Source organism: Notamacropus eugenii, chromosome 4, assembly GCF_028372415.1.
Source record: "Notamacropus eugenii isolate mMacEug1 chromosome 4, mMacEug1.pri_v2, whole genome shotgun sequence".
NCBI classification, from domain to species: Eukaryota; Metazoa; Chordata; class Mammalia; order Diprotodontia; family Macropodidae; genus Notamacropus; species Notamacropus eugenii.
Window position 1 is genome coordinate 259050043 of NC_092875.1, and position 122547 is coordinate 259172589.

The 122547-nt window shown below is 36.8% G+C and overlaps 1 protein-coding gene across 8 annotated transcripts; it reads left to right on the plus strand.

Annotated features, from left to right (window-relative positions):
- Positions 1-21942: 21942 nt before the first annotated feature.
- LOC140501185 (meprin A subunit beta-like) lies at positions 21943-72870 on the plus strand. Of its 8 annotated transcripts, XM_072604490.1 has the most exons (16): positions 21946-22190; positions 23961-23979; positions 26059-26109; positions 26196-26239; positions 31592-31667; positions 37037-37154; positions 38748-38780; positions 46232-46410; positions 51471-51689; positions 52974-53126; positions 56977-57192; positions 57929-58369; positions 60851-61036; positions 64044-64182; positions 65179-65358; positions 72664-72870. In XM_072604490.1, the coding sequence occupies exons 1-15, from the start codon at positions 22086-22088 to the stop codon at positions 65351-65353; spliced, it is 2154 nt and encodes a 717-aa protein (XP_072460591.1). In that variant the 5' UTR covers positions 21946-22085; the 3' UTR covers positions 65354-65358; positions 72664-72870. The 8 variants fall into 8 exon arrangements, with proteins under 8 accessions (XP_072460598.1, XP_072460591.1, XP_072460595.1 ...); XM_072604494.1 differs by lacking the exon at positions 26196-26239 and having other exon boundaries at positions 23961-24158; XM_072604491.1 differs by lacking the exon at positions 38748-38780.
- Positions 72871-122547: the final 49677 nt, after the last annotated feature.

The window sequence follows — 122547 nt, forward strand, 5'->3', positions numbered from 1 at the left end:
AAGCCTATAATTCTGCCACTTTGAATGAACAGAATTTTCTAGCTGGCTGATAAGGGCAGAGTCAAGCAGTCTAATTTTGCACAGACCCAAACCCATATTAGAAATTGCAGAGCTCAAAGCAGGTAGCAATTAGACTTTGCCCTAGATCAAACCACTTTGTGAGCACTGGAAGCTCATAGGTTTCCAGTCTGTCCTTAAGATACTGGAATAACACAACACTCAATACCACAAGAAAGCAGCAACAGAACCAGCCCTGACCTTCTCTTCCAAAATGCAACTGAGACCAGCCCTAACATCAAGTCTAACGTTAAGAAGTAGGCTGGAAGGATGGGCAAACCAAAAACCCCAAGGGAATGAATTATCATGACAGGGAAGCTCAAGGCACAAATGCAGAAGAAGAGAATGACTCCAACATGTCTTCAGGCAAGGCTTCATGAAAAAATACAGTATGGCCTCAAACTCAACTAGAATTCATGGAAGAGATGAAGGAAGAGTTTTTAAAAAGAGTTAAAAATGTTCCCATAAATGGAATGAGAGTATGAGGGAAAATTGGAAAACAAATGACAGTTATGGAAGAAAGGACTAGAAAGGGAAATAATAGCTTGTTCTAAGAGTTATAAAAATTTTTTTAAGCAACAAAATCCCTAAAAATTAGAATGGATAAAAAAGAAGCTGATGATTCATGAGACAACAAGAAATGTTAAAATAATTTAAAAGGCTGAAAATATAGAAGAAAGTATAAGGTATACCCTAGCAAAAATAATTGACCCAGGAAAAAGAACAAGGAGAAAAAATTTAGGAAGTCAACACCCTGCCACTATGACTGAAACAAGAGTCTAACAGAGTATTTTTAAAAATTGTCCAAATCTGTTAGAATCAGATGGCAGAGTGGAAATACAAAGGATCCTTGAGGTATTCTCAAATTCTATTCTATTCTCTCTTTCTCTCTCTCTCTCTCTCTCTCTCTCTCTCTCTCTCTCTCTCTCTCTCTCTCTCTCTCTCTCTCTCTCTCTTCCTCTCTGGCTTTGTCTCAGGCACCAAAATTTAGTGAGTGGTTGTGTGATACATTTCCCATCCTGGTGGGTTATTCCAGGGAGGAGGTGAAGAAGATCCTGATGATGGAGGCTTGGGAAGGAGGAGAACAGCACAGGTCATCCCTTTATTCATGACAACTGTACCTAAGATCAAATTGCCTGAGGCTTATCCCAATACTTTCTCCCTCACCCTTTCATCCCTATGGAGCTCAATTTGAACTGATCAGAACCAATGATTTGGAATTATTTCCTTATTTATTTAGGCAGAACTCACTGCCTCATTTTCCCTGTGAGCCCTGGGCATAGACTTGTTCTCTTCTAGGGTAGGTTTTGATAAATGAAACCAATGATTAGTCCAAAAATATAAGCAATAAATGAATATACCTTTCAATTTTATAGGCAAGTTTTAATTGCTTAATACTCAGCAATTTCCAATTTTAAAACAAGATGAAGATCTAGAGGGATGTACTGGGAGAAAGGAGAAGGGAGAGGAAGAATGGGAAAACTTATCTTACATAGAAGGCACACAAGGAAGAGATTTTACAGTGAAGGGGGAAATGGTGGAGTGTGGGCAGTGATTGAACCTCATTCTCATCTGATTTGATTCAGAGGGAAGAATACAGACACACACTCAGATGAATATAAAAATCTATCTTAATCAATGTGGAAGTAGGAGGGGAAGGGGATTAAAAATAAGAGATGATAAATGGGAAGTTGGATTAAAGGAGGCAATGGTTAAAGAAAACAGACTTTGGGTGGGGGGAGAGAGAGAGAGAGAGAGAGAGAGAGAGAGAGAGAGAGAGAGAGAGAGAGAGAGAGAGAAGCATACATAGAAGAAAATAGGATGGAGGGAAATATACAGTTAGTACTTATAACAGTGAATGTGAATGGGATTAACTCTCCCATAAAATGGAAGCAGGTAGCAGAATGGATTAGAAACCAACACTGAACAGCACGTTGCCTATAAGAGATACACTTGAAAAAGAAACAAACACACATACACACACATACATAAGCACAGAATTAAAATAAGGGGTTGGAGCAGAATCTCATGTTTCAGCAGAAATTAAAAAAAAAGAAGGGAGGAGTAGCAAATATGATCTCAGAGAAAGCAAAAGTAAAAGATAGACCTAATTAAAAGAGATAATTAGGGAAACCACATTTTTTTTTCTAAAAGATACCATGGACAATGAGGTAATAAACAAAATTTTAACAGGAAATTTCTATGATCAAGGTCGTATTTTTTAAATATATAGGTAACAGCCAAATTTATAAAAATAAATGCCATTCTACAATTGATATGAATAGGCAGTTTTCAGAACAAGAAATCAAAGTTATCTATAGTCTTGTCATAGGAGTTAATTATTATAGTCATAGTCAATAATGCTCTAAATCACTGTTGATTAGAAAAATGCAAATAAATAAATATATTTTTTTCAAAGGAAAGGAGGTAGAGAAAAGGACAGATGAAACTAAAATACCGTACTGCAATAGAAAAAAATGTTGATATTAAGTTTCCTTTTTGGGGTCATTGGAGAGTGAGAACATTTATTTGCCTGAATTTAGACAAATTATTATTAATACCTAGACAAATTAGCCTGCTTTGCTTTTGTAGCAATTGGTTTGGGACCAACTAAGGCTCAACAGCTAGATGACACAGTGGATAGCACACTGAGCCTGGAGTCAGGGAGACCTGGGTTCAAATATGGCCTCAGACACAGAAGTTCTGCTTTATGACCCTGGGCAAGTCTCTTAACCAATGTTTGCCTTAATCCATTGGATATGGAAATGACAAACCACTCCAGTATCTTTGCCAAGAAAATTGCATGGACAATATGGTCTATGGGGTCATGAAGAGTCAGACATGACTGAACAAGCAAATCATGAGTATGCACATCCAGTTGCAAGTCTCTATGTGCAATAGAGAATGAATGAGAATGGGAAGGTTTAGACCTAAAAAACTAGAACATTACCAAAACTTTTTGGTCCAACTTCTGGCAAAACTCTGGTGGGTGAATAGCATTCTAGACTTCTCAGACTGGTCACTTGGCCTTTGTTCTTTGTCAGAAACCTTTCATATTCAACTCAATTAAACAAATACTTGCTAACTGTCTGCTAAATGCCGGATTCAGTGGTAGGTCCTGGGGATACAAACACACACACACACACACACACACACACACACACACACACACACCACACACGAGAGAGAGAGAGAGACAGAGAGACAGAGAGAGAGAGAGACAGAGAGACAGACAGAGACAGAGAGAGACAGAGAGACAGACAGAGACAGAGAGAGACAGAGAGACAGAGAGAGAGAGGTTTTTCTTGTTTTTGGAGAACTTACTTTTAACTGAGGAATGAAGTAGGTACTTAGAGAATTAAAAGCAAAATTTATGTAAGAATAATAAGGCCTGAGACCTCCCATATGAAACATGATTTTTAGGGGAAGTTAGGCTTTCCTCTGGTCTTCCACATCAAACTTTATACAAATTGCATCCTTTGGGAGAGACAGAGAGGAAGCCTCCACCTGTAATAACATGGCAACGAAGGCTGTAGCTAAGGTTTTGAGTGTGTTTGTCCTTTGTTGCCAAAAAAGACCATGCCATCAGAGAAATAATGACATGACTTGTACTTGACTTTGTTTTGAGTGAGGGAGGGCTGTGCAGGTTACCAGCGTCACTTCTCCTCCAGAGCCATCGGAATCCAGTAACCAGATATTCATCAGGATGACTGGAGATGGCCCAAGATGAGGCAGTTGGGGTGAAGTGACTTGCCCAAGGTCACACAGCTAGTGAGTATCAAGTGTCTAAGGTGAGATTTGAACTCAGGTCCTCCTGACTCCTGCATTGGTGCTGTATCCACTGCACCACCTAGTTGCACTAGCTGAGGTTTTACTGAAAGGGGAGATACTTATGGGAGGGAAACACAGGATTATACTAGCAAAGGATCCCAGGAAGGTACTTCTCTCAGCCTGTTTGTCTCTGGCAGGCTTGGAAAGAACTCTAGTCTAGGAAATGTTGATTCCATATAATTGGGAGAAATAATTCCATATAATTGTTTTTATGTCATCATCATTAGTGGCATATTAGCACTTTTCATTTTTATTACTAGTGATTTGGTTTTCTTTTTAAAAATCAACTTAACCAATGATTTATGTATTTTAGTGTTTTTCATGGATTTTTTTACACTCAATTTTATTACTCTCATCTTTAATTTTTAGGATTTTCAATTTAGTGTTTAGTTAGGTATTTTTCCTTCATTCTTTTTCTAGTTTTTTAAATAGCATATCCAATTCATCAGTCTGCTCTTTCTTTTATTCATGTAAATATTTGGAAATACACATTTTCCTCTGATTACTGCTTTTGCTGTATCTCATAGGTTTCGATATATTGTCTCATTATTGTCATTCTCTTAAGTGAAATTATTGATTATTTCTATGATTTGTTATTTAATCCACTCATTTTTAAAGACTAGGTGGTTTAATCTCCAATTAGTTTTTAATCTGTGTTTCCATGGTTCCTTATTAAATTTAATTTTTATTGTATTCTAACCTGAAAAAGATACTTTTGAAATTTTTGCTTTTCTGCTTTTAATTATAATGTTTTTATATCTTAACATATGGTTAATCTTTGTAAAGAGACAATGAACCACTGAGAAAAAGTGTATTCTTTTCTACTCTCATTCAATTCTCTCCAGATAGCTATAATATTTAGGTTATTCTAAAGTTCTATTCACTTTTGTGACTTCTTTCTAATTTTTTTTATTAGATTTATCTAATTCTGAGTGGAGAAGATTACAGTCTCCCTCTATTGAAATACTGCTATCTATTTCCAGCTGTAATCTATTAAATTTTTCTTTTAAAAATTTAGATGCTATAGTATTTGGTTAAGATAGATATGGTACAATATTGCTTCATCATCTATGGTACATTTTATCAATATGTAGTTACCCTGTTTATCACTTTTAATTAAATCATTGTCCGAGATCATGATTACTACTTTTGTCTTTTTTTTTGCATCAGTTGAAGCATAACAAATTCTACTCCAACCTTCCATTTTAACTCTATGTGTATCTCTCATTCTTAAATATATTTCTTGTAAACAACATATTGATGGATTCTGATTTTTAATCTATTCTGCTGTTTCCATTTTATGAGTGAGTTCATTCCATTCACATTTAAAGTTATAATCACTATTTGTGAATTTCCCTCCATTCTATTTTTACTCAAGACTGTCCTCAGTCTCTTTTTACCTTATCCCTATTACTTTATCTTTTCCCTTATTCTCCTGTTTCTTATCCTACTCACCCCTCAGATATCTTTCCTCTCACCCCCACCCTCCTAAAACTTAATATATAGACTTTTCTAAAAGTCCCTACCTTATCCTGTACCCTAGTCCTCTTACCTCTCTACAGGTCCAGAAGACTTCTACGCCACCCCCCCCAGATGTATACATTGTTTCTTCTTCAACCCAGACGTGATGAGAGTAAAGTTGAAACGTTACCAGCTCTTTAATCACATCTGCTTTCTTCAATTCAGTTCTTCCTTTTTATACCCCATTTGTATGAAATAATTGCACTTTTTAAGTTTTCCTACCCAATTTTGTTTTTTATAATCACCCATCATACCCAGCTCAGCCCAAACATTTCTTTCAAACTAGTGTAGTAATGAGTTGACTGTCTACTGCTAAAAAAAGCCTTAATAATAACATTTTCATATATAAAACACACACATATGTAAATATAATAACATTTTCATATGAATTTGTCTTTAATGTGTCTCTTTAATTAATCTTTAATGTTTTCCTTATGTTTCTTTAGGATCTTACATATCAAATTTTCTATTAAAAATACCTCAAAGTTCATTTTTTTCTTTCAGAATTGTACTCAACTTTACTGGGTAAGTTATTTTTGTTTGCAACCCTAGCTCTTTTGCTCTTTGAAACATAATGCACTAAGACCTATGGTCTTTTATTGTAGAAGCTGCTAAGTCTTATGAAATCCTGATTATATCTCTGCAGTATTTAATTTTTTTCTTGTTACTTGTAATATTTTCTCCTTAACCTGGAAGTTTTGAAACTTGGTTGTGACATTCCTGCAAATTTTCCTCCTGGAATCTCTTTCAGGTGATAAATGGTAGAATTTTTTCTATTTCTACTTTGCCCTCTTTAATAATTTCTTGGAATATTGTGTCAAGATTCTTTATTTTTATCATAACTTTCTGGTAGTTCAACAATTCCTAAACTGTATTTCCTAAATCTGTTCTCCAGATCAGTTGTTTTTCTAATAAGATGTTTCAGATTCTCTTCAATTTTTTTTATTGTTTTGATTTCTTTTTGATTATTTTTTGGAGTGTTGTAATGTCATTCAATTCTTCTTGCCTAATTCTGGTTTTCAAGGAGTTATTTTCTTCTTTAAGATTTTGGATCTCTTCCTAATTGTTTAAGTCCCTTTCCATAATTTTCTTGGATTGCTTCCCCCTCCTCCAATTTATCCTTGATCTCTTTTATTTGATTTTTGAAGTCCTTTCAAAATTTTTCCAAGAACTCTTTTTGGACTTGTGAGCATTTGACTTTACTCTTTGGGGTAGAAGTAGCTTTTTATACCTCACTATTTTCCTCTGAGTATGAACCCAGATCATCTTTTACACCATTGTAGGTATCTATGGTCAGGTTCTTTTTCCTTTGCATACTCATTTTTAATTTTTAATTTTATTTTTAATAACCTATTATTGGAAACATACTTTAATCCCAAGTTGTGAGTTATGGCATCTGTAATGGGAGTAAAAAATCATCTCTGCCCATTGATAGACCTCAGGTGGAGCTATTGAGGGAAGCCTGATTGGGGGAGGCTTTTGCTGATTGCTAATGAGGCACTGGGTCACTAGGGGTTGTACCCACCAGCTTTGAAAAGAGTATATATACTCTGACGTGAGGTTTCGCTTTGGGGCTTAGTTTTTGGAAGAAGGTTCTTGTGCCAACTGAGACGCCGGGCAGCTGTTTTAAGAAGCCCCTCCAGCTTCTCTCTCTGGTAACGATGCATGTATTGTCTATGGTCAGACAGCTGGAAGCCCTGTCTATTGGTGCTACTTGCATTTTCTCTGTTGGTATATGTAATTAAAATAAGATTGTTTGCCCCTCTTAAAGTTGCTTTACCTTTAGAAAAGCAGATCTAAGAACTTGTGCAGTAGGCCCTCCTGGGTGGGTGTAAGGGTGCTTGCTAATAGTATCCCAGGCCTCAAGTTCTTCTTACTGTTATTTTTCTGAATTCTGTTTGGGGGCTCATTGTCAGGTACTTCTCTCTTTTCCTAAGCCACAGTTTGGTCTCCCAGCCACACTGTCCTAAAAATGCTCTTGCTCCCTTTGGTGCACATTCATGTGACATGTGCTCATTCTTCCTCACCCACATTCACAGCTTGAGATCATGTCTGGTCAGCACCGATAGGCCTGGCATCTGGAAAACAGCTGGAGTCCTTTAATCTTCCACTCTCAGCTGTCTGATCCCTACACTGTTCCCTAGATGAAAGGTTGGGAAGTGAAAGTTCCTGAGATTGTGAAGTGAAAGGTCATGAGGCAAAGGTTCTTTAGGCTTGGTCTGCTTCCCAACCCAATTGCCCAGTTGCCCCCAGGGCCTACAGTGGAATCAGCCTGGAGTGGAGTCTCCTCAGGCCAAACTTTCACCTCTGGAGGTCTTGTCTTACCTGAGGTCCTCTCAAATTGTCTTAGGAGCACAACTGCTTGACCTCTTTATTTTTGCTTCTCTGTGTTCACTTTGAGGCAGTATTCTGTCTGTGAAGGAAATCCGAAGGCAGAATTACCCACAAGGGATTAAATCATGATTACAATAATAAGTTGTCAAAAATAAAATAAAATATGCCAATAAACTTAACAATTTAAGTGAAATGGATGAATATTTATAAAAATATAAATTGCCTAGATTAGCAGAAGAGGAAGGATGCTATGTAAATGGACCTATTTTATTTTATCTATTTTTTCAATTAATAGTATTTCATTTTTTTTCAAATTACATGTAAAGATAATTTTCAGCATTTATTTTTGGAAAATATTTTGCATTCTTCTTCCACTCTTCCCTTCCCTCCATAAGATGGTGGGTAATTTGATATAGGCTATAAAAATCTCCATTTATATATGGGCTATATATAAATGTGCAATGATGCAAAACATTTCCACACTAGTCATGTTGTGAAGAACAAACAGAACAAAAGAAAAAAATCATGAAAAATAAACAACAAAAAATGTGAAAATAGTATGCTTTTATCTGTATTCAGACTCTATTAGTTCTTTCTCTGGATATGAATAATATTTTCCATCATGCATCTTTTGGAATTGTCTTGGATCATTGTATTGCTGAGGAGAGCTAAGTCAATCACAGTTGGTCATTGCATAGTGTTACTGTTACTGTGTACAATGTTCTCCTGGTTCTGCTCATTTCACTCAGCATAAGTTTATATGAGTCTTCCCAGGTTTTTCTGAAATCTGCCTACTCATCATTTTTTATAGCACAATAGCATTCCATTACACTCATATACCACAGCTTGTTCAGTTGTTCCCTAATGGATGGACATCCCCTCAATTTCCAACTCTTTACCACCACAAAAAGAGCTGCTATAAATATTTTTGTACACATGGATCTTTCCCTCTTTTTAATAATCTCTTTGAGATATAGACTTAGTAGTGAGTGGTATTGCTAGATCAAAAGGTATACAATTTGATTACTCTTTGTCATAGATCCAAATTGGTCTCCAGAATGGTTGGACCAGTTTAGAACTCCATCAACAGTGCATCAGTGTCCCAATTTTCCCACATCTCCTCCAACATTTATTATTTTCCTTTAATGTCATATGGGACAATCTGGTAGATATGAGGTGGTACTTCAGAGTTGTTTTAATTTGCATTTCTCTAATCAATAGTGATTTATACCATTTTTTCATATAGTTATAGATAGCTTTGATTTCTTTATCTGAAAAATACCTGTTCACATACCTGGACCATTTATCAATTGGGGAATGACTTATATTCTTACAAATTTGACTCAGTTCTCTGTATATTTTAGAAATTAAGCCTAAATCAGAAAACACTGGCTGCATAAATTATTTCCCAGCTTTCTGTTTTCCTTTTTTTTGGTTGTGTTGGTTTTGTTTGTACAAAACTTTTAGTTTAATATAAGCAAAATTTTGCATTTTGTAATGCTATCTCTTGTTTGGTCATAAATTCTTCTCGTTTCTATAGACTTGACAGGTAAATTATTTCTTGCTCTCCTAATTTGCTTATGGTATCACCCTTTATATCTAAATCATGGACCCCCATTTTGACCTTTTCTTTATAAATGATTGAAATGTTGGTCTATACCTAGTTTCTGCCTTACTATTTTCCAGTTTTCTCAGAAATTGTCAAATAGTGAGTTTTTATCCCATTAGCTGTAGTCTTTGGGTTTATCAAACAGCATATTACTATGATTATTTACTACTGTGTTGTGTACCTAATCTATTCCACTGATCCACCACTCTGTTTCTTAGCCAGTACCAAATAGTTTAATGATTGCTGCTTTATAATGTAGTTTTACGTCTGGTATTGCTAAACCATCATCTCTTGTATTTTTTCCATTAGTTCCTTTGATATTCTTGATCTTTTGTTGTTCCAGATGAATTATGTTTTTATTTTTTCTAGCTCTATAAAATGTTTTGGTAGTTTGTATAGTGCTGAATAAGTAAATCAATTTAGGTAGAATTGTCATTTTTATTATATTAGCTCAGTCAACCTATGAGTAATTGATATTTTCCCAGTTGTTTACATCTGACTTTATTTGAGTGAAAAGAGTTTTGTAATTGTGTTCCTATAGTACCTGGATTTGTAAATAGACATATTTTAGAAGAAGAAATTGAACAGGCCATAAATGAGCTTCCTAAGAAAAGAAATTGGGAACAAACAGATTTGCAAATGAATTTTATCAAGCATTTAAAGATCAACTAATTCTGACAGTAAATAAATTATTTGAAATAATAGACAAAGAAGAGATCTACTAAACTCCTTTAATAAAACAAGTATGATACTGATATATAAACCAGGAAGAGTAAAAACAGAAAGAATATTATAGATGAATTTGATTAATGAATATGGATGCAAAAATCCTAAATAATATATTAGCTAAAAGATTACAGCAACATATTAGAAAGACTGTACATTTTGGCCGAGTAGGAATGCAGGGGATAAGAAAAACTGTTAACATAATCGATTATGTCAATAATAAAGATAAAAATATCATATGATCATGTCAATAAATGCAGGAAATACTTGTGATAAATCCAATACTCATTTCCATTAAAATCACTTGAAAGTGTGGTATAAATGGACTTTTCCTTAAATTAATTTTAAAAATTCCTCAAAATATCAGCAAGCATTATTTGTAATGGGATCAAGCTAGAAGTCTTTCCTGTAAGATCAGGCATGAAATAAGGATGCTCACTGTCACCAATAGTATTCAGTATTGTGTTAGAAATCCTAGGAATAGCAGCAAGAGAAGAAAAAACAGAAGGAATCAAAATAGGCAATGAGGTAATAAAACTATCTCTTTTTACAGATGTGATGATATACTTAGAAAATTTCAAAATCTCAACTAAACCATTATTTTAAACAATAACTTTAGCAATGTAATAGGATATAAAGTAAATCCACATAAGTCATCAGCATTCCTATATATCACAAACAAAACCATTTAAAATAACTCTAGATAGTATAACATACTTGGGAATACACCTGCAAACCTCACCTTTCCCCCAGGAGCTATATGAACAAAATTATTTTAAAAAATCTTTTTAGCCAAATGAAATTAGATTTGAGTTATTAGAGAAATATGAATTATTCATGGGTAGACAGGGAAAATATAATAAGAATGACAATTTCTCCTAAACTAATTTATATATTCAATGTTATCCCAATTACCAATTTTAAAAAACTGAATTAGAAATGTTAATTGGACAAAACTCACTCCTCAATGCAAAGAAGTCCAAGCTGAATTGAAAGCAGAAAATTTTTATTAGAAAGAAAACCAGATGTTAGTGTCAAGTCACTCCATTGCAAAGTACAAAGGAGCCCCCAGCCCAGGAGAGACAGGGATGATTTATGCTTGAAAATCAGAAAGGGGAGGCTCAGGGAAGGGTTGGGAAAAAGAATGGACAATTGTTCCCATGGACAGGTGGGACACAAAAGCAGATTGTTTTGTAGGAACAGTTGACTGCAAGGTTGGTTTGGGCCAAGTTGGGGAAAGGCATTTCTCAGCATGGTCAGCCAGGAAATACCAGCAGAGACATGTGTCACTGAAGACTACTGATTGGTTTCTTTTGACAAACAAGCTTTGTATCTAGTGCATTTGTCTGGCAAAGTAACTCATAGAAAATCAACATAGAATATTGTTGGGGTCCTTCCACAGGAAAAATAACAACAAAATTAATTTGAAAGAGCAAAAAGTTAAGATTAGTAAAGGAACTAATGAAAAATGCAAATGAAGGAGATTTAGTAATATCAAATCAAACCATATTATAAAGCAGTAATTTTCAAAATTATTTGGTATTAGCTAAGAAAGAAAGGTAGGTCAGTGGAATGGAGTAGAAATACAATTTACAGCAGTATTTGAATATAGTAACCTTGTATTTAGCAAGTGTAAAGACTTGGGTTTTGGGGATAAGAAATCATTATTTGGCAAAAATTCTTGGAAAAACTGGAAAACAGTCTGGCAGAAATTTGACACAGACAATATTTTACACCATTTGTCATTATAAGCTCAAAATGGATATATGACCTAGCTATAATAATTTATGAATAAATAAGAGAAAATTGTGTGAGGTATAAAATGAATAATTTCAATTATATCAAATTTAAAAAGTGTTGTACAAATAAAACAAATGTAGCCAAGATCAAAAGGAAAGCAGAAGATTGGGGAAAATTTTTATAGATAGTTTCTCAGCTAAGGTTCTCATATCTCAACTATATAAATAAATTACTTTATCAAATTTATAAGAATACAAATCATTCCTCAATTGATAAATGATCAAAGGATATGATTAGGCAGTTTTTAGATAAATCAAAACAATTGTTAATCATATGAAAAATGCTCTAAATCATTACTGATTAGAGAAATACAAATTAAAACAACCTTGAGATATCAATTTATACTCATCAAATTGGCTAAAATGATTGAAGGGGAAAGCAACAAATGTTGGAGGTAATGTGGAAAAAATTGGTATCCTAATTCATTGTTGGTATAGCCATGAACTGATCCAACCATTTTGGAGAGTGATCTGGAATTATACCAAGAGAGTCGTTAAACTATTTGACCCAGTAATACCATTTATTTCCAAGGATGATCAGGGAAAATGGAAAAGAACCTATATGTTCTAAAATATTTATAGCTGCTCTCTGTGGTTGCAAAGAACCAGAAATTGCAGGGATACCTACCAATACAGGAGTGACTGAACAAGCTGTATATGATTGTGTCTACTGTGTTATAAGAAATAATGAGCTCAGTGATCTTGGAATTGCACAAAATAGTAAAATGAAATGAATAGAACCATGAGTACATTTTATACAATAGCAGTAATATTGTTTTAAAAGCAACTTTGAGCAACTAAGTCATTTTGGTTATTATAAATATCCAAATGAACTGCAAAGCACCCATGAAGATGCTGTCTGCATCCAGAGAAAGAACTGATAATGAGAAGCGCATGTAGAATAATTTTATATATTTTATCTATCTGTGTATCTAGCCACCCATCCATCCATCCTACCTGCTTATGTCTAATGGTAGCCATCTTTAGGGAAGGGGGGAGAGGGGAGAGAAGAAAAAAGAATGTTTTATATCATAACTTTATTATATATTTAAAAGGAATGATAAGTTGTATGTAATAGATTTACATTTTCATATATAATCATCTTCTTAAAAATTCTACTATGCTATGGAAATGTTTGTGTTATGCCATAAATTAGAAATAAAATAAAATCACACTCAGAGAAATGTTTATTCTCTTGAGCTTAGAATGTATGTGTGTGTGTGTGTGTGTGTGTGTGTGTGTGTTTCCCCTCTCTTTCTCTCTTCTTGTCCTGCTTATGACCTTGACTGGGGTAAGGAATTCTAGAGCAGAGTAATCCAAAAGGTTTGGGTTCTCCTGGGAAGACATCATTCCTCTGCCATGGGAAACAGAAAGAGGCTACTCAAGATGACAGTAACCACATGGAAAGCTCTCTTGGCCTTCATGGAGATCAAGGCTCTGGGGAAAATAAGCCCTCAGTAGATACTGGTTTTGTGAACATTAACCTTTCCAAACAGAATTAATTTATATCTTATTTGAAAAGGATATGGCATATGCATGTGAGTATGAAGATTAGACAGTAAGCATGCCATACAAAAGAATATTATGAGTAACCTTATCTCATTAACAGTAATAATAAACCACTAGTACAGTGCAGTACTTAAAGTGAGATGAAAAGGTTCCAGATCCTCTGGAAAGAGGGATGAAATAATGTCTTAATCTGCCTAGACACCAGGTCACCTGCCCTCAAGTTGATGACTTTTCCCACATGTTCCTTATGACTGGGACTTACCAGATAGGAAAGATTAAACAATACCATTTCCCTAGTGCCATACCTCACATTGGAGACCCTGCTTCCCTAGTCTCTCTTGAGGAAGTACATCCTTGGATATTGTTGAAAGTAAAATTTTTCATTTTGGCTTTCATCCTAATGAATGAGGTAAAACTCAGGACAAGGAAAATTAAAAGGATTTTATTATAATTACTTCAAGATAGAAACATGTTGACTGGCTGATCATTGAAGATCAGTGATGATTTCAGGGTGGGGTCAGTTTTTATTAGGAACTTTCAGAGATTTCCTAAATAGCAATAATTTAAAACAAGACTGGGAAGGTAATGGGCAGGCTATGAAGGACTTTAAATGCTTAACCTTTGAATTTATCCTGGAAGCAAAGAGAGCCATCAAAAATTTTAGAGAGGTGAGAGACATCAGGATATGGTCAGTCTCTGTGTCAGCAAAATGTGTTGAAAATTGTGGGGAGATGGATTGAAGGAGGAAGAAAATGAAGGCATGAAGATTAATTAGGAGACCTTTGGAAGAGTCTAGGTGAAAGATATCTGCTATGGCACATTGGATAGATACTGGTACCCGGAGTCAGGGAGACTTGGATTCAAATCTGGTTTCAGACACTTATTAGCTATGTGAACTGGAGTAAGTCACTTAACCTCTGTCTGCCTCAGTTTCCTCATCTATAACCTACCTCCCAGGCTTGTTTTGAGGATTAAATCAGAAAATATTTGTAAAGTGCAGTATAAACCTTAATATTCTATATAAATGCTCTCCATTATTATTACTTTATGGAGATGGGGGTTCGAATTAGGGTGGTGGCCATGTTGTGGTTTGTCCTTCATTCTCAAAGAGGATCATAACATCAAACTGATGATGACATGACTTACAATTGACTTTGATTTGAGGGAGGGAGGGCTGTACAAAGTCACCAACCTCACTTTCTCCTCCTGAGCCATCTGGGTCCAGTGGCCAGATATTCATCAGGATGACTGGAGATGGCCTAGGATGCAATGGAAGACCTTGACCCTTTTAAGGTAAGGTTTTTTCAGGTTCTTGCTCTGAGTGAGGCAACACCCATTCAGTGAACATAGGCTTCCTTAAGAAGTGAGTTGAATAAGTGAGAGAAGAAAATCATCCTCAGTAAAACTTAGAATCTGAATAAATATGAGGCAATGTAGAGTTTAAGAAGTTTCCAGAGTCATAAGCCAGTGACTGGAAGGATGGTGGTAGCCTCAAAATAGGGAATTTTGGAGCAGGAAAAGGTTAAGGGCAAGATGATGAGCCCAATCCATCTTCCATGCAGCTGCCAAAGCAATATTCCTAAAGCACAGGCCTGACTTTATCATAGCCTTACTCAACAAACTCCAAGGGCTCCCTGTTGCTTCTAGTTTTAAACACTAATTCTTTTGTTTGACATTCAAAGCCCTGCAGATCTTGTTCCAGTTGACCTTTCCAGACTAATGTATTTCTTCCCTTTAATTCAGCCAAACTGGCCAGTTAGGTTTTCCCAACCCAAGGTGTCCCATCTCCCACCTCTGACTCTATATAGACTGTCCTCATGACTGCTGTGCTCTCCTTCTCCACCTTCACCTCTTAGAATCTCTAACCTCTTCAATGTTCAGTTCAAGAAGCAAGTCTTACATGAGGCTTTTTGTGATCCTTCTAACTGCCAGTGCTTGCCCCTTGAAATGAGCTTGTACTTATTTTGTATTTTGTAAAATTATATTTGCCTGTTTTTTCTATGTTAGACTGCAAACTCCTTGACAGTAAGGACTATCCCATTCTTGTTTTTGTATCCCTAGCACCTTGCTCAGTGCCTGGAATATAATAGGAGTTTAAAGAGTGTGGAATCACATTTTAATTCTTGTATGCAACATGGCTAGTGTGAAAATGTGTTTACTGAGAATGTATGCGTAGAACCCATGTAAGATTGCATGCTGTCTCAGGGAGGGAGAAGGGAGAAAACTGAATATTTATGGAAGTGATTGTAGATAACTGAAAACAAATAAGTTAATAAAAAAAGGAGTGTAGAATCAGAGGCCCTGGGTTCAAATCTTACCTTTCATGCTAGCTACCATGATGATCTTGGACCACAGTTATTTCATCTTACGGTTGGTTTGACTCTTTGGCTCTGGAGGTCCCTTCCATCTCTAGATCCATGATTCTATGATCCTGTGATCTTATGATTGATGGATAGAAATGAAATTCAAGATATATTGATTGGTTATGTTGAGTTTGAGATGTCAACAGGATATCCAAATGAATTGATGGTACCATGAAACTTTAGTTCAAGGGACATATAAGGGATACATATTTATGTATTCATGTATATACAACCTTAGTTATATGTTCATATACATATATATGTGTGTGTAACCAGGATGAGTCATCTGAACAGAAGTGTCAATTAGACATATAGGAGCTGAAGATGTCACCAAAGGAAAGGGTGTAGAGAGAGGCAAAAATCAGCCTTGAGCCTCAGGGGACACTCCCAGAGTGGTCCAAAGGAAGATGAATCATGCTTATTCATCAGATTTTAGATTTATTAATCATTTTATAGTTGATTTATCTAAAGCTAGGGAAGAAAGATATTTTTAAGCTTGTAAGTCAAGGCATAACAAAACAATGAATTTAGTCAGTAGGCTTATCATTTTGGAGATGAAGTGTACCTGAAAGTTTTACAGAGTTTACAGATTGTTTTATGGATGCTAAAACAAGAGATATCCAGGGCACAATGGGTAAATGTCCTAAAACTTCTTCCTCCAGCTAAGGTAGGAAGGTTGGGTTGAATGGAATCAAGGTCAAGGTTGAGGGGTAGAACTGAAGAGGAGAGGAATGTGACCAGGAGGAAAGGATCAGTAACATCAGATAAATGGTACAAACCAGGACATTTCCCAGTAAATGTGCAGATATTATTTAAGACGAAGAAAGACTCTAGTCTAGGCAATAAAACAGAACATCATTATCATAACTTGTGACACAAGATATGGAGACAGAAAGCCTGGGGTCAAATCCCAGTGCTGTCATTTCAATTCTCTAGACCTCAGTTTCTGCATCCCCCAAATGACTGCCAGGTTTTTAATGTCACCTGTCCTGTCCCTGCTCTTACTACCTATAACTTTGTTAATGGAGGTAATACATTGAGAGTGAAGTAAGACTTCGTTGACAAAATGAACATCAGCAAAATGACAAAATGAGCAAGGACAGAGACAAGATAGAGGACTTCAGAAGCCTGGCAGGGATCCTTTTTTGGAAGGATCTGGAGGGGCAGTCTGTCCTTGAATGGATAGAGTGTGGGACTTGAAGTCAGGATGACGTGAATTCAAATCCTGCCTCAGACACTTACTAGCTGTCTAATCCTTAGCAAGTCACTTAACCTCTGTTTGCCTGTTTCCTTAACTGTAAAATGGGGACATCAACCCCTACCTTACAAGGTTGTTGTAATGATTCAAGAGTTAATATATGTAAAGTGGTGTGCAAACCTTAAAGCAACATATAAATGCTAAATGATATTATTTTGTCTCCCAGGGCCGATACTAATTTCCACCCTACTTCCACAGTCCTATAGATGACAGACTTTTGGCCAAAAAGATGGCAGCAGTTGTGTGTAATGGAGGACCAGTTCTAACTGGTCTAACTGTGGATATAAGTAATGGTAGAGAAAAGTAACCATTAATGCTGTTATAGAGTTGTTCCAGCACTGCACTTTAAGGGGCTGGTGCTGTCCTAGGTGGTGCAGTGCGGAGATTGTTGGTCCTAGAGTCAGAAAGACCTAAGTTCAAAACCATCCTCAGACCCTTATTAGCTGTGTGACCCTGGGCAAGTCATTTAACCCCATTTGCCTCAGTTTCCTCATCTGTAAAATGAGCTGGAAAAGGAAAAGGTAAACTGTTCCAGTATCTTTGCTAAGAAAACCCCAAATGGGTTTGTGAAGAGTCGTACGTGACTAATTGACAAAACAACAATAAAGGCTACCTTGGAATTTCTCTCTGCTTAGAGCTCAGGTTTCTCCCCTGTCTAAGAGTTTAGTCCTGTCAAATCATTCCTCCTCCTCCAAACAAAAAGATGGTTCTGAATCTCTCTAGGAATTTAATATTATTAGGGAATCTCCCCTTCCTTTTTCTAAGATTCAGGTACTCAACTTCTTGGCCATTTGATTTTCTTATCCAGGAACATGTGGTTGAGCACACATGCAACTGTAATATATCTCTGTACTTTCCATGGCGGGATCCAGACTCTTGTCATCCAGGATATGGGAACACTCCCTCAGCAGCCTCCTCAGGGACACAGGAGCTATCCAGCCCTGCCTTCATGGAAAGTCACTTAATCTATCAGTACTCTAGGACACTGATGTCAAACTCAAATAGAAATAGGAATCCCTAAATTATCCATAAAGATCCCTTTAGGCTACAGATCGACTTAGAAAACCACATATTAATATTACCTATATTCTGTTCCTTTTTTATTTATTTTGTTAATTATTTCCCAGATATATTTTAATCTAGTTCTGGTCAAATTCCTATTTGGTAGTGTTCCCCTTGTGGCATGTTTGAGGCTTCTACTCTAGGCAACTCTAAATTGCAGATGTGGTTTGAACCTGTCTTGATAGAGGTCATGCTCAGGCCTCCTATATCAGTGAAATCACAGGTCCAGTCCCTTTTTGCTTTTATTGGGTTGCTTGGCTCAAACTCATTTGCAAGTGAGAAATTGTTTTTGCATTCAATGTCCCTTATATCTGAGCTAAAAGCTACAAGCCAGTTTCTTTCCCTGGCAACCTGGGCAGTTTCCCACATGGCAGTTCTTTGAAGGAGAATTGCCAAGGAGTTTGCCATCCTGTCCATACTTGTTGGCAACCTTGTTGCCTTGGGTATCAGGGTCAGAGGTGGTTTTATAACTTGGCAGCCAGCAACAGGAAAGATTGCTTGGTATCTTATCATAGATGCTATGGAAGTTGAAGGGGTACATAGTAGTCTAGAGATAGAAATTTTAGCAGTCCCTAAATACCTCCTATTGCCAAGATACATGTGAAGAGATCTGGGGGCTCAGTTTTGGACGAAGCAGATACAGCTTCTGGAGGACTGAAATGGTTCCACTAGTAGAAAATTGATTTCCTGTCCATGGTCAGTGGAATAAAGCTAGAGAAATCCCTTAGGTCACTAGATTATAAAACAAAGATAATGTTTTGGGTTTCACCAGTAGTTCATCTGGCTCTTTTTTTCATTACATTTGAATTTATTTAAACTTAAATACAAAATAAGAAAAGAAAAAAATTATCACGTATACACCATGTACACATAAGAGAGGAGTCAATACAAAGCAATAAATTTCCATTTCAAGAAAACCTGTATGATACATATTACACGTTATTTTCAAAGCTGTCCATTTTTTTTTAACTTGTGTGTTTTCTTTTCTCCTCTGCTGTGCTACTTTATTTCCACCCCCCGAAGGATATAATTAAGTGGGATACACACATACATATACACATATCTCCATATCCATACACACATATAAAGCCAAACACATATTATGTTTGTTTCCATTTGTCATCTGTTTCTCTGTAGGTGGAAAGCATTTTCCTTCATGGGTCCGAGTCTTTCCATATTTTTCTAATTCCACCAGCTCATCATTTCCTATACCACACCAATATTCCAATCTAATCACATTCTATCTGGTAGATTGTTCTATGACAGTTCCCCCTCCCCAAGTTTTTTGCATTCCCTCTATTCTGGGCTACATAGGTTTTATTTATACAGAGAAAATTTAATTTAAAATAATCAGAATTATCCATTTTACACTTTAGCATTGCTTTCACCTCATATATAGTTTAAAGTCTGATACTACTGAATTTAGTCCCTTCACCTTTTTTCCTTCTGGTTTCCTTGAAGTTCCTGACTCTTTGCTCTTCCAAATGAACCCTGTTTTTTTTTTTCTGACTCAGTGAGATAACTTTTAGATAATTTAATTGGGTTGGTATTGCATAAATAGATTAATTAGGTGAACTTGTCTTTTTAATTATTTTAGCCTTACATGCCCATGCATGATAAATATTACTTCAATTATTTAGATCTAAATTTGTATAAAAGGTTTTTGTGTTTATATTTGTATTGTTTCTGGGTCTATTTTGATGGGTATCTCTCTCTCTCTCTCTCTCTCTCTCTCTCTCTCTCTCTCTCTCTCTCTCTCTCTCTCTACTTCCCTCTCTCCTCCCTCTCTCTATCTTCCTCCCCCTCTCCCTTTCCCCCTCCCCCCTCTCCCCTTATTTTATGTGGCCTAAAACTATTGATTAATATTGCTCATACAGTGTAGTTTCCCTATTTTTCTTTTGATTAAATCCGATTCTAGCTTTAATGTTATCTGAGATCAGATTACTATCCCTGCTTTTTTACACAATAAATTCTACTCTTGACCTGTATTTTGTCTCTGTGTGTTTCTCTCATTTTAAATAGCATTTCCAAAAAACAAAATATTGTTAAATTAAAATTTTAAATCTAGTATCAGTTTCTATTTATGGGTAAATTCATCGTCACACTCCAAACCATAATTACGTATATTTTCCTCCTTCTTATGTTCCCTCACTATCCTTCTCAACTTTGCTATCCCTCCTCACTTTTACCTGCTACCTTGCCCTCCTGTTCCTTAACCTACACCCCTGAGAATCTCTCCATTATACTCTCTCTCCACTCTATCCCCTTGCCTTCTTATTTATTTCTGAATTTAGAAGACTTTTATATATACACACGTATATATATACACACACACACACACATACATACATACATACATATACATATATATATATATATATATATATATATATATATATATATATATATATATATATATATATATATATATATAATATTTCTCTCTTTAACCCATTCCTGTTAGGAGTGGGATTCCAGAACTACCCATCCTCCTCCCCCATCTAATTCCTCTGTATCAGTTCTTCCTCTCACCCCTTATTTTCATGAGATAATTATTCTTTTTAGCTTTTCCTACATCATTTTGCTTTTTAGAATCACATCATACTCTGTCCTCACTACCACCGTGAGAAGCTAGAATTCCTGTGCAGATACAGAGGAGACACTGGCAGCAATAGCAGTGGTGACAGCCTGACCATCAGCTTCTTGGCAGGCTCCAAACCTGGGGGACCCTTTCCTAATGGACATTCAGGGGCTTCCAGTACTGACCTCTTTCCTTCCTCATCCCCACTATAGGTGATGTATTGGTGAGGGTGGTAGTTGGGGAGGCAGCTGAGACTAGAAGCCCAGGCCAGGGCATCCCTCTGGACTTAGCCATCCTGGATAGTGCCTTCCTCCTCTCTCAGGTGGCACCATCTTTGTTCATGGGCTCCATTGTCCAGTTAAGCCAGTGGGTCACAGCCTACATGGTATCAACAGCAGGCCTTGGGGTGATAACTATCTATTTTGCCACTCGGTGATATTTGACAAAAGTTATTTGGCTAAGTATTCCATCTAGGTGTCTCCTGATCCCTGGGAGAAGGGCCAGAGCAAGAGCCTGCCCATCTGCTCTTCTTTTACATCTTATTCCCTCCATTTCTGCATTTGTCTTCCCCATTCCCACCTCATCCAAGACTTGAGTTGGAAACTGCCTTGGTGCAATCCTTAACCCATGACCTTGGGGGGGGAGTCTGTTTCCTTTTGTACTGGGACCCCTTCTCCCCCCAGTCCCTAACTGTGTTTTCTCTAGGTCTCTTGCCTATCTAAGCCCCCAAAGGCATGTTCTGTCCCACGGGAGACACAGGATTACAGGAGCACCCTTGCCTGGGCCAGTAGTGTAAAAGCTGTTTGCAATAATGTTTTATGTCTTATTTATTTAGCTAAGTGAATATTTTGTACAGTGTGCAAGCAGAGTATAGTTTATCCAGATGATATAAAGAAGTTTCTCATATATAAAAAAAAAAAAACAAACCAAACCACCAAACTATTGCGAAAAATGCTAGCCCTCCCTTAACACCCCATACATTCAAACATTTTTATAAACCCGGTACATAGGAGTGGCTATACCCCACAACACCCCAAGCCAACCAACTCATCCCCAGTGGATCTGGATGGTCTCAGTGGGAAGGGCCCACCTCCTCTGTAACTTCATCCATTTGATTATTAGTCAATTGGTCAATGAGCACTTATTAAACACTGCACCAATCAAAAATATATAATGGCTAGTTCAATGGAAGAAGAAATGTATGGTTTAAAATTAGCACTTATCTTCTTACCATGTGATTTACCAGGAAATAAAGATAAGATATTTAACCTCCAAGGTTAGCTCCTCCCAGGCACTTGCTTCTTGAAAATAAATGGGATTATCTGCCCATCTTCAGAAAGGTGCCTGGTTTGATGGTCTTTACTCTCTTGTGTATTCTAGGAAAAGGCTAGTCTACAAGATGCCTCACACAGATCAAAGGCTCTAATGTCTCCATATGAGTAAAACTCATTTTGCAGCTCTTAGCTCCGGATACAACATGAATTCATGGTGTTTGCCTTGGCTTCTGCTCTGTGAGGCTCTCCTTGTGATCTCTGGCATGGTAAGAAATCAAAAGGCATATGCTACAAAATATATGGAAAATAAGGCAAAACAAATAAGCTGACTGAAGGGTACCAGGTTATACCATGGATAGTACTACCTCCAAGGTGGGGTAGTAGCACCATTAAAACTGATTTAGCCACTGGTTTTCTTTCATAGCAATAGGGCAGGGTCAATGAAAGGAAGGCTTTTTCAGGACAAGCAGGGAAAATTTACTATTTAGTATAGATTAGCTGATTGTAGGGGACTGGGAAACAGGATAGGGATCCAAGGGAGAAAAATAGGGGACAAAGAGATTTTGTTGTAGTTGGTTGCTTTTGTTTTTGTTTCACTATTTCAAAACTAGCTTTTGGTAATGTGGAAAAAAGGGAAATTTGTTTTAGTTCAATTTTTGGTATTGACTGATGATGTATAGATTTTTAAAAATAAATTACTTGAATAGAAATCTCAGTGTAAGTGATTTGCCTGTGGATTGTGAAGGTCCCAGCAGAGTAAAAATTCTTTTTTGATCCCTCATTAACTTTTGTTAAACCTTGCCCAGGTAGAGAGGTACCCTGTACCAGCTGAATGTGGACAGACAAAATCAAAGCACTAAATCAAATGTCAAAGGCTTGGAGAGAAACCTGAAGTTCTAAATTTAAAAGAGCAGCCAAATCTTGAAGAGATAATCTTCTTTTTAAAAGTATTTGTTATATTAAATTCCACTACTAGAATGTATTGCATAAGCATATTTGTATTTCTACATACAGATGAATTCCCAATGCCTGAGGTAACCCTTTGGTGTATATGGTGTGCTATGGGCAACCATTTTATAGCATTAAGTTGAAATCACCAGTTCATTTCTTTGGCTGAAAATAGGTATAACTGACATTGATTTTGTATCTTTTATATTGTCTAGATGAACCAAAGAAATAGACTGAGACATAAGCATTTTGTTATTTGGAGACAACTCAACCAAAAGTTTGATATTATATGGGATATTCTACACTGATTTTTCCCTATCTCTACAAAAAAGAGGGGGAGTTTCTTCTCAAATAACTTCTTTGAGACCAAGGTTGGCCATTGTAATTTCACAGCACTCAGTTTCAAATGATTTTGTTCGATCTTTATAGTTACATTGTTATAACCATTATGTATTGGCACTATATCTTGGTTCTGTTTGTTTCACTTTATCTCAGTTCATAGAAATTTTCTTACACATCTCTGGAGTTGTCATATTCATAGTTTCTTAGACGATTGTAATATTTCATCATATTCCTTTCCTGTTACTTAGCTAACAAGGCTATGGATATTGAGATTGTCTTATGTTCTTTGGTACTACAAAAGTGCTGTTATAAATATTTTGATGTATGTATGTATGTTTATATGTATGTATGTGGGAGCCATTCTTTTTTCCCATTCATTTTCTTGGATTATATGCCCAGCAGTGGGATCTCTAATTCACATGGTATGGGCATTTTCATGATTTTCTTCACATTATTCCAAATTACTTTCTTGAAAGACTGGTTTAATTTAGAGCTTCACTAATAGTGCACTAATGTGCCTCATGGGATTTTTGTTTGTTGTTTCTTTAATGATAAATAATCATCGAAATAAAAATTCAGTTTAGATTCTCAAATTTCATGCAAGTTAGTACTCTGAGGGTCAAGGACCACTATTAGTGAGATAGTAAATGAATGCCTTTATTACTATACAGGACAGTAATCAAGAGAAGCACTGATAAATCTTGTCTATCATGATAATGTGTTTTCTTCTCTTTTTTGTTCTTTAGCCAAATCCAGAAAACTTTGGTGAGTCATTTGTTGACTTCTATTTTTTTCACCACTTCCAATGATACATGATTTCATCTATGGGTAGGGAAATTGCATGGTGCAGTTGGTAGAGTGCTGGGTTTGCAGCCAAAAAGACCCGAGTTTTCTCAACAAGAACTGAATCCTGTTTCATATCCTTCCTACCTATGTGACCTTGGGTAAGACCTTTTCCAATTTAGTGTTCTTCTCTATAAAATGGGGTTACTAGCACTTATCTCACAGGGTTGAGGCGAGGCTCAAATGAAATCAAATATATAATTTATTTGAAATACTTAATGTGCTATAGAAATGCCAGCTATTGTTGTCATCATTCTTCCACTGGTTCGTGTTGTATATAACACCTCTACATCTAAGTATATGTCTTCATCATTGGGTACCCACCATTCATCATCTGGTGACCAACCCAAAGTTGAGAAGCTTTTCCAAACTTAGCTAGCCTGGTCCCTGAATCACAAACTGTTGGGCCTGCCAACAGAACCTTTGAGAACCCAGAGTCACATCTAGACCTTGATTCGATCCCAGAGTATTAGGTGAGTTGAGGAAGTTCTAGTCTCCTTTTTGTTAGATGAATAAGAAAATAATCCATGCATCACAACCATCATCATATCCCTTAAATATTTAAGTACTCTAACCAAAAGCAGAATGACCCTATATTCTATGTACCTAGACTTTGTCAATATCTATAATTGGAACCATATGATGATGATTGAATGTGTAGGGTCTGGGACCAAAACAAGTGAGTGGTGAAAACAACAACGACAATGATGACGATGATGATAATAAAACAACGCATTGCATTTATGTATTTTAAAGTTTGTGTAGTAGTACACATAAAATCTTATCTGACCCTCACAATAACCTTGTGAGGTAGAAGGAAGAGGGAGGAAATGTGCATTTATATAGTGCCTACTGTGTGCCAGGCAGGCATTGTGCTAATTCTTTATAGATATTATCTCTTTTAATAATCATATCTACCTAATAAGTAACTACTAGATAGATATTATGAAATCTACCTATTAGGTAGATACTGTTATGATCTCTATTTTGCAGATGAAGAAACTGAGCCTCACAGGGTCACACAATATTTTTCATTAATCTCTTTGTGTCATATGCCTAGCATTGGGATGTCTGAGTGAAAGGGTATGGACATTTTCTTGACTTTCTTCATAGGATTCCAAATTACTTTCCTGAATGATTGGATCAAATCAAGACTCCAGGAATGGTACATTAACATGTCCCATAGGTTTTGGGATTTGTTTAAGAGGAAATAATCATTCAAGTAAAAGCTTGCTTTAGGTTCTCAAATTTCTTGAAGTTTGGTACTCTGAGGCACTTATGGTTAGCGAGTGTCTGAGGGCAGATTTGTAGCCAGGTCTGCCTGATTCCAAACCTGACTCTTCCACCCGTTGGGTTCACACTGCTTCTTGAAATCATCGAAATACCTTCCATATTATGATAGTAGATTTATCTGTATTATCTAAATAGTATGTGAGTTGAATGGGTTATTATTTAAATCTAACTTGATCGCTCTGAAAACATCAAGTTTAAAGGAAGGGATCTGCCAGATTAGATGGACCAAATATAACATTTATCTAATATTCACCTGTTCTCATATAGAGTCATATGAAATCATGGTTTCGGTTCCCTAGGGATTTAGAAGGGAATTCAGACTTAACCCTAAAGCTTTGGTCTGTGTCATTTACTAAAAGCTTCATTCTTTATTGAAGTGGCCACATATGGATGAGATAATGGTGATGTCATTAGTCTTCAACATTCGGTTCCAATTTGGTTTCCATTCAGAGAAGACTTTGTCTATCAATAGCATGTCTTCCCAGTCAGGTTTTCATCTTGTACAGAGGGAGCTATTTGTTATGAACTGTATTGATTTATTCCTAAAGTCAGTCAATTCTTAAGGGAGATAGAAAAAGAGAGCACACGATGTAACTCTAGTATGATAAACGACAGTTTCATGATGAGGTGACTGAGAGATATTCTTGCCTCTGAAATATGTCAAGGTTAACCTTTGTTCTCCTGTGTCTTTTTTATTTGTCTTTGTAGTAATCAATGTGGATGGTGACAAGGATGAGGATATATTTGACATCAATGATGGTTTGTGAATTCCTTACTTTTGAAAATTCCATGTGTAGGTGGAAAGTTTTACTCATTTTATGATATCAGGTCTTGTTTTGCCACAGCTTCAGGATTGAATCTTTTTGAGGGAGACATTGACCTTGGTGGGGTAAGTTGGAATGCTGCAGTGATATCAATGCCTCCATTGACCAAAGCAAGCAAAAATGCTACTTCTCTGAAGTGTGGGGGCATGTTAACCCTAATCATTGCAGGTGGCACAGAATCAATGGGAATCACTTATCAATCCATTTGTATAAAACCTCATAAACAAATTGTGCTGGAAAAAATGACTTGATTCGTATTAATATCATAATCTTTCCCTTACTGCAAATTACCATAAATTAGTCCCAAGGTCATTATCATTAACAATATATATTCAGAATATATTCATCTAAACCTGTTGGGTTTAAAATTTTTTAAAAATTGATAATTTGTAATTTTACATTGCTTTCATTTCCACATATATTAGTTTCCCCTTTCCCTCTCCATCCCAGCATGTAGATTCACTGTAACCCCGAGTCTTCTGTCTCCTACTCAGTATAGCATGTTCCCAGAGGAAATGTGGCTTATGGCTAGACCAGGCACCTTCCATCATCCTCAAAGCAACCACTTTTATCATACCAGCACAAGGCATCTTCTACTTCCTGCTTCCAGCCCAATGTCCCAATTGGAATGTGGAGAACCTCCATTGCAAAGAACAACCTTCCCTTCAACTTCAGGCCTCGCATTTCCAGCCAAGTCTGTTCTTTGGGGGTAGAGGAATAGTACCCTTCACTCAGTGATGAACATTCTCACACCTGGTAATATCCTTCACATTCCAGTGAAGGAACTCTGAACTCTAGATCGTCATCTGAACCTCACTCCAAATCCCCTACTACTGGAGTCCTCCTTTCCATCCTCCCTCAATTCTCCACAGAGTTTTATCCTAGCTCCGCATAATTCTGCCAGTGTGCCCTTTCAAATCCCTGTGCAGAGGCATCAAACTTTCCTTCATCAGAATTCTATTCTTCTATTCTTTGTATCTACCAACTGTGAAATCTGTCTTTCCCTTGATGACACAGCCTCCCTAGCCACTCTTTCTAGGACTGGATGCACCTTCCCTCATTTTCCTGGGCTCATTGTTTGAGAGAAGTTGGTGGAATACTCTTTCCTCCCCTCTCCCACTTCCATATTCTGTCCTTTCCTCCATCACTCAATAGTGTTTCTTCCTTTGACACTCATGATATTCTTTTCTACCACCTGATCAAAATCCTAGTAGTTGTTGTCTAAAGTCACTTCCTTTCCTTCCACAATGAGTTTGATACCTGGTTTGCAATTTTTCTCTAGTCCTCAACTCCTTTGCTCATACTAGGAGAATTTAACGTATACATTGATTATCTCTAAAATACTCTAACCACTCATTTCCTCTAACTATTCACCTCCCACGAGCTACTCTTCCACCTCATCTGAACTACACAGAAAGATTTTCATCCCCTTGATCTTGCCATTACCCCAAAATATTTCACTTCACATTCAAGAATTCTGAAATTTCTTTATCCATTTAAAATATATTGCCTTTCCACCGGGGCAGCTAGGTGGTGCAGTGGATAGAGCACCAGTGCAGGAGTCAGGAGGACCTGAGTTCAAATCTCACCTCAGACACTTGACACTCACTAGCTGTGTGACCTTGGGCAAGTCACTTAACCCCAAATACCTCATCCTGGGTCATCACCAGTCATCCTGATGAATGTCTGGTTACTGGATTCAGATGGCTCTGGAGGAGAAGTGAGGCTGGTGACCTGCACAGTCCTCCCTCACTCAAAACAAAGTCAAGTGCAAGTCATGTCATCATTTCTCTGATGGCATGGTCTTCTTTGACAATGAAGGACAAATACATTGCCTTTCCACCTCTCCCTCTGCCTTCTCTTATATTAACCTACTCTTCATGCACACCATGACCTTCCATCTTTTGATCCCTCAATTTTCTTCCAGGCTATCTCCTTAGCCTTAGTCACTCACTCTTCTTCTCATCTTGACTCCTTGATGAACCAATCCAATTCTACATTGTCTTCTTCTCTTGAGTCCTTAGGCCCATTATTGTATCACTGATTATACCTAGCCATGTCTCAGTCTTGGATCATTTCTATCATTCATCACCTTCATGCCTACACATTTGTAGCTAAAAAGATAAAGAAAATCAAGTAACTGTTTTGACTGAGTGCACTACAATTGTGTTATATAACTTCAACTAGGTCCTTATTGCTACTAGGCAATTCTATTGTACCTCCCTTATCAATTTCCTATCCTACTTTCCACAGTGGTTCTTCCAAACCTTTTCATCCCTCTTAAAGCTTCCCATGGCTTCCCTTTCCCTTCTTTCTCAGTTGCATATCTTGCCTAATATTTTATAGAAAAAATTGAGGACCTTTGCCTTGAACTCTCCACTTCTGCATATCCTAGCACTCAGGTTACTTTGTCCAGTTTTCTGTTTCTTCACTCCGGTTTTACATGATGTAATGATCTTACTCCTTATGAAAGTTAAGTCCACTACTTGTTTAATTGACCCCATTCCAACCCATCTTCTACAATAGATTGTCATCTCCTTCCACTTTTTATTTTCAATCTCTTTCTTTCTACTGATTCATTTCCTACTCTATAAAAATATTCATGACTCTTTTATCCTGGAAAACCCCTCATTTGTTCCTTATATTCTTGCTAATTAATATGCTATATATCTTCTGCCTTTTGTAGTTAAACTCCTTTAAATGGCTGCCTGTAATAGGTGCTCCCTCTCTGGCTTCCCACATTATCATTCCACTAAAATGGTTTACCTTCTCCAATGTTGCTAATGATCTCTTAGTTACCAAATCTAAGGACCTTTCTCAAGCCTCATCTCCTTGATCAGAGTCTGAAGCTTTTGTTGTTGTTGTTGTGTTTGTCCTTCATTCTTGAAGAGAACCATGACAGGACTTGCAGTTGACTTTTATTTGAGTGAGGGAGGGCTATGCAAGGTCACCAGCCTCACTTTCTTCTCCTGAGCCATCTGGGTCCAGTGACCTGATATTCATCAGGATGACTGGAGATGGCCTAGGATGCAATGTGAGACCCTGGCCCTGTCTGTTGATCACTCCTTTCTTCTTAATACTTTCTTATCTCTGGATTTTAAGACACCATGCTCTCCTGGTATGCTACCTACCTGTCTGACTGATTCTTCTCTCTCTCTCCTTTATTGGATCTTCCTCTGGCACATGCCCCTTAACCATAGGTGTCCCTCAGGGTTCTGTCCTGAACCCTTTTTTCTCCCTCTAAACTACATCACTTGATCTCATCAGCACTCAAGAATTTAATCACTAATCTTTCATTTATGATTCTCAAATATACTCCAATCTTTCTGCTGACCTCCAGTCTCACATCTCCAACCACCTTCCAGATATCTTTAACTTGTCCAGTAGACATCTGAAATTCAGTCTGTCCAAAAGAGAACTCCATTATCTTTCCTCCTAAAACTTCCCCCCTTCCTACTTTCCCTATTTCTGTAGAGGACAATATCATTCTTCCAGTCCCTTAGGCTCACAACTTAGGAGTCATCCTGGATTCCTCATCATCTCTCACCCTGCACCCCATGTATAGGGGCTGTCCTGTATAGGGCCATGGTCTATCAATTTCATCATCTCTCAAATACATTTCTTTCTCTCCTCTGACAATGTCATCATTTGTAGTGTTGACCCTCATCATCTCATGCATAGATTATTACAATAGCTTGCAGATCAGTCTTCCTTCCTCAGGTGTCTCCCCATTCCAATCCATTCTCCATTCAGTTATCTTCTTAAAATTCAGATGCAATCATGTAACCTTCTTACTCAATAAACTCAAATGGTTTCCTATTGCCTCTAGGATCAAATGCAAAATGTTCCGGTTGGCATTCAAAGCCCTTCATAACCTTGTCCCCTCCTACTTTTCCAGTCTTTTTGTACTTTATTCCCCCACAAATACTCTTTAACCCAGTGTTACTGGTCTCATGACTGTCCCCTGAACAAGACACTCCATCTCCGGGTATTTTCTTTGTCTATCCTACATTTGTGAAACACTCTCCCTTTTTCCACTTTAACTACTGACCTGTCTGACTTCTTTCAGGAAGTCTTTCTGAATGCATCTAAATTCCAGTCATTTCTCCCTTTTAACTATTTTCTATTTATTATGTATACAGCTTGCTTTATACTTCTGTACTTCTCTCTTTGTCTCCCTCTCTCCTTGTTTGCATGTTGTCTTCCCAGTTAGATTGTATCCTCCATGAGAACAGGAACTGTCTTTTACATCTATTTGTATACCCAATGTTTAGTATAATTCCTGGCACAGAGTAGGCACTTAATAAATGTTTGATGGAATAATTATTCTCATAACAAAGAATAAAAAGGGGAGGAGTATTCATCAAACCTGATCAATATATCAACTGAGTCTGACAATGAATGCTATGTTCTATGCCCATACTGTACCACCTCCACAAGGAAGGGAGAGAGGCTTACATTTTCCCAATTTTTTTCCAGGACCAAGCTTCTTGGTCATTATGATTATATATAAACTTGCTATGCTTATGTCAGGTTACCAACCTGGAAGTTTTTCCCTACTAATTCAGATGAACTGAAGAAAAAGTCAGTTCAAATTACTTGATTTTAAAAAATCTAAATATAAAAATACTTTGAAAGGGCATATTTTATTCATTTCAAGTAATCATTTTGTCAATCAATAATGATTTATTATGTCTTAAAAAGTTCTGAGCACTATACTAACAACTGAGGAGACAAAAAAAGGACAGAAAAGAGAAAATATCTATCCTTAAAAGTTTAGGGTCTGCAATTATCTAATCTAAGCTAATAAAATGTTCCTTCATAGAGATCCTACCATCTGATGAACAGACTTAAATGACAGTAATCAGTAAGGCCCATCATCTGATCAAAACAGGTAGAACAAAAAGAGAGCTTTAAAACAGTTTATTTACTATAAACATAATTCTCCCTTTTAAACAATTTTAAAAAATAAACTCCATTTTTACAGTGCAGTGGCAGACTTTTAACCTAGCATATGTCTGAATGACCATGGATTCTGAAACAGTGCAGCTCTATTTAATGAGCTTTTGATATCATTTTCTCCTTAATTATTTAGCTAAAGTGAATTTAAGAATCTTCATTAAAGCTTTTCTACCAATGGTGATTGGGTTTCTCCCATAATCATTGACTAATATAATCTTTGCAGGCTTCTTTTCCAAACTGTCCTACCAAATATCAATGCTACAGATGCGTTATTCTCCTCCTCACTTCTTACAGAATTTCTGGTAAACTACATTCATACATGCACAAATGATTTGTTTCATTTACTGGTTGGGAGATCCCTAAACTGACTTCCTCCTTGGGACAAACACCTATCCTTCCCGAAGTTGCTGCCTAACCTCAGGAAAAACATATCCTGTGTTTATTTTCCTTTTCAGGGAGACAGAAGTTCCATTGTTGGTGACAACTATAGATGGCCTCACATCATCCCTTATGTCCTTGAAGATAGTCTAGGTAGGTACATCATTTGGGATAGAGTTCTTGTCCTTTTGCCCCCTGTCCCAGATTCTGGTCTCCTTCAAACTCCAAGCTACAGGTGATAAGGACTGTTGAGTCCAGACCTCTTTTAGTTGAAGACTGAAAGGTTTTTATTTGTATTTTCACCTCAGAATGGAAGTCAGCTGGGAAGAGAAATGGAGACAGGCATAAAAAACATGTATCTGTCTCTATTGTCTAGTTTTATAAAAGGAGACCATGATGGTCAAAGTCCTTCCTCATCCTAAGATTACTAAATCCTATGACTTATAGTTATGTGGTCTATATCTAGAAGCAGTGAAATAGGAGGCTGAGATGACTGGTCAGGTACATTGGCTATAAATACCCAGAAGACTGTCTACAAATATATTGCTATAAAAAATTTTTGAAAAATTAATTCATTTTTCAAAACAACCACCTTAAGAGCCTACTGGAATCATATCTGATCATTGTCATTGATGGAACTTTCTAAAATTAAATACATTTTTTCTCACCTTTCTTTGAAACCAGGGAAGCAGGAAGGTTGCTGTGGAAGGAGCACTGAACCCACATAGAGTCCAAGGATTTGAGTTCAAATCCTTACTGCCACTTACTCCTCATGTAATCTAGAGCAATAATATTAATAATAGTTAGTTGTGCTTTAAGATTCCTAAGCTGATTTACAAATATTATTTCATTTGATAATTATAATAGCTTTTGGAGGTTGTATTTATAATCCCCACCTTGCAGGTGAGCAAAGTGTGGCAGACAGAAATTAAATATCTTGCCCAGGGTGATAGTGTATGTCTGGATTTAAACTCAGCTCTTTCTGGCCTATCACTCTTTCCACTGCACCATCTATCAGCCAATTTAGTGGTCAGTTCCTTAACTTTACTGGTTCTTCGTTCCTTATGTGTCAAATAGAAGGATTGGAGTATATGATCACTTAGGCCCTAGATCAATGAGATGGTTGGGAGATGGATGCTCAAAGAGCCACTTGTATTTCTCTTACGTGCTTCTACACACTCTTGTATTTCTCCTTCAGCAAATACTTCTTCTCATTTCTCTTTATGGTCTAGAGGTGACCCTAGGTTTTCAGAAGTTATATTAGTGTTATAGAAGCAATAGCAGGTCCTATCAAACTGGAAAGTTTTCCTATTTTAGGATAGTAACAGACTTTCTGTCATTTAAAGACCAGTCTGGTTAATTTTGGAAAGATTCTTTATCAGATTGCCTTCAAAATGCTGAGCTTAGCAGTAGCAAAGATCACTAACAAGGCTAGAAAGGGGTTGTGACTCAAGTCTATGATGGGTATGACTTTATGGACAAACTAACAGAACCTGGTAGTTTTCAAAATTTTGAAATAAGTTTGTATTTCATAATCCTCTATAGGACTACAAGCTTCATGAGGGCAGAGACAATAGCATATCCACATTTTGCATCTTCTTGAGCCTGAAAGAATGTATTGCATACAGTAGGAGTTTCATAAATAATTGTTGATAAGTTGTAATATTTGCCCCAGATACTAATTCTTTAAGAAAAAATGCTCTATTTTTGGAAACATTTGTGTTTGAAAGTATATTTATTTATATATTGCATAAATGGTGGAAATTAGAGAAATTAACAGTCAGAAAGCCATGGAATAAATTATTGACTTGACTGGGAATTTTTGTTGAGGTTTGATCAATCCAGGCATGAAAATTTTATATTGTTATTTATTGAAGTATCATAGCTTGGATTTCATGAGCTCCCTGGGAATACAAATTTATCTGTACGTTCTCATTTTGTGGGATTCTTGTCCATTGCCTTCCCTTTAGTACTGCATAGAGGAGCTACCTGGATGCTTTCCTTTAGGTCTCTTGATATTGTATGGATGCAAGAGCAACCCTTGGGCTATCCGTCTGTTTTTTCTCCTTTTACTACCTGTCTTCTCTTTTTTGCTTTGGATACATCTAAGCAAAATCTTGTCCATAAATTACTACTAGTAATCTCTTGCAGTTCATGTACATGTTTTCTCTCCATTGAAATCTGTGTCACTAACAATGTTCTTTACAGGCAGTGATACTCCCTGATTAGCGGTCATATAGCATCAAAATGTAATTAAAAAATGTGGCACCAAAATATTCATTGTAGTGTTAAGGAGAAGATTAGGAAAACTGACAGTGCTGTATAATCTTCTAAACCCAATCTAGTATGTAATCTTTCTTCTCTTCAGTTCTAAGCACAGCTCTGTCCTTCTTTTGGTAGGCTGCCAACCCAACTCCATGTCATAATCTGAGTAATAAACAATTCTTTTTTTACTTGGATTTTCTTGTATAGATTTGGTCATTTATATTTTTGTAATAGCTGTGGATCTCATTGCACTGATCACAGAATTTTGTATTATCTTAATATTTGAATGGGAGATAATTTATTAGAAGAGAACTTAAAAAGTTGTGTTTTACATGACCAAATATTTGGAGATTATTTTTTGTTAATTAATACAAAGCAACATTTTATAATCTCTATACTTTTGCATCTATTATAAGACTGTAGAGGTGTGTTCTACCATAGAAAATAATCTATGAAAGATTGCCAGTTCTCATTTCACATTTCTAAATAGGGTACCATCAAGGAGCTTAGCATATTTTGATAAAGATTTAATAAAGTTTAGAAAATAAATATGTGATTCAGTAGTTACCAGCATCTTTTTGGTTGCCTTTTGGGGAAGGCAATATTACTGTCACTATTTTTTTCTTTTTTCTTTTTGTGTTTCCTCTCATCTGAGATGCATTGAAAATCAGTCCCTCAGTGCTTTTAAAATGGTATTGTCTTCAGCATGAATTTCTTCTGTATATGTTCAGTCTGGTCCAACCACTCTTCATGATGTCATTTTCTAAAGTACTATTCCTCATGTGCTCCATTGGGATGTTACAGTCCAAATGTGGTAGATCTACCACTATTGATGAAAATAGTACAATAGTACAATAGTACAGAAATATTGTCAAATTTGTACCCTGTCACATCTATTTGTTGTCCTATTTCCTAAATAACTTTGAGGTTTAGCTGTGTCTCACATCAAACTCTCTTTGGTTTTGTTTTCCCTTCCATTGCTTTTCATAGTGCTTATGATTTTATGCCATTTGGCTCTTTAAGGTTTTATAATGAGCTTATACTCTAAAATGGTGTTACCTTTATTTACCAAATCTTTCTGCTTAACAAAGAAACGGTTGTTGCTAGCTAGCTTCTGGATTCTTTAAGGACAATCTGTGAGCAGCCGTTCCATTTAGCAGTACCTTTTTTGTATTTTCTAGTTTGATTCATAGTGATATTCAGTTCATCTAGTAATCTATCCACTCACTGGTCATTGGACCAAGCCCCCCATTTAGACTACCAAGATCCAAATACTATGTAGATTAACTCATAGCTATGATTGTTTTTAGCTTCTGCCTTCTTTTTTGCACTTGCTTCATCACCAATGGAGAAAGCTAGGGCAAAGAGCCATTTTGTAATTTCCTTTGTTTATGAGGTACCAACTCTACTTACTACCTTGTTGGTGAGAGACCCTTCTATATTCAGCTGGTCTGGTCCATACAAAAACATATTTTGTTTCCAGGACTGTATTAACAACTTTTCTTGCTTGTTTGAACAAGCTAGGACTTTGTTTGATTGTTCATAGTGTTCCACTGTTCCATCTTTCAAAAACTCAGGGCCACTTCCATGTCGTGAAAAGGCAGTTGACTGGGCCTTTTCTGTAGACCAGAGATGAGAATTTAACCTTGGAAGGCTATAGTACTCAGTTATTCTCTTTCTCAGCATGTTTTTAGTTATTCAGGCCAGTCACCTTGATACTTCTTAATTTTAGTAATTATTGATAATAATATGATAACTAGAATTGATAGTGCGTTATGGTTTGCCAAGCACTTTACAAATAGTTTTTCATTTCATACCAACCCTGGAAGAGAGGTTCTATCATCATCTCCAGTTTTATAGATGGGGAAACTGAGGTAAACTGAGTTTAATAAAATTCTAAAACATAAATATAACACTCATCTGTAAAATAGGGATAATAACAGCCCCTCCCTCCCAGGGTTGTTGTGAAGATCAAACGAAATAATATTTGTAAAGTACTTAGCATATTTCCTGGCACATATAAGGTACCTAACAAATCCTTGTTTCTTTCCTTTCTAGGGAGGTAACAGTGGCCAAGGAGTAGAGGAAAGATTTGAGGCATGTTTTGGAAGTAGAATTGACAGGATAGGGACAGGGATAAGGACTGAAAGGGTGATTTCATTAGTATAGACAACTTCCAGATGAAGAAGCCGCTTCTGTTAGTGCAGGTTGGTATTCTCTTTGCGATTTATTGTCTTGGAGAGGCTATGTGAAAGGCTATGTAATTTCCTCAGGGCCTTTCACAGGTGGGAGAGGAGAACCCTGAGGCCAGCTCTCTAGATACTATTGGCAATTGGCTTTCAGAGTAATTAGGGTTGAGAAGCAGAGTAGGAAGGGTCAAGGACAACTTCTAGACTACAAAATCAGCAAAAAGGGGAACGATTGTGTGCCTGAAAGAAAGACCGATCTAAAAAGGATGAACAGATTCAGAGGGAAGATGACAAGCTCATTTTTGTACGGATTTAGTCTGAGATACAGGCAAAACATTCAAGTAGAGAGGTCCTGTAGCCAGAAATATGAGTCTTTAGCTAAGAGGAGGCGTTCTGGCTAAAGACATGTTTAGGACAGTCAGGTGGCTCAGTGGATAGAGAGGTAGATCTGGAGTAACGAAGACCCTGAGTCCAAATCTGGACTCAGATACAAGTTGTATGATCTTGGGCAAGTCACTTGATCTCTTTTTCTTCATTTTTCTCAACTGCATTTAGGAATCAAATGAGATAATAGTGAAAATGTTTAGCGCAGTGCTTGGCACATAGTAAGCACAATATAAATGGTAGTTGTCAGGATGATGAGGATGTTGAGGATCCATCTGCATAGAGGCAGAAGCTGAAGTAATGGAAGTGAATGAGTCTGCCAAAGGAGAGAAAAAGAAGAGGCCTGAGGACAGACCCTTGAGGAATACTCATGTGGAAAGATTAGGATGAGGGCAAGGAACCAACAAAGAAGATAGAGGAGAGGTTAAAGAGGTAGGAGGAGAAGAAAGAGGACATAGAATCTCTGAAGCAAAGGGAAGAGGAAATGTGAAGAAGGGGAGTAGCATCTCTAGTGTCAAAAACTGTAGAGTGCAAGAAAGATAAGACCTGACAAAGGACACTTTGGATTTGGCCATTGGTGGCCTTTAAGAAACAAGTTTTAGCTCAGTGGGGAAAGTCTATCTCGATAACCAGGATCTGATTGGTGATTAATAGGCACTGTTTTGATTTCCTCTTTTTCTTTAGAAATGAATGCTAAAGGAGTTATCCTGCAAGCATTTGAACGGTACCGCTTAAAATCCTGCATTGACTTTAAACCATGGGAAGGAGAAGACAACTATATTTCAGTGTTCAAAGGAAGTGGGTAAGAGAAAGATCTGACATTTAAGAATTTCCTAAGGACAGAGGCTTCTAGCATGTTGTAAATCAAAGCAATTAACTTTATGTCATGATCTTTATGTGATTCAGATGTTTGGCTTGTGCATGGAAAGAGGCTCAGGGAGACAGGGAAGAGACAATAGAACAACTCTAATAAAAAAACCTACAAAAATAAGATCTGAGGATTATACATATATATATATATATATTTATATAGTATCACCCTCTATGTCTAAATCACATATCTATTTTGACCTTATCTTGGTGTATGGTATGAGATGTTGGTCTATGCTTAGTTTCTGCCATACTATTTTCCAGTTTTGCAAGCGGTTTTTGTCAAATATTGAGCTCTTATCCCAGAAGCTGGAGTCTTTGGGTTTATCAAACAGTAGATTACTTTTTCCAATTCATTTCATTTTCATTTATTACTATGTCATGTAATCTATTGATTGAATCTAAACTAATCTATTCCATTAATCCACCTCTCTATTTCTTAGCCAATACCAAATAGTTTTGATGATTGCTGCTTTACAATATAGTTTTATATCTGGTACAGTCAAGGCACTTTCCTTCATATTTTGTTCCATCAGTTCTTTTGATATTCTTGACTTTTTGTACTTGTAGATGAATTTTATCATTTTTTCTAGTTCTATAAAATAATTTTTGATGGTTTGATTGGTAAGACACTAAATAAGGAAATTAATTTGGGCAGAGTTATAATTTTTATTGCATTAGCTCAGTTCATCCATGAGCAAATGCTATTTTTCCAATTGTTTAGATCTTAGTTTGTTTCTGTGAAATGTATTTTGTAATTGCGTTCATATAGTTTCTGGATTTGTCTTGAGAAGTAGACTCCCAAATATTTTTTATTGTCTGCAGTTATTTTAAATGGAATTTTGCTATCTTTTGCTACTGGGCTTTGTTGGTAATATGTAGAAATACTGATGATTTATGTAAATTTATTTTATATCCTGAGACTTTGCTCAAGTTGTTAATTATTTCAGCTTGTTTTTTCAGTTGATTCTCTAAGTATTCTCTCATATCTTCCGTAAAGATTGATAGTTTTGTTTCCTCATTGCCTATTCTGATTTCTTCCATTTCTTTTTCTTCTGTTATAGCTAATGCTAACCTTTCCAGTACAATATTGTATAATAGTGGGGATAATGGACGTCATTGCTTCTCCCCTGATCTTATTGGGAAGGCTTCTAGCTTATCCCCATTACAGATAATACTTGCTGATGGTTTAACTAGGAACTGCTTATAATTTTCAGAGAAGTTCCATTTATCCTATGCTTTCTAGTGTTTTTAAGAGGAATGAGTGCTGTATTTTATAAAAAGCTTTTCCTGCAACAATGGAGACAATCATGTGATTTCTATTGGTTTTGTTATTGATATGGTCAATCATGCTGATAGGTTTCCTAATACTCACCAGCCCTGCATTCTTGGTATAACTCCCACCTGATCATAGTTTATTATCCTGGTGATAAATAGCTATGATCTCTTTGCTAGTTCTTTATTTAATTTTTTTCATCAGTATTCATTAGGGAAATTGGTCTATAATTTTCTTTCTCTGTTTTAGGCATCAACAACATATTTACGTCAAAGGAATTTGGTAGGATTCTTTCATCTATTTTTAAAAATAGTTTATATAGTATTAGAATTAATAGTTCTTTAAAGGTTTGGTGGAGTTCACTTGTAAATCCATCTGCTCAGGGAATTTTTCTTAGGAAGTTCATTGTTGGCATATTCAATTTCTTTTTCTAGAATGGAATTATTAACATATTCTATTTTCTCTTCTGTTAATCTAGGCAATTTATATTTTTGTAAATATTCATCCATTTCACTTAGATTGTCAGATTTATCGGCATACAGTTGGACAAAATAGCTCCTAGCTTTATTTACCCCTTTATTGGTGGTGAATTCACCCTTTTAATTTTTGATACTGGTAATCTGGTTTTCATCTTTCTTTAATCAAATTAGCCAAAGATTAGCTATTTTATTGGTTTCTTTAAAAAAATAGCTCTTATTTTTATTTATTAGCTCAGTAGTTTTCTTACTTTAAATTATATTAATCTCTCCTTTGATTTTCAGAATTTCTAATTTGATGTTTAATTAGGAATTTTAATTTGTTCTTTTTCTAGTTTTTAAAATTGTGTGCCCAGTTCATTGATCTGCCTTTTTGCTGCATTTAGAGATATAATATTTTCCCTAAGTATTGCTTTGGCTGCATTCCATAAATTTTGGTATGTTGTGTCATTATTGTCATTCTTTTTGGTGAAATTATTGACTGTTTCTATGACTTACTGTTTGACTCACTCATTCTTTAGGATGAGATTATTTAGTTTGCAATTAATTTTTAATCTATCCTTCCATGGCCCTTCATTAAATGTAATTTTTATTGCATCATTACCTGAAAAGGATGCACTTAATATTTCTATTTTTTTGCATTTGGATATGAGATTTTTATGTGCTAATACATGGTCAGTTTTAGAAAGATGCCATGTACCACTGAGAAAAGGGTGTATTCCTTTCTATCCCCACTCAGTTTTCTCCAGGAGTCTATTGTATCTAACTCTTCTAAAATTCTATATACCTCCTCAACTTCTTTCTTGTTTATTCTGTAGTTAGATTTTAATCTAGTCCTGAGACGGAAAGGTTGAGATCCCCCACTAGTATAGTTTCACTATTTCATTCTGTAACTCACTTAACTTGTCCTCTAAGAATCTGGATGCTATACCATGCTGTGTATATATGTTTAGTAATGATATTACTTCATTGTCTGTGGTGCCTTTTTCTTTTTTTTTAGCAAGATGGAGTTTCCTTTTTTAGCTCTTTTAATTAGATCTATTTTTTGCTTTTACTTTGTCTGAGAGCAGGATTACTATCTCTGATTTTGTTTTGCCTCAGCTGAAATGCAATATATTTTGCTCCAGTCTTTTACTTTTATTCTGTGTGTCTCTGCTTCAAATCTGTTTCTTGTAAACAACATATTGTAGGATTATGGTTCTTAATTCACTCTGCTATCTATTTATGTTTTATGGGACAGTTCATTCCATTCACGTTCATAGTTATGATTACTCTGTATTTCCCTCCATCCTATTTTCCCTTTTTTATACTCTCTCTGTCTCTCTCTCTATCTCTCTCTCTGTCTCTCTCTCTCTCTGTCTCTCTCTGTCTCTCTGTCTCTCTCTGTCTCTCTGTCTCTCTCTGTCTCTCTGTCTCTCTCTCTCTCCCCTCCCTCCTTTCACCCTGTCCCTCCTCACTAGCGTTTTGCTTCTAACCACCACCTCCCTCAATCTGACCTCCCTTATATCACTCCCCCCTTTCTTTTCTCCTTCCTCTCCTACTTCCCTATCGGGTAAGATAGATTTCTTTACCCAACTGAGTGTATGTATATGTTATTCTTTTTTTGGAGATGAATTCAATAAGAGTAATGTTCAAACAGTGCTCACCCCTCCTTTCTTTCCCTCTACTGCAATAGGTCTTTTATGTCTCTTCATGTGATATAATTTACCCCATTCTTCCTCCTCCCTTTTTCTTCTCCCAGTACAATCCTTTTTTCACCCCTTAATAAATTTTTGTAATCATAACATCGGTCAACTTATACCCACACCCTCTGTGTAAGTATATTCCTTGTAACTGCCCTAATATACAGTTCTTAAGAGTTACAAGTGTCATCTTCCCAAGTTGGGATATAAACAGTTTAACCTTATTAAATAGCTTTTTTTTCTTTCTTGGTTACCTTTTTATGCTTCTCTTGAGTCTTCAGATCAGATTTTCTGTTCAGCTCTAATCTTTTCATCAGGAAAACTTTACAATCCTCTATTTCATTGAATGGCTATCTTTTGTCCCCCAGAAAATAATGCTCAATTTTTTCTGGGTAGTTGATTCTTGGTTGTAATACAAGCTGTTTTGCCTTTTGGAACTTCATATTACAACTCCTCTGATCCTTTAATGTAGAAGCTGCTAAGTCCTGTGTAATTCTGACTGTGACTTCTTAATATTTGAATTGTTTCTTTCTGGGTTGCTTGTAGTATTTTCTTGACCTCATAGTTCTGGAATTTGGCTACAATATTCTTTAGAGTCTTCATTTTGGGTTCTCTTTCAGGAAGTGGTCAGTGGATTCTTTCAATGACTATTTTATCATCTGGTTCTGTGATATCAGGTTAGCTTTCCTTGATAATTTCTTGAATAGATAATTTCTTGAAAGATCTGTTCAAGTTCTTTTTTTGATCATGACTTTCAGGTAATCCAATAATTCTCAAATTATCTCTCCTGGATTTATTTTCTAGGTTAGTTGTTTTTCCAATGAGATCTTTTACATTTTCTTCTATTTTTTCATTCTTTTTATTCTGTTTTACTGATTCTTGCTGTTTCATAGAGTCATTAGCTTCCACTTGTCCAATTCAAAATTTTGAGGAATTATTTTCTTCAGTTAGCTTTTGTACTTCCTTTTCCATTTGACCAATTCTACTTCTATTTTATTATTGTGGTTTTGCAAGTGCTAAAAAAAACTAATTTGAGTATTTATTTAGATATTTGTAAATCTATCTTGTCCATATTACTTTATCTCAGTATTGTGAGAAACATGTTTGCTCTAGAAAGAATAACAATTATTGTTGAAGCCAGGAAAGCTCTTATTTTGTTTTACATTGTTGCGAATGAGTGTGCCCCATTGGCTGAACACAGTTTCCTGAATCACTTATTCCATATTTTTCTCCTAGATGTGTTCCCCCTCCCTTGTCATGCATTGAATGTGTATTCAAATTAGTTTGCTTCACCCTGGGGATATGTGGGTAAATATTAAACAGTTCATTAAGCATGTGTACAATCTTGTGACCTTCTACCCAGTCATAGACTTGGTTCTACCAAGTTACAGCTCTGATTGGAACTAGTTACATCCAGTTATCTTTCCTGCAAATATGGGAGTACGTAGTGTTAATCCTATGGAAACAGAACTCCTTCTGTTTCTCACATTTCCTCCTCTTTTCTTTTATTCAAATTCTGTTTCCACATCTTTCTTACATCTAGTTAATACTTCCTTACTCTCTTTCTCGTATGAATTCTTCCCTTCATCCATCTCCCCTTTAAGTAAGTATAACAACTATGGGAAGGGGAGAAAAGGGAGAGGTTGATTGACACATCGAGAAATCAAAGGGGGCAGTCCCTTTAATAAGTACAGATACAGCAACCCAAAAGAAAAAGGTGAGCAATAAATTGTCCGTTTAAGATTCAGAAGTCTCCTTTCATACAGCTGACTGGCGGATTGAGGAGAACATCATATGATGAAGTTTTCTGGTCTGGGTGCTATTCCAGCCATCTCTAGCAGAGCATTTTCTGAGCATCTTCTTGTAGAAATTTTCTTTCTTGTGTTCACTCTTCCAAGTTTGGAGGCCAGCTGGTTTCTCACCTCATGCTGTCATGGATGAATGGTAAGGCCTAGAGACATTACCAGTGGGGCTCTCACTGTAGCTGTTGCCTCTTTCCCCTCCTTCCTTTTGCTAGTTGGGGGAAGGTAAAACTCTTCCTAATTTGGTCTGGGATGAGAGGAGTTAATAGAAAAACTCCAGGGATATTTGCAGTTGTGCTAATGTTTCTTTGAAAGTACTGATTTAAGATTGATACAAGAACACAACAAACCTAGGAATGAAACTTGACCTGCACACAGGGTTGCCTGGTTGCCATGAATATATACCCACTATTTTACCCACATTCCTGGATTCACAGTGGTTCCAAAAATAATCTCAGGACATAAGCAGTCTGAAGAGGGGAAATGCTAGCCTGCAGTGTTTAGACTGTTGAAATTGATGGGGTGCCTCCCTTTCTCTACAGTGGCCATTTCCTTCCTGGATGCTTGTATCCCAGATGAGCATGCAAATTGTGAGAAATGTGCTTGCTCTCTAGAAAGAACAACTCATTGAAGCCAGGAAAGCTCTTATTTTATTTTACATTCTTGCAAATGAGTAACCCCCCTGCAAGAGAACACCCCAATTCTACTTTTAAAGGAGCAGTTTCCTTTAGTAGATCTCCCTCCCCCCCATTTGACCAATACTATTTTTAAGAAATTGTTTTCTTCTGTCAATTTTTGTTCTTTCTTATCCAAGTCGTTGACTCTTTTTTTCATAATTTACATGCATTTCTTTTACCAATTTTTCTTTTGCCTCTCTCTTAGTTGAGTTTTTAAATCATTTTTGAGTTCTTCCGAGTGGGTTTTTGGGCTTGAAGCCAATTCCTATTTCCTTTTAAGGCTTTACATGTAGTCATTTTGACACTGTTGTCCTTTTCTGAGTTTGTTTTTAGATCTTCTCTGTCACCATAGTAGTTTCCTATGGTCAGGGCTCTCTTTGGTTTTCCAGTTGAGCTCTGTTCCTGGGGTACAGGGAGCAGTGCCCCAAACTTCTTTCATTGGGGGCCAGTCACTGACTTTCTGTCCCGGGGCCTCTGGGGCTGGCAGCTTGCCCACAGTGCTACAGTGGTCTGGCATAGTGGTACCTGTTGTGCCCCGGGTTTGTGGAGCTGGCAGTTTGCCTGTTGCATTGGGGTTCGAGACCTCAAAGCTGGTGTGCTGTACTACTGACGTGCTGAGCTAGGACCGCAGGACCACAGGGCCTCAGGGGCTGATCTCTGCTGTGCTTAAGAACCTCTTCCTGGTTTACCTAGATACCACCTGTGCTGGGCTCCACTCCCCTCTTTTACCCAAGTGAGGCAGACCTTTCCTGAAGTCCTTCTAAGTTATCTTGGGCTGGAAAATTGTTTCACTCTGTCTTTTTGTGAATTCTGTCACTCCAGAATTCTTTTAGGGGCTTGATTTAAGATTGTTTCCAAGGGAAGCTGGGGACATCTCAGTCAGCTTCCTGATTTCTCTTCACCATCTTGGTTTCACCTCTATTTGTAGCCTGGTATTCTGAACTTACCAAAAGAAACCCCCAACAAATTGAGCATTTCAGTATATAAAGTAGAACATAAAAATAGGATTTATATGAAACTATTAATTTATCCTTCATGTTGCCTACTTTTCTGAAAAGTATATATTAATTCAATACCTTATATCCAAAACTTACCTGTTTACACTTCCTTCTGTATATGTCTCTGCACTTTTAAGAATGTTTCAATGGTCATTCTCTTTTTCCTTTTTTCTCCTTGGCATAATTATTGTTAATGATCCTTCTCCTTTCCTCCCCTTACCCATTGAAAAGAGAAAAAGGAAACCAACCCTTCCAACAAATAAACAGTTAATCAAAACAAGTTCATAATATGTCTATGTCAAAAACAAACAAACAACCAAAATTATGTCTTTTCTGAACCTAGTCTACATTTATTTGTCAATAGGTAAACTGGGCAGTTTTATTTCTTCCTTTTTTTTTTTGGTGAGGCAATTGAGGTTAAATGATTTGCTCCGGGTCACACAGCTAGTAAGTATAAAGTGTCTGATGCCAGATTTGAAGTCAGGTTCAGTATTCTATCTGCAGGATCAGTGCTCTATCTACTGTACTACCTAATTGCCTCCTACTGGGCAATTTTCATTTATGATTTCTTGAAAGATAGAGTCCAGACTTTAAAAATTATCCTCCTGGATCTTTTTTCCACATCAGTCTTTTTTTTTTTTTTTGCAAGAAATTTGTTTTCTTTCTATTTTTCATCATCTTTTGATTTTGCTCTATTACTTCTTGCTATTTCCTGGAAACACTGATATGACTCATGTATTCTAGTTTTTAAGGAGTCTTTATGTGCATAGTTTACTACTTTCTCTTTTTGGGTATTTATTCTTCAAGTTCATTCTTTTGGAACTTTCATTTCATCTTTGATCTCTTCATTTCTTTTAGGTATTCATGTGGTTATTGTGGAAAACACACTTTTCCTTTGACTTGCTGCTTGCTGCTCTTATGGAGTTACTTCTTGTAGTGTGGATTTGGGGGTATCCCTGCTTCTATAATACTTTTTAGTAGTCTGTATCTTCTTCTATTTACTCATTTACTAGCATTAGCTTCTGAACTGGCCAGGGTTGAGGCCAGGACCATATTCTACTTCCTGCTCTGTTTTCAGTTGGGATAGTCCACCCTGCTAGTTATCAATCAGTTTCACCTGTCCTGACTTCCAAATCCAGGTAGTGTATCTATACTAACACACACACACACACACACACACACACACACTCACACACACATTGCAGATAGTAGATTTTAGGCTTTTATTCATCTTTGGAGTTCAGAGCCCTGGATCTTCATGGTCTTCTTTGGTATCTCAGGGCATATTACTAGAAATTTTGGCACCTGGGCACTTGCTTGACCCAGTCAGAATGCTACAAGTCCCACACTTATTGCTGGAATTTACTTCCCAGATCTCTACTATAGACTTTTTACCACTCTTGGACTTTCTTATGGGAACTCTGCTCTTTCTCCCTTAATGGTTATAATTATCTCTGGTCCATCTCTGGTCATGTTGCTAATGCATCTGTGAACTCCTATTTGAGGATGAACAGTTATTATTTAGCCATGCGAAATAATCATGTTTCTCAACATCATTTACAGAAGTGGTGCAGGCTTTAAATTTAATGTCAGTTATCAACTAATATCACAATGTCAGTCATTGACCTATTTGTGCCTTGTTTTTTGGTGCTATTCTTTAGTAAGAAATAGACATTGACAAAAAGACATTTTCCATAGGTACCCAACTGTGGTACAGTCTTATTCTGCCATGAGTAGTTACATTCAGAAAACTTTCTTTCACTAATTGAGTTTCCTCCTCTTTTTTTCTTCTCCACCTTTCAATTATTTTGCTGTTAATAATTGAGATCGTGGATTATTGGGACTCTTCATTGTTTCTGTTTGTTTCTTTCTACCTTTCTTCCTTTCACCAACTTTACCGTTTGTCAGTCCCTTCAGTACTGAGGAGTAGGAGCAGGGAGATGAGGTAAAGCTAGAATTGATCATTTCTGTTATTTGTTAGAGCTTGTACCTGGTAAAAGATTTTTTGGGAGGAGTAATTTGAAAGTCATGGTTGAATTGAAGCTTTGAGATCTGGTTCTAGTGTCAGTTATCTTACCACTTTATGCCTTGTTTTTAGGTGCTTTTCTTCAGTAGGAAATATCCAAGCTGGCAAGCAGTCACTTTCTATAGGAACCTACTGTGACAAAATAGGTTCAGTTCAACATGAGCTCCTACATGCCCTGGGATTCTGGCATGAACAGTCCCGTCCAGATCGAGATGACTATATCACAATAATGAGAGACAGAATTTTGCCAGGTACAATTTCCTTGCTTGTTTTCCTTTTTGTATAAGAGAGTTGGAAACTAGAAACAGGAGGGAGCTTGTCTCCTTTCAATCATTAGTGGGTAAACAAGTTTTATTAAACACATATTTTGTACCAAACATTAGCAAAACAAAGAAAATTTAAAAATGGCACCTGTCTTCACAGAGTTCACATTCTAAGGAGACAATATCCAAACAACTATTTACATAAAAGGTATATTCAGTGTAAATGGAAGATACTCTTAGAGAGAAGGCATTAGCAAGGGGGAAAGGCTAGTGATAGTCCAGAAGACTGACATAAGAAGGGTGCGCATTTCAGGTTTGAGGGAGAGACAGCGAAAAGACACAGAGGCAGGAGATGGAGGGTCATGTATAAGGAACAGCAAGAAGACCATTGTAACTAGATCATCAAGAAACTGGGGTTATGTGTGGACTAAAGCATAAGCAGACATAAATGTAAGGGGACAGGTTGTTAAGAACTTTAAAAGTCAAGCAATCATTTTATATTTGATCCTGATGTAATTGGAAGCTAGATAAATAGATATGAGAATCATCCGTGTAGAGATGATTACTGAACCCCTGTGGGATGATGAGATTACCTAGCTAGATAACACAGAGGAAGAAGAGAAGGTCAAGACCAGATGTGGGACACACTCACAATTGATGGTCATTGTTTGCACAAAATTTCAGCAATTTAGACCAAGAAGGATCAGTCAGACAGCCAGGAGGAGAACCAAGAGAGAGTAGCATCATGAAATCTCAAAGAGGAAAGAGTATCAAGGAGGAGAAGATGTTTAACAGCATCAAAAACTTTAAAGAAGTTAAGAAGGATAAGAATTGAGGGGAAAAAAGCCATTGGATTTGGTTATTAAGATTAATCTGTCAATTAACTTTGGAAAGAGTAGTTTTAGATTGATGATGAAGTCAAAAGTCAGATTGCAGAGATTTAAGAAGAAAGTGAGAGGAAAGGAAGTAGAAAAAGAATTTAATTACAAAAAAGAGAGATATAGGAGTGATGTCAGATATAGTGAGGATGATTGCACCAAGTGAGGGTGAAGCATACAAGTATTTGTAGGTAGCAAGGAAGTAGCCACTGGAGAGAGAAAAATTGAAAATTATTAAGACAGTGGAAGTTCAGAACAAATATTTTTTGGCAGCTGTGCAGAGAGATGCAGAAATTGAATCTCAAAGTGTTTAATAGATTTGTTCAGTATCACATAGCCAACTAACCAATGGTAAAGTCAGATTTTGAAACTAATTATGGCACTTTCCATTAATGATGCTGCCTTTCATATATAGCTAGCATCTCGGTATGATATTTACTATAGTATACTATATTAAAGTGTAAATATTATATATAATGTAATTATATTACATATAATATAAATAATCAACTAAATAAATAATTTCATGTGACTACAGTGTGTGGCAGTGTTCTTATCTTTCTTGGTCAGCTAGCAGTGGGAACTGTTTTCCGGGATGACAGACAACAAGGGCCAGCACTCTAAAGAATACACTCAAGTGAAGGCATACTTTAAGCTGGAGGCTGGTGACGTGGGATTCTCCCTCCCTTGTTTCCCCACTTGATGTGGATATTACATAAGTTATGAATGTCATGACATCCTCATATAAATATTTAGAATCTAGTTAAGAAATTAATACAAAACTTCACATTAGATTTTTATCAAACCACTTTGTAGAGAATTTAAGTGACTGAACAACCTGATTCATCTTTAAATGTAGATAATTTTAAATATATTTTTACTCTACTAAAGTCTTACTTCAGTGCTTCTTTGTGATGTGGTGTGTCTTGTTGGCTTTATGCCAATGGACTGCAAGTTCTGGGAGACTCAGTGGCTTTTAAGCTAGGCAATTCTTCCACCCTTTTTAATGGGTATGATGTGTTTTTCTCTTTTTTGTTTTATCATTTTAGTTTATTAACATTTGTTTTTATTTTGAGTTTTAAATCTCTCCCTTCAGCTCCCCCCCCACCAATTAAGAGGACAAGTGGTAGGATGCCCGTTATACATGTGATATCATGTAAAACATATTTCTATTTTATCCAAGTTGCAAAAAAAATCAAGTGAAATAAGTTGAAAAAAAGTCTACTTCAATTACCAATCAGAGTTTATTTTCTCCCTCTCTGGAGATGGGATACTATTTTTCATTGTGAGTCTTTTGGAGTTGTGAATCATTGTATTAATCAGAACAAATGAGTCTTTTGGAGTTAATTATCATTAGAACATAGCTGTTATTTTATACAGCAATCTCCTGATTCTGCGCACTTTATAATGCATTAGTTTATATGTCTTCCCAGAGGTTTTTCTTTTTAAACCACCTTTTTTATAATTTCTTGCAATAGAGTAGTATTTCATCATATATCCAAATTTTTTTTTTTTGCCACTACAAAAAATGCTGCTATAGGTATTTTTGTACATAAAGGTTCTATCCCTTTTCTTGATCTCTTTGGGATATAAACCTAGTAGTGGCATGTTGGGATCAAAAGATATATACAGTTTTATAGCCTTTTCAGCTTAGATCCAAATTGTTCTTCAGAATATTTGGACCAGTTCACAATTCCAACAGTACATTGATGTACGTATTTTTTCCACATTTCCTTCAGCATCTGTCATTTTTCTTTTCTATTATGTTAATGTATCTGATTGCTATGAAGCAGTACCTCAGAGTTATTTTGATGTGCATTTCTCTAATTTTTAGTGATTTAAAGCATTTTAAATATTAGTATTGATAATTTTGATATCCCCTTCTGAAAAAAACCTATTCATATCTTTGATTATTTATCAATTGGGGAATGACTGTTAATTCTATAAATTTATCTCAATTCACCACATATTTGAGAAATAAGACCTTTATCTTAGAAGCTTGCTGTAAAATTTTGTGTTTTTTTTTTTTTGTAATTTCATTCTAATTTTGGGTACATTGTTTTTGTTTTGCCAAAATCTGTTAGCTTACAATTGCAATGATCCATTTTACCTCTCAGGATCTGCTCTATCTCTTGTGCTGCATTAAACTCTTCCCTCATTTCCTTTATTCTTAGATCTGACAGTTAATTTTTCCTACTCTCTCCTCCTTTGCTTGTGATATCCCTCTTTATGTTTAAATCATGGGTCAGTTTTGACCTTTTATATGTGTATGGAGTAAGATGTTTTTCTCTGCCTGATTTCTACCAGACTGCTTTCCAGTTTTCCTGGAAGTTTTTGTCAGATAGTGAATTCTGGACCCCAAAACTTGGATCTTTGGTCATTTACTTGCATATATTGTGTGCCTCCTTTTTAATGCCACTCAGCTTTATTCAGAGGTCCATCATATATATATCTTTTCTAAAATTCTATCCATCTCCTTAACTTGTTTCTTATTTGTATGGTTTGTCCTTTGTTCTCAAGGGAGACCATGACATTGGGAAGATAATGCTTGCAAGTGAATTGGTTATGAATGATGAAAGCCTGTGCAGTCACCAGCCTCACTTTCTCCTCTGGAGCCATCTGGTTATAGTGGCCAGACATAGGTCAGGACAACTGTAGATGGCCTTGGATTCAGTGGGAGAACTTGGCCCTTTTAAGCTAAGGTCTTTCCAAGTTCTCGCTTAAACTGAGGGAAGTGCCCATTTAGTCATTAGGATTGTTTAAAAAAGTGAGCCAAGGGATTGCCCTTTTAATACCAATCCCCCACCCCAATAAATAAATGAATAAATCAGACCTGGAGGGGAAGACCCTCAGGGTTTCTGGCCAAAAGAGAAACAATTACTATTTAAATTCACTCTGATTTACTAGCTCTAAGAGGGGAAAGCTGAGGTTTCCCACTAGCATATTTTTGCCATCCTATGATTAACTGACCCATAACTCTTAACTTCTCCTTTAAGAGCTTGGATGCTATACCATTTGGTGCATACATGTTTATTATTTATATTACTTCATTGTCTATAGTATCTTTTAGTGAAATGTAGTTTCCTTGATTATCTCTTTTAATCTGGTCTCTTTTTTTGCTTTTATTTAGTCTGAAATCATGAGTGGTAACTTGCCTTTTTTTGCTTCAGCTGAAGCATAATAAATTCTGTTACAACCCCTTATTTTAACTTTGTATGTGTCTTTCTGTTTCAAGTATATTTATTGTAAAAAACCTACTTTTGGATTCAGGTTTCTAATCCATTGTGCTATTTGCTTCCGTTTTATGGATCAATCTATCCCATTCACATTCACAGATATGAGTACTAACTGTGCATTTCTCTCTATCCTATATTCTTCTCCTCCTCCTCTTCCTTATCTCTTATTTAACCCCATAAAAACGTTGCCCTTCTTATCTGTTCTTTCTTATTTTTTTCCTACTCTCTTCTGCATATTTTTAAAAGTGTTTAATCAATTTTCTTTTCTTTCTTTTCTTTTTACTTTTTTCTTTTCTGGCATCACTCTCATCACCCCCTTACAACTCCTGTTACTCTGCACAACATTCAGTCAATCACAACCATTTATTAAGCACCTACTGTGTGTCAACACTGTGCCAAGTTTTGGGGAAACAAGGAAAGGCAAAAGGCAGCTCTTGGGCTTGATAAATTCTACTCAAAGCTTAACCATGGTAATGAAATGATTGTAGTTTATCAAATACCTTTATGTTGTATTGCATATGAAATATGTGCCCATACTACACACTTTTGAAATGTCATGCCCTATAGTACCATGTAACATGACAGTGTGTAGAGTGTGGGCCTGTGAGTCAGGAAGTCCTACATTCCAGATCTGCCTCTGACATGTACTAGCTTTATGACCAAGCACAAGTCATTGAACCTCTCAAGGCCCCCAAGCAATTCTCTAAGTCCATTAGTTAAGTGTAAGTTGCTCATCTACACTGGTGGGAAGAGTTTCTTCATTGAGAACACCTCATACTGATGGTTGAAAATATATGCAAAAAATAGAACTTTGTAAGAAAATATTATTCCCAGTTGCCTTCATTTTGATATAAGATAACCCAAGGTTAATAAACATTAAGCTTTACAATTTAATATTCATATTTTTATATCATTTATTTTATTTTTATTTCAGTTTATCTGAATCATTTCGATATTTCTAATGAAACGGAATCAGACTCCTTGGGTGTTCCCTATGACTACACATCTTTGATGCACTATGGCAAAAATGCCTTCCGAAGGGGAACAGAACCCACAATTATAACAAAAATGCCTAAGTTCCTTGATGCAATTGGACAACGATTGGATCTCAGTGATTATGACATTGAGAAATTGAGTCGACTCTATAACTGCTGTAAGTATCCTGGCCTCTTGGGATCCATGGCTATTTCCACCTGCTCTGAGGGGAAAAATTTCAAACTACTATTTCCTGCAATTAGGAAAAATTTAGTCATAATGAAAACCGAGGGAAGAACATTTAGAATGAAATCTGCATCATTGCAACATAGTGTTTTAGGGAGGCAGTTGGGGGGCCGTTGGTGTAAGGTTAGAAAACCAAGAACAAAGTTATGACTCTGCATGCATTAGCCTTGTCATGTTGGGCCAAGTCAATTGCCCCAGTTTCCTCCGCTATATAACAGAAGTACTATTTTTACCAATCTCCTTAAAGATTCATTTTGAGGAAGGCCGTGTTAACTATAAATCATCACATAACTGTCAGTCATGATTATTGGAATGAGATTTAATTGGCTCCTTCCTAGTGAGAAAACTTTCCCTACCAACGTAGCTCGATGCCTATTTTATAATATATGATCTTAGAGTGGTGCCTTAGGGCACTGAATGACTTGCCTGAAATAACTCCCTTGGACTTGAGATCAGGAAATATTTTCCCCCCACTTTCTTTATGTCCCTAGTGCCTACCACAGTGTCTGGCATATAGAAAAGTGCTTTATAGCAATAAGTGCTAGTTGACTTACTGACTGATGAACACAAACCTTATATGTCATAAATAGGGCCTGATTTTCAAACTAGGGCTCTAGCCACTAGATTGCACTGACTCCTTCAAACACTATGTGGCTACAAGGAAGACTTAATGGCGTTCTTCTTCTAAACAGATCTTCCTGATTGGAAACATAGCTGATCCATTGTGGGGTATGGATTTATATTTGCCCTTGGAAATGTCAGTTTGGCATCAGGATTTCTCTACCAGACAGGTTTTGGAAGGACTGCTACAGAGCCAGGAATAGGTGTATTTGACATATGGAAAACTGTTTTCAGACAGTACCTGGAGGACAATGAAATGAATGAATTCCTAAGGAAGAGAGATGGAAGAAGCTGGACTATTGCTCAGCCAGTTCAGTCATTTGAGGAAGACAGAAAGAAGTAGGCATTGACTCAACACATCCCTTAAGAACATTTCCAAGTTAGGGCAGCTTTATCAAGGTGCTGAGTTCCCTTCTATTTTGGCTCTGTGAGATGGCATTAATCAGAGCTCTTCAGGGCACTCAACTCATTGCCCAAGATTGCCGGCCTCCTTCTCCCCATCAATGCCTTCCTTATTACCCAGTTCAGTTATTCATTGAATTAAAAATAGGTTACCTCCTGACTAAGGAATTCAATGATTTTTTTCTCTCTGTAGCTTCTTCTTTAACTTTTTTGGATTCGTGTGATTTTGAACTGGAAAATATCTGTGGCATGATTCAAAGTTCAGAAGATAGTGGTGACTGGCAGAGGGTTTCACAGGTGCCTGGTGGGCCAGACACTGATCAATCATACCTGGACAAGTGCAGAGGTAACAACAGACAAAGGAGTTGACTCTTACACACCTTTCCTTGTTTTCTTCAGCAGGCCTCTTAGCATTTACCTTTACCAGCTTAGTCATGCCCTAGGGACATTTAGAGTTGCTAGGGGTGCATCTAATCCAACCTCTTCATTTTACAGATGAGGAAACTGATGTTCACAGAGTTTAAGTGACATGCCCAGAGTTACACAGGTAGCCAGTGTCAGAGACCTGATGGGAACCTAGGTCTTGTTGATTCCCAGTCTAGGAAGTTCATCTCCTACATCAGGCTGTTGCTCTAATGGAAGAAGGTAAATGTTGTCTAAATGCAAAATGGGGTCTTGTTTCTAAGATCCATCAGTCTTCTTAAACTTATTATCTAGTTTTAGATTTATTCTAAGAGCAGTTTGGGAATTTGACCTGTTGCTGTAGCAAATTAAAATGATTAAAATCTTCTCTCTTACCTTCCTGCAACAACTTACTGAGGGTGGACGATGGTGAGGTAGAAAGAACAGTGATTCTGGCATAGTAGAACTCTGGATTGGAATTTCACCTGTGATTTTACTTCCAATATGTCTCTTAACCTCCCCAATTCTCAGTTTCCTCTCAAGGGTGGATTTTCAGCTCTAGATTTTTGGTCTGTAGTTCAGATCTTAGGCTTCCAACCTGAAGAGAAATGGCTTAAGCTAGTTTGTCTCGTGTGTGTGTGTGTGTGTGTGTGTGTATGTGTGTGTGCAGGAGGGAATTTAGAAAGGTGTGAGTGGTTATGGATTTTTTCCATTCCCTAGGAATTCTACTGGGGACTGGTGAGTGGGAAGGAAAGAAGGTGACAGGGTACGGGGAAAGAGGAGGAGCCAAAATCTCAAGCCCTCTTTATATTCGAGACAAATTAAGGCTTACCGTTAGTTGTCTGTCCGCCCATTTAGGCCAACAATTCTGTTTGCATCAATTAATACGCTGAGTTTGCAGGGAGTGTCTGAGAAAGGATAGATGGGAGAGGGAATTTTTATAACGCTCTTTGCGGTTCTGCAGGATATTTCACTAAACCATTAGGGCCAGAAGAGGAGAAACGGATAAGATATAATTTCCTAGGGAAAAGAAGTCTCTGTCTGTCTGTCTCTGTTTACCTCTCTCTGTCTCTGTCTCTCTGTCACTGTCTCTCCTCTGTCTCTTTCTGTGTCTCTCTTTCTCCTGTATGCTTTTTCTTCCTTGAAAATTCTAAACTTCTCAGGTGGTCAAAACAAGGGAAAACTCTTTGTAGATGATGTCTCCTTTATTCTAACTGCAATATATTTTCCTTTGAAGTTTGGTTTGGAGTAGTCATCTTAAAACACCATGTTACTAGTCCCACACCTGACAGATCTGTTTCTGGTAACAAACGTAAAACCAGATGCTAAAACTTAGAGTAGTTACACTAGTTTGAATGGTCTGATCAGGACCCTAAGAGAGACAGAATCCTGGGCCTAAAGGTTCAGACGTAGAAGGGGTCTCAGAGGTCATCTTGTTCAAATGCTTCATTTTACAGTTTAGTAAATTGTGGTGCAGGAGTATAAGTGTTTTATTCAAAGTAATAGGGGCAGTGTCAAAGGTAGAATTTGAATCCATATCCTCTGGCTATTGAAACCATGTTATTTACACCATAAAGTTATTAATAATCACTTCTTTATAAACTGCCTAGAGACTAAGGAAACAGACCTGGGGGGTCCCTTTTTTAATTTGCTCATGGAATGATTTTTGGGTAGGTGAGGGAAAATTTGATAAGTGTAAGGTAAGATTGCTCTTGTGTTCAGGGGATGGAAGAAACAGGAAGGTTTACGAAAAGGGGGACAGGCTGAAGTAAGGATCTGAACTCACTTTTTTTCTTTTCCTTGAGTCTGAGAATTATCACTTACAATCAGATAATTTGTTAAGGTATTTTATTCTTTCTACAAATATATTGTGTTTCCCATAAAATGTGAACTCCTGGAGGACAGTGACCATGTTTTACATGTCTCAGTGTTCACTTTGAACACGGGGTTACCTAACAAAAATTAATGAAGAAACCCATAAGTACCTAGTTTAGAAGCAAATAACCCACTCTGGCCAGCCCCATAATCTTTCTAAGGCAAATTTTATTCAGAAAGTTGAGTAAGTAGAATTATAGTGATTGAATATTAGAGCAGTAAGGAACTTTGAGAACATCTGATCCAAGTTTTATACTTTTACAAATCTGAAGATTTTTACAAATGAGAAAACTGAGGGTCAGAAAAGTGAAACAACTAATGAAATTTGAACTGTTTAAACTGGATTGATCACTAGGGAAACTGAGGCAGACATTTCCCTATGCATAGAACAATAATTCTTAAAGACCCCACATCCTCCTTCAGCTACATTTCTCCATTGACACCTGAGGGTGAAACTCAAGGGAGGCAGCCTGGTACATGGGGAGGCTTACCTGAAGTCAGAGGACGTAGGTTCCAATTCTATTATTGTCTTTGCAAAATTGCTTAATCCTGCTGTGCCTAATTTTCCTCATATGTAAAATGAAGAGGCTGAACCAGGTGGCACATGAGGTACCTTTTACAGCTCTGGATCTCTTAAGTTTTTGGTGCCCTCTTTTCTTAATCTTTTAAATACATAGTTACCTCAACCAGGTGGTTATGGTGCATAGAGTCAGAAGAGACCTTAGGTCAAATCTGACCTTAGTTCCTTACTAACTACGTGGTACTAGGAAAGTTGCTTAAAAAAAAAAAAACACAACCTTCTGCCTCAGTTTCCTCATTTGTAAAATAAAGTTAATAATGGCACCTACCTCCTAGGGTTGCTGTCAGATACCTGTAAAGTTCTTAGCTTAGTACACAGATAATAAAAATCACAATATAAAAGGTAGCTATTGTTATTTTCATCATCACGATTGGCTGATAAGACACAAGAATTCAGGAAGAACGCCAGTCAGAGCAGACTATCAAAGGGCCTTCTTTTCTTCAGTGTCACTGTTTCTACAATCCTCAGAACTGAAGGGCATTTCCATTTCCTTAGAGGACATTCACATTCTTGAATTAACCCTAGTATATGCAGTTGTAGAAACCACTTGTTAACTGTGGCAATGAGTCTCTCTCCTTGTTTGGTCTTCCTTCTTCCTTTCTCCCATTCCTGATGGGTGTTTCCTTAGGGGCACATTCCATAGAGCACCTCTGTTCTTGCTGTAGAAGGAGTGGGAGGGCATGTGTGCAGATCTGGAAGAATCTCCAAACTGGACTCAAATTTTCTGTGTAGACATTCATGCTTCAGAAATCACCAAATATGCAAATCGAAGCAAGTTTTGTTGTTGTGGAATGTCTCGATTTAGAAAGTGATGGAGAAAATGATCATGTAGATTAAATATAAAAATCTGTCATGCATACACGTTCTTCCCCCCTCCTAGAATTCTGGTTGTTAAATATTTACCAGCATATCCCTGAACCTGCCTCATTTTGCCTGGCTGTTATGGTAGGGTTTTAAATGATGTTTGAAATGACATAATGGTGTTTGACCCTTTCCATCTTTGCATGCCTCAGTTTTTCCTTTTGCCAAATGTGGTTCATGGAGCCGTGAAAAAGCAAATTGATTCGCTATTGTACATGTAGGGTTTTTTAGGTGTTTTTTACATGTATGTGGCCAATTAATATTTCACTTTGTATTGATTCAGTGAGCTAGTTTTCAAGTCATAACTGTAGCTTAATTTATAGTACACATATGCACATGCATACACATACACATGCATGCATGCACACACACGTAATAAGCTTATCATGGCTTCATATATTAAGTACACCCATCTGTGAAATTTCCCTTCTGGAGCCAAGATCTTCAAATCTCAAGTCTCTTCTTTGTCTTCTCCCAGGCTGTGGTTTCTTTATGCACTTCAACAGCAGTTCTGTGAATGAGGGGGAAAAGGCAATCCTGGAAAGCCGAATATTTTACCCCAAGAGAGGGTTTCAGTGTTTGCAGTTTTATTACTACAACAGTGGTAACAAAGATGACCAGCTCAAGATCTACATCAGACAGTATACCTCAGAACATGATAACAGTTCTCTAACTCTGGTGGATGAAGTAAAAGGTATGAGATTTCATCCTTGGGGAATTAAGGTTGACTTTGGGCTAAAAACTTTTATAGCTCTTTGCTTCCTTTCATAGAACTTGTCAGACGCTTTCTGTCCGATTTGTCTGGGCTTTTCCCCTTTATCATGCCAGGCCTTTTGTCTTTTGATGGTCTGTGACATGCATGGGATTCTTAGCTGGAGAGGACCCTAGCGTTCATCTAGTCCAAGGTTTTCTGTTTTTATTTTGTCTTTCCTATGTAACCCTGGACAAGTAATTTAATTTCTGTATGCTTTGGTTTCCTTTTCTCTCATATGGGAATAATAATAGCACCTTTCTTGTATGATTACCATGAGGATCAAATGAGCTTTTTGTTAAAGTGTCTTGAAAACCTTGAAGTACTACATAATTTCTAGCTATTATCAGTATAAATTCTCACATTCCTGTGAGCAGAACAGAGGTAGAACTTGATCTCTGAATATGGCTGCTTGTCTAACTGTATAACTCTAGAAAAGTTTAGGAGATTACTTCATTAGTTATTGGAAAAGTCCTCAAACATTCCCTCAGGCTTTGTGATCTGGCATGATATCAGGAAGTAAAATTTTGGAATTGAAGAGTGGGTGGAACTATGGCATAGAAACTTACTGATTTGTGACCTACCATTTAGTCCTGGGAGCTGGGAGCTATCTGGTTCACTAGTAATTAAATCAGTAATTGATTGACTTTAAAAAGTTGACATTTCTCTTCTATTATAGATCAAGTCATTGGAACCTGGCAACTCCATTTTGTACCATTGACAGTTACCACCAAATTCAGGGTGGTATTTGAAGGAACTCGAGGTATTGGCGCATCAGCTGGTGGTCTCTCCATTGATGACCTCAACCTTTCAGAAACACACTGTCCTCATCACATTTGGAAGATAAGCAATTTCATGGAACTCATTAGCTCAAGCGAAATCATTTTTAGCCCTCCATTTTATTCTAAAGCAGGCTATGCCTTTCAGATTCAGTTAGATGTAAGTGATCAGAATACGGTAGGGATATATTTCTCTCTGATTTCTGGAGCCAATGATGACCAATTACAATGGCCATGTCCATGGCAACAAGCCACAATGACATTATTGGATCAAGGTCCTGATATGCGTCGGCGCATGTCCAACCAGAGGAGTGTGACTACAGATCCGTTTACAAAAATTGGTTTGTGAATTTTTTCTTTATTCCTGACACAATATACAATTTCACTGGAAAGCTGGGGAGGGAGGGAAGGGAAAAGGAGGAAGAGAAAAAAGGATGAAAATTGAACTAGATTGCTTATCATTTAATAGTGACCACCAGTGGGTCTGGTACAGGATTCTATAGTCTTTGAAGAAGGAGAGTTGTGAAGGAGTATTGCAGTGGTTGTCTGGAGGTGAAGGTCAAGAACAATGGGCAATCAAAGCTCCAACATGGAAACTTGGAACAAGAAGGTCAGCCCATATAATGTATGGGCTGATTCAAAGAATAATCCTTCCCCTCAATTAATTCTCAACCTCTGTTTTTTGTCTCACTCTGGTTCCCTGGTCAGTTTACTTTCCTGGCTATCCTTTGTGCTACCCAACTACCCTGGTCACACTAGGGTTGTATATCATAATGGCATAATTCAGTTCTTGAATAGAGGAGAATTATTAAATAAATGATTGTGGAATGAATGAACAGCTTAAGCAAACTCAGCTGATGAAACAATGGCATTGATAAAGAGGAAAACATTATAATTATTCAATGAAAATTTTGTAAAGATTGGTCCAAGTATCATGCCTGTTTTCTAGTTCCTGAAAAGGAGCAGTATATAGGAAGTGAACTTCTGGCTTCATTATTTTTACTGTACACTCTTGGGGCTTGGTAAGGAGAAAAGAAGAGGGTTTCTCAAAAGATTATTGTGAGCCTGAATTTTGAAATTTATTGTGAAAAGGTTGAACTTCTGTGATAAAGCAGGTAAGAAACATGGTAATCTTAGAGGGAAATAAATGCACAGAACCCATATACAGAAGTCTCCCTCATTATAGATAGACAGACAGATAGACATGTTGCTTTTGTCCTTCTTTCCCAAAGAGGACCAATAACATCTGGAGGGTGATGTCTTGACTTGAAAATGAATTGGATTTAAGTGCGGCAGGGCTGTGCAAAGTTACCAGCCTCACTTTCTCCTCCAAGTCCAGTGGCAAGACAAAGGTCAGTATGCCTGGCAATGGCATCAGATGTAGTGGGAGACCTTGCCTTTTTTAAGCTAAGGTCTTTCCCAGGTCTCAGTTTGTCTGAGGCAACACCCATTCAATGGTTAAAGGACAGGTCAGAATTGAGGCAAAGGATGATCTAGCTTGCCTTCTCAAAGGAATCAATTTGAGAGGGGAAGAGCCTCAAGGTTTCTAGCCAGAACAGAAACAACTGCTATTTACACACTCTGAGCTATTGAAACTAAACAATGTACAAATGAGACTTTGGCTGAGACCTATTATTGGCCCTGGACTCTGAGTGCAGGGCAAGATGACAGGATCAGCTGACAGTCTAGAATGTGCCATCTTTAGAGCCACAGAGAAGAGAGTGGAACTCTCTTCCATAGGGTCAGTACTGATTTCTCTGTTATTTCCTCAATCCATTTTGCTAAGGAACTATAACAGGTAATAGTGAGTTCAGAACATACAGCATAATGGAAACAACATTCCCTGTATGATCTTGAGTAAATTATATTATCTTCCTGGGTCTTAGCTTCCCCGTTCTCAGAATAAGGGGGTTGGAGGAGACCTTCTCTAAGGTTCCTTCTGTTTCTAAATATAGTAACCTTTGATCCAATGTTGTATAATAGCACAAGCGTTCCATGCTATAGAAATAGGGGTGATTTTGGTGCGGTCTGAAAAAAGTCAAAGAACTCTCTTTTGAACTTCTGAGTATATTTAAAAAATTCCCTCAGTTGGTTAAGAAACAGGCATATAAGCAGGAAATGGCCTCTTCAGTAGATTCCATAAGAATCGTTGGGCTCTGTGTCTTTTCATTTTTGAATATCTTGGGGAAGATAGAAGTAGCATGAGCAAAATTGTGAAGTTAAGCAAAGTTTATTTTCTGAATAATCTCTTCCTCCCTTCCCTCTCTCCAGGACCCCTTTTGAGCTCCTAAGTTTCTATAACTGCCCCTGACTAACTTGGGTCCCCTACTTCCGGACCTCATTGGCATGTTGCATTTTTTTCTTGATGTCAGATCCCTTCAAGACTTTGTTTCCCAGCAGGTGACAATCAATAATTTTGACTAATTTAACTAAATAAATTAAATTAATCTGTATTAATATGTTGTCTATCCAGGTACAATATGCTCTTCAGGCAGTTAAAATGAATAAGAAAGCCCCTAAAAAGTGATTCCAATGGTGGGATTACCACAGGTCAGTGGAACAGATATTTTGGGTTAAGATTTTTGGTACCTTTCCAGTTATGTCACATCGATGATCATCAGACCTCTGTCTGTTATGTATTCCTTTAGCATTAAGAATGCAGTAACAAACTCCACAGATCTGACAGAGAAAGTATCCCTGGGCATAAACGCCATTTATTTGGTTGTCATTTTTATACCATTGTACTATCACTTGCTTTTTTCTAACCTCATGAAAACTTGAGCTTACTTGATATGACCCATAAATATGAAGTGCTTTTTCAGGTAAAGAAAATGGAAATTTTTTTTGGGACAAGCCCTCCAAAGTAGGAGTGACAGCGACTTTCCCTAATGGAACATCATATAGCAGAGGCCACACAAGTGGAACCAATTTCTTCATAACCCACCACTGGCTGCAAAGCAGAGATTTTATCAAAGGAGATAATGTGTACATACTTCTGACCATGGAAGGTATGTCAATGCAAGATGACTCTCCTGTACAGAACGTTTTTCTTTTTCTAGTAAATTTATTATTTTAAGAATTCATTAAAATTTTTTTTTGAGCTCAGTATTCTTTCCTTCCCTCTCACCTTTCCCGCATCCATTGAATTAAAGGCAAGAAATATCATACAAATTGTCCAAATAAAATCATATAAAACATAATTACATATTGTACTGGGTAGATGGTATAATTTTTCCGTGTTCTCTTAGCTTGCACTTGACCACCCTTTATGTCTAAATGTGTACCCATTTTGACCTTATCTTGGTGTAGGATGTGAGTTGTTGGAGTATACTTAATATCTGCCAAGCTGCTTTGCAGGTTTTCCAGCAATTTTGATCAATTAGAGGGTCCTTGTGTCCAAAACTTGGATCTTTGGGCTTAGCAAATATTAGATTACTGTGACAATTTAGTACTGTGTATTGTGTATCTGTTCTATTCCATGGATTCATCATTCTTTTTTCTTAGTACCAGATTGTTTTAATCATTACTGTTTTGTAATATAGTTTGAAATCTGGTATTGCTAGGCTGTCTTCCTTCACATTTTTTTTCATTGATTCCCTCCATGTTTTTGACTTTTTGTTATTATTTTTCTAGCTCTAGAAATAATTTTTGGTAGTTTGATTGGTATGACACTGCATAGGTAAATTATAGTACGTGTAAATAAATATTTAATATAAATTTATATGTATAATATATATAGTATATATAAAAATTTAGTTAGAATTGTCATTTTTATTATGACAATTTATAGAATTGTCATTATTATATATTGACTGGATCTAAGCTTCTCAGAACAAGTCCCCTTAATAAAAGAATCTGTTCTGTAAAATCTGGATTCAGTCAAAAGCCCACACTCAAGGATCTAGAAGGCCACATGTGGCCTCGAGGTTGCAGGTATGTATGATCTCTTAGGTACCTTTTAAATCAACAAAGTTCTATGATGTCTATTTCGGTAGCTCATTGTGATTCTTGCTTATCTTGTCGCAGAGAACACACATAAAGATGGAAAGAGACTGTCTTAGGTTTGTTGTAGAAAGATTCGGAAGAAAAGAAGGGGAAATATGTCATGCATTTTATGATATATATGACATTCTATGTCTTAGGGAAACAAACCAAAACAACTGAAATTTGAAACAAAAGGGGCTCTAAATCACGGGCCTGTGACTTAAAAAAAAGATTTTGATAAGTGTATTTCAGTGTAACTGTTTTCATTTTATTTTATTCATTTAAAAACATTCTGAGAAATGGTCCATAGGTTCCATCAAATTTCCAAAGGGGTCTGAGACACAAAAAAATTTAAATGTCATTTAAGTCACACAAAGCCCAAACAATTCATTCCTATTTTAAAGTAAGCTTTATTAATTTTTTTTTGTTTTTCAGTCTTATTGTTTCTGGAAGTTGTATGTGTGTTTGTGTTTCTTTGCATAAATTTCTAGTAGTAAAAATTATCCATTTAGTTCTTAAAACAGGTGAGCTGTGGCAATGCGTATCAACACTTCAAAATATCCATGATTTCAGCCTGATGGGTGCACTCTCTCCCCTGACCTGAATTTTAACCCTCACATTGCTTAGTACAACAGAGCCTCAGATCATATCCTGATAGCATTTGCTGTTTTCCAAAGTATAGATGTTTACTGAAAATTTAACAATCAGCTTTTGTGAGCTGGTTTGAACTAGCTCTAGCATATCCCTGGACCTGCCAGAGCTTGTACTTTACTTATGTACTTTACTCAAAGTACTATGTACTTTACCTTTGAATACCCTGGATCACTTCTGCACCATAACAAGGAATCAGAGTATATTTCATATTGTAATTTTCATAGTTTTCATGTTGTATTAATTAGAGCTAAAATTTTTTCATGTTAAGCACACCTTGTAGGAAACAGTGTGGCATAGAATATAGAGAAGTAGTATCAGAGTCAGGATGATCTGGTCCCTGTTCATACTGACCATGTGATCCTGGGCAAGGTCCTTAATCTCTCAGAAGGTCAGGGATCTCTCCAAGACTATAAATTGGAGATTAATTGTCCATTTGTACTGCTAGAAGAAGTTTCCTCACTGTAAGCTTTGTACACTAGTGAAATTAAAGATCTGCACCAAATCACCCAACACACCTCGGGCCATCTCTAGGCCTCAGTTTCCTCATCTGTAAAATGAAGGGGATGGAACTCTCTATAACTTAAGGTCCCTGGCTCTAACATGTTGTAGTCTTTGCTCTCTCTGATTTAGCAGGTTAAGAGTTGAGAAGAAGTCTTGTGATAGCAGATGACCCAGTTTATAGTGTCGGAAAATTTTGACTTTCATGTGTTTGATAGAAGAAACACCAGATCACATCCCTTGTTGTGCATCTTGTAGTGTCCTGTTCTTATGGAGAGAGATACATATTTCCATAGGCCACAAAAGTGACATCTTCATCAATTCTTCCAGGTCCTGTATTAATCATACAATTGTAGTTTTATCTTTGTGTTTGTTGTGCCTGGCCCATAGCAGTTGCTTAAGGCACAGGTGTTTTCTGATTGATGAATAAAATCAGGTAAAATGTGTTAACTGAGCTCTGAGATTTAACTGTGCCAGTTTCTCTACTCTGAAACCTCCTAAAACATACAGCATGCCTTTCTTCATTAGAACACTTGTGTCTTCTACAATATTCCCATCAAACAGTCATCTATCCTCCCCTTGATCTCCAGTGATGGGAAATTCAGCTGCTATTGCCTCACCCTTCAGTTTATCTTGTATCTGCTCTTTATATCTTTTATGTATATGGTTATTGTTGTCGATTCCTTTATAAATGGACACACCTTGAGAGCAGGGACAGGCTATTTTTTTCTTTTCTTTGTATCCCTGGCACAAATTAAGTGCTTAATATTAGTTAATGATTTTTGACTGATTTGCTCGACCTTCAGTTCTACAAGACTCTAAGTGCATGGTTATTAAAACAAAACCCAACCTCCATCCATGCGCCATTTTCTCCTTTAGATATATCACATCTCCTTTACACTGAGCCACCATCATCTATCCCAGTGTCTCCATCAAAACCTAATGTAAGTGGCTGTGAAGGATTCACTTGTGAGAACGATGGTGTCTGTGTTATCCGCCATGACAAAGCGGAATGCAGGTAAGGAGACAGCTTTAGCATCTCCAGGTATACACTGATCTTCTTTGTGAAATGTCTTCAGTTACAAAAAAAATCGGTTTGAAAGTTGGTGAAAGGTGAGTTCCCCTGACTGTAACTCTCACATTACTGTCCACAGAATATTTATAGAATCTTATGATCATAGACTCAGAATCGAAAAGGACCTGAGCCGTCACTAAATCCAACCCTCTGAGAGGTCCCACAGGTAGAAGATGATCCAGGAATTGAACCCAAATCCTCTGATTCCACATACAGTGTGCTTTCCATTGCAGATGCCACTGTACTGTAATTAATTTCATGTCCTTTTATGGCTAGTAGTAAAAATAATGACATTGCCTGAATTCTAATGGAATACTATAATGTACATAATACATAGAGTTTTGGACAGCGAGTCTGGAAGACCTCGGTTTAATTCTTACCTCAGATACTTATTGGCCACCTCCCAAGGCAAGTCAATTAATCTCTGAGTCTCTTTCTTGGACATCATAATGCCTATGGTGTTTGCCTAACAGGGTTGTTTACAGGCCTAGATGTAATAATTTCTGTAAAATGCTTTGTCAGTTTGGTAAAGTACAATACAAATACATGGCATTATGATCATACTTCCAGTCACCCAGGTTCTCGAGCATAGTCTCATCCTCAGCTCCTCTTTCTCACTAACTGTATATATCTAATCAGTTGCCAAATTTCGTCTTTTAGGGCAATAGAAAATGTTGGATTTGGAGCCGATATATTAGGGTTAGAATCTTGGTGCCATTATTTCCTACCTGTATGACCATGAACAGAATGGTGTTGTGAAAGATGAAGTCATAACGACTCAAGTCGACATTTTCAACTGATCAAAAATGTACTTTTCCAGTGATCTTTCCTCCTTTGTGATGACTGACATCTGTTTGAAAATGACCAGGATGAATGTTTACCAAATAACTTTCTAAACATGTCTTGCTATATTTCAGAGTCTAATTTCTCATTCTGTAGGTGTCAATCAAGTAAAGACTGGTGGTACATGGGAGAAAGATGTGAGAGGAAGGCCTCCACCATCGATGCCATCATTATAGAAGTTTTGTTCACTGCAATTGTATTTGCTGTTATGTTGGCAGTGACTCTTGTGAGCATCTACTGTGTTAAGAAAAAATACAGTAAATCACCTTAGAAGATGTAAGTATGCAATAATGTAACAGAACACAAATTATAAAAGAAAACCACAGAGTCATTATTATAACAAATCTTGGTCCCAGAGAATAAATAATGAAATATGTTCCCTTCTTCTTGGCCGAGAGGTATGGAATTACTGTGGCAGAAGATTGCATATGGTCATTGTAGTACTTACTTTTGTTTGACTGATTTTTCTTTGTTATAAGAGAAGGTTCAGAGGGACACAGAGAGATATACCCCCAAAATGGTATAAAAATAGAAATTATCAATGGAACTAATTTTTACAAAGAAAGACAAAGGATAGAATTACTTCAGGCAGATAAGCGGCACAGTGGAGAGAGTGGAGAAGACTCACCTTCCAGAGCTCAAATCTGGTTGCAGGGTGACCCTGGACAAGTCATTTAACCATGTGTGCCTCAGTTTCTTCATGTATTAAATGAACTGGAGAAGGAAATGGCAAACCACTCCAGTATATTTGCCAAGAAAACCCCAAGAGGCATCGTGAAGAATCAGACACAATTGGAACTGAACAGCAAAAATGTAAGAACTACACATAGTAGGTGAGCACAGGGGTCCAAACATTTCCTTCTAGCCTCTCAGGCTTATTTTTCTTCCACAGTAGTTATGACAGGTGCTATTATTTCCTTATTTTACAAAAGAAGGTTACCAAGACAGACAAAGGTTAAGTGACTAACCCAGGGCCACATAGCTAATAAGTGTTTGAATCAAGATTTGAGTTCTTGTTTTCCTGACTCCAGATCCAGTGCTCTATCTTCTAAACAACCAACCTGCCTCTTAAAGCCAACAGACCTGTTCATATTGTATAGCTAGTATCCAAGGTAGTATTTGAGCCCTAATCTCCCTAACTCAATGCCTTGCACTGTTTCTTTGATTAAAAAGTTCAGATGGACAATTTTTTGTTGTCCATCCACATATTACACAGTGCTTTCAAAAAGGAAATGATTTTGTTTTTTGAATACTTTTTGTTTTGAATTTGTATTGAAATATGTGATATCCTAGGAGTTTAGTCCTAGTAATGAAACCAGAGTAGAAGGAAATTGGTAATTCCACTAATCTTTCTGCTCTTTTACTGTCTTACTTCCATCTCCCCATTCAGTTTATGGAAAAGATAGACAATGTCATGTCACCACACAGAGAAGAGAAAGCATAGATTTCTTTAGTATCTTCTCCCTGACTTCTTACCTGCTGACTCATACTTTCTCTGAGGAAGGACTGAGGGATAATGTTGATGATGGAGTGTTGGGGGGAAGTAGGGTCTTAAGGGAGAACAATGCTACAGGAGGACCTGGCTCTATTAAGTTCTTGTGTCTGATTCTTATGACCTCTCTGACCTTGAGCAATTTGTTTAATGTCCTTGGGTCTGTTGGCTCTCCTGTGACGTGAGGGCATGAGGTCTGGTGGCTTCAGAGGTGCTTTTCAGAATATAGATAGCTATGACTACTTAAAGGCCTTTCTTGTTGGCCCAACAGTGAGGGGGAGGCTTAAGGGCTTACTCGACTGGAGAAGGTTCCTGAATGTTATCATGCAGAATTAGTAATGAAGATGGAAGAGTGCAGCAAAGATCTTCCAAATTGGAATCCCATAATTTGTAAATTTCAAGTTAGCTAGATTCTCATCCTTGATGCCACATTCTCCCTCCCCCTATATTCAGTTGCACAAATATACTCTTTTTACTTTCCCAAGATCTCTCATATTCACCTCTTTTTTCATTCTTATAGAGCCACCACCCTAGTTCAGGTCTTCATCATTTCTCCCTGGTCTCTTTCCCTCAAGCCTCTCCTCATTCCAATCCATCCTCCACACAGCTACCAGGATGATTTTCCTAAACCATGTGTAACACCAATGTGATATTCAATACCTAGGTACTTCCTCGGTTGAACAACAAAATACAATAAGCTGTCTTCATTCAAGACCAAACCAAAATATTTATTCAGAACATCACTATTGAGATACCAGAAAACAAGACTTAATAAAGTCACAAAAATATTTGTACACATCATCAACCCAGGGAGCACCGATATCTTAAGCGTTCTTACAGTCCAGCCTCTCCACAAGCAAGTCCCCTTAGTCAAGTTCCTCCATCTGCCACTTCCTCTCCCTCCAAGCAATACAATACATGTGGTTTTCAAACAAAGGCTTGGCACCTGATTGGCTTAGCTCCTAGAAGCTTGAAAATCTATATGCCTCAGCACTTAATTGGAAAGGTATAGAAAAGAGCTTGATTGACTCTGCCTCGAGGCTTTATGTGACTCAGGATGTGTCGCAGCTGTGAACTGGGTTGGAGCTCAAAGCAGTAAGATATCTGTGATTGAAATACCTGTGTACTTTTAGACCTGGGAACATGGCCCATGGAACACATGTGGTCACATAGGCCTATTAATGGACAGGGAAGATGTTTATATTCCATTAACTTTACACCATGTCACCCCAGGATTCAGTAAATTCCAGTGGATTCCCTATTACCTGTAGGATAAAATACAGATTTCTTTCTTTGATATTTAAAGCCCTTCACAACTTGATTTCATTAAAATACTCCATTATTCATACATTATTCTCTATATGTTCACCGTTCTAAAGCATAGACCTACTTGTTACTCATACATGACTCCCCACCTCTCAGCTCTAGGCCCTTTCTACTAGGCTTCTCCCATTCCTGGGAAGCATTCCCTCCTTTTCTTTGTCTCTTAGAATCCCTGGTTTCCTTTCAGATTCAGCTCAAATTCCTCTTTCTGTCTGAAGCCTTGTTTCTACTTTATATGGATTTAACACACATACTCACACATAATATAAATGTGTATATATATAAAATAGGATGTGCCTATCCACCAACACACATGTGTATATATGGGTAAGTGTGTATTCCTCATTAGAAAGTAAGTTCATTGAGGAAAGAGACTGGATTGTTTTTGTTTTTTGGTCTTTGTATCCCTAGCATCTAGTGAAGTGTCTTTGACACAGGAGTTATTTAAGACACTGGATAAATTCTTAAGTAATTCATTGAGATTAATACAAACTAGAGATAGACAGAAAGAGAGAGACTGGGAGAGACAGAGAGAGAGAGGTAATAACCATGGGGATCAGTAAAGAACTCTAGTAACAGATGGCACCAGAGTTGTGCTCTATACTAAATGGGGAGTTCTATTAGAAATGTATAACAGACAGAGAAAAATTTTGCCAAGGCACAAAAGGAGACAGAATAACATTTATGAATCATGTTTGAAAAAGTTAACAGATTTTGCTGGACTATAACACAGATGTCATTAAGGGCATAGGAAAAGAATGAAAAAAATGTACAAATTAATTGTACAAAATAGAAAATAAATACAATTTTAGAAAATAGAATACAACTTGCAAAATAGAAAATTTGTACAAAATACAAAATTAAATTAAATTTGTACAAAATAGGAAATAAACACAAGTTAATTTTAATGGGGAAGCACTAGCACCTAGAAAGATCAGAAAAGGCCTCAGGTAAACTAAACATTAAAGGAGCAGAGGAATTCTAAGGGGCAAAAGGAGAAATTAGAAATGTAGAAATGAGGGACAGTCTGTGCAAAGACACAGAAATGAGAGATGACATGTCTTGGGTGAGGGACACCTAATAGGCTATTTGACTAAACAGGAGCATGCATGTCAGACAGAAGTATGCAACTCTGGAAAGGGCTGGAGCATGTGCTTAGCACATAATATGAGCCTAGAGATCATTGAGTGTGGAGTCAAAGACACTGGGTTCAAATCTCACCTCCAATGCTACCTACTGGTATGATGCTAATAGGCAAGTTAAGAAACTTCCCTGGGTCAAGTTTCCTCAACTATCAGATGAGGGAGTTAGACTGGATGACTTCTGAGGTCCCTTCCATGTCTAGATCTACGATCCTATGAATGACTGATAGAAATGAAATTCAAGGTATATTGATTGATCATGTTGAGATTGAGATGCCAATAGGACTTCCAGGTGAACTTTCTGGTAACATAGGCCTTTAATTCAGGAGGTATGTTATGGGTGAATATATGTGTATATAAATATTCATATAGATAAGGCTATGTGGAGGGAAGATGTATCTATTCCTTTTTATAGCTATCCACATATCTATATCTATATATCTAGGATAAGTCATCTGGATAGAAATGGCAATTATGCATATGAGGGCTAAAGAAGTCACCAAAGGAAAGAGTGCAGAGAGAGAACAAAATTCTAGACCAGAACCTCTTGTGATGCTCACACAGTGGCTAGAGGGAAGATGAGTCATTCATTAGACTTCATTTTATAGTTGATTAATCAAAAGTTAGGGCAGAAAAAAAAATATTTTTAAAGTTTACCTTAAAGCAAGACATTGGAAAACAACCAATTTAGTCAACAGGCTTACCATTTTGTTGATAAAATGTGCCTAAAAATTTTACAAAATTTACAAATTGTTTTATGGATGTCAGATCTGATACTGAGAGATTTCAGAGGCCAACAGTGGATTCAATGAGTAAATATCCTGAACCTTCTTCCATCAGCTAGGGTTGCTAGGTTGGTCAGGTTGAATGGAATCGAGGTCAATGTTGAGGAATGGAACTAGGGAAGAGAGGGATGTAACCAGAGAGGAGATGACCAATAGAATTATGCAGATGGGACAAGGCAAGACATTTCCTAGAAGGAGAAAGGGAGAGATAGAATGGGGTAAATGATGTCACATAAAAGAAGCAAGAAAAAGCTTTTAAAATGGAAGGGAAGAGGAAGGAGGTGAGAGGGAATGAGTGAATATTACTCTCATTGGATTCGGCTTAAGTGGGGAATAACATACACAATCTATTCGGTATCTTACCCTACAGGAAAATGGGGGGGAATAAGATGGGGAGATGATAGAAGAGAGGGCATATGGGAGGGTAATAGTTGGAAGCAAACAATTTTGAATAGGGACAAAGTTAGAGGAGAGAATAGATTAAATGGGGGGGCAGGATAGGATGGAGGGCAATATAGTCTTTCACAACATGACTACTATGGAAGTGTTTTGCACAACTACACCTGTATAACCTATATTGAATTCCTTGCCTTCTCAATGAGACTGGGAAGGGACAGAAGAAGGGAGAGAATTTGGAACTCAAAGTTCTGAAAACAAACGTTAGAAATTGTTTTTACATGCAACTGGGAAATAAGATGTACAGGCAATGGAGTATTGAAATCTATCTTGCCCTACAAGAAAGTGAAGGTGAGGGGATAAGAGGGGGATAGGGTGATAGAGGGGAGGGCAGACAGGGGGAAGGGGTAATTAGAGTGCTTGCCATCTTGTGGGGGTGGGAGGTGAGAGATGGGGAGAAAATTTGGAACTCAAAATCTTGTGGAAATGAATATTGAAGACTAAAATAAATTAACAAAAAAAATGAAACTGGAATGAAAAAAAGATATTTCCTAGTAAATCTGCAAATATTATCTAAGACATGGAAAAGCTATAGTCTGGGCAATTAAAACATCACCATCATGATCATCATCACACATGTAAATTGACCTTGTTATGTTTTCCCTCAAACCTCGAGTTTTCTAAACTTTCTTGTTGATGATGACATCACCATTCTCCATTTCACCCAGGATCATAACTGGGGTCATCCTCAACTTCTCATTCTTTCTTTTGCCATATGCATTCTGCTTCTAAGTCCTGTTATAATTCTCCCTTTGTAATGTTTCTCCTGTATGCCACCCACTCTCCCCTAACTCTGCTACTACCCTGGAGCAGGACCTCCTAAACTCACACCTGGACTATTGTCACAGCCTTTTTGGTTGATCTCCCTGAATCTACTCTCTCCCCTCTCCAGTCAGCTGTCATAGTGATCTCTGTAAAACACAGGTCTGACCATATCATGACACTCTCCATTCCATAAATTCCAGGGACTCCCTATTACCTCCAGGATCAAACATAAACTCCAGTGGCTTTAAACACCATTCATAACCTAGCCCTTTGACGTCTTTCCCAGCTTATTAAACCTCACTCCCCTCTCAGTACTCAGGAAGCAGTGACTGTCCTCTTCTTTGTTCTTCATCCAAGATACTCACTACATTTCCCAACTCTGCATTTTCATGGACTGTGCCTCATGCCTGGAGCTCTCCTTCCTCATCCTATTCTCTGGCTTCCCTAGCTTCCTTCAAATGTCAACTAAAGTTCTACTTCCAACAAAAAAGCCTTCCCAATCCTCTGTTATCCTAGCACCTTCTCTCAGAGACCACCATCAATTTATCTTGCATGTATCTTGTTCATTCATAGTAGTTTGCATGTTATCTTTCCCACTTAGTGTGTGAGGTCTTTGAGAGCAGGGCTGTTTTTTTTCTTTATATGCTCAGCATTCAACACAGTGCCTGGCACATAGTAGGTAGGTGCATAATATATGCTTGCTAACTTGACTCAATAGAGCTCTTTAAAGTAAGCCAAGTACTTAATATAAGTCATCTCATTTGGTCTTCAGAATAACCTTCAGAGGAAGGTGCTGCTATTATCTCTTTTATAGATGAAATAAAAGAAAGGGAGAAAGAGAATTTTTTTTTAAAGAGTAGAGAGAATAACAATTCACATATGTGTAGTGTTCAGGGTTTTCAATGTTCTTTTCTCATAATCACCTTGAAAGAAAGGTAATGCAAGTACATTTTAATGAGAAAATTGGACTGGGAAGATTGAAAATTGTCAGTGAGGGAGATTTAAGAGAATGTTTCTTGCAAGATAACAAGCCAAGGTGCAGGATCATCCTTCCAAATGCAAGATTTCTATTCTCACTTTAATTAAATATTTTCCTACAGTGAGGGACCTTTTAAAATCTTACCCAATGCAAAAACATTCATAACCATCTCACTGTTAATGGGGATAGAGTGGGGCCATAGATAATTAGATTGGACCTTAAAGAGATCTCCCCAAAGGTCTGAGTAATCCTTTGGGCAATCTCTCCCACCTCAAATTTCCCAAGAGGTCTTTATAATTGCGTCTTCTATGGCCCTTTCACACTTTGCTTTTTTCTTACACGTTGTATTAGATTATAAAGTCTCCTGAGGTCAGAGACAGTGTGATTTTTTCACTTTTGTATCCCCAGTGTCTAGCATATTCCCTTGCTCATCAAATTTGAGAAATGTTCTTGAACATTTCAATCAAGTTTGGTGAATCTCAGAGGCAGTGGATAAGGCTGAACGACACCATGGAATGGTTCCAGAAAGCCATTGATAAGGACTTCATTTAAAAATTAGACCATTTCATTGGGATTCATTAAAATAACAATTTCACATTTATGAATCATGTCATAAGTTGTTCTCTCTCCTTTTCGTAGAACATATCTTCCTGAAACCAATTCTGAAGATATTAAACAACAACAGCACTGACAATAGAAAATAACCAGAAAATGCATTGTCTTTTCATCATGGATTCACTCAGAAACAGATTTCAGCTGTGGAAAATGACCATTTTTGTAACCTCTGATCACTTTGTTCTGCTGAAAACAAGCTCTCTGTAAATAAATGGAAATACTGTCAAAGGAGTTTTTGTATAAGTTATTCAATATCTGTGTCACATTGGCATATTGATATGTTTGGAGGAAGTACCTCAGATTGTTCATGAAGGAATTCCTTGACCATCACAGGACTTTGCAAACCTTCAGAAGTGGGATATCAAATTCCTAACCTTTGGGGTGTGGGGAATGTCACCTCCACACAATTCCAGTCCTCTCCTAGGCCTCCTTTGGCTAGAGGTAACCTAGCTCTTTTAGGATGTGGGATTGAGCGAGACCAAGCATTGGATTTGGTGTCAGGACCTGGGTTTGAATCATATCAATGTTCCTTTATTATCTTTATAAACTAAGGGAAAGTACTCATGGGTGCTTTGGTTTCTGTACCTACAGAATAAGAACGTTGTACTTTCTCCCACCTCATATCCAAACAGTTAATAAATCTGGTTGAATTCACGTCTGCAAAATCTTTTTCATTCACCTCTTCCTCCATTCCCACTGCCCCTTCATGAGCACACCTGATTGGAATATTGCAATAACTTCCTTCCAGGTGCCTCTTTGTCCAGTTTATCAAAACTTCAGAACTACTTCCAGTATCCTTTTCCTCATGTATCGATATGGTTATGGCACTTCTAAAATTTTTTTTCTTATCTCCTGAATACAGTTTATACTCCTCTGCTTGGCATTCAAGCTCCCACCCCCCTGCCTCCAACCTAGCACCACCAATCCTTCCAAGTCTTTGTTCATATTTTTCATCTTTAAGCATTAACATTCCAGCCAAACTGGCCACCTCTAACCTCTCTAAAGATGCATCCTACTCTCATGCCTCAAGGGCTTTGCTCAAGCTCTTTCCTAAGCCTAGACTACATTTTCTTCTCATTTTTACCCATTGAAATTGCACCCATCTTTTAGAGCAGTGTTGTCAAACTTAAAGAGAAATGGGGCCCCTAAAACTGCACATGAGAATCTTGGGGGCCACACGTTGACTTTGAAAATGACATTAACATCAGTTGTATTGTATTTTTATTTATTTGATTAAATATTTCTCATTTCAATTTTAGTCTGGTTCCGTCTGCACTCAAGAGTTTTGTGGGCTGGATATTCCAGAAGGCAAAAGATATGGGCTTACAAGCAAGAATAACTTACCCAGCAAAACTGAGTATAATGCTACAAGGGAAAAGTGGATTTTTGATGAAATAGAGGATTCTATTCTGAGCATTCCTGAAGAAAAGACCAGAGAAATTGATCTTTATTCAGTTTCTGTGAAGAAACATTGAAGTAAAAGAAATTACTCTGAGATCCTCCATTGTATTTTTTATGCCTTCGTCTTAAGTTTTGTTAGGAATTGCTTATTATTATGTCTGTTAGTTGTAGGGCAAGAAGGTTATTTATGATAAGATGCATTCATCAGGATCTTTAGTTTCTCAAATTATGCATATCATCAGTTAAGGAACACAATAATGCCCTCTAGCCAGGCTTGGCTCTTCACCAATTCCACGTTGCTGGGTGAGGACTCAATGACAAAAAAGGCCAGTTTAGCTGCCTTAACATATTTAGATGTGTGGTTCTGAGTAGTTTGTGTGTTCCCTTGAAAGGGATGCAAACTCTGAGGGTAATGGGCCACTTTGATCTGTCTGAAGTCCCAAGTAAAGCTGATTGGTTCGTGGTTTGGTGGTGTGCCTCAGTGGGTCCCAGGACTGGCTGTCCTAATGAGGCAATACATGCACCCTCAGCTGTAACCAGGGAAGAGCAGTCATCTAATCAGCAAGCCTGATTGTTATTAATTATTATAATATAATGCTAATAATATGTTATTATTAAGTGCCTACTGTGTACCAGGCACTTCGCTAGGGACTTATGATATGAAGAAAAATAAACAGCCTCTGATCTTAAGAAGATTACATTCTATTTAATACTACAAGGACCAGGCTCATTAAATGACACAAAAATTTTCTTTGTCCTTTGAGGTATTCTCAAATTCCAGTCTTTATTTTAATAGGGCTTTGTCCCAGGTACAAAAACCCAGTGAGGGTTGGTATGATACTCCTCCCTACCACTAGAACCCAGAGCCTGCTATCCCCATACGTAGTACCTAGCAGTACTCTGTCAACCCATGTGCCCTGATGAACTGTAGCAGAAGAAATTGCTGATGGCAGAAGCTGAGGGATGGGAGAGGACATGGGGGAGGTAACTTGCTTCTCTGACAATCGTGCCTGAGGTCAGAATAGGACAAGATGCCCCAAACACCTTTTTCTCCCTACCCCTTTGCCCTGTGAGCCCTGGGTATAGACTCATTCTCTTTCAGGGTGACTTTTGATAAATGACAATAAGGAAAATGGAAATATAAACAAAAATGAAACTAACATTTAACTTTTTGGGGAAGTTTTAGTTATGTATTCTCATCAATTTGCAATTTGAAAAAGAGATAGTGATAATCTTTGGGAATTAGATTTCAGATTCTGTTATCATGAGAGAAGATTTCCAGTTTCATGCATATGAATATATCCGCATAGAATCCTCAAGGCACAGAAAGGCAAACTGATAAATCTTATTAGTTATTCTTACATGGATTCCTAGAACAAAACGTTTTGGCTAATGCCTAGGGTCATAGTTTAAATTGTTGACATTAAGTTTTCTTTTGAGGAAAATGTGAGAATTATGTTTATTTGCCTTGATGTAGATAAATTATATTTACTCCCAGTTAAACAGGCCAGTTTCCCTTTCAGACAATTACTTTGAGACCAACTAAGGCTGCACCTCCAGCTGAGCTCCACAGCACACGTATATTTCCTATTTGCAAAGGCTATGGCATATGTTTATAAGAGCATGGATATCAAGATTAGACAGTAAACATGTCTCCTCCTCTGAGCTGCCCAAAGAATATTATAACTAACTTCATCTCATTATCAATAATAATAAATAACCAGTACAGTATACTACTTAAAGTGGGATGAAAAGATTCTCCTGAAAAGTGGGGTGAAATGATGTCTTAATCTGCCTACGTACCAGGTTGCCTGCCCTTAAGTTGATGACTTTTCCTACATGTTCCTTCTGACTATGATTACTCAAGCAGGAAAAAAAAAGATTGTTATTTCCTAAATGCCACACCTCACATTGGAGAACATGCTTACCTAGTCTTTGTTGAGGCACACCCATCCCAGGGTTTCATGGAGGACATCACTGAATGCCTTAGAGGTGTCCTAGGGACAAATAAAGCAGCAGGGATATTCTGGATTCTTCTTTTTTAAACTTTGTATCTAAGAATAATAATAGCTAGTATTTATAGAGCACTATAGGGTTGGCAAAGTGGTCTATATATGTAGATTCATTTCATTTGATCCTAACAACAAACTTGTGAGGTAGGTCCTAGCTATTATTATCATTCCTGTTTTACTAATGTAGAAACTGAGACATGGAGAGGTTTAACACTTTGTCTAGGGTCACATAGCTAGGGAGTGTCTGAGTTGGGATGAGAACTCAGGTCTTCATGATCCTAAGTCCTACACTCTACCCATGGTGACCTTTAGCAATCTCTTTTGGGCTTACAGATTTAGAGTTGTAAAGAACCTCAGAGGCCATTTAATTCAATCTCTAAGTTTTACAGATAAGGAAATTGAGGCCCATGAAGGTTAAGTGACTTTAGGATCATGAGATCGAAGTATTACAATCATCAGTTTCGTGAACAAACATTTATTAAACATTCACTTTGTGTCAGGCTCTGTGATAACTCTTGGTGACACAAAGAATGGTAAAAAAAAAACAGTCCTTGTCCTCAAAGAGAGTACTCTCTAAGGGAGGAGTCAACAAATAAATATCTAGGTACATACAAGATATATACAAGAGTAAGTGAGGGTAATTTGAAGAAGTCATCAGCAGTGGGTGAAACTGGGAAAGAACTACAGAAGAGGTGGTGTGTGTGAGCTGAGCCTTGAAGGAAGCCAGGACAACTAGTAGGCAAAGGTGAGGGGGCAAAACATGCCAGGTGTGGGAGACAATGAGTATAAAAACATGGAGAGAGGAGATGAAGTGTTGTGTTTGAGAAACTACAAGTAGGCTGGTATAGCTGGGTCACAGAGCACATGTAAGGACGCTGGGAAGGAAGGAAGGGCCCAGATGATGAAGAGCTTTAAATGCTGCATAGAGAACTTTCTATTTGATCCTGGAGGTGATTGGGGAGCAGGGGAGCAGTGACACGGTTAGAACTGTGCTTTATAAGGAATTCTCTTGGTAGCTAAGTGGCTGCTGGATTAGAGGATGGAGAGATTTGAGGGTGAGAGACCAGTTAGAAAGCTATTGCAGTTATCCAGGCAAGGTGTGACGGTGACCTATACCAGGGCTATGACTGCATAGCGGAGAGCAGACAAGGAGGAGGAGTGTAAAAGTTGAATCAGTAAAAGCTGGGGATGGATTAAATATGAGTGATGAATGGGAGGGGGGGGGGGTCAAGGATGACACTGAAGTGCCAGTGTTTGCATAATTGGGAGGATGCTAGTGCTCTCTACAATGCTAACAATGTTTGCAGAGAAAACAAAGTGTTAGAGCTAGATAGAACCTTGGAGGCTGACTTAATGAAGCCTTTTTATTCTATAGACAAAGAAACTGAGGCTCCTGGATTTAGTGACCTGGCCAAGGCTGAACTGCTTATAAGTGTCAGAGGTCAGATTTGAACCCAGGTGCTCTGATTCTTTGTCATTCATTCCTTTATTCATATGCATACATATGTACACATGTACTTTCAAAGACAAAAGTGAACATTTGATGTATGTATGTGTGAGTATGGGACTGATGATGGAGGGTGTGTCCAAAGAACAACCTAAATAAGAAGGCTGGCTACCAGTTGATATTTTTTTGGCTGTAGAAACGCATGGAAACCATCTATAAAATGGTAGAGGATCTGTTGGGATCCATGCTGACCGAGGGTGTACCTACACCATGATTTCAGTTGTGGAACCAGAAAGACATCATGGTACAGTGGAAAGCATTCTGGATGTGAAACTGAAGAGACCTGGGTTCTGATCCTGGCTGACACTAGCTGTGTGATCTTGAGCAAGTCACTTTCTAACTTCCTCATCTGTGGAATGAGAGCATCAGACTGGATGATCTTTAACATTCCTTCTATGGCATATGAAATTCTAAGAGACAGAGTTCTGGGCAAAATTAAGCTAGTAAATAATCGATAAAATGACTTCAGTAATCTCCTTCAGTGGCTAAAGATACCAAGGGCATGTCTAGACAACTTTAAATATAGGTGATGTCTTCCTCATAGCACCTTATTGAGATCTCTCCTGACAAACAAAAGGCAACCCTGATTGGTGGACACTTAGTGAGGAGATGGGCTAAGAGCTCTCAACTCCTCTATGTTACTTCATTATTGTGGAGTGGGGTGGCATGACTGGGAGTCAGGTGAAGAACTAGCCTTGGTCATGAGATTCAGCAACCCCCAGCAATCTGGGCAAGGAAAACCATCTCAGTAAGGATCTCTCTAGCTTAGCTGCCAGGTCACTTGAACTGTGATTAGAAATCAAAGAAACAATAGTCACTTCTTAGTAGCTTTCACTAACTCAAGCTGGGCAGCTAGGTGGCACAATGGATATAGTGCCAGGTCTAGAGTCAAGAAGACTCATCTTCCTAGGTTCCAAGCTGACCCAGGGGACAGTCACTTAACCCTGTTTGCCTCTGTTTCCACATTTGTAAAAAGAGTTGGAGAAGGAAATGGCAGACCACTCCAGTATCTTTGCCATGAAAACCCCAAATGAGGTCACAAAGAGTTGGAAAGGATTGTAAGGACTGAACAACAAATAGAAGTTCAGGTTGGCTTTCATTTATGGGATAAATTGAGGGTCCCTGCCCAGGCAGAAGTCTTGGGGTCTGAGAGTTATTGCATTCCTCAGCTAGAATGGGAGAAGTGTCTTTTGAACTAAGAGATGGATTTAACAGAAAATGATAACGATTAATATTAATAATCAAAAGATACAGCATTAAAATTAATTTTCCTTACTTCCACCTCTAAATATATAGTGCTGAGATGTTTTAGAGGATTGAGCATTATAATACAGATTTATTTTTTCCTTGCATCTCCAATACTTAGTACAGTGCCTGGTACATCCATTATTTTTGTTCGGTTGTTTAGTCATGTATAACTCTTTGGGACTCTGTGGACCAATGGTCTATAATATTTTCTTGGTGAAGACACTGAAGTGGCTTCTGCTTCTTTTAGCTTTATGCAAGCAGTTGATTTGCCCAGGGTCATGTAGCTAGTAAGTACCTGACGTCAGATTTGATTTTTGGTTTTCCTGACTCCTGTGTTCTGTCTAGTGCACTACTCAGTACCTATATTTAACTTTAAAAAATCCATAAATATTTATTAAAAATGACATATTGCCTGAGGAACAGGAAGAATGTATCAAAATGTCCCAAAAGTAGAAAGAACAGCTTGTTATCAATTCAGTAATTGTTGAATAAAGTGAATAAATCATTGAATAAGTAAATATCTAGTTTCATTTAATAAATTGAATGAATCAATAAAAATAATAGGATAAAAATGAAATATTAAATAAAGTCTTATACCATCTATTGCTCTTCTACTGATTCTATCAAATCCTTTGACTCATATTGGAACTAATTGCTTAGTTACATACTACAAATATATAAAATAGACCCAAAGAGAGTGAGAATGGCATAGCATTTGATGTCTTAAAGGGAGAATTGTTTAAAACTTGTCACCCATGAAATAATTTTAAAAAATTGATGTAATATATTGCTTTATACTTATTGAACTCAAGTAATGTTTTAATATCATTGGAGATTTCCATCAAATGAATAAGATGTTTATTGCATTTTTAATGGAATCACTTTGATGTCATATAGATATATAATATGTATATATACATATATGTATGCATATAATATATATATACATACGTATGTATATATCCATAATAATGTTTGATATGACTCTGTCTTTGATTTGAAAGCCATACTCAGTTTTCTTCAGGAGAGAATTCAGGACTATGCAGGATCATAATTGACTCAAACCTTCTCCCTGGCAATGTATTGCATGAATTGCTTTTTAATTATTTCATGGGTGAGTGGTGAGCCCTCATTGGTTGCACAGTGCTTTAAAATACATAAAGAAATAATTTGACTTTGCAGTGTTTTTGATTTCAAATTTGCATTTAAATATGGATGTACCTGGTGTCCGGGAAGATCAGACCTAATAATGAAACTACAGTAGGAGGAGGTAGGTAATTTTCATTAATGTTCCTGCTCTTCTGCTGTACTACTTCCAGTTTCCCATTGGTCTTATGAAAGGGATAAACAGGGTCATGTCATCAGACATACTTCCTCTGAGGAAGGGCTGAGAAGTGATGGTTGTGATTAAATGTTGGGAAAAAGTGTGATTTAGGGTGAAGAGCATTGACCTGGCTCCATTCAGATTCTGTCTCCAATTCTTATGACCCTTGTGACATTGGATAATTTGCTTAATCTCCTTTGTGCTAGTTAGCTCATCTCCATTTATGTGAAAAGTGTTTTGTAATTGTGTTCATATAATTCCTGGCTTTATCTTGACAGATAGACTCCCAGATATTTTATTTTGTCTACACTTATTTAAATGGAGTTTTGCTTTCTGTCTTTTGTGACTGGGCTTTGGTGGTAACATATAGAAATGCTGATGATTTTTGTGAATTCATTTTATATCCTGCAACTTTTACTAGACTTGTTAATTGTTTCAAATAGTTTTTTAATTGATTCTCTAGGATTCTCCAAGTACCCCATCATATCATCTGCAAAGAGTGATAGTTTTGTTTCTTTCTTGCCTGTTCTAATTCCTTCAATTTCTTTTTCTTCTCTAATTGCCATAGTGAATGTTTCTAGTACAATATTAAACAATAGTGGTGATAATGGGCATTCTTGCTTCACCCCTGATCTTACTGGAAAGGCTTCTAACTTATCCCCATTATAGATAATGCTTGCTGATGATTTTAGATAGATACTACTTAACATTTTAAGGAAAGCTCCATTTATTCCGAAGTTCTCTAGTATTTTTTAAAAACAGGAATGGGTGCTATATTTTGTCAAAACCTTTTTCAGCATCTAATGAGATAATCATATGATTTCTGTTGGTTTTATTATTGATATGGTCAATTATGCTGATAGTTTTCCTATCCTGCATATCCAACCCTGCATTCCTGGCACAAACCCCACCTGGTCATAGTGTGGTGATACATTGCTGTAATCTCCTTGCTAGGATTTTATTTATTTTTTTGCATCAATATCCTTTAGAGAAATAGGTCTACTGTTTTTTTTCTCTGTTTTGGCTTTTTTTAGTTTAGGTATTAGCACCATACTTGTGTAATAAATGGAATTTAATAGGATTGCATCTATTTTCTTAAATAGTTTATAGAGTGCTGGAATTAACTGTTCTTTAAATTTTTGGTAGAATTCACTTGTGAACCCAATTCTTGGAGATTTTCTTTTTCTTAATATATAATTTATTTTTCGGTTCTTAACATTCACTTCCACAAGAATTTGAATTCAAAATTTTCTCCCCATCTCTACCCACCCCCACCCCAGGACAATATGCACCCCATCCACCACTTCCTCCAGTCTGTCCTCCCTTCTATTACCCCCTTTTTCCATCCCCCTCCCCTCTATTTTCCTGTAGGGCAAAATAGATTCCTATACTCCATTGACTGTATAGCTTAATTTCCAGTTGCATGCTGAAACAAATTTTAACATTCATTCTTTTTTAAAAATTATTTAAAAATTATTTTTAGTTTTAGACATTCATTTTCACAAGATCTTGAGTTCCAAATTTTCTCCCCATCTCTCCCCTTCCCCATCCCAAGACACCATGCATTCTGATTATCTCTGCCCCCAATCTTCCCTCTCTTCTATCACACCTCTCCCCTCCCTTATTCCCATCTCCTCTATTTTCTTGCAGGGCAAGATAAGTTTATATACCCCATAACTATATATCTTATTTCCCAGTTGCATGTACAAACAATTTTTAACATTCATTTTTAAAACTTTGAGTTCCAACTTTTCTCCCTCCCTTCCCACCCATTCCCACTGACAAAGCAAGCAATTCAATATAGGTTATACATGTGTAGTTATGCAGAAGTCTTCCATAAAAGTCATGTTGTGAAAGACTAACTATATTTCCCTCCATCCTATCCTACCCCTCATTTATTCTATTCTCTTGTTTGAATTTGTCCCTCCCTGAAAGTGCTTACTTCTAATTACTCCCTCCTCCATTTTGCCCTCCCTTCTTTCATTTCCCCCTTCCCACTTATCCCCTTCTCACCTACTTTCCTGTAGTGTAAGATAGATTTTCAAGCCAAATTGAGTGTGCATGTTATTCCCTCCTTAAGCCAAATGAGAGTAAGCTTCTCCTTTTCCCTCTCACCTTCCCTCTTTCTCCCTCCATTGAAAAAGTTTTTTCTTGCCTTTTTTATGTGAGATAATTTGCCCTATTTGATTTCTCCCTTTCTTCTCCCAATATATTCCTCTCTCACCTCTTAATTTTATTTTTTTAGATATCATCCCTTCATATTTAACTCACCCTGTGCCCTCTGTCTATATGTATATAATCCCTCCAGCTACCCTAATACTGTGAAAAGTCTCAAGAGTTACAAATATTATCCTTCCATGTAGGAATGTAAACAGTTCAACTTTAGTAAGTCCCTTATGATTTCTCTTTCCTATTTACCTTTTCATGGTTCTCTTGATTCTTGCGTTTGAAAATCAAATTTTCTATTCAGTTCTAGTATTTTCATCAAGAATGCTCAAAAGTCCTTTGTTTCAATGAATGACCATATTTTCCCCTGTAGTATTATACTCAGGTTTGCTGGGTAGGTGATTCTTGGTTTTAATCCTAGTTCCTTTGACTTCTGGAATGTCATATTCCAAGCCCTTCGATCCCTTACTGTAGAAGCTGCTAGATCTTATGTTATCCTGATTGCATTTCCATAATACTCAAATTGTTTCTTTCTGGCTGCTTGCAATATTTTCTCCTTGACCAGGGAACTCTGAAATTTGGCTACAATATTCCTAGGAGTTTTTCTTTTGGGATTTCTTTTAGGAGTTGATCAGTGGATTCTTTCAATATTTATTTTACCCTCTGGTTCTAGAATATCAGGGCAGTTTTCCTTGATAATTTCATGAAAAATGATGTCTAGGCTCTTTTTTTGATCATGGCTTTCAGGTAGTCCCATAATTTTTAAATTGTCTCTCCTGGATCTATTTTCCAGGTCAGTTGTTTTTCCAATGAGGTATTTCACATTTTCTGTTAGTTTTTCATTCCTTTGGTTTTGTTTTATCATTTCTTGATTTTTCATAAAGTCATTAGCTTCCACCTGCTCCATTCTAATCTTTAAGGAATTATTTTCTTCAGTGAACTTTTGGATCTCCTTTTCCATCTGGCCAGTTCTGCTTTTTAGGGCATTCTTCTCCTCATTGGGTTTTTGAATCTCTTTTGTCATTTGGGTTAGTTTATTTCTTAAAGTTTTATTTTCTTCAGCATTTTTTGGGTCTCTTTTAGCAAGCAGTTGACTCATTTTTCATGATTTTCTTGCATCACTCTCTCTTCCCAATTTTTGCTCTACTCCTCTTACTTGATTTTCAAATTCCTTTTTGAGCTCTTTCATGGCCTGAGATCAATTCTTATTTTTCCTGGAGGCTTTGGATGAAGGAGCTTTGACTTTGTTTTTTTCTGTTTGTATGCTTTGTTCTTTCTTGTCACCAAAGTAAGTGACTATAGTCTGATTCTTTTTCTGGTTTTTGCTCATTTCCCCAGCCATTTACTTGACTTTTGAGCTCTTTGTCAAGGTAGTTCTCTGCTTTCAGTGGGAGTGGGGGGTGTACTGTCAGCTGCTCAATCCCCCCACAATCTGTGAGCCTAGAGTTCCAGAAACAGTGGCTGCAGCTGCCTCTGCTGCTGCTGTAGATTCCTCTACCCCTCCCCCTACTGCCACTGTGGAGCTGGGGCTACACCATTCCAATCTCCTGCATTGGTCCCACAGGTTTTTTCTACTCACCTTCCAGTTTATCCTGAGTGTTTTGGGGTTGTGAAGTCTGGAAACCATCACAGGTGCAAGAGATTCAGTCTCCCCAAGGCCTGTTCAGGTCCCCTTTGTGAACTTGCGCCCCACACTGGACTGTGCTCTGTGGTAGACACTTCACAGTGATCTTCCAGGCTGTCTTAGGCTGGATATTTGGTTCACTCAGTCATTCTGTGGGTTCTGCAGCTCCAGAATTTGTTTAGTGACATTTTTTTTACAGGTATTTGGCTGGGCTTGGTGGGAGTGCTCTAGAAAGTCCATGTTGTTACTCTGCCATCTTGGCTCTGCCCTTGTTTAACATTCATTCTTAAAGCTTTGTGTTCTATACACTCTCCCTCCCTCCCTCCCCACCCCCATTGAGAAAACAATTCAATACAGGTCATACATATGTAACATGGCAAAGCAATTCCATTATAGTTATGTTGTAAAAGAGTAACCATATTTCCCTCTGTCCCATCCTGCCTTTCATTTACTCCATTCTTTCCCTTGACCTGTCCTCTCACAATAGTGTTTGCTTCTGCTTATCTCTTTCATTAAATTGCTGTTCCTTCTATTACCTTCCCTCTCCTATCCCCTTCCTCTTTGCCTTCCTGCAGGGTAAAATAGATTTCCATATCCAATTAAGTGTGTATTATTCTCTCCTTAAGCCAAATTCTATGAGAGTAAGGATCAATTATTTCCTTTCATCTCTCCCCTCTTCCCCTCCATTGTAGAAGCTCTTTCTTCTCTCTTGTATGTGAGATGATTTGCTACATTCTGCCTCTCTCTTTATTTTACTCCTAGTACATTCCATTCAACAGTAAATTTAACTTTTTTAGGTATTCTCTCTTCATATTCTGCTCAGCCTGCACCCTCTGTCTATGTATATATGTACATACACAAAAATGTGTGTGTATATATAGATATACATACACACATGTGTCTGCATATATATAATATACACATACATACATACATACCCATACACATCTACATATATATATTCCCTCTAACTACCCTAATCCTGAAAAAGGTCTTATGACTTAAAAATAGCATCTTTCCATGTAGGAATGTAAAGAGTTCAACTTTAAGGAGTTCCTTAAGGCTTCTCTTTCCTGTTTACCTTTTCATATTTCTCTTGATTCTTGTATTTGAAAGTCAAATTTTCTATTCAGCTCTGGTCTTTTCAGCAAGAATGCTTGGAAGTTCTCTTATTTCATTGAAATTCCATTTCCTCCTCAATATTATACTCAGTTTTCCTGGGTAGGTGATTCTTGGTTTTAATCCTATGTCTTTTGACCTCTGGAATATCATATTCCAAGCCCTTTTATCTCTTAGTGTAGAAATTGCTAAATCCTATGTTATCCTGATTGTATTTCCACCACACTTGAATTGTTTCTTGCTGGTTGCTTGTAACATTTTGTCTTTGACCTTGGAACTCTGGAATTTGATTACAATATTCCTAGTAGTTTTCCTTTGGGGATCTCTTTCAGGAGGTCGTCAGTGAATTCTTTCCATTTCTATTTTGCCCTCTTGGTTTATAATATCAGGCCAGTTTTCCTTGAAAATTTCTTGGAAGATGATGTCTAGGCTCTTTTTTGGATCATAGTTTTCAGGTAGAGCAATAGTTTTTAGATTATCTCTCCTCGATCTATTTTCCAGGTCAGTTGTTTTTCTAATGAGATGTTTTACATTGTCTTCTATTTTTTCATTCTTTTGGTTTTGTTTTATGTTTTCTTGGTTTCTCATAAAGTCATTAGTTTTCATCTGCTCCATTCTAATTTTTAAAGAACTATTTTCTTCAGTGAGCTTTTGAACCTCCTTTTCCATTTGGCTAATTCTGCTTTTTAAAGCATTCTTCTCCTCATTGGCTTTTTGAACCTCTTTTGCCATTTGGGTTAGTCTATTTTTAAAGCTGTTATTTTCTTCTGCACTTTTTTGGGTCTCCTTTAGCAAGCTGTTGACTCACTTTTCATGATTTTCCTTCATTGCTCTCATTTCTCTTCCTGATTTTTCTTCCACCTTTCTTACTTGATTTTCAAAATCCTTTTTGAGCTATTCCACAGCCTGAGACTATTGCATATTCTTTTGGAGGTTTTGCAAATAAAAGCCTTGACTTTGATGTCTTCTTCTTATGGTATGCTTTGTTCTTACTCATCTGAAAGGATGGAAGAAAATATGTTTACCAAGAAAGTAACCTTCTATAGTCTTATTTTTTTCCCCGTCACAATCCAGGGTAAACTCTCCTAGCCTGCACTCTGGTCTTGGAGCAACCACAAGCACTCTTTTCTGCCCAGGATCTGAGAGTAGGATTCCCTCTCCAGAGCCCTCACCAGCTCCAACACAGTAGTGCTCTTCCTCACCCCAGGATCACCACTTAGGACTGAGACTCAGATTGACTGATAGATTCCCCCAGGGTCTTTAGGCTCCAAAAGTAGACTCTGCTGCCACAGTGGCTGCTGCTGCCCTCTGGCTGGAGTTGGGGCCAGATTGCACAATACTCTCACTCAGGTGAAAGAGCTTTCTCACTGATGTTTGAAACTGTGTTTGCTGTTTGTGGGTTGAGAGATCTGGGAAGTATAGCTGCTACCTGTGATTCCATACCCTGAAGCCTTCTCCAGTACTGTCCCTGCTGAGTGGCTCAGACTGGGCTATGTTCCTTCCTAGCTCAATGCAATAGTCCTTTCCTGTCAGCCTTCCAAGCTGTCTTGGGCTGGAAATCTCTTTTTCTCTGTCATTTTGTGGCTTCTGCTGCTCTAGAATTTGTTTAGAGTCATTTCTTATGGGCTATGGGGGGAGAGCTAGAGCAGGTCCATCTTTTTACTCCACCATCTTGGCTCCATCCCCTACATTTGCTTCTTGGGAAATTTCTTGATGGTTTTTTCAATTTATTTTTCTAAAATGCTTTTTTTTTTTTTTGCATATTATATTTCCTCTTCTGTTAATCTGTGCAATGTATATTTTCATAAAGATTCATCCATTTCACTTGGATTGTCAGATTTATTGGCATACAATTGGATAAAATAGCTCCTAATTATTGCTTTAATTTCCTCTTCATTGGTGGGGAATTCATTCATTTCATTATTGATACTGGTAATTTGGCTTTCTTCTGTCTTATTTTGAATCAAATTAACAAATGATGTGTATATTTTATTGGTTTTTTTCATAAACCCAGCTCTGAGTTTTATTTATTATTTCAGTGGTCTTCTTACTGTGAATTTTCTTAATTTCTCCTTTGATTTTCAGGATTTCCATTTCATGTTTAATTGAGGATTTTAAATTTGTTCTTCTGTATATAATATATTCTTATGTATTATATATACTATATATTATTATATATTCTTATTATTCTTATTCTTGCTTATTTAATTGTGTTCCCAATTCATTGGTCTACCCTTTTCTGTTTTATTGATGTAAGTAATTAGAGATTTAAATTTCCTCCTAAGTATTGCTTCCAAGGAATCCCATATATTTTTACATGTTGTTTTGTAATGTTAATGAGATTTATGTTAATGGAAGATCTTCTCCACCCATTAATGGGCCTCAGATTAGGGAAGACTTGTTTTGCAGAAAGACCCATACCTTTTATGTATTGCTAATGAGGCACCGGGTCAGGAGGCTCAGGACCTCTGTCTCTGAAAAGTACATATATACTCTGAGGTGAGGTTGTACTTTGGGTGCTTACTCTTTGGAAGAAGGTTTGGAGAGATTCTGGGTAGCCATTAAGGAACCTGCCCACCCCTACTTTGAAAACCCAGATGTTGGTGTTTCTCTCTCTGGTAATTAGGTATGTAATGGTCAGACAGTTGGATCTGTCGCTGATCTGTGATGTATGTTTTGCTTATGATCAGACAGTTAGAAGCCCTGTCTGCTGGTCTTTATTTCTCTGCTTGTATTTTCTCTGTTGGTAAATGTAATTAAAGTAGATTGCTGACCCCTCAAAAGTTGCTTTCCTTTCAGAAAAGCAGATCTAAGAACCTGTATAGCAGGCCCTCCTGTGTATCTAGGGTGCTTGCTGCTGCATGTCTCATTGTTGGCAATTGCTTTGACGAAATAACTGATTACTTCTATGATTTGTTGCTTGACCCACTCATTCTTTAGGATTATATTCTTTAGTTTCCAATTCAATTTTGATCTATCTTTCCATGCTCCTTTATTTAATGTAATTTTTATTGCAACATGATCTAAAAAGGGTGTATTTAATATTTCTGCCTTCCTACATTTGACTGTGAGGTTTTTATGCCCTAATACATGGTTAATTTTTGCACTGGTACAATATACCACTGAGAAAAAGGTATATTCCTTTCTGTTCCCATTCAATTTTCTCCAGAGGTCTATCATATTCAACTTTTCTAAAATTCTATTCACTTTCTTAACTTCTTTCTTGTTTATATTGGTTAGATTTATTTAGTTCTGAGAGAGGAAAGTGGAGGTCCCCCATTAGCATAGTTATACTATCTTTTCCTGTTGTTCATCCTTCATTCTCGCAGAAGACCAATGACATCAAATGGGTGATGTCTTGATTTACAAGTGAATTATATTTAAGTGAAGAAGAGCTATGCAATGTCATCAGCCCCATTCTGTCCTCTAGAGTCATGGGAGTGCAGTAGCAAGAAATAGGTCATGATGACTGGAGAGGGCCTAGTTTATTTCTTCTTATAACTTCTTTAACTTCTCTAGAAATTTGGATGCTAGAGCATTTAGTGCATATGTTTAGTACTGATAGTACTTCATTGTCTATGGTACCTTTTAGCAAGATGTCATCCCTTCTTTGTCTCTTTTAATTAGACCTATTTTTGCTTTTGCTATGTCCAAGATCATTACTGCTACCCCAGCTTTTTTTTTTTAACTTCAGCTGAAGCATAATATATTCTGTTTTAGCCTTTTACCTTTCCTCTCTGTATGTCTCTCTGCTTCAAATGTGTTTCTTGTAAAGAACATATTGTAGGATTTTGTTTTTTAACATTGCTATCTATTTCTCTTTTATGGGTAAGTTCATCCCATTCATATTCAGAATTCTGAATATGTATATTTCCCTCCATCCTGTTTTTCCCCTGTTTATACTTTTTGTTTTACTCTCTCTTCTTTCACCCTGTCCCACCTGTCCAATGTTTTGCTCTAACCACAACCTCCCTCCATCTGTCCTCCCTTCTATTAGTTCTTCCGTTTTCTTGTCTTCCTCCCCTCCTACTTTCCTATAGAGTAAAATAGATTTCTTTACCTAACTTAGTTTATACATTATTACCTCTTTGAGACAAATCAAATGAGAATAAGGTTCAAGTAAGGCTCACCCCTCTCCCTTCTGTCTTCCCATTGTACTAGGTCTCTCACACCTATTCATGTGATATAATTTATCCCATTCTGCTTTTCCCTTCCCTCTTCTCCCAGTGCAAGTCCCTATCTCACCTCTTAATTTTTTTATATCATCCCATCAAAGTCAACTTACACTTGCACCATCTCTCTACATATGCTCCTTTCTAACTTCCCTAAGAAAGATTCAATTTTTAAGAGTTACAAATATCATTTTCCCATCTAGGATGTAAATAGTTTAACTTTATTGAATACTTTTTGTTTTTTTCTCTTCCATTTATCTTTTTATGCCTCTTTTGAGTCTTGTGTTTGAAAATTGAATATCCATTTTTTTCTCCTGAAAGATTATACTCACTTTTACTGAGTAGTTGATTCTTGGTTGTAATCCAAACTCATTTGCCTTCTAGAACATATATTCCAAGTCCTCCAGTTCTTTAATGTAAAAGCTGCTAAATCCTGTGCAATCCTATGACTCCCCAATATTTGAATTGTTTCTTTCTGGTTACTTGTAGTATTTTCTCCTTGACCAAAGAGTTCTGAATTTGGCTATACTACAGTTGTGAGTTTCCATTTGGGGATCACTTTCAGGAGATGATTGGTGGATTTTTTCAGTTACTATTTTATCCTCTGGATCTAGGATATCAGAGCAGTTTTCTTTGATAATTTCTTGAAAGATGCTATTCAGATTTTGTTTTTAAATCAAGGCTTTTAGGTAGTCCAATAATTGTTAAATTATCTCTTCTGGATCTATTTTCTAGGTCACTTGTTTTCCTAATGAGGTATTTTAATTTTCTTTTCTTTTTTTATATTCTTTTGATTGATGTTTGATGTCTTCTAGAGTCATTACTTCCATTTGCCCAATTCTAACTCTTAAGGAATTATTTTCTTGAATTACCTTTAATACCTCCTTTCCTATTTGGCCAATTCTACTTTTTAAGGAGTTTTTTTCTAAGTTGTTGACTCTTTTTTTCATGATTCCATTGTGTAACTCTCTTTTCCTAATTTTTATTCTACCTCTCTTAATTGATTCTTAAAATTCTTTTCGAGCATTTCCAGGAGGACTTTTTGGACTCAAGACTAATTTATATTTCTCTTTAAAACTTCACATATAGGTATTTTGACACTGTTTTCCTCTTTGTGTTTGTGTTTTGATTTTGCCTGTTGCTATAGTAGATTTTTATGGTCGGGGCTTTTTTTTTGGTTCATTGTCTAACATATTTTGTGACTTAAAGTTGGGCTATATTCCTCAGGTACAGAGAGTACTATCCCAAGCTTCTTGTGCTGGAGTGGGGCCAGGGGTCTGGTCATTCACTTTCTATTTAGGGTTCTCCAGGTAGGCTGTTTGCAGCTGTGCTGGGGTCTAGTCTAACCAGCTGTTCCAAGGCCTCCAAGTTTGACACTAGCTTGCTGTGTCAGGGCTGGAGGCCTCATAGCTGGCCTGCTATCCCACTAGCTTTCTGAGTCAGATTTCAGGGCCTTGATTGCTGATCTGTGCTGGATCTAGGGACTTCTTTCTGCCTTGTCCTGACACCATCTACTCTGGGCTGTACTGCCTCTTCACCACAGTGAGACAAATTTTTCTGTAGTCCTTCTAAGTTATTTTGGACTATAAAATTGTTTCACTCAATCCTTTGTGGGCTCTTCTTCTCCAGAATTCACTTTGAGGCATGATTTAAACTTGTTTTGAGGGAAATTGAGGAGAACTCAGGCAACTCCCTACCTTTTCTCCAGCATTTTGGGCTCCACCTTGACTTATCTCTAAAGCGAGGGAATAGGATAAGATGTCCTCTGAGATGCCTTCCAGTCTATTTAAAGGCCTTTCTTAAAGGTCAAACTTATTAATAGAAAGTGGGGAGGAGAGGGTGAGAGAGAGTGAGAGAAAGAGAGAAAGAAAAAGAGAGAAAGAGGGAAAGAAGAAGAAGGAGAAGAAGAAGAAGAAAGAGGAGGAGGAGGAGAAAAATAATTAATTGAATCAGTAGTGACCTCCTCTAGAAGACGGCACCTAAATTGTGCTTTATACTAAATCAATAATCCTATAAGGCAGAAGTTCATGAGGAATGTGCTATGGATATAGGGGACATGTGTTTGTGTAAAGACATGAAAGGAGGAGATAGACTATTACTTATTAATAGAAGAGTTCAAAAATTAGTTTGTTTAGACTGGGATTCTATGAAGTGGAATAATCTGAAATGAGACTAAAGCATTCATAGGAACCAGATAGTGAAGGGCTTTAAATACCTGGAATTTTGAATTTTATTTTAGAAGCAAATGGGAGCCATTGATTATTATGAAGAGGAGGGAGGAAGCATGGCATGTTCAGATTCTGTGTCACGAATATTAATTGAAAGCTGTGTGGAGGATGGATTGAAGAGGGAAGAAAATGAAGGTAAAGAAGGTAGTTAGGAGGTCATTTAAGAGTACATATGAAAAGAGACTAAGTTGTATATGCACAGAACTCTGGACCTGGAGTCAGAAAGACCTGAATTAAAACCTGACCTCAGACACTTAATAACTGTGAGAGCCTAGGCAAGTCACTTAACTTCTGTCTACCTCAATTTCATCATCTATAAAATGTGAAAATCTCATCTCCCTCCTAGCATTGTTGTGAGAATTGTTGTGAGGATAAAATGAGATACTATTTGAAAAGTCCATTGTAAACCTTAAAGTCCAGTATAAATGATAGCCATTATTATTAAGGAGATGAAGTGTTGAATTTGGGTGAGAATTGGCCTTGAATTGGCCATGTGAGAAAAGAAAATTGACCATTCAAAATATATTGAGGCAGGTGCTAGGGGATGTAAAGGCAAAATGGGATCTTTTGAAGTTTTAGTATAATCAAACGCTTCTGATTGAATCTTACTTTTGTCAACCAAGAGTCTTTAGTAGAAGTAAAGTGCAGAAACAAGAATTTCTCTAACTTGAAGCAGTATATGTATTTGTATTGTTAATGTGATTAAAGATCTTTCCCACCCATTAATGGGCTTGCCTATTAAGGGGACTTTGATTAGGGAAGATTTGTAGGAAGGCCCACACCTTTTGTTAATGAGGCACTGGTTCTCAAGGGCTGGGATGCCTTCTGGCTCTAAAAAGGTATAAATACTGTGAGGGTGAGATTTTCCTTTAGGCCTTACTGCCTGAAAGTGTTTGTTTGACCAGAAGAGGACTCTGGGAAGCTGCTAAGGAGCCCTCCAACATGGAGAACCCAGATGTCAGATATGGTGCTTCCCTCTCTGGTAACTATGGGCAGACAGTTGGACCTTTCTGTTGAATTCAGGCAGAGGAAGTCATGTCTGTTGACTTTGATTTCTCTGCATTTTCTTCCAAGTTCAGGATGATAACTCCTCTGAACTAGGTGAATGATATACATGCTTAGTTAAAAGAAAGATGCATGTGTTTGATTAAAGTGATTGTTAACCTTCAAAAGTTGCCTTTCCTTTTATGAATGCAGATCTGAGAACCTGTGATAGCAGCTCCCTCTCCCCATGTATGCTGGGGTGCTTACTGATACAGGGAGCTAACTATAAGGCATTGTAGTATTTAAGAAGATTTCAGGGTTGCACACCACAGTAACTAGAAGGATGGTAGTGGCTTCAAATAACTAGGGAAGTATATGAGGAAAAAAATGAGCCCAAGTCATCTTCCACATAGTTACCAAAGGGCTATTTCTAAAGCATTAACCTCCAGGGACTCTCTGCTTCTTCTTGTTTCTAATGCAAACTCCTCTGTTACACATTCAAAGTCCTTCAGGGTCTTGTTCTAGTGGACCTTTCCAGACTTAGCTATTTCTCCCCTTCTTGCACTCTGTAATCTGGCCAAACTGGCTTGTTAGGTGTCCCTCCCCCAAGGCATCTCATCTTCCAACTCTGTCTTGAATAGGCTTTCCCCCATGCCTTGAATGTTCTCATTCTCTCTTTTACTTCCTAGAATCTCTAGGCTGCTTTAATGATCAGTTCAAGGACCACCTTTACTGGAGGTTTTTTCTGATCTTTCTAGCTATTATTGTTTCCCCCTTGAAATGAACTTGTCTTTATTTTTTGTTTTGCACAATTATATTTACGTTTTCCCCCTTAAGGAAGGGATTGTTTTATTTTTGTCTTTGCAACCCAAGCATCTGGCACAGTGAATAGCACATATTAGGAGCTTGATAATCACCTTAGTGTGGAATCAGAGTCCTGGATTGAAATCTCATCTCTAATGCTTGCTTCCAGTATGATGTTGGCGAAGTCCAGAAACCTCCCTGGGTCACAATTTCCTTCCCTATAACAAGAGACAGTTTTCCTAGATGGTCCCTTATGTCTCTTGCATCTGTAGATCTATGATTTTATGATCCTATGATTGTTAGATAGAAATGCAATATGGACATATTGATTGATTATGTTGGGGGTGATGCCAACAGGAGATCCAGATGAACTTGTTGGTAACATAGAATTTTAATTTAGGAGACAGATTAAGAATGAATACAGAAAGATCTGGAAGTAGTGCTCAGAATAGAAATGTTTATTAGACATATGGGAGCTGAAGAAGTCACCAAAGGAAAGATTATAGAGATAGATGAAAAGCCCAACCCTAAGCCTCTCTGGATACTCACCCAGTCACCGGAATAAAGATAAAAATATTTCATCAAACCTGATTTTATAGTTGATCAATTTAGAGTTAAGACAGAAAGATATTCTTAAGATTGTCATAAAGCAAGGCATAACAAAACAATGAATTTAGTCAACAGGCTTATCATTTTGGAGATAAAGTGTACCTGAAAGTTTTACAGAGTTTACACACTGATTTATGGATGTTAAAATGAGATTTTACATATACAGATGCAGGGCACAATGGGTAAATTGTGTCTTCTTCCTGTAGCTATGGTTGGAAGGTTAGTAGGGTCAAATAGAATCAAGGTCAAGGTTGGGGAGTGGAACTAAAGAGGAGACAGATGTGACCAAAGAGTGGAAAAGACCAATAAGGTTAAACAGATGGGATAAGCCAAAACATTTCCCAATAAAAGTACAAATGTTATTTATGAAAAAGGACAGTCTAGGCAACAAAACAGGTCATCATCTCATCCTCATTATAGCAAATATAAATGTGTGATGTATACAAAAAAATTGGAAATAGAGAACCTGGGGTCAAATTCCAGTGCTGTCACTGAATGCTTGTGTGGCATTGGGCAAGTCAATTAATTTCTCTAGGCTTGATTTCCATTTCCCCAAATTAGCTAGCAGGTTTTTGAAATCAGCTATCCTGTCCCTGCTCTTTCTACTTATTATTCAATCAATGGATATAATACATTTAGGATTGAAAGAGACCTCATCCTTATGATGATTAGCACCAGGTAGAAAGACCAGAGACAAGATAAGTGGTTTAAGAAGCCTGGTAGAGGTCCACCTCAGTAACCTCCATAATGGTGATTCTCTAGTCTTGGTCCTACAGAATGAGAGTGGTAAACATTGAGGCACATCCAGAATTTCATTACTTTATAAATATTTTTACTGGACAGGCATAAAGTCTAAAATATCATCAATTACGTTATATTAATGCATGGCTGTTTTAGAGACCTAAATGAGGATCCTTGAGATTTTGCATCATTTTTACAATGTATTTGTATTTTTACAATGTATTTGTATTACTTTTTGCAATTTTGGCCTCTATTCACCTTCTGGAACTTGGATCTCAGCTCCCAGATCTATCCCAACCTACCTTTTCCCTATGTACAAAAGCCAAAAATAGGTACTTAATTGAACAGTACCTGAAGAGGGAATTAGATCTGTTTAATGCTAGCATGGTTTAGAAATCTTTCATAAATACTCTTCATTGAACATTTTTTTTACTTTTTAAAAAAATTTATTTATTTAACTTTTCACATTCATTTTCACAAAATTTTGGGTTCCAAATTTTCTCCCCATTTGTCCCCTCCCCTCACCCCAAAACACCGAGCATTCTGATTGCCCCTATCACCAATCTGCCCTCTCTTCTATCATCCCTCCCTTCACTTGTCCCCATCTTCTCTTTTGTCCTGTAGGGCCAGATAACTTTCTATACCCCATTACCTGTATTTCTTATTTCCTAGTAGCAAGAACAGTACTCAACAGTTGTTGCTAAAAGTTTGAGTTCCAACTTCTCTTCATCCCTCCCTCCCCACCCATTCCCTTTGGGAAGGCAAGCAATTCAATATAGGCCATATCTGTGTAGTTTTGCAAATGACTTCCATAATAGTTGTGTTGTATAAGACTAACTATATTTCCCTCCATCCTATCCTGCCCCCCATTGCTTCTATTCTCTCTTTGGATCCTGTCCCTCCCCAAGAGTGTTGATTTTAAATTGCTCCCTCCTCCCATTGCCCTCCCTTCCATCATCCCCCCCACCCTGTTTATCCCCTTCTCTCCCACTTTCCTGTATTGTAAGATAGGTTTTCATACCAAAATGAGTGTGCATTTTATTCCTTCCTTTAGTGGAATGTGATGAGAGTAAACTTCATGTTTTTCTCTCACCTCCCCTCTTTTTCCCTCCACTGAAAAGTCTTTTGCTTGCCTCTTTTATGAGAGATAATTTGCCCTATTCCATTTTTCCCTTTCTCCTCCCAATATATTTCTCTCTCACCCCTTAATTTCACTTTTTAAAGATATGATCCCATCCTATTCAATGCTCTCTGTCTGTGTGTGTGTGTCCACCAACTATCCAGATACTGAAAGGTTTCAAGAGTTACAAATATTGTCTTTCCTTGTATGAATGTAAACAGTTCAACTTTAGTAAGTCCCTTGTGACTTCTCTTTGCTGTTTACCTTTTCATGCTTCTCTTCATTCTTATGTTTGAAAGTCAAATTTTCTTTTCAGCTCTGGTCTTTTCATCAAGAATGCTTGAAAGTCCTCTGTTTCATTGAAAGACCATTTTTTTCCCCTGAAGCATTATACTCAGTTTTGCTGGGTAGGTGATTCTTGGTTTTAGTCCTAGTTCCTTTGACTTCTGGAATATCATATTCCACGCCCTTCTATGCCTTACTGTAGAAGCTGCTAGATTTTGTGTTATCCTGATTGTATTTCCACAATACCTGAATTGTTTCTTTCTAGCTGCTTGCAATATTTTCTCCTTGACCAGGGAACTCTGGAATTTGGCCACAATGTTCCTAGGAGTTTCTCTTTTTGGATCTCTTTTAGGCAGTGATTGGTGGATTCCTTGAATACTTATTTTGCCCTCTGGTTCTAGAATCTCAGGGCAGTTTTCCTTGATAATTTCATGAAGAATGATGTCTAGGCTCTTTTTTTGATCATGGCTTTCAGGTAGTCCCATAATTTTTAAATTGTCTCTCCTGGATCTATTTTCCAGGTCAGTTATTTTTCCAATGAGATAGTTCACATTGTCTTCCATTTTTTCATTCTTTTGGTTTTGTTTTGTGATTTCTTGGTTTGTCATAAAGTCATTAGCCTCCATCTGTTCCATTCTAATTTTGAAAGAACTATTTTCTTCAGTGAGCTTTTGAACCTCCTTTCCCATTTGGCTAATTCTGCTTTTGAAAGCATTCTTCTCCTCATTGACCTTTTGAACCTCTTTTGCCAATTGAGTTAGCCTACTTTTCAAGGTGTTATTTTCTTCAGCATTTTTTTGGGTCTCCTTTCGCAAGGTGTTGACCTGCTTTTCATGCTTTTCTTGCATCTCTCTCATTTCTCTTCCCAGTTTTTCCTCCACCTCTCTAACTTGATTTTCAAAATCCTTTTTGAGATCTTCCGTGGCCTGAGCCCATGGAATATTTATTTTGGATGTTTGGGATACAGAAGCCTTGACTTCTGTCTTTCCCTGATGGTAAGCATTGTTCTTCCTCCTCTGAAAGGAAGGGAGGAGATGTCTGTTCACCAAGAAAGTAACCTTCTATAGTCTTATTTTTTTTCCCTTTTCTGCTCATTTTCCCAGCCAGTGACTTGATTTCTGAATTTTCTCTCCACACCCACCATGCCTCCAGATCCAGTGCTTGGGGTCTGAGATTCAAATGCTGCTTCCCAGACTCAGGGTTTTTAGTGGGGGTGGGGCTGCTATTCAGTGTGAGATTAAGTTCAGGTGCTCAGGTGGAGGCAGGGCTGCCTCATGAGGTTCAGTTCCCTCAGGGCGTTTATGCAGAGACCTTCAACAATGGATCCGAGCTCCTGCCTGCTTTGGGAGCCCCAGTCCACTGCTGCCTCTGCTGCTGACTCCCGAGGGGGCCTGAGTTATGGGAGCACCCTTTTCCCCTCTCAGAGGGCCCTCCCACTGACCTTTGTCACCTGTGGGTGGAGGGACCTGCATGGCCTCTGGAGATTCCGTCTGGAAGGCTGCTTGGATTTGCTCCTCTCAGTGCCACGTGGCCAAGGCAGGGCTGGGCTCTGCTCTGGTCTGGTGTGCAACAGACCTTTCACGTTGGTTTTTCAGGGCTCTCTGGAACAGATATCTCCTCTACTCCGTTGTTCTGTGGCTTCTGCTGCTCCAGAATTTGTTGGGAGTTCTTCTTTACTGGTATTTTATGGGCTGTGCATTTGGAGCTAGCATATCTTTCTACTATACCATCTTGGCTCTTCCCCCCATTGAACATTTTAAGATGCATATTGTCCTTAAACCAGAATTATTAATAAAGGACCATTTGGTCACCAAAGGCCAAAGTCTGATGGTCAAATTCAATTGTATTCTATCTAATCCCTTTTAGATGAGCACTTAATACGTGCCCAACCCTGATATACATGCCTTGCTTTAAGTGTCATCATTTTACATAGTAGATGGACATTGAGAGAAGGCATCAATCAGTATGGTATAGTGGAAAGAGGATGATCTTTGGAGTCAAAGGATCTGGTTTCACCTCTGATGCCCATTACCTATGTAACCATGGATCTTTTACCTTCCCTGGGCCTCAGTTTCTCATAGTAAAATGAGGAGGTTGGGTTACATGTTTTATGAAGTGCCTTCTAATTCTGAGTCCATGATCCTTTAACTTGAACATATGCAGATTACAGGAAACTACTTTTTTAAATTCTTAAAATATAAGATAGTGGGGTTCCTGTTTGGAGACATCTTTTTTGAGACTAGAAGTGAGACTGAAAGCTCAGGGCAAAGCACTGATGTTGATGCCAGTCTTCAGAAGTGGAGTTGCCTAGATAAATTCATTTATTAACAGTTCTTTGGAGCCCAATAGTTAGAAAATGAGGAGAGAAGCTATGGAAACACACAAATTCCAGAAAACTAAGGCAGATTTTGATGATGAATGAATAGATATTGGTATTAAGGGGGATCTGTGCTTTAAGTAGGTGATCAAGACTTTCAGTTGATACTAGTCTGGGGAAGAGACTGGTTAAAATTAATTCAAACTCATGGCTAATAAAGCTGCCCCATTTGCTATAACTCTCTTCTCCTAGATTAGAATGCTCGCTCATAGTCAGACTCCAAAATTTCTCTCCTTTATTCCCCTGGGTTCCTCAGCAGATTTGGCCTTGATCTGGCCCTCATTGGGGTTGGTGTTCTAAGAGAAGTAGTGCTCTGGTGAAACCAGTAGGAATACCTACTTCTGATTCCATCTCCTTTCTTTGTCTTAGATTCATTTTGTTTCTTTTCAGTTTCAATTTATGGAACTTCCCCAAGAAATAGAACCCTTCCTGAAAGAGTTAAGATTCACATATAATCTGTATTGAGTAGCTCAAAATATTCACCAAATTCACTAAAAATCTTTCTTTTTGGAGTGGTGGCAAGGGACTTCAGATAACGTTGGGAAGTCCTTTCATCATTTTCTTGAAGTCTTTATGATGTCAAAGACGCAATAGAACAGTAAAGATAGAGCTGACATGGCCTGGTTTCAAGTATTTGTTCTGACATAATATCTACGTGACTCCGGGCAAATCACTTAATCTCTCAGTGCTCTAGGCCACTGGTGTCAAACTCAGATAGGAATGGGGACCACTAAATTATACAGAAAGATAACGTCAGGCTGCATATTGACTTAGAAAATGACATAGTGTATTTTTATTTATTTCTTGAAATATCCCAGTTACATTTCTATTTGGTTCTGGCCAAATTCACATTTGGTAGTGTTTTCCAAGTGGTACGTTTGATACCTCTGCTCTAGGCAACTCTGAATCCCAGAGAAGGTTTCAACCTTGATTGCCTCCATTAGGAAGATGTAATCAAACTCCCAAATAGGCTGACCTCCCCCATAATTTCATCTAGTTGACTATCAGTCTATCAGTTAATAAGCATTTATTTATGCTACATTTATAAGTAATTTATAATATTTACATATAAATTCACAATAATTGATAATATAATAAATATGATATTTATAATAATGGAATAATAGCTATAATGATTCTAAATAAATTGTTGACCTTTTTATCCTGTATGGTTTACTGTCATTAACCAGGAAATAAAGATTAGATATTTAATCTTTCAGGTCCCCCCCACTCCCAGGTTCTTGCTGTTTGAAAATAAACAAGCTAAACTGCCCAACCTCAGTTTGATATCTTTTACCACTTGATTTGATTAATTACTCTAGGAAGAAGCTAATCTACAAGATGCTTCACACAGAGCAAAGCCTCTAATCTAGGATTTTGGTCTCCATATAAGTAAAAACCATTTGGAATTTTGTAGTTTGTGGCTCTTAGCTGGGAATGTAACATGGATTCATGGTGTTTGTCTTGGCTTCTGCTTTGGGAGGCTCTCCTTTTGATCTCTGGCATGGTAAGGAATCAAAAGGCTACAAGACGTATGGAAAATGAAGCAAAACAAATTAGCCAATTGGAGGGTAGCTTGGTGAGCAGTCTTGTCCATGCGTGGAGTAGTGGTACATTTAAAAGGTGTTAGACATTGGTTTACTTTCCTGTGAATTAGGCAGAGTTAATGAAATAGGCATTTTTTTAGGGCAAGCAGGGAAAATTTACTATTTGAGATAGACTGGCTAATTTCAAGGGACTGGGGAACATGAAAAGATCCAAAGGAGAGGCTAAGAAACTGGTGTAGTTGGTTGTTTTGGTTCTTACTTCATTCTTTCACACTAGCTTTCCAATAATATGAAAAAAAAGGAATTTATTTTAGTTCAACTTTTGGTACTGGCTGATAACATAGATTGTTTTTGAAATTACTTGAATAAAAATCTCAGTGTGAGTGCGTGGGCTGCAGAATGTGAATGAAGGGCATAGCAGAGTAAGAATTCTTTTCTGATCTCTCGTTAACTTCAGCCCAACCTTGTATAGGTACAAAGGTACCCTGTTCTAGCTGAATATGGACAGACAAACTCAAAGCATAAAATAAAATGTTATTTTAAATATTTGGAGAGATTGATTGTTACAAATTTTAAATGGTAGCTAAAATTCTGAAGAATTGCTCCTTTCTTTTAAAACATTTGCTATATCTAACAATAATGAATGCCTTAAAATCAACTGTTAAATGTATTATGTATTTATATTTTTGCAGGTGTGTATTTCTACGTATGAACATTCTTAATGGGTGAGGCAATGTTTTGGTATTGAATATGATGGTGTACTGTGTGCTATGGACAACTATTTTGTAGCATTAACCTGGATCCACTAATTCATTTCCTTTGCTCAGAAACAGATTTACCTGGACAATGATTCTTTATTTCCTAGCACTTTTATATGAATCAAAGAAATAGACTGAGGCATAAGCAATTTGCTAATTTGGAACATATCAAGTACTGGCTGGGATTGACACATGGTCAAGCTGATTGTCACCTAGGTGATTGCTAATAATATAAAGAAAATATTCAAATACACCAAGACTTGATGAATTTGATTTTGATTTGTAGCTGTGGCAAGGTTAGGCTACCTGGAAAGGCATTTCTGATAGGCATTTGAGTGTCTCATCCTTACTGACAGCTGAAACAGGATGGGAGATAGCAGCAGTCACTCTTGATTCCAATCACATTGTCTTTGTGTTCCTGCCCCTGTTTATCACTCACCAATGAGATCATCACTTATGTTTATGATGACGGTGATCTGTCTTCCTTCAAGGGTAGTCCTGTTGCCTCCATGTCAACTACATCCAGGTTTGCTGCCAATTTGCTCACCCCAGAAGCCAGGTGAAGGAACTGCTCATTGCATTGTGTTGGACCCCCTAGAGAGTGAATCAAAAGGCACTAGCAAGAAAGATTCCTTTGAAGGAGGCTGGCTCAGAGAAGGCAAGATGGAGGAATTTGAAACTGAGAGAAAGTGTAAGAAGGAAAGTGGAGTATGAGAAGTAAAGCAATGTGAAGGAGTGAAAAACACATGGACAAGTAAGACAGACTGGGTGGAGATGAAAGAGCCATCATTACTGTCCCACCTCTGAAAAAAATCTGTGCTTATGAAGTCAATTTAATCTAACAGATATTTATTAGACTCTCACTATGTATAAACCACTGCACTAACTGGTAGGAACACAAAGACAAAAGCTGAATAGTTTCTTCCCTCAGAGAGTTTATGATCTACTGGGTAGATGCATATTCTCAAGGAGAAAAATGAGAAGCATGTACAAGGTAGTATAAAATATGTCCCTTTCCTCTCCATTTCTATCCCTCTTCCCCATTACATGGTATCAAGAGCATTTCTCAGCTTTGTTCTAAGAAGGTAGCTCAATTCCTGATGTGGCTCTCATCTTTAAAAACTGAATTGGTATGTGAAACTGACATTCCAAAAATCTTCCCACGTGATTTTTGTATGTTGGGAAACCAGCCTGACCTTAACTTGTCATTTTGAGCCTGTTTTCAGAAATTTCGTTTTCTCCTGAAGCAAATAATTGATTATTTAAAAAAAATTTTTTTCTTTTTTTTGTCAAAAGAAACCAAACCCCTGAGAAAAGTGTCGCTGCAAAATATGTTGTATTTTTGAGGCATTTGTTACTTCTATTTATCACATAGTTTTTTTTTAAAAAAAATTAATTTCTTTCCTTGAGTGTAGTGTTTTACTGATTATAAATCTCTTTCATGTGCTGTATTTTGTTTGAGCCCTGTAAAAATCTTGGGAAATAGGTGGATTGAGCATTATTATTCAAAGATCAGGAAACTGTGGTTCAAAAAACATAAGGAATTTATCCCTGAGGTCTCACAGGTAGTAAGTAGCAAAGCAGCAAGTCTTTTAACCTCACATTTAGTGTTGTTTCACCATTACATTTCAATTTGAGGAATAAACCTGTTTCATTAGTTATTCTTATGTGAATCTTTTAAAAACCACTTTAAAATGTTTATTATTTATAACATTCCCCTTGCCCCTGAGTTCTGTCTTGGAACAAATAGTTGAGCACAGTGAATTTCATTGAATGTTCACCTCTGTCTCTACCCTCCTTTTGTAAATGAGGTAACTAAGGTACAGTTTAAGTAACTTGCCCGGGATCTAGTGATTAATTAATTGTCTAAGCATGGATAGGTCCTCCTGATTCACAGTCTAGTGTCCTGACTACTGTGCCATGCTACTACCTCTGCCACACCTCCAGTCCACCACATCTCTATTTCACTATCTCTCTTCTGAAGTCATGATTAGCTATGCCATTGTTCAGACTTCTGAAGTCTAGAAAACCAAGTTTCAGAGAATCTCTAAGTTGGAAACTCAAGGTTACCCATATTTCAAACCCATATTTCAGCTGGACTGGCTGCTACACGTGCACCCAGTGTCGTCATCAAGTCTCCTCTTGAAGACCTCCAGGGATGATTTAAACTTCTCAAGGTAATTTATTTTGCTTTTGGACAGCTCTGATTTTTGAAAGTCTGCTTTTCCATTGAACTGAAAGATGCCTTTGTTTTCTTCAATTGCTCAAATTTCTGCTTCTAGGGCGAAGCAGAACACGACTAATTTCTATTCTCTATATTAACCCTTCATATGCTTTAATATAAGCTTTCTTTCATGTCTCCTCAAATCTCTCTCAGATCAATCATTTCCATTTTTCAATCAATCCTTGCAAAAAATCATCTGCAGGGCTTTCACATTCTCATGAGTCTGCCTTGGAAGCCCCTCATACTGCCAGTTTCCTTCCTAAGATGAACTCCAAATGGGTCCTGAGAGCAATGATTACCCATCTTCCTTGTTGTCCACTCATTCTTACACATTGGTAAATAAATTCTTTTTAATTTACAAAATTGATTTTGACTTCTTCAACTCCCAAATAAAAACATAATTAAACAAATTTAGTGCCATGTCATTTTCTATTTCTCACATTTCTCTGTGTATCACCCCCATAAGAGACATCTCCTATAAGGAAGGATAAAAACAAGAAAAGAATAAAGTTTAGCAACACTGAGAAAGCTCATTGAAAAGCTTGATATTTTGAGAAATGTTCCACACCTCTACATAACAAGAGGGAGCATACCTTCTCATATAACTTCTTGGAGGCAAAGGTTGGCCATTATAATTTCACAGCATTCAGTTTCAAGTGTATTTTTGTTCATGTTTATATTCATATTGTTGTGGTCATTGTGTAGATTATTTTTCTGGTTCTCCTTACTTTGTTTTGTCTCAGTTCATAAAAATCTTCCAATATATTTTTGTAGTTGTCATATCCACATTAAATCATTATAATATTTTGTTACATTCCTGTATATTTGTGTTCAGCCATTTTTTAGTCACATCTGACTCTTTCTTACCCCATTTCAAGTTTTTTGGAAGAGATAATGGAGTGGTTTGCCATTTCCATCTCCAACTCATTTTACAAATGAGTAACTGAAAAAATCTGTAAGTGTTCTTTCACTACCCTTAATTTGTTAAAAATTTTTGGCACATAGTTAGGCAAAATAACTCCTTCTAATTGATTTTATTTAATTTTATTAGTGTTATGTTCTCCCTTTTCATTTTTGATACCAGTGATGGTTTTCTTTTCTTTTTGTAAAAATCATATTAACCAAGAGTTTAGCTATTTTTTTTTATGAAACTAGGAATTGTCCTAGTTTTAGGTGTTAATTCAATGGTTTTCTTACATTCAATTTTGTTGATCTCACTTTTAATTTTTAGGATTTCCAATTTCACATTTAATTGGGGATTTCTAATTTGTTTATTTTTTAGTGTTTTTAATTGCATACCTAATTCATTGTTCTGTTTTTTTCTCTCTTTTATTGATATAAGCATTTAGAGAGATACATTTTCCTCTGACTGCTGCTTTTGAGGTATCCCATAGATTTTGATATGTTGTCTCATTAGTCATTTTCTTTTGTAATATTCTTGATTGTTTCTATAATTTGTTCTTTAACTCCCTCATAATTTAAGATTAAGTTACTCAGTCTTTAATTAAATTTCAATCTCTATTTCCATGGTCCCTTACTATATATAATTTTAATTATATTGTGATCTGAAAAGGATGCATTTAACATTTATAATTTTCTGCATTTAACTATAAAACTTTACTCTCTCCTATGTGGTTAATTTTTGTAAAGGTACCATGTACTGCTGGTGGCATCCAGCCCTACCCATTGCCTCTGATATTCACTAAATTTAATTGACTGAGTTCAAGGAACATTTTTATGAGCAAGGCAATATTGCAGGCATTGGGGATACAACAAAGGTAAAAAAATCACTTTGTTTCTGCCTTCAAGTAAAATCTGCTGCACATAGATTTACAAGTGAATTCTTCCAAACATTTAAAGAACAATTAATTTCAATATTAAGTGAATTATTTTGAATAATAGCAAAGAAGGAGTCCCACCAAACTCCTTCCATAAAACAAATATGGTGCTGATGCCCAAACCAGGATCATCAAAAACATTGAAAGAAAATTATTAGAGAATTATTAGAGAAAATTATTAGAGAATTAGAGACCTGTTTTATCCTTCGTAAAATACTAGCTAGGAGACTACAACAATATATCACAAAGATTATACATTGTGACTAAGTGGCATTTATCCCAGGACCAGGAATGCTGGGATGGTTTAACATAAAGAGGACTATTAGCATAATTATTTATATCAATAACAAAAATAATAAAATCATCTCATTATACAAATACATACAGAAAAATGCTGTTGACAATATATAACACTCATTCCTATTAAAAACACTTAAAAGCATAGGCATAAATGGATTTGTCCTTAAAATTATAAGAAGTATCTACATAAAACCATCAGCAAGCTTTATTTGTTAACTGGGATAAGCTAACAGCCTTCTTAATAAGATTAGGAATGAAACACGGATGTCCATTATCACCAATATTATTTTATATTCTATTAGAAATGTTAGCAATAGCATTAAGAGAAGAAAAAGAAATCAAATGAATCAGAATAGACAATGAAATAACAAAGCTATCTCTTTTTGCCAATGATATGATTAAATACTTGGAAAATCCTAGAGACTCCACTAAAAAGATAGTTGAAACAATTAATTTTAGCAGTGTAACCCACATCAATTATCAGAATTTCTTCATATTACTAGCAAAACTCTGCAAAAAGAGGTAGTAAGAGATATCTCATTTAAAATATTTATAAACAGTATAAAATACTGGGGAGTATACCTGCCAAGACAAACCCAGGAACTACATGAATATAATTTTAAAACAATTTTTATACCAATAAAGTCAGATATAAATAATGGAGAAATAATATGTTCAAGGGTAGGCAGAGCCAATATAATAAAAATAACAATTCTATCTAAACTAATCTATTTATACAATACTATGTTATTTAAATTGCCAAAAAAATTATTTTATTGAGCTAGAAAAAATAGTAATGAAATTTATTTGGGAGAATAAAAAGTCAAGAACATCAAAGGAATTAATGAAAAAAATCAAAGGAAGGAAGTTTAGCAGTACCACATCTTAAAAGTATATTATAAGAAAGTACTTATAATAATATGTTATACTGGTTAAGAAACAGAAAGCTAGATCAGCTGAGCAGAATAGACAATACACAATAGTAAATGATTGTAGCAACCTTATGTTTGACAAATATAAAGAACTAATCTTTTGAGATAAGAATTCATTATTTGTTAAAAATTGTTGGGAAAACTGGAAACCAGGCTAGCAGAAGTAGGGTGTAGACCAACATCTTAAGATGTTTACCTACACAAAGTCAAAATGAATGCATGATCCAGATATAAATGCAAATATCATGAGAAAATTATAAGAACATAGAACATATCACCCATCAGACTTATGCATAGGAAAAAAATTTATGAAGAAACAAGAAATGGAGAGTATTGTGAGATGTAAAATGAATAATTGTGATTACATTAAATTTAAAAAGATTTTGTATAAATGGAGCCAGTGGAGCCAGATGAGGAGGAAAACAGAAAACTGGATGATATTTTTATAGTTTCTCAGATATAGTTCTCATATCTCAAATATATATAGTTAATTGTCAAATTTATAAGAATATGAGTCATTCCCCAATTGATAAATGATCAAAGGTTATAAACAGTCAGTATTTGGATGAAGAAATCAAAGCAATATATAATCATATAAAAATGCTCTAAATCATTATTGATTAGAGAAATGCAAATTAAAATGATTTTAATATGTCAACTCATACCTATCAGAGTGTCTAAAATAATAGAAGGTGACAATGACAAATGATGGAAGGGAAGTATAAAAATTGGGTCACTAATACCCTGTTGGTGGAACTGTGAACTAATCCAAACATTTTGGAGAGCAATCTGGAATAATTTGCAAAGAGTTATAAAATTGTGAAAACCCTTTGACCCAGTAATATCACTTTAGGTCTTCCCATGAAGATCAGGGGAAAGGAAAAGAACTTACATATTTTAAAATATCTATGGTAGCTCTCTGTGGTCACAAAAAATTGAGGGCATGCCCATCAGTTGGTGAGTGGCTAAAAAAATTGTGGCATATGATTGTGATGGATCCCTACTGTGCTGAAAGAAAAGATGAGCAGGTTGATTTTAGAAAAACATGGAAACACTTGCAGGAAATAATGAAGAGGGAAAGGAGCAGAATCAAGGCAACATTGTATACAATAAAACAGTATTATTCTAAATACGACTATGAATGACTACATTGTTTGAGTAGTATAAATCCTTGTATCAGCTACAAAGGACATATCCACCTCCAGATATGGAACTGATAACAGAAGTATGTATTTACATATATATTCATAGATACACATGTCAATGCCTACTGGTAGCCTCCTCTAGTGTAGGAGTGGGGATGGAGGGAGAAAAAAAGTTGTACAGCAGAGAACAAAAGTAAAACTCAGAAGACACACATAGGAACAGTGTAGCTGTGAAAACAATGTGTAGTATTATATAGTTTTTTTAAAGTATCAAATGGAGACACGATTTGATACTGAATACTTTCCTTTCATTGAGTTATATAAATTGAAATTATTTTAATCTTTTTTTGTATTTAAGTTCAAAATTAATAAAAAAATCTAAAATAAAATAAGCTTGTGAAAATTAAGGGAGCTTAGAGTAAGTAAGAGAAAAGTTTAACCTAATGTTATCCAAAGTTAAAATTAAGTAAATATTTCCTTTTATCAAGAAAGGAAAATACATAATAAGAAAGTAAAGTCTTAATGTACAGTTACAAAGAAAAATGTCATATTCAGAAATAGTGGAAATTAAAATCTTTTATACATATACAAGTGAAAATTCCTTATGTCAGGAAACTGCAAATATTATAAATGGAACAATTTTGTCCTTGATTTCTTATAGTAGTCAACTTTAGGGGTTCTTAACTCTTTTTGGTCTCCTGAACTCGTTGGTCAATTTGAACATGTTCTTTGTATACTGTTTGGTTGCCAACGTATATAATTGAAGAAAATATTAAATTTCCATTAGAGTTAGTAAAAATAAAGATGTAATTTTTTCCCTTCCAAACTTATCAACTCCCTAAAACCTAATCTAGTTAGTTATTCTACATTACTGTCAGCATTTGGGGAATCATAGCCTTCTTTCCCATTATGTTTTAAGGAAAGATTCCAATGTTTTAAGGAAACTTACATTTTCGAGCCATTTGATAGTAAGCTTTTCCATCTGGAGCATTACAGCATATGTGAGCTCAAAACGTATCATTAATAAGAAGATTACGTCTCAACTTTCTCAAATGGATCCATGGTTAACTCTTCTCAGTTTATAGCTTTGGCATTGGATTGTTCTAACCAAAAACACGGGGCGCTGAGGAAACAAGTAGAAGGTGGTATTGTTGTGTTTGCCCTTCGTTCTTGAAGAGGACGATGACATCAAGATGAAGACATGACTTGCAGTTGACTTCGATTTGAGTGAGGGAGGGCTGTGCAAGGTCACCAACCTCACTTTCTTCTCCTGAGCCATCTGGATCCAGTGGCCTGATATTCATCATGATGGCTGGAGATGGCTTAGGATGCCATGGGAGACCTTGGCCCTTTCAGGCTAATGTCCTATAACATTCTTACTTTGAATGAGATACACCCATTTAATGAATAGGCTTTTTAAAGTAGTTGCTCAAGGACCCCTTTAGTAAAAAACAAAAATCAAACTGGGAGAAGACCCTCAGGGCTCCTGGGTAAAAGAGAAACAGAAGGTTGTACATTCCAAGGGAAAAAGAAGAGGAGGAGGAGGAAATGTAGTAGAAGGAGGAGGCACTCAGGCTTTAACCACTATGAAAAGAGATTGCCTGAATTCTGAGGACAGTCCAGTTACTCTAGAAGAACTGACTACTCAAATGGATTTTTGAGAAAATTCATAGTCATCTAAAAGGGCTTACATTATATAAGAGCAGTTCTGCTGAAGCAGTTATTCAAGGCCAGTCTACTCTTGATCATTCATTCAGTAGCAGATTTTTCCACTCGTAGGTTTTATAAAACTTTTGACATTTTTCCAGTGGCCATTGCCTTCTTTTTGATCACAAAATGAATCATTTTTTGATGACTCTAATTCAAAAGTTCAGGGGCAGGGAGAAGGAGGAAGGATGTTGAATTGAGAACAATAAGGATTTGGAATTATCTTGTGGATTTCATGATTTATCTTGCTTGCCCTCAGTCCTATTTTCATGGAAACTGAAGAGGTGATTTTCATTAAAAGATCAGATAGGTCCCAATAAAATGTTGACTTCCACAATGCAAGCATTCATTCAACAAAAATATTAAACAAGAAAAATCCAGGGCAAAGAGAAGAGTTTCTAAATTTGTTAATTCTCTCATGAAGCTGTGGAGATTGTATACACAGTAATATGAAAATTACATTATTAATTATATAATTTAACATCATAACTATTAATAATGAAGTGAATGTATTTCATGCAAGAAAAAGGTTGAAAATATGTGATATCTCACTGTAGAGCGAACTACTAGGAAAATACTTCACGAACATCCTCTCGGATGCAAACCTGATTCCATCTTCTTTAATGGAAAGCATACCATACTTATTACCAAAAAGATGAGAATCTTACCCAAGCAATCTAAATATAGGACAATTACAAGTTTATTAATTTCAAACATAGCATTCATATATAAAATATCTACAAATACCAATCAACATACTTCCTGAGGAAGAAAAAGGGTGTGTCAAAATATCCCAGTAGTGTAATAATTATTGACCTAGTCATTATTGACCCAGTAATTAATTATTGAATAAATTGCTCCAAAATGCTATAACACAGATTTCACCCTTATTGATCCCTTGAAAGTCTGTGACTCAGTTCTGTACTCAAGACTCAGTCATATATTGCAAAATTGTAAAAATGGACCCAAGAAAAGATTGGTATAGCACATAATATTGGAATGGAAAATTGTTTTCTATTTCAAATATGTCACCTATGCAACACTGACAAGAAAAATCCTATTTATTCATCTACCTATAATTTCTAAGAATGTAGTTCTGCTACAACAACATTAAAAAATTAGTTGATTCCATGCAAAATTTCTCCAATGATATTACAATATTATTTGGCTTCAATGAGTTTAACCACTTCAAGGTTTGCTTAAACAAAAATAGAGATAGAAGGTTTTGAGCTTGAATCCAGAGATCAAATTGAATCAGTAGAAGGAGGCAATAGTTGCAAATAGTTTAGTCTTAACCTAGCCAAGCACATTGAGCATAAGGGTTATAATTGTGAGTATGTATATAAAGAAAGTTACTGGCATTCTGAAATAAAGTGAATTGTGGAAATGTTCTTAGAACAATGAATTTTTCCCAGTCTTTGTATGTGCTTTTAACAACAGTAAATGTGAAATAAGAAGAGGTGTGGCCTCTCGGATGAAGAACTTTTCTTGAAGCCAGGAAGCCTTGATTTCAAGCCCTGTGTCTGACATGTGCTAGCTATATGACCCTTGGCAAGTCACTTAACCTCTCAGTGCTCTGTAGTCTAGAGAATTCTCTGAGGCTCTAAGCTCTAGAGCGTGTGATAACCTGAATCAAGAGAAAGATTCTTCATCTGAGTGATGCCCCATATCAGTAAAATCCAGTGTTATTCACTATCCCTATCCTAAAGAGCATAATGAAAATTAGAAAGTATCCAAACAAAACCCCTTTTTATATAACATTAACCATGCAATTCAGCATTAATAAAGCACAGGGGGTACTACCCTGAATCAGCTATAAAAAGATGAATACTTCCTTGTAAAAAAAAGATTGATAGATGTTCTCAGAGCTCAATAAATCAACCAACACATTTGATTAAGCACCTACTATGTGCCCTGCTTTGTCACAGGTATGAAAGTGCAAAGAATAAAACAATCCCTACTGTCAATAAACATCCATTCTCATGGGAGAGACAACAATTATATGTAAAAAGATACACAGCATAAGCATATGGTGAATCAGGACAAATGTATACAGAAGTGATAAATACAAGGTTATTTGACAGGGAGGTCACTAGCAGTTGGTGAGACCAGGAAAGTTTTCACGCAGGGGATAGTGCCTGAGTTGCATCTTACAGGAATTGGAGGACTCTGAGATGGAGATTAAGGAGAACATTGCAGATATGGGGAAGAGCCAGTGCAAAGGAAGAAGAAAGGCCCAGAAGTGAGAAACAAAGCACCGTATATGAGAAACAGAGAGAAGCCAGTTTGACTAGATCTCATATGGCAAAAGAGGGAGTACAATTCAGAGTAGTTGGTAATATTTGTTGGGACCAAAAGGCCTTTAAAGCTAAATAGTGGAGTTTATAACGTGTCGCACAGTCAGTAGGAGACCCCTAGAATTGGTTAAGTAGAGGAGTCACATAGTCTACACTTACACAAAGTTATTTTGGCAGCAGCACATAGGATGTGCAGGTGAGAGACCTGAGGCAGGAAGATCAATTAGAAGACTGTTGAAAGACCAAGTTCTAACTGGCATTTATTGGCTATGTGATCTTGGGCAGTTCACTTCAACTCTTTGGGCTTCAGTTTCCTCCCCTATGAAATGAAGGGATTTGGTAAGATTTTCTCAAAAGTCCCTTCTAGCTCTAAATTCTATGATTCCACCCACACAGTGAGCTCTTTCAGGGATACCACAACGTTATTTTGAAGGGAAAAGGTCACAACTATACAACATGTATGCAACTTGATTGGTGTTTATGTTGTGGGGAGGGTGTTTTGGATGTGTGCTACTGAGAGCAATCCCATTCATGGACTAAATTTATTTTAGGATTGGAGTTGTTTTAGTACCAGCTGGAGAGTAATTTCATTGTACCTGATTCACTGCACCTTATGGCTGCCATAACAGGCACTAGGCTGTGGAATTTTGGGACATGTCCTAAGTTCAGATCAATTCACCACTTTCTCCATTACTGGCTGCTTTGACATCCTATAATTTGCTGCATCATTCCCCAAACCAGGGGAGGATGATATATGGTTCTCTGTCCCGCAGATGTATGTTAAGCTTTTAATACTGTAGCTATAAATTACACAGGTCAACATTTTCAATGGCTCAAACATGTACTTTTCCAGTGGTCTTTCCTCCTGTGTAGTGACTATCACCTATTTGAAAGTGACCAGTTTTCTAAACGTCTTGCTATAATATTTCAGTGTCTAATTTCTCATTCTGTAGGTGTCAATCAGGTAAAGATTGGTGGTACAAAAGAAGGTTACTGAAGCAGACAGAGATTAAGTGACTAACCCAGGGTGATACAGCTAATAAGTGTTTCAATCAGGATTTGAATTCATGTTTTTCTGATTCCAGAACCAGTACTCTATCTTCTACAGTCTCAACTTTCCTTGAATTCTATAAGACATGTTCATATTATATGGCTTGTGTCAGAGGTAGAATTTGAACCCAAGTCTTCTTGACTCAATGTCTAGCACTCTTTATTTTATTGAAAATGTTTAGAATGGACAATTTTTGCTTGTCAGCCACATGCTGGTGCTTTTAAAAAGGGAAATAATTTGGTTTCTGAAGACTTTTTGTTTCAAATTTGTATTTAAATATCTGATATCCTAGGAGTTTAGTCCCAGTACACCACAGTAGGGGAAGATTAGTAATTCCACTAATCTCGCTGCTCTTCTGCTGTAGTACTTCCTACTCCCCATTCAATTTATGGAAAGGATAGTCAATGTTATTTCACCACAGAGGTAAGAGTACAGACTTCTTTAGCTGTCTTCTCCCGGACCTCCTCCTTTCTCTGAGGAAGGACTGAGGGATGATGCTGAAGTGTTGATGATGAAGTGTTTCAAGACAGCAGAGTATTTGGGGAAACAAAAACAATGACATGGGAGGACTTGACCCTTTGAAATCCCTTTTAAATCAGACCCTGTGTCTGATTTTTACACCCTGTGTGACCTTGGGCAATTTGTTTAATCTCCTTGGGCCTACTGGCTCATCTCTGAAGTAAAAAGACAGGACTACATAACTTCTGAGGTGCCTTGCCACTTCTACTGGAGAAGATTCCTAAATATTTCATGCAGGGGTGAAATAGTGAAGAAAAGATCTTAAGATGGGACTCTCATAATCACAAATTTCAAGGTGCTAAGATTCTCATCATTGATGCCTCATTTTCCCTCCCCCATACTAAGTTGCAGAAACGTACTATTTTTATCCCCCCAAGACCCATCCTATTCATTTTTTTTCTTTATACTTGTTCAACCAACACCATAGTTCAGGTCTTCATTACTTCTACCCCCATTATTATAATAATGGTCTCCTGCCTCTCCTCCCTCCAATCTATCTTCCAGAGAGCTGCCAAAGCATTTTGCTAAACCATGTTATCTTAATGTTCAATAAAGTCGAATGGGATCCCTCTTTCTTCTAGGATCAAATACAGATTTCTCTCCTTGGCAGCCACAACTTGTTTCCCATGGAGCATTCCAGCCTTATCATACATTATTCTCCACTATATGCTCAATATTGCACACAAGCCTACTTGCTGTTGTTCACACATGACTCTCCACTTCTCATCACACTAGCCTTCTCCCATGCCTGGGAGGCTTCTTTCCTCTTCTCTATCTCTTTGAATCCCTTGTTTCCTTTTGCAGAGAGGTCGAGTTCCCCTTTCTCCCCGAAGCCTTGCATGTAGTATATACATACGAATATGTTCATAGGTCTGTGTGTGTATGTGTGTGTGTGTGTATAAATTCAAAATGAATTTGGGTGGGGTTGGGGGGGTTGTAGTTCTCATTCAAAGTTAAGTTCCTTGAGATCACAGACCAGCTGTTTTTTTATCTTTGTATCCCCAGTACCCAACACAAAAAAAACCTTGAAAGAATGTTAATGTAAGTATTGATATCCTCATTTTAATAGGGAAACTAGGTCTAGGAATAATAAAATGTCTTAATGAGGGAGATTCAGGAGGATATTTCAGGAGGAATGGTAGTCCAAAATCCAGGACCATGATGCCAAATGCTAGATACCTGTTCTCACATTAATAAAATACTTTCCTACATTGACAGACCATGTTAAATCTTACCCAGTGTATAAACTTTCACAGCCATCTCACTGTGAATGGGGGCAGTATGGAGGTAGAGATAATTAGATCAGACCTCAAGGGGATCTTCTAAAAGAACTCCCCAAAGCCCAGATCATTCATTGACTCTCTCTAGCCTCAAATTTCTCTAGAGTGTTTTATATTTGCTTCTTCTTTGACCCTCTCATACCATGTTTATTTCTTTAACATTGTATTAGACTACAAGTCTCTTGAAGGCAGAAACAAAGTGATTTTTTTTACCTTTGTATCCCCAATGCCTGGAATATTGCCTTGCTCATAAAAATGTTCCTTGAACTCAGTCAATTAAATTTAGTGAATCTCAGAGGCAATGGGTAGGGCTGGATGCCACCATGGAATGATTTCAGAAAACCATTGATGAGACTTCATATAAAAATCAGGTCATTTCATTAGGATTCATTCAGAGTATAGTTTTCATATTTGTGTATTATGTCATAAATTGCTCTCTATCTTCTTAGCAGAATATACCATCTTCAACCCAGATCTGAAGATATTAATCAGCAACAGCTACAATCATAATAGAAAAAAATGGAAAATGCCTTGCCTTCTCATCATATAATCACTCAGGAACAAATTTCAGCTGCAGGAAATGACGATTTTTTGTAACCTTTAATCATTTTATTCTGCTGAAAACATTCCCTTTGTAAATAATTTAAAATACTGTTTATGCATCTTTTTTTCATAAAAGTTATTCAGTTTCTGTGTAATTTTGATTGTATCAGTGTGTTTGGAAGAGATATTCCATGCTCTAGCCCTTCAGAAGTTTCAAATTAATTTGTTAAACTTTGGAGTGAGGGGAATGAACCTCCCTGGATTTGCTGTCAGGAGACCTGGGTTTGAATTCTGTCTCTGTTCCCTTACACATGATTTAGCAGTTACTGATATAAAGGTGTGGTGCCAGAAGGCAAAAAACATGGGCTAACAACCAAGAATCACTTACCCAGCAAAAGTAAGGATTTAATGCTTCAAGAGAAAAATGGATTTTTAATTAAATAGAGGGATTCTGAGAATTCCTGGTCTTTCTTCATAGTTTGTGTGGGGAAACTTTGAAATAAAGGAAATTACTCTATCAGTATTCCCTTGTATTTTTTATGCCTTTGCCTTGGCTTTTGTTAGGCATTGCCCATTATTATATCTTGGTTGTTTGTAGGACAAGAAATTTGTTCATGAAAAGATGCATCCATCACAGTCTTTAGTCTCTCAAATTATGTATGTCATCGATTAAAGAATGGAATAATTCCTATCATATTGGATATTAGGACAGAAAATGAAAATAATAGATGTTGGAGGGGATTTGGGAAAATTGAGATACTAGTGCATTATTGGTAGAGTTGTGAACTGATCCACCCATTCTGGAGAGCAATTTGATACTATGCTTAAAGGGCTGTAAAACTGTGCATACCCTTTGATCCAGTAATACCACAGTTAAGTCTATAATCTAAAGACATATAAAAGGGGGGGAGGACATTTTTATACAGAAATATTTGTAACAGCTTTTTTGTGGTTGCTAAGAATTGGAAACTGAAAGATGCTCATGGCTAAAAAACTATGGCATATGATTGTAATGGAATATTATTGTGCTATAAGAAATGAAAAGCAAGATGATTTCAAAAAAACCTGGAAAGACTTACATAAACTAATGCAAAACAAAGTGAACAGAACCAGGAAAACATTGTACATAGTTACAACAATATTATTTGATGAGGAATTGTGAGTGACAGCTTTTCTCAGCAATACAGTGATCCAAGACTCTCCCAAAGGACTGATGATGAAGCATACTATCTGCCTCCAGAGACAGAACTGATATTGTTTGAAAAAAGACTGAAGCACACTATTTTTCACTTTCTTTCTTTCGTCCTTTTTCTTTGAAACTTCTTGTAACAAAAGGACTAACATGGAAATGTTTCCATGGTTGCAAATGTATAATCTATATTTGATTGTTTACCATCTCAGAGAGCAGGGTGGGGAGGGAGGGATTAAAAAAATGGAGTTTTTCCATAACTGGAAATGTTCTTAAAATAATTTCAACCTCTAAATAGTTCAGCATGAAAATAAATAAATACTATATTTGCTATGGAAAACAGAAAACTATCTGATACTGGCTAAGAAACAGTGGTGGATCCATGGAATAGATTACAGAAAACACAGTAGTAACTGACCATAGTAACCTAGTGTTTGATAAATCCAAAGATCCAGCCTCAGGGATAAGAATTCACTATTTGACAAAAACTGCTGGGAAAGCTGGAAAATAATATTGTACTAACTAGGTATAGACCAATATCTGACACCATATACCAAGATAAGGTCAAAATAGGTACATGATTTTGGCATAAAGGGTGATACTATAAGCAAATTAGAAGAGCAAGGAATATTTTACCTATCACATCTACGGAGAAGGAAAGAATTTATGACCAAACATGAGAAAGAGGCCATTACAAAATATAAAATAATTTTTATTATATTAAATAAAAAGGTTTTGCACAAACACAACCAATGCAACCAAGATTAGAAGGAAAGCAGAAAACTGGGGAGGGGGAATTACAATAACTATCTCTATTAAGGGACTAATTTTTCAAATATATGGAGAACTGAGTTAAATTTGTAAAAATAAAATCCATTCCTAAATTTATAAATGGTCAAATGATATGAACAGGAAATTTTCTGAAAAAGAAATCAAAACTGTGTATAATCACAGGAAAAGATGCCCTAAATCACTATTGATTAGAGAAATGCACATTAAAACCACTTTGAGTTACCACCTCACACATATAAGATTGGCTAATGTGACAGAAAAGTAAAATTGTAGATGTGAGAAAATTGGGACACTAATGCACTGTTAGTAGAGTTGTGAACTGATACAACCATTCTGGAGAGCAATTTGGAACTATGCTTGAAGTGTAACCAAATTGTGCATTACTAGGTCTATATTCCAAAGAGATCATAAAAAAGGGAAAAGGACCTACACGCACAAAAATATTTATAGCAGCTCTTTTTGTGGTGTCAAGAAACTGGAAATTGAGGGGATGCCTATCAATTGAGGAATGACTCAACAAGTTATGGTATATGAATGTAATGGAATATTATTGTGCAATAAGCAATGACAAGCAAGGTAATTTCAGAAAAACCTGGAAAGACTCGTATGAACTGATGCAAAGTGAAACAAGCAGGAAAACATTGTACACAGTAACAGCAACATTGTGTTCTGATCAACTGTGAATAACTTAGCTCTTCTCAACAAGACAATGACTCAAAGAAATTATAAAAGACTCATGATAGAAAATACTATCCACATCCAGATAAAGAACTGATGGACTCTGAATGTAGATTGAAGCATACAATTTCACTTACTTTATTTTTTTATGTTTTTTCCCCTTCTGGTCTGTTCATCTTTCATAACCATGACTAATATGAAAACATGTTTTACATGATTATACATAGAATATCTATGTCAAGTTTCTTATTTTAGGAAGATGGGAGAGAAGAAGGAAAAAAGGGAACTCAAAATCTTGTAAAAATGAATGCTAAACATTGTATTTACATGTAATTGAGAAAAAATAAAATACTATTAAAAACAATTTTTGGATCAATATTCATTAGGGAAATTGGCATATAATTTACTTTCTTTGTTTTGGCTCTCTATGATTTGTTGTTTGACTCATTCTTTACGATTAGAATATTTTGTTTCTAATTAATTTGTAATCTATCTTTCCATGGGCTTTTATTAAATGTATTTTTATTGCATCATGATCTGAAAAGGATATATTTTGTATTTATGCCTTTCTGCATTTGATTGTGAGGTTTTTATGCCATAAAACAGTCCATTTTTGCACAGATGCCATGTACTTTTAAAAAAAGTGTATTCCTTTCTCATCCTATTCAGTTTTCTTTGAAGTCCTACCATGTCTAACTTGTCTAAAATTCTATTCACCTCCTTAACTTCTTTCTTGTTTATTTTATTGTTAGATTTATCAAGTTCTGAGAGGGGAAAGTTGGGGTCCCCCACTAGTATGGTTTTACTATTTCTTTCACTCATTTGACCTCTTTAGAAATTTGGATGAGATACCATATTTTTACTACTGATCATGCTTCATCATCTGTAGTATGTTTAGTTAGGTGTAGTTTCCTTCCTTGCCTGTTTTAACTACATTCATTTTTTGCTTTCCCTTTGTCTCAGATCATGATTGTTACCTCTGCTTTTTTTTTTTTTACTTCAGTTGAAGCATAATATATTCTACTCCAGCCTTTTACCTCTACTCTATGTGTCTCTGTCCTAAACAACATATTGTAGGATTCTGTTTTTTAATCCACTCTGCTATTAGCTTCTGTTATACAGGTGAGTTTATCTCATTCCCATTTATAGTTATAATTACTAATTGTATATTTCCCTTTATCCTATTTTTCCTTATTTATGTGATTATCTCTCTGTCCTTTCAGCCTGTCTCTTCTCACCAGTGTTTTTCTTCTGACCACCACCTCCCTCAATCTGTCCTCCCTTCTATTAAACCCCCCCTCTTTTTCTTGTCTACTTTCCCTCTTACTTCCCTATAGGGTAAGATTGATTTCCTTACCTAATTAAGTGTGTGTGTTATTTCCTCTTTGTGCCAAATCTCATGAGAGTAAGGTTCAAGCAATATTCATACCTGCTTCATTCTTTCCCTCCACTGTCCTTTACACTTCTTCATGTGATATAATTTACCTAATTCTGCCTCTTCCCTCTTTTCCCACTGCAATCCTCTTTTTTACCCCTTAATTTTTTTTATATCATCCTGTCAAAGTCATCTTATAACCACACCCTCTGTCTATATAAATTTTTTCTAATTGTCCTACTAAAGATATAATTCTTAAGAGTTATAAATATCATCTTCCTCTGTAGGGATGCAAAGACTTTAACCTTGCTGGATAACTTATGGTTTTTTCCCATTTTTGCCTTTTTTTTTCTCCATTTACCTTTTTATAATTCTATTAAGTCTTATATTTGAAAATTGAATATTCTGTTCAGCTTTGGTCTTTTCATCAGGAATGTTTGAAATCTCCTATTTCATTGAATATCCATATTTCCCCCTGAATGATTATGCTGTTTTGCTGGAAAGTTGATTCTTGGTGGTGATACAAGCTCATTTGCTGTCTAGAATATCATATTCCAAGTTCTCCAATCCTTTAATGTAGAATCTGCTAAATATTGTGTAATCCTGGCTTTGATATTTGAATTGTTTCTTTCTGTCTGCTTGCAGTATTTTCTCTTTCACCTGAGCATTCTGGAATTTGGCTATAATGTTCCTTGGAGTTTTCATTTTGGGATCTCTTTAAGGAAGTGATTGGATTACTTCCAATTACTATTTTACCTTCTGGTTCTAGGATATCAGAGCAATTTTCCTTGATAATTTCTTAAAAGATGCTGTCCAGGCTCTACTTTTTTTTTTAAAATCATTACTTTTAGGTAGTCCAGTAATTGTTAAATTGTCTCTCCTGGCTCTGTTTTCCAGGTCAGTTGTTTCCCCAGTGGGGTATTTTATATTTTCTTTTATTTTTAATTCTTTTCATTTTGCTTGATTGGTTTTAATGTCTCATAAAGTCATTAGATTCCCCTTGCCCAGTTCTAACTTTTAAGAAATTATTTTCTTGAGTTAGTGTTTATACCTTCTTTTCCATTTGTACAATTTTGCCTTTTAAGGATTTATTTTCTTTTTCCAAGCTGTGACTCTTTTTTCATGATTTTCTTGCATTAGTCTCTTTTCCCAATTTTTCTTCTACCTTTCCTATTTGGTTTTTAAAATCCTTTTTGAGCTCCTCCAGGAGTACTTTTTGGGCCCCAGACTAATTCCTATTTCTCTCTGAGACTTCACATATAGGCATTTTGACACTGTTGTCCTCTTCTGGGTTTATGTTTTGATTTTCCCTGTCACAGTAGTAGCTTTTTATCGTTGGGACTTTTTTTTTCTTTTTTGCTCATTTTCTAGCCTATTTTGTGACTTTTAAATTTGAACTCTACTCCTTTGATACAGAGGGCACTATCCCAAGCCTCTTGTGTTGGGATAGAGCTGGGGATCTGGTCATTGGCTTTCTGGTCATTGACAGACTATTTGCAGCTACTCTGGGATGACCCAGTCTAGACCAGCCAGCTATTCCAAGGCCTCCAGGCCTGACCACTAACTTGCTGTATCAGAGTTGGAAGCTTCAGAGTTGGCCTACTGCATCACCAGCCTGTCAAGCCAGATTGTAGGACCTTGGCTACTAATCTGTGCAGGGGCTGGGGGTCTCTTGCTGGCTTGCCCTGACACCATCTGCTGTGCTCCCTTTTTACTCAAGTGAGACAACTCTTTCCTGTAGTCCTTCTAATTTATCTTGGACTGAAAAATTGTTTTACCCATTCTTTTGGGGATTCTGTTGCTCCAGAATTAATTTTGAGGCATGATTTAAAGTTTTTGGAGGAGATCTGGGGGGATCTCAGGCAATTTCCTGCCTTTTCTCTACTATCTTGACTCCACCTTGACTTATCTCCAAAGTGAAAGGGATGGGATGAGATGGTTTCTTTACAGCTTTAGATAGACAAGCCTACTTAAAGGCCTTTCTTGTTGTCCTTTAGATGAGCTTAGACATACCTTTCAGCCCTAATGTTACATTAATCAACTATAAATAGAAAATAGGAGGGACAGAGAGAGAGAGAGAAAGAGAGAGAGAGAGAGAGAGAGAGAGAGAGAGAGAGAGAGAGAGGAAAACCAAGAGGATTAGTATATACCTCCTGTAGTCAATGGTACTTGAGTTATATTTTATATAAATTGAGGGATTCTATTAGGCAGACTGTATATGGAATGTATTATAGACGTGTCACATAGACATTTGTGAAAAGGCACAAAAGGAGAAGATAGAATATTACATATGAAAAATGTATGTAGAAGAGATAACAAATCAGTTTGGCTGTAACATAGGTTGTGTTAAGGGGAATGACCTGAAATAAGACTGGAAAAGTAGACAGGAGGCAGATGGTGAAGAGATTTACATGCTCAGCATTTCAATTTTTATCTCAGAAGGAACTGGAAGCCATTGAAAATTTTTGAGTGAGGAGAAGCAGCATGACGTATTCAGTCTCTGTGTTACCAATACTAATTGAAGCTGTGTGGGGGATGGATTGAAGAGGAAGGAAAATGAATGCACCAAGATAAATTAGGAGGCCTTTGCAAGAGTTCAGGTTAAAGTCCGCTAAGTTGTACAGGGAAGAGGGGACCTGGACCTGGAATCCAGATGACCTGAATTAAAATCTTGCTTCAGATGTTTACTAGCTGAGGGACCCTGGGAAGGTCACTTAACCTCTGTCTCCTTCAGTTTCCTCATCAGTAAAATGGGAATAATTGTACATATCCTATACGGTTGTTTTGAGGATTAAATGAGATAATATTTATAAAATGCCATGTAAAATTTAATGTTCTATATAAATGCTAGCTCTTATTATTAAAGAAAAAATATATATACATATATAGTTATTTAGTATACTATACTGTAGTATGTAGCATAGATACAATATTTAGTACAGATATCTCTACTTATCTATATTTGGGAAGAGTCATCTGAACAGAAAAGACAATTATACATATGAGGGCTTAAGAGGTCACCAAGGAAAGAATGCAGAGAACAAGAGCCCAGCCCGAGCTTCATGGGACACTTACACAGTGGCCATGAAGAAGATGAGTCATATTTATTCATTAGACTCTATTTTATAGTTGACTAATCTAACGTTAGGGCAGAAAGGTATGTCTAAGCTCATCCAAAGCAAGACTTGGCAAAGCAATCAATTTAGTCAATAGTATTATCATCTTGGAGATAAAATATACCTGAAAGTTTTATAGTGTTTACAAAATTGTTTTATGGATATGAAGTCTGTGGCCAAGAATTTCACATGTGATGGCACTGGATACAATGGGCAAAAGTCCTGAAAATTCTTCCTGCAGCTAAGGTTGGAAGATTGGTAAGGCTGAATGGAATCAAGGTCAAGGTTGGGGAGTGGCTTTAAAGAGGATAGGAATGTAACCAGATAGGAAAGGACCAATAAAGTTGTGTGTATGTTCATCCTTCATTGCCAAAGAAGACTATGCCATCAGAGAAATGACGACATAACTTGCACTTGACTTTGTTTTGAGCGAGGGAGGGCTGTGCAGGTCACCAGCCTCACTTTTCCTCCAGAGCCATTTGAATCCAGTGTCCAGATATTCATCAGGATGACTGGAGATGACCCAGGATAAGACAGTTGGGGTTAAATGACTAGTGAGTGTCAAGTGTCTGAGGTGAGTTTTGAACTAGGTCCTCCTGACTCCTGCACTGGTGCTTTATCCACTGCACCACCTAGCTGCCCTGTACCAACAAAGTTATGCAGATGGTGAAAATCATGATGCTAACCAGTAGAAATGCAAATATTAATTAAGACATGGAAAGGCTGTAGTCTAGGCAATTAAAACATGTAATTACTATTATCTTCAACATATAAACTTACTTCATTATCTTTTCCCTAAAATTTCCCCTTTTCCTAACTTTCTTGTTTCTATTCAGGATACCACTGTTCTCCCATTCACCTAGAACTACAACCTTGAGGACATCCTCAAATTCTCA

Bases quoted from the DNA above. Each gene is read 5' to 3' on its own strand.
- LOC140501185 (XM_072604490.1), top strand. From the start codon at position 22,086: ATGAGTAAAACTCATTTTGCAGCTCTTAGCTCCGGATACAACATGAAT. The intron at 26,110-26,195 runs GTTTGTGAATTC...GTTTTGCCACAG, and splicing joins TATATTTGACATCAATGATG to CTTCAGGATTGAATCTTTTT. The intron at 64,183-65,178 runs GTAAGGAGACAG...CTCATTCTGTAG, and splicing joins CATGACAAAGCGGAATGCAG to GTGTCAATCAAGTAAAGACT.